This window comes from Triplophysa rosa, linkage group LG17 (genome assembly GCF_024868665.1).
Source record: "Triplophysa rosa linkage group LG17, Trosa_1v2, whole genome shotgun sequence".
NCBI classification, from domain to species: Eukaryota; Metazoa; Chordata; class Actinopteri; order Cypriniformes; family Nemacheilidae; genus Triplophysa; species Triplophysa rosa.
In genome coordinates this window covers 15,495,481-15,616,032 of record NC_079906.1, presented here as the reverse complement: position 1 = coordinate 15,616,032, position 120,552 = coordinate 15,495,481, and the positions used below count along the sequence as shown (strand labels likewise).

At 38.4% G+C, this 120,552-nt stretch overlaps 9 protein-coding genes across 12 annotated transcripts; 7 read left to right on the top strand and 2 right to left on the bottom strand.

The window, feature by feature from the left end:
- The first annotated feature begins 3,563 nt into the window (after positions 1 to 3,563).
- On the top strand, positions 3,564 to 23,656 carry col2a1a (collagen, type II, alpha 1a). 2 transcript variants are annotated; one of them, XM_057357147.1, is made up of 54 exons: positions 3,564 to 3,835; positions 5,714 to 5,923; positions 7,311 to 7,327; positions 7,445 to 7,477; positions 7,583 to 7,615; positions 7,798 to 7,851; positions 8,023 to 8,124; positions 8,240 to 8,317; positions 9,036 to 9,080; positions 9,232 to 9,285; positions 10,579 to 10,632; positions 10,749 to 10,802; positions 10,929 to 10,982; positions 11,070 to 11,123; positions 12,058 to 12,102; positions 12,233 to 12,286; positions 12,426 to 12,470; positions 12,607 to 12,660; positions 12,745 to 12,843; positions 13,111 to 13,155; positions 13,276 to 13,374; positions 13,477 to 13,530; positions 13,646 to 13,753; positions 13,871 to 13,924; positions 14,005 to 14,103; positions 14,396 to 14,449; positions 14,591 to 14,689; positions 14,793 to 14,846; positions 15,037 to 15,090; positions 15,206 to 15,259; positions 15,379 to 15,432; positions 15,546 to 15,590; positions 15,707 to 15,805; positions 16,098 to 16,205; positions 16,341 to 16,394; positions 16,500 to 16,553; positions 16,644 to 16,697; positions 16,857 to 16,910; positions 17,520 to 17,627; positions 17,771 to 17,824; positions 17,969 to 18,022; positions 18,114 to 18,275; positions 18,379 to 18,486; positions 18,743 to 18,850; positions 18,950 to 19,003; positions 19,145 to 19,252; positions 19,544 to 19,597; positions 19,850 to 19,957; positions 20,045 to 20,098; positions 20,244 to 20,351; positions 20,477 to 20,765; positions 20,903 to 21,090; positions 21,923 to 22,162; positions 22,264 to 23,656. In XM_057357147.1, the coding sequence occupies exons 1-54, from the start codon at positions 3,742 to 3,744 to the stop codon at positions 22,408 to 22,410; spliced, it is 4,473 nt and encodes a 1,490-aa protein (XP_057213130.1). In that variant the 5' UTR covers positions 3,564 to 3,741; the 3' UTR covers positions 22,411 to 23,656. The 2 variants fall into 2 exon arrangements, with proteins under 2 accessions (XP_057213130.1, XP_057213131.1); XM_057357148.1 differs by lacking the exon at positions 5,714 to 5,923.
- A 1,604-nt stretch (positions 23,657 to 25,260) lies between these two features.
- Positions 25,261 to 41,896, top strand: cry3a (cryptochrome circadian regulator 3a). Of its 2 annotated transcripts, none has more exons than XM_057356083.1 (15): positions 25,261 to 25,527; positions 27,277 to 27,439; positions 32,358 to 32,466; positions 32,630 to 32,772; positions 33,027 to 33,211; positions 33,505 to 33,593; positions 34,060 to 34,200; positions 34,339 to 34,650; positions 34,931 to 35,082; positions 36,803 to 37,005; positions 37,628 to 37,714; positions 37,910 to 38,044; positions 38,146 to 38,238; positions 39,394 to 39,537; positions 39,729 to 41,896. In XM_057356083.1, exons 2-14 carry the CDS (start codon positions 27,282 to 27,284, stop codon positions 39,492 to 39,494), a joined length of 1,908 nt encoding a protein of 635 aa, XP_057212066.1. In that variant the 5' UTR covers positions 25,261 to 25,527; positions 27,277 to 27,281; the 3' UTR covers positions 39,495 to 39,537; positions 39,729 to 41,896. The 2 variants fall into 2 exon arrangements, with proteins under 2 accessions (XP_057212066.1, XP_057212065.1); XM_057356082.1 differs by having other exon boundaries at positions 25,269 to 25,527; positions 39,376 to 39,537.
- Positions 41,897 to 45,326: 3,430 nt separating this feature from the next.
- Positions 45,327 to 48,734, bottom strand: gpr37l1b (G protein-coupled receptor 37 like 1b). Its single transcript, XM_057356084.1, has 2 exons — positions 47,911 to 48,734; positions 45,327 to 47,240 (listed from the first exon to the last, which is right to left on the bottom strand). The coding sequence occupies exons 1-2, from the start codon at positions 48,559 to 48,561 to the stop codon at positions 46,545 to 46,547; spliced, it is 1,347 nt and encodes a 448-aa protein (XP_057212067.1). The 5' UTR covers positions 48,562 to 48,734; the 3' UTR covers positions 45,327 to 46,544.
- Positions 48,735 to 52,465: 3,731 nt separating this feature from the next.
- itpr3 (inositol 1,4,5-trisphosphate receptor, type 3) lies at positions 52,466 to 82,995 on the top strand. Of its 2 annotated transcripts, none has more exons than XM_057355831.1 (58): positions 52,466 to 52,828; positions 55,061 to 55,131; positions 55,608 to 55,729; positions 55,950 to 56,036; positions 58,355 to 58,513; positions 59,207 to 59,305; positions 59,925 to 60,008; positions 60,242 to 60,388; positions 60,548 to 60,643; positions 61,461 to 61,499; positions 61,701 to 61,840; positions 61,926 to 62,025; positions 62,154 to 62,314; positions 62,426 to 62,567; positions 63,324 to 63,485; positions 63,658 to 63,830; positions 64,855 to 64,974; positions 65,075 to 65,257; positions 65,374 to 65,625; positions 65,845 to 65,989; positions 66,154 to 66,298; positions 66,923 to 67,110; positions 67,184 to 67,304; positions 67,863 to 67,917; positions 68,021 to 68,186; positions 68,416 to 68,607; positions 68,705 to 68,782; positions 69,356 to 69,475; positions 69,558 to 69,680; positions 69,885 to 70,085; positions 70,290 to 70,541; positions 70,622 to 70,747; positions 70,827 to 70,952; positions 71,134 to 71,254; positions 72,457 to 72,638; positions 72,742 to 72,890; positions 72,973 to 73,081; positions 73,468 to 73,555; positions 73,648 to 73,823; positions 74,425 to 74,587; positions 74,801 to 74,949; positions 75,094 to 75,294; positions 75,511 to 75,621; positions 77,777 to 77,872; positions 77,955 to 78,056; positions 78,430 to 78,513; positions 78,600 to 78,674; positions 78,856 to 79,048; positions 79,260 to 79,379; positions 79,537 to 79,709; positions 79,828 to 79,992; positions 80,172 to 80,361; positions 80,456 to 80,536; positions 80,677 to 80,795; positions 80,883 to 81,048; positions 81,172 to 81,332; positions 81,531 to 81,692; positions 81,971 to 82,995. In XM_057355831.1, the coding sequence occupies exons 1-58, from the start codon at positions 52,737 to 52,739 to the stop codon at positions 82,091 to 82,093; spliced, it is 7,926 nt and encodes a 2,641-aa protein (XP_057211814.1). In that variant the 5' UTR covers positions 52,466 to 52,736; the 3' UTR covers positions 82,094 to 82,995. The 2 variants fall into 2 exon arrangements, with proteins under 2 accessions (XP_057211814.1, XP_057211813.1); XM_057355830.1 differs by having other exon boundaries at positions 80,453 to 80,536.
- A 53-nt stretch (positions 82,996 to 83,048) lies between these two features.
- On the top strand, positions 83,049 to 88,444 carry alas2 (aminolevulinate, delta-, synthase 2). The gene is made up of 11 exons (XM_057355832.1): positions 83,049 to 83,175; positions 84,101 to 84,262; positions 84,458 to 84,628; positions 85,248 to 85,325; positions 85,420 to 85,642; positions 85,881 to 86,065; positions 86,317 to 86,496; positions 86,656 to 86,820; positions 86,907 to 87,175; positions 87,314 to 87,476; positions 87,623 to 88,444. Exons 2-11 carry the CDS (start codon positions 84,112 to 84,114, stop codon positions 87,787 to 87,789), a joined length of 1,752 nt encoding a protein of 583 aa, XP_057211815.1. The 5' UTR covers positions 83,049 to 83,175; positions 84,101 to 84,111; the 3' UTR covers positions 87,790 to 88,444.
- Positions 88,445 to 89,188: 744 nt separating this feature from the next.
- Positions 89,189 to 90,957, bottom strand: LOC130568340 (chymotrypsin-C-like). The gene is made up of 7 exons (XM_057357126.1): positions 90,918 to 90,957; positions 90,706 to 90,833; positions 90,477 to 90,574; positions 90,082 to 90,204; positions 89,848 to 89,984; positions 89,571 to 89,716; positions 89,189 to 89,356 (listed from the first exon to the last, which is right to left on the bottom strand). The coding sequence occupies exons 1-7, from the start codon at positions 90,955 to 90,957 to the stop codon at positions 89,189 to 89,191; spliced, it is 840 nt and encodes a 279-aa protein (XP_057213109.1).
- Positions 90,958 to 91,467: 510 nt separating this feature from the next.
- Positions 91,468 to 93,649, top strand: ela2 (elastase 2). Its single transcript, XM_057355833.1, has 8 exons — positions 91,468 to 91,568; positions 91,774 to 91,862; positions 91,986 to 92,083; positions 92,236 to 92,358; positions 92,455 to 92,591; positions 92,686 to 92,831; positions 93,052 to 93,204; positions 93,538 to 93,649. Exons 1-8 carry the CDS (start codon positions 91,532 to 91,534, stop codon positions 93,553 to 93,555), a joined length of 801 nt encoding a protein of 266 aa, XP_057211816.1. The 5' UTR covers positions 91,468 to 91,531; the 3' UTR covers positions 93,556 to 93,649.
- A 607-nt stretch (positions 93,650 to 94,256) lies between these two features.
- On the top strand, positions 94,257 to 106,442 carry fhad1 (forkhead-associated (FHA) phosphopeptide binding domain 1). The gene is made up of 28 exons (XM_057357125.1): positions 94,257 to 94,311; positions 94,507 to 94,611; positions 94,724 to 94,930; positions 95,058 to 95,217; positions 95,489 to 95,580; positions 95,721 to 95,951; positions 96,882 to 97,005; positions 97,123 to 97,253; positions 97,376 to 97,444; positions 97,595 to 97,702; positions 97,785 to 97,853; positions 97,946 to 98,098; positions 98,265 to 98,460; positions 98,778 to 98,848; positions 99,009 to 99,107; positions 99,317 to 99,406; positions 99,477 to 99,831; positions 100,429 to 100,522; positions 101,049 to 101,155; positions 101,248 to 101,407; positions 101,557 to 101,638; positions 101,918 to 102,068; positions 102,528 to 102,619; positions 102,990 to 103,085; positions 103,212 to 103,438; positions 103,713 to 103,881; positions 103,976 to 104,056; positions 105,094 to 106,442. Exons 2-28 carry the CDS (start codon positions 94,516 to 94,518, stop codon positions 105,271 to 105,273), a joined length of 3,690 nt encoding a protein of 1,229 aa, XP_057213108.1. The 5' UTR covers positions 94,257 to 94,311; positions 94,507 to 94,515; the 3' UTR covers positions 105,274 to 106,442.
- A 2,955-nt stretch (positions 106,443 to 109,397) lies between these two features.
- Positions 109,398 to 112,978, top strand: LOC130568338 (transmembrane protein 26). The gene is made up of 3 exons (XM_057357124.1): positions 109,398 to 109,591; positions 110,998 to 111,139; positions 112,346 to 112,978. Exons 1-3 carry the CDS (start codon positions 109,398 to 109,400, stop codon positions 112,976 to 112,978), a joined length of 969 nt encoding a protein of 322 aa, XP_057213107.1.
- The last annotated feature ends 7,574 nt before the right edge of the window (positions 112,979 to 120,552 follow it).

The following is a 120,552-nucleotide window of genomic DNA, read 5'->3' as shown; positions in this document are numbered from 1 at the left end:
TTTTTCAGTGCATTCCACAGAGGCTGTGTGGGCCATTGTCTTGTTGTCTTTGGGGACCGGTCACAAACTTCCACCCCCAACTCACACATACATACACACACAAAGAATGAGAAATTGGCCTTCTTCTCATTACCTATGCAATTTGTCTTCCTTATAGCAGCTCCACTGCAGCTGGTAGATATTGGGTGGAGGCCACCTAGTGTACAATTAGCCTACATCCACCTATCATCATATCAGACACCCATTTCTCTCGAACCATATCCTTTCGTGTTGGCACACACACATTCATGCACACATGCACACACCCTAACCCATGCCCTACTGATGACCATGCTTCTCTTGGTGGAGAATGTTTTTCATTCCTTCTCGGTGTCCATGAATGCTGGCTTTGTCTACCTGCTCCATCTTAAGCCACCCCTCTCCCCTCCATCTTCCTCTCCCAAGATTCTGTGATCTGTGTACTGGACAGAACTGCCATAGGTATATAGCATTCGTATGCAGTTTGTCTGAATAACTAAGAACATACGATATTAATAGGCAGAAACAAAACTAAAAGCATATTCAAAATATATTAGTTTTTCATTATTGACATATGATGTTGTATTACGCATTGCAACCAAATATGATCATAGTTTATAGTTTGACTTTCTTTGATACTCACTGTTGAATGCTCTATACGTATTTTTGAACAATAAACCAATGGATCCACATGTACAATGAATTCAACACTTGTGTTTTTATATAACTAAATATCCACATACCACCTGAATTCTTTGAGAACCTGGATCTGCAATGTCCACAAACAGGGTCAGTTTCTCAGGATAGTTCACAAGATAAGGTCTCAACCTCATAAGTATACCAGGGAGCTGCTAAGAATGCAGAGCCTTGTGGTGAATGTTTGTTTTGTTTAAGTAATCATTTTGTGTGTGTTCTAAGGTCCAGCATTGGTAAACAGTATTGGTTCAACAAAAATAAAACAACAGCTTCTGTTATATTCTCAGCACTGATTTGAGGAAATATTGCAGAAGCCTGTGGTCCTAACTATTCATTTACATCATTTTGATGAAATCAGATCTGGATCAGAAATGAAAAGTCAAAGGGGAGCTGTTAAATCTGGCTGGTGGGTGGTGTCCTAGACGTATTAAGCTTAGCTGAGGACTAAATCGCACTGTCGATGGGGATTCCTCATTCAGAAACTGCTGTCGAAAATCCTGCGTCCTAGGAAGCCGTCCCTCTGTTTGCCATAGATTTTCTCAAAAGTTATGAGAATAAATAGGAAGCTTCATGAGACCAAACATAAAGAGCGCCTTCAGCCCCCCAACGTGGACTGTAATATCAAACAGAACAGTATGGGTTCCCACGGCTGTCACAGTTTGATTATACTCACTGCGAAAAATCACAGAATATGTTAGTTTATTGTCCACAAATATGAGAGAGCACACAGTCTGTAAAAGTGTAATTGAGAAACAGATCAAATATCCCATCTTGGAGGGTATTCAAATTATATTTTTGTGAGATGTACTGTGGATGTGCTTTTAGCACTTTATAGGGATAGTTTACTAAAAAATGAAAATTCTGTCATCATTTACTTATCCTCATGTTGTTCAAAATCTGTTTATTACTTTTTTTTCTGTGGAAGACAAAAAAGATATTTTGAGAAATGTCTACAGTATTAGTGGTTTTGTGTCCATACAATGGAAGTCAATGGGGACCAATGTTGTTTGGTTACCAACGTTCTTTAAAATGTGTTCTTTTGTGTTCTACAGAAGAAAGAAAGTCAAACAGGTTTGGAAACACATAAAGGTGAGTACATGATGATTTTTCATTTTTGGGTGAACTATCCCTTTAATTACAGATTACTAGCATGTCCACTGATGTGAAGCCATGGCACATAAACCGGACCATTTGTGTTTCATGGTTTAATACACCAGTTTTTTTATTAATTATTTTATTATTCGCTTGTATTTTTGTAGCAGTACAAGATTGGTCTAAAAATACCACATTTACAAGAAACCCTCGGCCAATGCTGAATCATTGGGCATGGATCGGCCTTCTGTCACCAGGGCTTACGGTCGATGTTTCGCCAATCAGCAGGCCTAGCATCATCTGATCTCCAGCAACCCAGTCACCCTACACACCCCTGGAGCCTCACCGTCTTCCTGCCACCACCCTTCTCCTCTCTTCATCCCTCTACCTTTCCACACCCTCCCTCCATCTACAGACACGGCTCTCCGCTCCCCCACTGCCCGGTGCGCTCTCACATTCCACAGGTCTGCACACAGAGCTGCATTGTGTGTGTGTTGTACAGAGCACACAGTCAGGCCTCATACTGGACCCACAGACACACACACACATCCTCGTCGAAAAGGGTGCGTGCACAGTCGCCCAGATGATTACACACATACACGTATCCCTTCATGAAGCTAACAGACATTGAGTCAAGTGCGGGCACACAAAACCACATGCACACGTCCAAGTGATTTTCATATGCGCACATGGCTGCTTTCATTGAACTCATCTACATACACAGGATGTCTCATACAGAGGCCGAGTTTCCAATATCCTAATTCCTGTTTCGCTCTTTCATGCCTCCTTCGTTCTCTCTCATTTCTAACAGTTTGATCTTTTAATCTCAAGAGCATTGCAATATTTCTCTTCTCTTCTGTTCCCACAGTGGGACGGATAATATGGTAGATGTTTTATTGTGATTGGATTCTGAAAGAGTTACAAAGAGAAGCAGAAGGAAATAAACTAGCGTGTGGTTGCCAAATAAACTGGGGGAGACACAACAAAAATATATCTGCGGTGTTGGCAAGGAAAGTTGTAGAAACTCAATCAACAACATTAAAGCTACTGTATATTTAAAAGATCGACAAGAGATTAACAGATTTGATACATTTGAGATTTGTAACAAAGAGCTGTTGTTAAGTTTTGCAAATATCTACTTTGGGCGCCCTGGAAATTTATTTGGACTGTACTGCAAAAACAACTTGTGTGAAGCAGTTGGAGCTCTACCAGATGAATAATGTAAGCTTAGTTTAGATATCGGCCAAGTATGGAAGGTTAGTTTTTGTTTGAGAAGACTGAAACATTACCAAGAACATTGTAGACGTTAGAAATGTTGTTGAAGGCCAACCTGCTTTAGCATTAGCAATCTGTGACATTAAATGCAGATGAATATAAAAAAGCGTACCCCCGTTCTCACACCTCCAGTATAGATACATGTCCATTCAAAAGTGTTGAATTAAAGTTATCCTGAGTTTCTAAGATTACTTTGTGCAACTTTGTAGGTCAAACACTTAACACTTACTCTGTTCCAAACAGGGCATTTAGATGCACTTTCATTCAAAGGCACAGAGAGAAGCGCAACTCTTGACAGAAAAGGGCAAACAGAGCAGGGGGTGGATGGGTTTGGATGGGATTGTTCTTGAGACAGAGGAGTTTTTCCTCTTTTTTTCTCCAAAGGGGTGGGTTGGGGGGTGATATGGCTCGTATTTCAGCGCTCATGGGGGTCGGGGTTGGACTCACGTTTTGGGATAAACTAAGATTCATAAATGCGCCAGTAGACATAAAACCGCGGAGCTCTGACTAACGCGGTGGCATCTGTCTGTGTGTCTGGCGTCGGATCCTCCCAAAAAACATCCATATCCACTTTCACACTCCTCGCGAGCACAGAGCTGCCGCTTCGCCGGTTCCTCGGCGACTTTCACCCCTGAGGACCTGCATGTCTGATCTTCAGACATGTTCAGATTAGCGGATTCACGGACTCTCCTGCTACTTGTAGCAACGCATTGCGTTTTGGTATCCCTTGTGAGATGTCAGCAAGAAGATGACCGTAAGTTTGAGTTTTTCCACATTGAAATATAAAGTGCTCTGCTTAAAATGTACGGTGTTGCCATGGTGACAGGGAAAAAAGTTTGGAAAAGTGGATCAAGGAAAATGCAGTTTGGTTTGCGCGTTTTACTTCTGGATTGTGGATGTCTTTGCGCACTGCAGAAATCCAGGGTCTTGGCCAGCCCAGTGTTGCAACTTAACTAAAAAGCTGCCATTATAATCAAAGTTGTATACATTATATTGCACTTGTAGTGTACTTCATTGATTATACCATTAGCATTCTCGCTTTGCGCATCGCTCAGTGTATAGCGTGCGCGTAAAAGGTAGAATGACAGATGCTGACCCAGATGCTGATGTTGCGCACAAGGTTAACGCACAGTGCATTGTAGGCTAGAGGAAACTCGTACCTCGTATGTGAAAAAACGTTTTAACAAAGTAAAAGTAACAACCTAATTCAAATGAAATACAACCAAATAATGTTTTACATTACTTTAAAGTTATTCACTATTATTATAGTAAATTTGTGGTAATACATGGTAAAACATACTATACTTTCACTATGGTTTGTTTTCTAAGGCTGGTTTGTCTGCGTGTATGACGTATTTTTGTGAATATCCCTAAAATTGCAGGCATAGAGAATAAGGTCGTTATTTTAGCATTGTAATGACAGATATAGGCCATTAATTTATCCTCTACTGACTGTGTAAGTAAGTTCTGTTTCACTGAAGATTAGTAGCAAGTGTTTCCACAAGGGTTCAAACAGTGCACCATCAATACACTTGCAAAGTGTTTGGAAACAATAACTGCTAAATATGTTTAGGGTTTAGTTCAAGGGATTTAGAAAGAGATTTGGGGAACTAGGTTTTTGTAGGTGGATGGGGGGGGGATGGGTGTTAGGTGGTCTCTGGAATGTTGTTGAACGTACTGGTGCCACATAATCAGACTGGCAACCTCAAAGGGGCACAAGGATCTTAATATGGTAAGGTGCAAGGTGTGAAGCACCTTTACAGTTTAAACCGTGGAAGACTATGCAGTGATTGAAGACAGATTCACTTTGTGCTCATAAAATGCATGCTAAATAAATATCGAAATGGCCTTAGGCCATCTAATATTTGGAAGTAAAGTGAATCTACAGTTTAGAATAACACAGCTATAATTGCCCCATTCATGTACACTGAGTCTGGGAGTTAACATCAAATTGCACTTTCATATGAATGTTTGAAAAGCAAACACACCAAAGGGCTCTGTGTGTGTACGTGTTTGTTTGAGGGCCGTCCTTTCCGACCCACTAGGGTGTGCTTGCCCTAGTGGGATGTAAGACCATTAGATCCAGATGGAGCTGTAGAGAGAGGGGTGTGTTTGCATAAGGCACCAGGTTGTCAATGCAGCCCTGTCTGTGTTTGAGAAAGGCTCATTCATGGCTAGTGTTGTAGATTTGGGGTTCAGTTACACTCTGACTCCAGGAGCCCACATTTTTACACTAGGGTGTCAGATATGGACCCTGCAAATATTACTACTCGGTGTTGTGGTGAATGCATAATGTAAATGTAACCAGATACCAACCACCAGGTGAACTTAAATCGGAATTCTGTCTATGCATGTAAATGCAGTTTTACATATGGGATATTAATTGGTTATTTTTGTTTTGTGATATCATGTGTGGCTGCTCTGCTTCAGTTATTTCATAGGATACACACTGAAACACCATATTGCAGTGCAGGACACCTTGGTAATTTAGAAGTTGATATTTTACTATGTAGATTCATAAAGAATGAGAGCTTTGTGAACGTAGGAGTTCATGTGTGCATGTGTGTGTGTCGCTCACCTGTCTCTTACCCTCAAACATCTCTATTCTGATGCCCCCTTCTGGTGGCTACAGAAGAAGAGTTAGGCGGTTGCATCCAAGATGGCCAGCAGTACGCAGACCGTGCGGTATGGAAGCCAGAGGCGTGCCGTGTCTGTGTGTGCGACTCGGGGGCGGTGCTGTGTGACGAGGTTATCTGTGAGGACCTGAGCGACTGTGCCAATCCCATCATTCCACCTGGAGAGTGCTGTCCCATCTGCCTAGCTGAAACCGACGAGCCTATCGGTCTGCTTTCTGCTTATCATACCTGTCCTACAACCCTGCTACTTACTGTCTGCTTTGAGTTCTGTAACTATAGCAACAGTGTCACATACTAGGAGTCTACAACCTTAGGTCATGTGACAGTGTTTAGAACACAAAGCAAACATGTAAAGGGCAAAAAAGTAACACTTCTAAGTTTTATGTTACTTAATTAAAAAGTCGATTTGTATATTTCAAATTGTGTTCACTTCATTAGACCCTTAATAGAAAGTTGTTTGGTGCAGGAAAACAATTTGTCCTTGCCTCACTAAAGTATGGGATCTTGAATATAGGGAATTATTAAACAAAACTTTATAAAAAAAAAGTAAATTCACTTTAGTCTTTAAATACTACTCTCAGAAGAATACAACTGTGATGTTTTAGGTAAATGCATACGCATGATGTCATAGCAACATTTTTACAATCATCAATCATTTAAAACATAAAATGAAAAGCATTTAAGAAGTGGACTCACTTTGACCCTTGACTGTTTTGGTGCATACAACAAAAGCTAAAAAGTCCAATCATTTTGTGTCAGAAAATGAGAGGTCACGACACGGCTTCCTTCAAACAGCCCAATTAACAAAGAATTTAGAAGTGTTCTTTCAGCTTTCATGCATTTAATTGTTTTCATGCAGTTCATGTTAAATCAAACTTGACAGCTGTTCATTTTTACAAGTTTGTGTCTTGCTGCTGTACAGACACACAGAATAACAAGATGAACATACTTATTCAAAGTTTTTTTTTCTGAACATTTGCTCTCGCTGTCATCAGTTCATGTTACTGATACAGAAAGAGTGTTATTTTGTTTAATATTTGCTGAGCAGCATATCATAATGGCCTTTATGTTTCTTCTAATATTAAGCTCCAGCGTAATGCACTGCCTATCATGATTAAAACCGATCATGAGCTTGCAGCTTCCTGTTATGTTTTTAACCATTTACCTGGCAGATTGGGAAGAGAATGATGCAGTTTTGGTTCACTGCCTGGCAGGGCGCCGTTGAGTCAGTCTTTTGTGTAGTTGCAGCAGTTAAATGCTGTACATTTTGTTTTTACAGAAACACAGAATGTGTCCAACTGGTAGTCATCCTTATTATTAGTTAGTATCAGCTGACATTTAAATTAGTTTTTGGTAAAGCTCTTTGGTAATCTTGACCACTTTGTTAGTTATTTACTATGAGCTTTATAATGATATTATTTATTGTACCACTGCTAGTTTTTGATGTTTTGATTAAAAAAAAATTGTTTAATAAATATCAGTGTTTTGGATCTTTTTAATAAGATGTTATTTGTTTGAATACATGCTAAAATGTAAGAAAAATGTCTAATGCCAAACTTTATCTTCCCTTTAAATCATGACCTTCATCAACAGGGTCGATTAGTGCAAAGGTGAGACTTTTTGACTTCATATATTGTTTTAGAAATGCAAATGTTGCAAAGTTAAGAACAAATAAATGAGTTACAATAATTTAAGTCTTACATGACTTGTTTTTTATTTCCTCACAGGGACAGAAAGGAGAACCAGGCGATATTGCAGATGTAAGTGATTTCCTTGAAAGTCTTTGTGTTAAAAAATGTATCTTTGTAAAAGGTTTTTTTTAAAACTTTTTTACATTAAACTATGTTTTATTGTTTATTTTATAGGTTGTAGGACCAAAAGGACCCGCTGGCCCAATGGTGAGATGAATTACAAAAACCTACTTTAATAATTATTTACGCAACTGCAACTCCTTGCCACTAGGGGGCTCTGAAGAACGTTCATTTACCTGTTCTCATTTTTCTTCTCTTTTACATAGAGATGTAAACGATCTACAACTTTAGTATAGAACTGTTTTGACAGTGTTTTTCTGATGTTTTAGGGACCCCCAGGGGAGCAGGGACCACGTGGCGAAAGAGGATCTAAGGGTGAGAAGGTGAGAAGTTCTCAGACTGCTTTGGTATAGTAATGTCAGACCAAATGACCAGTTGGCTGGGTCCCCATGGGGGCAGTGAATGCACTGCAGCACGTTGTCATGTGAAAAGGCTTTAGCTAATCTCTTTACTTTTTAGCTTATGTTCTCAATTGTTTCTTTCCTTACTCTTAGGGAAATGTTGGCCCCAGAGGAAGAGATGGCGAACCTGGTACACCTGGTAACCCTGGACCACCTGGGCCCCCAGGACCTAATGGCACCCCTGGACTTGGAGGAGTAGGTTTCGTCTTCCTTCATTTATTCTCATTTATTTACTCTGTATGAAGCTATTTTTGTTTTAATAACGGCCTTTTGTAGGTTATTATACGTTTTTTTCTGTGTATGTGTGCAGAACTTTGCTGCTCAGATGGCTGGTGGTTTTGATGAGAAGGCCGGAGGTGCTCAGATGGGTGTGATGCAGGGACCAATGGTGAGAACAAAAACAGTCCACACACAGAAACATGTCCATATTTAAGTATATGTAATACTTTATATCCCATATATATAATGTTTTTAATAAATCTAATCAATGTTTTAAACATTTTAGGCTAATTTGTACAGATGACTCATGTTTAATTTTAATCATGTTTAATCATTTGTTATATCTGCCCCCTGGTGGAATACTCTGAAATGAAATGCATTTGATTAAGAGCAGCAATTCATCTGAAGTTTCAATCTTTAGGATTAGTCCTGTATTTAAGATGCTGTTTATTAAATCAACCAACAGATGTATGTTTGTATGACTATAAGATCAGTGCCATAAAGATTTCATTAAATAAATGATACAGTAATTTAAAACTTACAGAATCTGATTTAAATACTTGTTTTTCATATGTATGCCCCCTACTGACAAATAGTTACAGTAAGTATTTTTATATAATCAGTTTTCAGAAAGTTACAAGATTACAGTCCTTTGACGATTACAGAAACTTATAAAGATAAAGATTAGAATAACATACACTTACAGTTACTTGAGTGTCAGTATATTTTACTCAAATACTAAAAATAACAATTTAACTACATGCAAGATTCCAAAAAGAAGCCCAAACATAATCTATAATTGAGGAATATAAAACTTTTTTTTGCTGTTTTGATGTATCTTGGTGAAAGTGGCAGTGTTGCAATTTAACTTTTATCTGTTTCTACAGGGTCCGATGGGCCCCCGTGGACCTCCCGGCCCCTCTGGAGCACCTGTAAGTAACCACAGAATTTTTCCAAAGTGCTCTTATATTACCAAGTGGGGTAAAATACAACATGACATTGATTATTTTCAAATCAAAAGCGATCACTGATGAGAAAGATATGCCAACTACTAACCCTGCACTGTTATCTGTTTTATTCCAGGGCCCACAGGGTTTCCAAGGCAACCCTGGAGAGACTGGTGAACCCGGCCCTGGAGTGAGTGTACCACATTTTTGTCCAAATGAAACTGCCAGTTTGAAGGATATGCCTACATATGTGACATTTACGTACAGTTTACTAGGGATGCACCGAAATGAAAATTCTTAGCCGAAGCCGAACATGATGTGAAACACTTGGCTGAAAGCCGAATAATAACGAACACCGAAAATGTTTTTTTTGCATTTCTTCTATTTATTAAGCTATTTTTTTCACTATTGCACAAACTGAATAGTCAAGATGTGCTTTTTATAATTTGTCTTGCTTTTCAATAAAATACAATACAACTTAATACAAAAATTGAGCAAAACAAAGTAAATTCAAACAAAAAATTGAGCCGTCTCCCTTCATGAATAGCCTATATTAATTAGGCCTATAACTGACTGCTAAAATAATGTAATGTAAGTTACTCTGTACCCCTACAACAAAACACTTCATTAAAAACTGTCATTCCACATTAGGCCTATAAGCTAAAAATACGAATAAACTAAAACTGTTGGATTATTATAGGCTACATTGCAAAATGATTTGAGTAAAAAAAAAACATCCAATGCAAGCAATTCTGACTGATGCTGACTGACAAATTTCAGTTCACGTCTCTCCTCCAAACTCCGCCCACAAAAGATGACCGTTCTCTTAGAAGGTGCACAGAACATACTTTGACAAGTTGTTTAGTACAGGGAACTGTGTGCACGCGACCACTGTATGATGTCAAAGGATGTCGCGAGCGGCGGGGCTACTGTCAGACAGCCCGCTTCCGTCTGAAGTCAAGTTACCGACCGGTAAAGACGCTTTCATTCGGAAATTTACTTCCGTGCGGCAAGTCCCGTGCTGTGTCTTTCTCTAACACTTTAAAATGCTCCACACACGCACGCACGCGCTCTCTCTCTCTCTCTCTCTCTCTCTCTCTCTCTCTCTCTCTCTCTCTCTCTCTCTCACACACACACACACGCACTGCCAAAATGTTTGCGGCAGTTATAAAGCGCACGCGTCTCTCTCTCTCGCTCTCTCTCTCTGCGCTAGTTGCTGCTTGATCGTATCGTGAGTCATGTTCGGTAAAATTTATTCATAAAATTTTATTAATAAACGAAATTTATTGAGATTTTTGCTATTTTCGGGCGAACATTTTCGGTGGCCGAACATTCGGTGCATCCCTAGTATATACCCACACACATACTCACACAGCCCACACATATGACACATTTATACCCACACAGACACTGAGGTAGCTTCATGATTGAAAGGATCTGCAAGAAAACAGTTTAATTGAATTAAACAATTGTGTTACTTTAGGGTGCCATTGGACCCCGTGGACCGTCTGGGCCCCCAGGAAAATCTGGAAGTGATGTAAGTAGTTCAATGTTCAACCCATATCAAAACTATTAGTTATTTTTAGTCACTAGTTTCACTTTTATCACTGTTGTACTAACTGCACAATGTGTTCCTGCCCTCTTTCCTTCCAGGGTGAAGCTGGTAAGCCTGGCAAGGGCGGTGAGCGCGGACCCACAGGGCCTCAGGTACACATAATACTGACAGTTTTTAGTTATGTTATGCATAACTGCATTGTATTTTCATACAGTGCAATACAATGCCTCATAACAGCATCATAATTAATAAAATGTTTCAATTTATTTCTTTGACAGGGAGCTCGTGGATTCCCTGGAACTCCTGGCCTTCCTGGCATCAAGGGACACAGAGTGAGTTTCAGCTGAGACTGAAGTTTGTGTTTTTCTTTTTGCTCCTGTACAGAAATATAAATAACAAACCTTTAAATATGTTTGTAGGGACACCCAGGTCTTGATGGAGCTAAAGGAGAGAGTGGTGCTGCTGGTGCTAAGGTACAGAAACATGATAACAGTCAAACTCAAGTCAACATTCCAAATAACCAAACACTGTCCTATGAATCCAAACACAGTGTTCATTGTATCAGGCAAAGAATATGTAAATGTGTGCTGACAGGAAGATATCAGCCCATAAAACACACTAGGGCTGCAGGATGTTGACTTGCTAAATAATGTTATTTGCAATTTGCAATTTGATAATGCTAAAAAGTAATTTAAATATATATATATTAAAAAAGAAAATCATATAACCAACATACATGTTTCACATTCTTTCTGGCAAAAGAAAACGTCACTTTTTCTGTTTTGCCAGTTTTTCTGCCATCTACATCGACCATAAAACTTTGACTATACTTAACTTTTAAAAGTAAAATCATACAGTTATTGCAAAGCTTTTCAATATGCACATTTTGCATATATTTAAGTAGTTCTGATATATGTTGCAGCTCTAAAACACACATTGGTCCATAAAGCGTCATATAATCAGCATCTCAAATTATCACATATTTATAATCACATATTTACAGTTATGCACATTTATGGATTTACACACCATTTTTGACTGGCTAATCTATATAAATTCATCTGATTTTCACACGCAGTTTTCACATATTTAATGGTAAATGTTTTTTACAACACATGGTTAGAGTCAACAGTAACAGTCCTTTTTTATAGAATTGTCTGCAGTAATGAGAATATATGCAAATCAATACAGCATGTACATGTACACCCAGAGTATCAAACACACTACTAGTTCACAAAAAGCCTAAAATCTTGAGGACAGTTTATAATGTGGCTTTGATCACAGTTTAATTCTTACATTATCCAGCTGCCAAACGTACATTATTAGGACAGATAGATATGTGTATATATCATCTGCAGGACAACATTAATCTCTACTCTCTCTCTCTCTTTCTCTCTCTCCATCCAGGGTGAATCAGGTACCGCTGGTGAGAATGGTGCTCCTGGACCAATGGTGAGTAACCAACGACATCAGATCATGACCATATCACCTGTCTCATCTGTATCATGGAAATACTAAACTTTTTCTCACCCTGGCAAAATCCACCTAATTCTGTACCTTTAATTTAACTTTTGTCCACCAGGGTCCACGTGGTCTGCCTGGTGAGAGAGGTCGTCCTGGAGCTTCTGGTGCTGCTGTAAGTGCATACTCAGTGTAGTATACAACATTGTTACAGTTTTTAATGCAATTTTTATGTGCTGGCTAAAAATACATAAAGTTTTTAACAGTTGATGGTGAGTTCAAGCTATAATGCTTGTTCTTATGTCTGTCCACAGGGTGCCCGTGGTAATGATGGTCTGCCTGGTCCTGCTGGTCCACCTGTAAGTGCACTTCCTCAAAAAGTTGTCACATAGGCTATCAGAAGACCTTTACCATACTAGAAGACATATGATCTTTAAATAACTGTGCACGATGTACTAATCATCTCTCTCATTTGTTGATGTGTTTTGTTCTTAGGGCCCTGTTGGTCCTGCTGGTGCTCCAGGTTTCCCAGGATCCCCTGGTGCTAAGGTAAAATATCTGTCATCTCCAGAAGAAATTTTCATGAGACACAAGGAAAGGCTCAGTGGAGTTATGTGATCTTCACTCCCGCAGGGAGAAGCTGGTCCCACTGGTGCTCGGGGACCCGAGGGCCAACAAGGACAACGTGGAGAGGCTGGTACACCTGGATCACCTGGACCTGCTGGTGCTTCTGTAAGTAAAACCATTAAGATAATGATGAAGATGCCTTTACTCATCCAGTGTCACATCATTTGGACAAAACTTTGCATCAACCACTTTTTGCACAAGAGGTACATGTTTTAGTGTATATTGTTTATACTTTTAATACAAGTAATAATAATTTGCATCGAGACATACATTTTTAAAGAGTTTTGTACCTCAGAACATAATTTAAAATTCACATACTGTAACATACAGTTACATGTTGTTAATGACAGTGATTTTTGTCACATTCTACAGGGTAACCCTGGTACTGATGGTATTCCAGGAGCCAAAGGGTCTGCTGTGAGTATATCTTCCCACAACATTCTTAAACATTATTATCATACATCCACTTGGTCTTTGATTGATTTATCAGCAACATGTCTCTTGGAAACATACTTACAACGTGTTACCCTCTGACAGGGAGGTGCTGGTATTGCTGGTGCCCCAGGTTTCCCAGGACCCCGTGGCCCACCAGGACCTCAGGGAGCCACTGGACCTCTTGGGCCTAAAGGACAATCTGTACGCAATCATGTTCAGAATCAAATAAAATAAATATGCCGTATGTAATTATATAAGTATTCTTGGACAGCATTTTAAAGTGAATTGTTTTCATGTTTACAGGGTGATCCTGGCATCCCAGGATTCAAAGGCGAAGCTGGACCCAAGGGAGAGCGTGTAAGTGCCAATATCTCAACATTGTTCTTATTACTAGCTATGATATTATGACCAAGACGTTGTGAAATATCCTAGCAACTTAATCAAGCCTATCCTTTATCCTTTTAACATATAGGGTGTTGCTGGACCTCTAGGTCCTCCTGGGCCCTCAGGAGAGGAAGGCAAAAGGGGACCCAGAGGAGAGCCCGGTTCTGCTGGACCTCTTGGACCTCCTGGAGAGAGAGTGAGTTTTACACGTCTGTGTTTCATACTGTGCGGTGGCAGAATGATAAAGCTCTTAAAATAGCTCGCTAATGAGTCCAACTCTTAAAACTGTACATGTTATGCGTTATTTTTCTAGGGAGCTCCAGGTAACCGTGGATTCCCTGGTCAGGATGGTTTAGCTGGAGCAAAGGTTGGTGAAAGACATATTAAGAGTTATAATAGGTAAGACGACTTTTTGTCCTTGTACTCAAATGTTCTTCACTGTGATAGGGTGCACCTGGTGACCGTGGTATTCCTGGTTTGAGTGGACCCAAAGGAGCAACTGGAGATCCTGGTCGCACAGGCGAGCCTGGTCTTCCTGGAGCTAGAGTGAGTCATTATGTTGGAGTTATATTTTTAGGATTTACACGAGGTCATTTGGAATCATGTCTTGACTGACTATTCACGACTCAAAAACCGAATGCCATAAAAACATTATATGATATACAGAACGTGATAAACGTATACAGTCTCATATGACTATTTTCTATTTCTGTTGCTTTAAGAATTTCATACTACTTCATTGTTGAAACTGTTAACATTTTGGTAGTTACAAAACCCATTTAATTTCAGCAAGCAGAAGAGTTCATATTCAATAATATTCTGTCCTGTCTTCTAACAGGGTCTCACTGGTCGTCCTGGTGATGGTGGACCTCAAGGAAAAGTTGGACCAAGTGTGAGTATCTCTAAATTTTCAATCATCCCTAATTGGTAAACCATTCCCACAGTCAATTTGTGTTAATGCAAATGCTCCACTTTTCATAGTGGATGAGACTCTTAGACCCAACATAATTTGAAAGCACTTCATTTGTTGTAGGGAGCCCCTGGTGAAGATGGACGACCTGGTCCCCCTGGTCCTATTGGAACTCGTGGTCAGCCTGGAGTGATGGGTTTCCCTGGCCCCAAGGGAGCCAATGTATGACCATCACAGTATTTCCTCACATCATTTATAACAGAAATTTCACATTCACAGTTTGTGTACGTCATGAAACATCATGAATTATATTTCTCATCCACAGGGCGAACCTGGAAAACCTGGAGAAAAAGGTCTTCTTGGACGCACTGGTCTGAGAGTAAGTCATCAGCTCAGAATGGTCCATAATATGTACTGTATGTCTAGATAACTTGATCTTATGTTTGGTATGCCAATTTAATGACACTAGATCCTTGAGACGACATTTCACACATCACACTTTTTAGCAAAATATAGCAAAACAACAAAACCAATATACAAATGTATTTCTTCTTTTCTTTCGTCATTAGGGTTTGCCTGGTAAAGATGGAGAGACTGGACCTTCTGGTCCTCCTGGCCCTCATGTGAGTATTACTGCACAGCATTACCCAAAATGCTTTATGCCTTTCATTTCTCCACTGGTTAGTATTAATATCCCATTGGCCGTTTGCTAAAATGTGCTTTCAATGTAATTATTAGGGTGCTGTCGGTGAGAGAGGAGAACAAGGTCAGCCTGGTCCTTCTGGCTTCCAGGTACATTTCTAAATTTAAATATTGTGTATGTTGAAATTGTGAAAGAAAAATTCTTTATAAGTAATGATAATTGTCAATTCAAGTGATCATGTTTTAAAAAAATACGTTGGTTTGCACAGGGTCTGCCAGGTCCTTCTGGGCCCCCCGGAGAGTCCGGTAAACCAGGTGACCAGGTGAGAATTGCTTTAGATACTTTAGATCAGGCTACATCATGTGTGCTGTTCTGGTGTCATTAGTGACCGGAGTCATCCTAACTATGGTCATTTCGCTCATGCCTGCTCTGTAGGGTCTTCCTGGAGAGGGCGGAGCTGCTGGAATCACTGGACCAAGAGTGAGTTACTGTTTATAACCAACAAAACTCCCAAATTGCAAAATATGGAAATCCCAAGTAACGTTTTATTTATTTTGTCTAAAACTTACTTTGACACTATGCTGTGCCTCTTTTAGGGTGAACGTGGTTTCCCTGGTGAGAGAGGAAGTGCTGGCCCTCAGGGACTTCAGGGACCCAGGGGTCTTCCAGGAACAGCCGGAACTGATGGACCCAAGGTAATACACCACATTTGACTAAGACCAAGACTCTCCATCATTCTTTATTTTCTGCCTTTGAAATTATGTTAACAGTGTAAGAAAAAAGACATATGGATTAACATAAATATTTAAAGCTTTTGCATAATCTAAATACATTGCAATTCTTGCAGAATATTAAGTATTTTTAAGTTTTTCTTTAAATATTTCAAGATACTAACATATTCCAGACTTATGGACTCCAGTGTATTTGACTTGGCTAACACTTTGAGCCATCTCTTAACCCCACATGCCTCTGTTTGATTTCCATCAGGGTGCTATTGGACCTGCTGGAGCTTCCGGTGCTCAGGGTTCTCACGGTCTGCAGGGAATGCCTGGTGAGAGAGGAGCTGTTGGAATCTCTGGAGCTAAAGGTGACAGAGTAAGTATCTTCAGTCATCTGTCCTCCCTGTGACTACATCAACCCGAGGCCCATTGCAGTACTACCACTGTACACGTCGCTTAAATCCACATGCATCAGCTGACTGATTGAATAATCGAGCATCTCTTTCTCTAGGGTGACAGCGGAGAGAAAGGACCTGAAGGTGCTTCTGGCAAAGATGGCTCTAGAGTATGTTCTGTTATGTTCCCAACACAAATATGGAAGACTTATGATCTAAAGTCAGGAAAGTGCTGGTTTTGTCTCTTATTTGTCATGTGATCGTCATTTTTTTAGGGCTTGACTGGTCCGATTGGTCCACCTGGTCCTGTTGGTCCCAATGGCGCAAAGGTGAGTGTCTAATCTCTGTGTTCTGCCATCCATAGTAACATGGTTTAAATGATCAATGTTTTATTCTCTGTTCTTTTTCTTCTCTTACAGGGTGAAACTGGTACCATTGGCCCAATTGGCTCTCCTGGTGTCCGTGGTGCCCCTGTAAGCAAAAATTAAATGTGATTTCATGTGATTAGTGTAATTATAATTAGACAGCAGGTTTAGAGAGAAAATACCATTTGGTTCTGGCATTTTTCAAAAGTAACAGCCATTTTGTTTTAGATTCTGGTAGTCATCCCACTAATATTTATTTATTTTCAGGGTGATCGTGGTGAGATTGGTGCACCTGGACCTGCTGGATTTGCCGGACCTCCTGTAAGTAGAACCACAGCCACATAGAGTAAACCTCAATTATCTCCGGAGATGAATGATATGTTTATGAAGTAAATAAGGTCAGAAGTTAAGCCTCATTAAGAGGAAAGATCACAATGACACACGACACGACAACCAGTTGTGTATATTGGGAATGCAATGGTATATTCTGATTGGATTATAATACAATTTTATTAGTATAGAATATTCTTTGACATAAAATGGGATGTTCACCCAACTATGTCATCCTTTACTCACCCTCGTGTGGTTTAAAACCTGCCTATCAAAACCTCTTTCTTCTGTGGAACACAAAAGAAGATTGTTTGAGAAATGTCTCAGTGGTCAATGTGCCTATACAATGAAATCACCTTGAAGATATCTTCTTTTGTGTTCTGCAGAAGAAAGTCATACAGGTTTAAATGACATGAGGGTGAATGAATGATGACAGAACTTTCATTTTTGGATGGACTATCCCTTTAAATAAGGGATATTATATTATATATATCATTTTCTTGTCATGTGGAAGATAAAATACTAAAATAGAGAGTTGGGCCTTAACGTTGATTTACGGTAATGCAGAATCTGATTCCAATCTCTTGCCTTCCTCCACAGGGTGCTGATGGCCAGCCTGGAATTAAGGGAGAGCACGGTGAGTCAGGACAGAAAGGTGATGCTGGAGCATCCGGACCCCAGGGTCCATCAGGAGCACCCGGCCCACTGGTAAGTGCTTAAGACAAGTTTTGGTTTTGGACAAGTTGTGGTGCTCAAAATTTGTTTTTGCCATTTGATGTTTTTTAAATGGTTTTGCGTAGTGCATAGACTTTTACCATTTGGCTCTTCAATGTACGTTTGCTTATTGTTAGGGCCCAACTGGTATTGCTGGACCCAAGGGAGCACGTGGAGCCCAAGGAGCCCCTGTGAGTTTCTTAACAAGTCAATTACTCATGAATGTATTTTGCAGTTAGTATGCTGTCCAATGTTTAATATTTTTTACTTTATTTGACACTAAAGATATTTGATAATATCATATGAGATTAACCAAAATCTTTGCTGTGTTCTAGGGTGCCACTGGTTTCCCTGGTGCTGCAGGAAGAGTTGGTACACCTGGCCCCAATGTAAGCCTTATTAAACCTCTTTGTGCTTTCTCCATAGTTCTTGCAGATGTACAGTCTATTCTCTATTTACATGTTTTTTCTCTCCTCTCAGGGTAACCCTGGTGCTGCTGGTCCAGCCGGTCCTGCTGGAAAGGATGGTCCTAAGGGCATCCGCGGTGATGCTGGTCCCCCTGGAAGAGCTGGAGATGCTGGACTGCGTGGACCTTCTGGTTCTCCTGGAGAGAAGGGAGAGCCTGGAGAGGATGGTCCTCCTGTAAGGCTCAGATTGATACCCATTTTCAATATTGCCATTTGTAACCGCTGTATTCTGCAATCAAATTTTAATCTATCTTCTCTCTGTATTTCCTCATATGTAGGGTCCTGATGGTCCTTCCGGTCCTTCTGGTCTTGCTGGTCAGCGTGGTATTGTTGGTCTGCCTGGTCAACGTGGTGAAAGAGGTTTCGCCGGACTTCCAGGACCCTCTGTAAGTAAACAACCCCCAGTGGAAACATCAATACATGCCTGGTACATATCACATCGTTTACCATGACAAGACTTCCTTGGTTTATAAGCTTCACTAGAGCAATGCTGGTCAACCAGCTAAATATTGCTGGTCAACATCATTGCTATGCCGGTTCATAATCCAGACCAGCAAGAAACACCTTGGATATACTGTTTATAATCTGATATAGGATATAATCTGACATGAATGATTTACAAATTACTGATCTGTACCACAGGGAGAGCCTGGCAAACAGGGAGCTCCTGGCAGTTCTGGTGACCGTGGACCTCCTGGTCCTGTTGGACCTCCTGGATTGACTGGACCTGCTGGAGAGCCTGGACGTGAGGTAAAGAATGCATGCATGAATTACAACTGGACTATCTCATATTTTATTGGTTTTAGAGAGTTCTAACTGGAAAACACTGTCAATTCTGTATCTCTTTAGGGTAATGCTGGATCTGATGGTCCACCTGGTAGAGATGGTGCTGCTGGTGTAAAGGTGAGTAAAGAAACACTTGTGGTGTTCTGTCTCTTTTAAATTACAAAACAGTTAAAGTATTCTAAATATTTCATAAAAGTGATTTTAAAAGAACCAGTTTCCAAATGGCTGACATATGTCATGTGTTTTGTTCTTTTCTAGGGTGAGCGTGGTAACTCTGGCCCGATTGGAGCTCCTGGAGCTCCTGGTTCCCCTGGTGCTCCTGGTTCCGTTGGCCCAGTTGGAAAGCAGGGAGACAGAGGAGAGAATGTGAGTACAATACCTTTCTGTCCTGCAATCCCATAATCACCCACATAGGTATCATATCATAGACTATGTAAGGATTCTCTGGATGCAGTTTCAAGCAGACATACACAAAAAACAGTAACATGTACACAATAACCAAACCGTTGACAGTCTGTCCACAGGTTATCTTCTTTTCTAGCAAAGTAATTATATCACTAAAATAAGAGAGATCCTTATGAAGATTAAAAAACATTAGCAGTGTTCTCATATCAGGTGTTGTTGCAATATTTAACACTTCCCTTTTTTATTCTGAAGGGCCCACAAGGACCTGCTGGACCCCCTGGATCTGCTGGAGCTAGAGGCATGGTTGTAAGTACACTTTATGAAGAGAGCAGATAAAACATAAAGCTTGAAATGTACACTGACATAAAAATGTATATATTTATTGTTGTAAGAAGAAAATAGAGTACATCCACCTGTAGAGTTGAGTTTTTCCATCCAAGCAAGTTTGGAAACATAATTCATTTTACACTGCAAATCATCATATAGCAGTTAATTTCTGGTGACTTTGATGATCCTCACATTATTTTAATCCCTCATGTTTGTGTATCTCTTCATCAGGGACCCCAAGGACCTCGTGGTGATAAGGGTGAGGCTGGAGAGGCTGGAGAGAGAGGACAGAAAGGACACAGGGGATTCACTGGTCTGCAGGGTCTTCCTGGACCTCCTGTGAGTTTTATCTACTAAGCCTAATAAAGATGATGTTGGTAAGAGATTGGAAATTTGTCAACACTTTATTTGTGTCTCTCATTAAAGGGTGCTCCCGGAGACCAGGGTGCTGCCGGACCTGCTGGACCATCTGGTGCTAAGGTAAGTGACTGATTTGTTTTACAGGTTTTCATAGTAGTGAATTAGCAAAAGTATTAATATACTCATAAATAAATATAATATAATAATAAACTTTTTTTAATAATCAGATGGGTTATTAAAGTTCTGTAATTTCTTGTTTGTATAGGGACTTGCCGGACCTGTTGGACCTGCTGGTAAGGATGGTTCTAATGGTCAGCCTGGACCCATTGGACCACCTGGACCTCGTGGGCGTTCTGGAGAAACTGGCCCTGTTGTGAGTGCAGCCTACAAACTAAACTTATCACAAATTTTGTATATACTTCAAAAAGTATACAAATATGTAGAAATAATGAAGAACATGTTTGATTTTTTAGTTATTTCCCTTTTTGTTCTAATTAGGGTCCACCTGGTAACACCGGACCCCCTGGCCCTCCCGGTCCCCCAGGCCCTGGCATTGACATGTCTGCCTTTGCCGGGTTGGCTCACACCGAGAAGGGACCCGATCCCCTGCGTTATATGCGTGCCGACGAGGCCTCCAGCTCTCTTAGACAGCATGATGTAGAAGTGGGTGCCACACTCAAGTCAATCAACAGCCAGATCGAGGACATCCGCACCCCCGATGGCTCCCGTAAGAACCCTACCCGTAGCTGCCGAGACTTGAAGCTGTGCCACCCTGAATGGAAGAGCGGTAAGAGAACATATACACAATGACAAAGTTAGACAGCACCTATTATTGTTTACAGTATGTTTACAGGCACTTTAGTTTCTATAATATTTAGTTTTGCCATACTTGGATAACCATGGTTTTTGTAATTTGGTGCATAGGTGACTACTGGGTCGATCCTAACCTTGGCAGCAGTGCTGATGCCATCAAAGTGTACTGTAACATGGAGACCGGAGAGACCTGCTTGAAGCCCAGCACTCCCAAGATCCCACGCAAGAACTGGTGGACCAGCAAGAGCAAGACGCACAAGCACATTTGGTTCGGCGAGAGCATGAACGGCGGATTCCACGTGAGTAACGTTGAATATGGAGTTCAGTGAGTTTGCTCAGGGTCCTGGCTAGGGATGTAACGATTCACTCAGCTCACGATGCGATGCGAGTCACGATTCTGATCTCACGATGCGATTTATTCACGATTTACTCACGATTTATTTTTACAAAATGAGTTGAAACAAATTAGAAATGAACAACTTCCCTTGCATTATTTCTTAAATGCTTCACGTTTTTTTGTATAATAAAATAATGTTTTATTTCAAATAACAAAACTAAACTGCAATTTTATAACAAATTAATAATAGAAAAAGTCTCTTTAATATAAACAAACTAATACTGTCTGAGTTTTTCATGGATTTTTTTGCATTTAAGAAATATCAGCATGTCCACGTTTAGATTTGCAGTGAAAATAGCGGCCCCTGCTGTTCAAAAAATGTATTGCGATTCAGTTCACACCTCAACCGATTTGAATCGTCACTCATTATAACCGATTTTCAACCGGCTCACGGTGAATCGTTACATCCCTAGTCCTGGCCTTTTTAACATTCGTGCTTAATGTAAAGTTTAAATAAGAAATATAATGTCCAGATCAATTAAACAAGAAAGTATACTAGAGGAAGTGTGCCACAACAAGGCACATTTGGATCGATTATACAAGGCTTGTAAATTCTCGTCCTCTGGTTTGGGGAGCTGTTCGTGGGCCTGAAAATCTATGTCATCCAATCTTAAACCAGTAAAAATGAGGAGACATGTGTATTCCTGGCCAGATGGAGAACTGTCTTGCATCATTTCGTTTTTCTTTAAATGACCATGATTGTAAATAAAAGCCTTTCTCATTTTCTGTTTCAGTTTAGCTATGCTGAAAACGGCCAGACCAGCACCGCCAACATCCAGATGAACTTCCTGAGGCTGCTGTCTACTGAGGCCACTCAGACCATCACCTACCACTGCAAGAACAGCGTGGCTTACATGGACCAAGCCACAGGCAACCTGAAGAAGGCCCTTCTCCTGCAGGGATCCAACGACGTGGAGATCAGAGCAGAGGGCAACAGCCGCTTTACCTATGGCGTGCTGGAAGATGGCTGCAAGGTAAGCCAAATAATACATTATACTCTTTGAGTGTTCTAATAAGGAAACATATGTCGGTGAGACAGTGTTATTTACATTGATATTTCTGTCTTGTGTTATAGAAGCACACAGGTCAGTGGGCCAAGACTGTGATTGAGTACAAAACTCAGAAGACATCCAGGCTGCCCATCGTGGACATTGCTCCCATGGACATCGGAGGAGAGGATCAGGAGTTCGGAGTGGACATTGGTGCAGTCTGCTTCTTGTAAAGGAAACCAAACCTATGTGGATTATGAGATAAGACATGGAAAAATACCAATGATGAGCAATAATTGTGAGGATGCAATACACATTCCAAATCATGAAACATGGAAGAAAAGAAAATTGAGTTTTTTTTCTCTAAAAAGCAACCACGTTTAGCGCACTGGAATCCTCGCGCTAAACGGGATCGTCCCAAACAGTCCCTCCCTCTGAAATCCAGCCATGTTTCCCGCAAGCCCTCCTGATGGGAGCCAAGAGGGGGACTAAACAAGCAAGAGATTAAACGAAAGACAGAAACATGGCTTGATGTCATCACTTCCTGCAGGGGTGGGCAGGTGATGCTGTACAGCGTTATGGCTGGATACCACAGTAGTCCCTCCCACTAAAGAAGGCCACGCCCAGTTCCATTTCACCCCTCCCTCTGCTTCTTGACTGTGACTCAGAAGAAACATCACATTCTGCAAGATTTTGTGAAATGTTAAATCTGAGGAGGGAACAAGTTCATATTTACTGTGTATAATAACAAAAATCTCGATACGTACTGAAGCAGCCAGATCTATATATTTTCACAATTATATATGTTTGTGTGTAAGCATGTGCCTGTTCACACCAACATTATTTTGGGGGAAGTGCAGTACCATTTCATTTTTGTTTTTCTTTTTTTTTTGGTCCTTTTTTGTGTACCTTCTTCCCTTGGTTGCCCATAAAAGGAAGTTTTGGTCCCTTGACATAAGAGCAAACAAAAAAATTAATAAATTTGGAACCAATTTCTATTTTTGTTTATTTGCATGATCTTCATTCTTTAAAGAAAAGCTACCTCACACAGGAAAAACGTCAAAATCTGGATTTGAACAGAAGCAGCCTGGGCTTCGAGAATGGTCAGGAAAACGCCCCGGCATGGCTCAGTCCATCTTCAGAAGGTGCTATTAGTTTCCATCTATCAGTCAGTATTCCCAAAATTCCCAGATCACCCCACTCCCTAGCTAGCCTCATTCAACACACACAGCCTGTTCGGAGGATGCGGAATCACACGGGATGATCAAAAGACAGAGGGACTCTTTTGGGAATGCCGGAAGTTTGCTCCCAAAGCATCTCCGTAGCGCTGAGCAGGATGCGTGTGTGTTGTGTGAGGGTGTGTATATTTTTGTTATATTAATAATATTATGATCATGATCTTTTTTTGTTTGTTCTCTCTTTTTAATTCTGGTTTTGTTACGATTTTAATTAATGTAAATTGAAAATAAAGGAAAAAACAAGGAATTATGAAGTCAGATTTTAATTGTGTTTTTAATACTTTTAAATGAGCAAAACTATAGTTTGCTGTGTGTGTGTGTTTGCTTGTGAGTGTTAGTGTTTTGAATTTGCTAGAAGCTTTCAAGGATAGGTATCAGACAGAGGCTTAGACAACAGCTTGCACAGAGAAAAAGCTTCTAAAAAGAAAAAGGACAGAAAAAGCTTTAAACAAAAACAACAACAGGAAAGTAAACAGCCATTTAGAGCCCAGAGTCTTTTAGAAAATTGACAAGATTCAAAACCATCCAGCATAATTTATAAAATATTTGAAAGAGATTAATATTAAATAGCATCCAGCAAGACTATAATAGACTTTAAGCAAGGTTTATGGCTGTTCTTAAGAGAACACATTCTAAAACAAGTACCATACACACAATTGTATTGAGGTAGACCTTAAGGGATAGTTCACCCAATAATGAAAATCTGTCATCATTTATTCAGCCTCAGATTGTTACAAACTTGTATACATTTATTTGTTCTTCTGAACACAATATATTTGGAAGGATGTCAGATCTCATTTCCCATAAAAACTATGGGAGTCAATGGAGAATAAGATCTGACATTCTTCACAAAACATCTTCCAGTGTGCTCAGCAGAACAAATAAATTTATACAGGTTTGGAACAATCTGATGGTGTGTAAATGATGACAGAATTTTCATTGTTGGGTGAAGTATCCCTTAAATACTTGGGTCATGTGAATACATACCATCAAGCATCAATCTATATTTTCAATGGTAACATAGGGTACGTAGTACAGTGTAGAACCTCATTCACTGTTTTGCTTTTAACCAGAAGGGTCTGCCTCATACAGTTCAAAATATGTCAAGAGACAAAATGTACATAAAACAAAAAGAGTATGAATGAATAGATTTTGCTGTTGGATGAGACCAAATGTTTTAACCCACATTCAAGGCAGGTTGCATGCACCTATGAGGTATGATGAAGATATCAATGTAGGAATAAAATACAGAGAAATACTACAAAAGAAATCAAAAGACACACTCAAAGCATGATTTTGATTCATCCCGCTGGCGCTGATTCGAATCTTTTGATTCCTCACGCTGTGATTCATTTAGTCTACACTTTAGTTCATGTGTGGATTTCACCAGTAGGTGGCGACCAGTGATTTTGAGTATGCACGTACACAAACCCCGCTAACCTTATACCCGAGTGCTGGCTGGACTTCTGTCAAGGTATATAAAAAACCTAAAATAAAGAGTAATCCCTGCTAAAAAACAACAACAATAGAACCATGTCCAAAACACAATAGAAAATGTAATGGTCGTATAATTGGTTTTATGGAAACTAACGGTGTCTACTGGTGTGTGATGGATTCTATAGGTGGGGTGTTATACAGAAGCGGTGGAAGGTTTTGGGACAGCTGCTGCCTCCAGCCGCGGAAGGTTTTGTGGTAGCTGCTGCCTCCAGCCGCGGAAGGTTTTGTGGTAGCTGCCTTGAAGTAGTGGCAGGTTTAGCGGGAGCTCCACCTGTCAAGGACAAATTTTACTCCTACTGTCTGTGTGCAGTACCATCAGTCCGACCATACAGTTCATTCATTGCACCACGCTTCCCAAACGTGACCGTCCACACACCCCGTGACCTCGATTCGACCAATCACAAGCGCCACCGCGCTCACTAGGAAATCCACATTGGGAGCGTTGCAATGAACGCGAGGGCGTTACAGAGCAGCGGAGCACGGGTGTTGTACCAAGATCAACCTGACCGTCTGTGAGGCAGACTGAACCGGGGCAAGATCACCATTTTTTGCCTGGTGACGCTCGCTATACCGTGGGAAGAGATGGTACTGTCTTCAGGGCTGACATAACGGATGGTAATGCTTATTTTTGTGCTTCAGACTGTATTTATTGCTAAATGACAACAGTGCGCTGTTGGAGTTACATAACGTGCGCCGGTGACCTCATTTCTTATATTTGTTTCCCCAGTAAAGTTTTTCACGTGTTTATCTGTTTTGTCTTTGTTTTTCAACCGATGACTTATTTTTACTGCTAGGAAACATAGAGGGAGTGCAGAAATGTAAATATTACCGCGCTTACTAACGTATGTATGTCTGCCAGTTTCACCTACAGAACTAGGAATTGACCTAATTTCTTTGGGAAGCTTTGAGTGTCTGTAATGCAGTATCGCGCGACAATACAAGTTGTGCTTTAATGTAAAATAAAATGATATTATTTCAATCCCTTCTTTTATGTATTCCCCTTTAATCACTGTATATTAATCCAGCCTTTCATGTTAAAATTTGGTGTTAAGATGGGTACGTTAAGCACAGTTTACTAAAAACCGGGGTGGCTGGTAAAAGCATTTTTATGTAACAGCTATAGACAAAAGAAATACACATTATAACTGCTGGTGCATAAACGCACTGTGCATTTGAAGTATCTAAATCGTTAAAACAGTGACATTGAAAAGTTGTGATTTTTCATTTATTATATTCAGGTAAACGAAAGTCATGTAAAAGACAGAGCCCTTAAAAGCTTCCCACGTTAGTGCTCTGCTGTGCATTAGCATACATCACATTACATTATCAGTGTTATTTGTTGTGCAGGTTAATTCACAATCTGTAATAATGTGTCGGTGTGTGCATTCAAGCATTTGGAAAATGAATCTGCCTTTATACAACTGAATGCACAGCAGGTCACCTTAAAGGGACAGTTCACCCCAAATAAAAAAATCGCTCACCATTTATTCACCTCAGGTAACACAACACTAAACCCAACGAAGATATTTTGAGAAATGTCTTAGCGGTATTGTGTCCATACAGTTGAAATTAATAAAGACAGGTAATCTTCTTTTGTGTCCTACATACGAAAAAAAGGCATACAGGTTTAGAAGGATATGGGGGTGAAGAAGTGATGAAAGAATTTACATTTTTGGCTACAACGACAGACTATACCTAAATATATTCCTGTGCTTTAAAGAGAACAGTCTTTTAAGGCTTTATTTAATGTGTTTTAAAAAAACTCAAACACGTGTTCTGTAAGTGGTTCTGTGATGACAAAATCATCATATGTATGTGTCAGTGTTGTATGGCCTCTCAACTGCTCTGATGGAATTCACTCCTGTGCAAACATCAGTGTCCTGAGTCAGACTGTGGAGAAGCCAATGTCCCAGAATGTGTCTTGAGGTTTGACTGCTCAGATGGAAAGGGTTTGAGTCCAGATTTGAAGGGTTCCTCCTCATACAATCATACAAACCCCCTTTTAAGACTCAAATCAATACCTATTGTTTTTCTTAGCAAAATATAAAGGAACAGTGTTGAAATTCAGTGTTTTTTATATGTAATTGCAGCTGCTAATCTCTAAAAACAATGTGTTGAAATGGGTAGATCCTTGATCCTGAAGACTCTTTTCTTTTAGAGTACTCCAGTTTCTAAAATAACAAATCTGTTGTATGTAAAGTAAATGTTTAAAATAACATACATACCTTGTAAAATCACTTCTAAAAGTTTGTGAGGCTTTGCATCATGTTTAGATTTTTGTATTGTTATTTTGCCATTAAGAACATTCTCATTTAGTCAACTTGATGGATAAATATTTGTCCTGTTTACATTTTATTGATACAGTTAACATGGCCCCCAATTCCATCCACTGGTTCAGAAAGGGCCTCCGTCTCCATGACAACCCTGCACTTCAGGAGGCAGTGCGTGGGGCAGACACAGTTCGATGTGTCTACTTCCTGGATCCCTGGTTTGCTGGGTCATCAAACCTCGGGGTTAACAGGTGGAGGTGAGTGCAGCTTCTTTAATTGATATCATTTCATCTCAATAAACAACCAGAACGTTTTGTTATTAAAATCAAAATTTACAACAAGATATAAGAGTCTGTACCTAAATTAAACATTTTATTTACCTTACCTAATTGAGGTAAAAGGTAGGATGAATTCAGGTTAACTGGGACACTTTTTGAAATTAATCTTATTGTCAAAAAGTGTCCCAATCAACATGAATTCACCCTAACATTTATAATAATAATAAAAAATCAGATTTGTCTGTGTTTTATTTGTAATTTGACCAAAATCAGCATATATATACAGTATATGTCCTCAAATCATTGCATGAAACTACACTAACTAGTCTTGCCTATAGCTTTTAAAACGTCATGCACTTTGTATTCAGTAGTACTTTATGTTATGCAGCTTGACATAAAAAAACAGTCAGGATATCAGAAAGAGAGCAGATTTAAAATAAGCCATTATGAAAATTAAGTCACCAAACAAGTTCTAGTCTTTTGTTGGTCCTCTATTGTACACATTCACTCATACCACGTAGTTGTTAGCGGATGATTTGATGTCAAATAATTTACAGTATTATAATTGCTGGGAGCGACTGTTCCTCAAAAGCTTATTAATCATTAGCCTACAAGTCAATTCATTATGTGTCTGAACGACTGTAATCCACAAAATCGAACTTTCTCCTCATCTTATATCTCTTTATGTTATTTTCTATTGAATGAGTGCCAGAGACTCAAATCAAGGTCAGGTTGTGGAACACATTTAATCCAATTTCAGAGATGATAGATTTGGGTACATTTTGATCCATTAAAACCTCAAACCTGAAATACAAGTTGACACAGTTTGTTGACCACACAATCATTTTCGGTTTAACAAGCAGAGCGTGTTACTAAAATATTTAACACACTCAATTACTTACTGTCAATGAACTGTCATTTACATGATGCCACAGGTGTGCAGTCTAACCCCTATTGTAAGAAGTTCATAGTATGCACTTTGGGTTCTGTGTAAATCAGTTACAATCTGGAAGTATTTTGGGAACACAAATCTTACATCTTAGAGAAACATGTACTCTATAACATTCTCTTCTGTCTTCTGAGTTCACATGGTTTATATAATGGATCCATTTTGGAAGCTCGTCCAACCTTTAGATTTTCTTAACTCTGGAATGCGTGGGGCCAGAAGTGCCTATGCGTTTTTGTTTTCGACCAAAAAAATCCTCACACATGGAGAAATGTGAATAAATGTCCATTTATGGAGATTGATCGATTGCCACAACAGCCAGTCATGGGGAAAGTAGGCCAAGCCACAGACTAGCAAATGCTTTGCTGTCAGAACAAAGTCAGATGGTGTGTTCAGTCTGGAGATTGTCATTCGGCTCGCCAACTGAATGGATCCGACTGAATGTTAATGAGTGCTAATTCACTAGAATAGAAGATGAAGCACCTGTGAATGAATCTGTCAGGTGTTCACATGTCTTTCTTAAAACACCTGTTGAACAGTACAACTTTAACGCAGGGAGATTTCAGGTCGCATCCTTTGTATATAATGTAAGTGTATACAAGTAAACAATGCGATTTGTTAATCGTGGTAATTCTTCCTGAGTAAACAGATATGCACTAACACAGATCTGAGAGGTGTTTGATATAACTGATCGATAACTGATAACCTGCTTTGCGTTATCGTGTTCTGGTTCACTTACATCACCCAACATGGCGATACTGACATTCACGTAACAGCCTCCATAATAACCTTGTGTTGCTTTGTGTTGCCGTGCCGTACTAGTGCACACACATCACGTAATGTCACACACAGATGTAATAACTAGGACGGTCACATTGGCCACATCTTGATTCACACATCTTGCGTCTGCTGGACAAATAAGTGTAAATGAGATGTGCTCAGTATGATGCCCGTATTGTGTTTTGGTGGTGAGTTTTTGCGCTGTTTATAAAAACATGTGCAATAAAGCCTTTTACGAAATAAAGTCAAATATTTTCTAGGGCCGTCAAACGATTTATCACGATTAATCGCATACAGAATAAAAGTTTGTGCGTTTACACAATATATGTCTGTGTACTGTGCATATTCATTTTGTATATATAAACACATACATGTATACATTTTTAGGATATATTTATATGTATTTATTTATTTTAACAGTCATTTAAATGATATATCAATGTTTATTCATTTGTATATTTTTCTTAAATTATAAATGGTTCATAAATAAAAAATAAATTATTATAAATACAAGATTAATATGCACAGTACACAGACATACTGTATATTATGTAAACACAAACTTTTATTCTGGATGCGATTAATCGCAATAAATCGTTTGACAGCCCTAATACTTTCTGGATAAAGACCTTTGTTGGAATTGATCTGAATTGCACGTGCCATGTCGAAGCACACAAACACCACTAATCATTCTATAAGGGTTTGATTGAATTGAGGTGCTCTAAGCAGTTTGTAGTGTACACTTTAGGGGTCGAGTTTTGTGTAAATGACTTGCAATGAATAAAATACTCAAGTTTATGTGCTGCGGGTCCAGGATGTGCGAAACAAACCTAACTTGTATGCTTTTGCTGAAGGAACTTCAGCACTGCCTCGGTCTGGGCATGTCTACCTTGTAAGGTTACGGAACTGATAATATAAACTCGATACTTGTTATCTGTGTGTCTTAAATCAGTTAACTTTCAGCAGAAGTTATGAAGTAAGCTGTTTAGTTTAAGTGATTGTATAGAATGCATATCTTTTAGTACATACTTTGGTCATATATTACACCTTATATGTAAAAGGCAAAGGAGTCTTGTATTGTTTAACTTGTCTTCACGTGTTCTGGAGCAGTGGATATCGGATGAGCATGCTCTTTTCTCAGGCTAGGTGCGAAGAGTGATGTTGTGGTTGAAAGGAGGTCACTGGGTTAATTTTATGCCCTCCAGTGGTGGAGATCATGCACGCTGCAAATCTAGGCCAGGCCAGTTACATAAGGAATAACATATGACAGGACAAAGTGCTGGAAAATAGGTCTGTCTTTTCCATACTCATGCTCCCAAAAACAATTCTTTTTTTGTGCCTCTGAATACTTTTCGAAGAAACGTGTGATTGTTAATGCGTGTTTTCGTTGACCAATACGGTAGTGTGTGCAGTTGTGTGTGTGGTAGTGTGTCGAGCGGTCACCCTGTATCTGGAGCATAGGGAGCTTTGTCCCTGTCTGGTCCCTAATCAGGGCTTTGGTTATAGATAGTCTGACTTTGGGCTCAGTAAGGATGGCAGGACCAAATACCAGACTCGCAGGTGGAGGGTCGGACGGGCCTTCCAGACAAATACTATAAACTCATTAATGAAAAAACAGATTGGCTTGTAAAGCCAGGACCATTGGCAAAGGCCAGAGCGGAAGAAAACAATTTCTCACTGTAAGACCAGCTTCTTGTTAGATATTGTGTGCTAAGACTGGTATAAAGTATTCATATGGAAACATTCTGAAAATTAAAGCGGTGTTACTGTCAATAATGAAAACTAAATGAGAACGTTTTCACTCTAAACTTAATTCAAATCTAAAAATAAGAAAATGAAGATTAGAAATTGTACAGTTGCTTAACGGTTTGATAGTTATCTGATGGTGTGTTCATGAATGAGTGAGTGTCCTTAAATGCTCTTGTACTCGATGGATCTTCTGGAGGTGTATCAGCAGGAAGGCAGATGTGTAGAGAGACTTCTAAATAAGATCATGAATGAAGAGACTTTTGAATGGAAAGTCTAAGCATGTGTAGGGATCGAGAGACAGCTTGCGGAACAAGTACCCCCCATTTTCTGTAAAATAGTCTTTATTTTATATATGCACAATTTAGAATCTTTTAGACTGTAAATCGTATTATATTGTATTGTCATTGTGTTGAATGTCTGTACTAGAAGCTTCCAACACCAAAGAAAATTCCTTGTGTGTGCAAGCACACTTGGCAATAAAGCTCTTCTGATTCTGATTCTGATTCTGAAGTAAAGCCCCGGGGCTTTGCTTTAGATCAGCGGTTCTCTAACTCTCCAGACCTAGTACTTGGAATAAAAAAAGAACATCTATGCACCAGTATGTTCCCTGTGTTTTTTTTCCGGCTTGGAGCCAAGCGAGTTGCCATCTTAAGAATTGCTTAAGGTTTTATTCCTTTGGATAAAAGCTTAAAAGAAATGAACCGTAAATATACAGCCGTGGAAATAATTAAGAGACCATTCCAAATTTTCATTTAATCAGCATTTCTAGATGTATTGTGGCCATTCCAGTCCAGTGTCTGTTGAATTTAAACAAAATCAAACCTCAGGTGTGAGTGTGGCATAAAGACAGCTTAATGAGGTTATCGCATAAAAAAATATTGTTAAACCTTTTCTAAATACATGTACAAATATTATTGTTGTATTGCTTAAAAGTGAATATGAACTTGTTTTCATTGCGAGTTGAGGTATTAAAAAATACAGAGCATATATTCTGTTATTTTGACCTGTTTCTCTCGTTTTCATTTTATGCAAATAAATGCAAATTAAAACAATATTTTAAATAAATTAAAAAGTAGTTCACAGAATGAAACAAAAATGATCATTTTACCTAAACACATACCTATAAATAGGACATTTTAAAATCGGACAAACAAAAATGGCATTTTTTACGCGACTGTATATTTAATACAGTACGCCTAATGACATTTTTTACTTAAAGGTCTTAACTCTTCTTATACTAAAAATACTGAGCATATTTTGTCTTGATTGTTTCCAAGTGGTTGTAGAGTATGAAGAACAATTGTGGAGGACTGCTACTTTAATAAATATTTGAATATTCACAACACAGTGCTTTTTTTGGCACATAGTGAATGCGGTACAGCCGTTTAAGGAATTCACTTCTTATTGTTTATTACTTGACAGATTTCTCCTGCAGTGCCTGGATGATCTCGATTCCAATCTAAGAAAACTCAATTCTCGCCTTTTTGTCATCCGAGGACAACCAGCCAATGTTTTTCCACGACTTTTCAAGGTGAAATTCTATATCTATAGTTATACTTCAATTAATTAATTGGGATTTTGTTCTACAAATTTCTGGAGCCTTTCTGAAATCCACCCTCTCCAGTCCACTGTATTGGCATTTCTTTGACCATGTCTAGTGTTTTTCTTAGGATATCTGTGTTCTGTTCTCTCAGGAGTGGAACATATCCAGGTTGACTTTTGAGTATGACTCAGAACCATTTGGAAAGGAGAGGGATGCAGCTATTAAGAAGCTCGCTATGGAGGCTGGTGTTGAAGTCATTGTCAAGACCTCACACACCCTTTACAATCTTGACAAGTAAGAACAACTCATTTCTTTAAAGGTGTGAAGCAAATTAAACATGTCAGTTTTAATGATCCCTAACGGTTTAATAGCCATTATTTGTATTGTACCAGACGTTTTTCTAGGAGTTTGTCATTTGAATTCTTGTAAGCGCTGCCAGAAGTGACCCACCTTAAAAGAAAAAAGAAAAAGCATGTGTTGAAATGCTTGTAAAGACTCAGGTGTGTGAGGAAAGACAGTGACCTTATTTACACTTCATGTCGTTCCAGAATCATTGAACTGAACGGTTGTCAGCCTCCTCTTACCTACAAACGTTTCCAAACGCTGATCAGCCGAATGGACCTGCCGGAGATGCCGGTGGAAACCCTCTCCAACACTATGATGGGCTGCTGTGTCACACCAGTCTCTGAAGACCATGGGGACAAATATGGTGTGCCATCCTTGGAGGAACTAGGTGAGCTCAATGAGTTCAAGACTTTATCTGTTTAAGGTGCTCCAGGTTCGAGGTGAATTCTAGTTTGATCAACTCAGTTCAGAAGAGGGTTTAACATTCTGGTAAAACTCACCAGTATATTAAGGACATTCTGTTGAGTAAACTTCAATGGCCTTGACCTAAATGATGCAAATGCAATATCCATTTCCTGTGACCAAACATACAACTTCAATTGTTCCATAAAATGCATCATGAGAACCCACCAGTTATGCAAGTTTAGTATGATATCTCTAACCTACATTATCTTGGCTCAGGATTCGACATCGAGGGACTGTCTTCTGCTGTCTGGCCAGGTGGTGAAACAGAGGCATTAACAAGGATTGAGAGACACCTGGAGAGAAAGGTAACATCATAAAAGTTGTACAGTGTCGAAGTATTAATTTTACTCAGTTCTCACACTTACTACATACTTGCGCAGAGCGTCACCCTTAAAAATGTAAGACATCATATAACAATTTTGATATACTATTTGACCATTTCACTTGTTTGTTCCTTTACTGTAGATCTCTCTAAAGTCCTAAAGTTTGTGAAAAATGTCTAGATACTTTTGAGAAATGCACTTGCATCATTGGTTTGCAGATGTCACCTACCAGCACCATTCGAGATGTACATTGCATATATTTAGCAGACACGTTCTTTCCAAAATACAATTAACTTTAGGCTTTTAGGAATTTTTCTCTTGGAGTTGAACCCATGACATTGGTGTTGCTTACAACATGCTCAAGGAACCCTATCTTGGTTATTCATTTGTCAGCCCAACATCTACATGTTTCACTCTTTTGCTTTTATGTGTTCTTGTGCCTTGCCAGGCTTGGGTTGCAAACTTTGAAAGGCCTAGAATGAATGCAAACTCTTTATTGGCCAGCCCGACTGGCCTGAGTCCCTACCTCCGTTTCGGCTGCCTCTCCTGCCGCCTCTTCTACTTCAAACTCACAGACCTCTACTGGAAGGTACTGACATGATTCTGACTGGTTGTTTACATCTGCTGTGCCCACATCATTACACCTTTCAAATCTGTATATTCTATTTTAAAAATAGAATATATTAAATATATTGTTTTTATAGAATCCTCTCAATTCTCTTTGCAGGTAAAGAAAACCAGCACTCCTCCTCTTTCCCTCTACGGTCAGCTACTATGGAGGGAGTTTTTCTACACCACTGCTACCACCAATCCACGGTTCGACAAGATGGAGGGCAACCCAATCTGTGTGCGTATTCCCTGGGACAAGAACCCAGAGGCCCTGGCCAAGTGGGCTGAGGCTAAGACTGGTTTTCCCTGGATCGATGCCATCATGACCCAGCTGAGACAGGAGGGTTGGATTCATCACCTGGCCCGCCATGCTGTGGCGTGTTTCCTCACCCGCGGAGACTTATGGATCAGCTGGGAAGAGGGCATGAAGGTGCATTACGCACACATTGGACATCTGCTGGTTTTGCCTGGTTATATTGAAAAAGTGGGAAAGGAAATTTGGATGTTTTGTCATTGTGCATTTCTTTTGGGTTTGATATGGTGGAATCTAAATACATTCCAAAATAGACGTATATACAGGATGGCCATATTAAAGCTCGATATGTTAGTGTTTAGTTGACTGAATTGAAGAACTGAGGTCTAGTAAGGAATGATGCAAGTAGGCAACCATCTCTGATTGGCTAGAGAGTAATGGTTGTTATGATTGACAGGTGTTTGAAGAGCTTCTATTGGATGCTGACTGGAGCGTGAATGCTGGCAGCTGGATGTGGCTCTCCTGTAGCTCTTTCTTTCAGCAGTTCTTTCATTGTTACTGTCCTGTGGGTTTCGGAAGGCGCACCGACCCTAACGGCGATTTCATTAGGTTGGTAACTTTCCCAAATATTCAAGCACTTGTCTTCATATCAGGCTATTAAAGTAGTCCAAGATAAACCAGTCAGGAGAGCATGTAGAAAATCCACTAGCCATGCAGTATCTTTCTGTTCTAACTTTTTTCCTTGTAGCCTCACGTTCCAGGTTTTTGTTACTGAAGTTGAAGCTTTTCTGTCCTGAAAATGTTCAGTTAAGGTTTGACATTATAGGGCCACATCAAAGAGCAAACGTTTGCTTTTAAATATTGCCATGATTATTGTATTTCTCTTCATGAGCATGTCAGCCAAAATGTTGTATTTTTGTGTTTCTTTGCGGTCGTCTCATGGATTGGGTGAAAAGTTCAGCTTTCCCTTTTGTGAATTGTGGTTGATTGCTTTTAGGACGAAAGCCATTCTTAGCCAAAGCATTTGGAAACCTGTTAGCTGTGAATGTGGTTGAAGCGCTTTATCGGCGGGAAATGCAGTAGCCTGTTCTTTAGCTCGTTAGCAACTCTTTTTATCAAAAGGAATTTCAACCACTTGGTAGGGAAATACAAAGCCTGGTCTGTTTTCAATGCGTAGAGAGCCGCAACGCATTTCCCAGAGAGCATGATGGGAGGTGGGGCCCAAAGCCAGAGAGTGAATTCGATCTAGCTTTAGACAATTCCTCTGTATCAGACTCTTTTTGAAATGTTTAGAGGTCCTCTAGGCATTGATTGATCTCTGCTCGTGCAAGATCACAATATCATTTGCTATCATTTGCCTGTTGATGTCGTCTAGAGATCCGTAGGTTGTCCCGTTTCTCAAATCTGATGGGCCTTCCATGAATACCCAGTGTCCGTGTTTCAGATGGCTTGCTTGTTTAGGAAGGATGTGACTGTTCCTGGCGAAAGGGTTCTGGTCTCTTTTGGCAAAACGAGGGGGCCACCCAGCAGCAGAGAACAGTATACTGCATTTCTCCTTTGGCGGCTAGCAGGTTTCTCTGCCTTGGCTTGGGATCACTGTCGTCTCAAAAGCGATCAGTGGCAGTGCAAGGGGTCGGGAGTGAACCTGAACCTCTCACTCAGCCCTGAGCTTCCATTTGTTGAAACGGGTGGTGATGGTTGAACTTATGGTGGTGCTTGATTGGATCTGGAGGGGGATTGGGTGGGCCTGGTCACTGCCTCTGCTTTCTAATGCGTGTTGTAGTAGGAATCTTCGTAGTGTCTCAGCACAGGCGGGACCTGTTGCCCTGTTTAAACCACCCTGTCCGCCTGTCTGCACGCCCCGCCATCAGCGACCCTCGGTCCGGGCTCTGGTAAGGTGGAGCGCCTAGGTAGGTGGAATTTTCTGTCCCTGGGACCTGGAGGAGAGACGCAAGTTCTGATTTCACTAGAGACTTACTGAATTCCTCAGTTCTTTTCAGTTTATTTACTTGTGGTGTTGGGCTTTTAATTATTGTGTTAATTGGCTTTAAATCTAGCTGTTAATCAGTCATGTCACTGTTGCTTCATTCATGCATATATCATACAGAGTGATAATTCATTTGAACATGTTCAGAAGCTTGTAACACAAGCGACAGTCTTTAACCTTTCGAATTGATATGCGTTTTATTAGTTATAATCCGAGAAGCCTTGTATACTTGTTCTGCCTGCTTGTTGAAACTTTTCAAACACGGACGCCCCATAACCATCTCGCACAACCTCCCTTGTGTTTATGATTAGACTGTGTTTTAATCTCTCTTTGTTCTTTCAGACGATATTTACCTGTTCTCAGAGGTTTCCCTGCCAAGTATATATACGACCCGTGGAATGCCCCAGATTGTGTGCAGGCTGCCGCTAAATGCATCATTGGAGTCCATTACCCCAAACCCATGGTGAACCATGCCGAAGCAAGCCGTCTCAACATCGAAAGGATGAAGCAGATCTACCAGCAACTCTCGCGCTACAGAGGACTCGGCAAGAATTTTGAAGCAATTTCCATGATTTTATATATATATAAAAAGCTATGTACTTATTGTTTTGTGTGTTGACTTGAACCCATCATTTCATCATTTACTCACCCTCGTGTTGTTCCAAATCTGTATACAGTTTGTTGTTCTGAAAGATATTTGGAAGATGCAAACAGTTCTTGGCCACTATTGACTACCATAGTAGGAAAAATTACAATAGTAGTCAAAAGTGCCCCAAAAATGTTTGTTTTCCCAAATTCTTCGAAAATATATCATTTTGTGTTCATCAGAACAAAGAAATGTATACAGATTTGTAACAACTTGAGGGTGAGTAAATGAAGACAGAATTTTCATTTTTGGGTGAACAGTCCCTTTAAGACGGATAAGGCTACATACCAAAAGCTCCAATGACCCTATTGTATTTTGTCTTGATATTAATAATGAGAACAATACGGATTCTTTATTTTATACTGTATATACTGTAGAATGTGATATATAGTATATAGCAAAAGCTCACAAGTCTATAAATCTGCAATATTGCTATAGTATAGCCCACCGGAGGGCCACGGCCTACATTTTTGGAAGCGCTGTGCTAGTGAATAAATCTCTTTTACTTACTGTTTTTCTAGGACTTCTGGCCTCTGTTCCATCCAGACGGAATGGGAATGGAACGGCTTACTCCCCAGGGGAACAGCAATCTGGGACCAACACTCCAGGTGAGATTCTGCCTGTCAGCAATGGCTTTTTCCTAAATGTTTTGACATAATAATAGTTTAAGAACTATTTAAGAACTATTTAAGAACTCCTTAATTTATAATGTAGGCCATATTATAAACCAATGTTATATATTTAAACAAATGAGTGAATAAAATATTTCAAATAAAAGAATTGATATGTGTGCGTCCCAACAGCACCGGCTGTGTTGAACAGTTCTGTTGCCAATGGTAACAGGAGTGGAAGTATTCTGTTGAACTTTGACAGCAAGGAGCATCAGGGACCAAGTGGAACACAACAACAAGAACAACAGCAGCAGCAGCAACAACTAGGTGCCCACTCACACATACTAATAAAGTAACAGATTTACATCCAAAAATGGAAACCTAAATGTGAGTTTCCAATTGTAAGTTATGTTTCTCCTGTTTCCTAGGTTACCACCACATGTCCGACTCAGGGCACAACGCAAGCAGTCGCCTTTACCAGTGCAATATCTCACATGAAATGGCAGGCCCTCAACATTCAGGTAATGGAAATGAAAAATGTGTTTGATGACAAGACATTCATGACAAAAAACAAAAACTCTACAAATTGTCTCACCTGTCAATTCAACGTGTAGTATACTTCAGTGGTTTATAATTAGGTCTGATCTGTTAGACCATAACCATTCATGTTAAAGTTAGTGCTGTCAATCGATTAAAAAAATTAATCGGATTAATCACACATTTTTCTGTGATTAATCACGATTAATCGCACATAACAATAATATTTTAAAATATACTTTTACATTTTAATAATTTCACATTTAATCTTCAAATTGATGTAGAAACAACATCATTTTATGAAAGCTAACATTTTGATATTAGTACTGTAACTGATGTCTCTATTAAATTGATTATTTTAACATGAATTGTAGCCATTCAACAGTATAATTGAGAGCTCATGTAGGAAATATACAGAAATTGAAGGACACTTTACAGTCTTTAATGCTAAATTATAAATTAAATGCAGAAGAATTCTCATTAAAGCTACAAAATCACATTGATTTCTTCTTTTATTTTGTTCTTTGATTAACATTAGTGACAGGAGTCACAGCAGCACTTTTAAGAACGTGGCTCCTTTAAGAGCTGTCTCAGTACGCAGATCACTCCCATTTTCACAACTCTTTGCATTCATTTAAGATTTTATTTTACACTTTTAAGTCGTGCTTAAGAAAATGCTAGACAAAACGGGCTTTCTGACATAATCTTGTGTGGTTTTATCCATTCAAGCACGAAAGAGAACTTAACACGGATGCGCTGTCTGATGCAGCCTTTAGCCCGTTACTGTACACACCAGACTGGACCTCGCGTTGCGTTTTGCCGCGTCCCACAGTTTAGAAGCTGTCTATCTTCATTGAATGTGTCAAAGCAACTGTTTAAAATCGCGCTTAAGTGGTTTAAAAGCCTGTACACGAATAAGAGCGTGATAACATAATGTGACGCTGGACAAAGGATGTCAAAACAAACGGATGCTGCGTTAATTGCGATAAATATTTTCTCACGCGTTAATTTGAAAAAATTAATCGCATGCGTTAACGGGTTAACGTTGACAGCCCTAATTAAAGTACAAGTGATATGTGTACATGGATGTTCATATACTCTTGTTTTCACGTTTTAATAAGGACACCTGCTGCACACAGGTGGAAGTGTGACAAGGAAAAGGGAGAGAGAGAGCGAACAAGATATTGAAGGAGAGGACGACAGTCTCTCTACCTCACAAACTTCCACGACAAAATGCTGAGGTCACTTCAGTTCATGCTACCAGTGGGAACCAGTCGAGAATGGTAAATATAATTCAGTTATCTCAATTTTAATGTGTAAGTGTTGAGATGCTATTATTATATCAGCCAAAAAGATGCCTTTTGTGTTTACGATTTCCGTTACAGAATATTGGTTTCTATTTTTGAATACACCTTTAATACACCTTGTGGTCTGTTGGAGGAAACATGAGTTTTGTTTTCTGCTTGCTTTCCAGAAAAGCTAGTTGGACATATCATCATGCTGAGCAGAATATTTGGGAAATAAGACACGGGCTGGTCTGTTCTCCTGTAAACTCTCATGTTGGGCAAAAACAAATAGTGGATTTGGCTCTTTTTTGTCAACTTCAAAGGATATGAATGTTACAGTAACTGGGTATATTTAAGAATTTTTTTCTTTTGCTTAGTTCTACATCCATAAGAAATGAAGCGACTATAAAAACTTTTCCATTTGGACGTCTTTGTGGCTACAGTAGGTTTGTTTTTTCATGGCGTTAGATGAACATGGTTCAAGGTTCATACCAAGTGTGGTAGATCAAGCAGAAATCTGACCTTTATTATAAAACTGCAGCTGTCTGTGAGTATTTTTGCTCAGTTACTACCAGCACTGGACATTAGTTGGATCCACAGAAACAAAACCAACAACCAACTCTTTTGTACATTTACAGTGTTCAGAATTTCTCTGACTCTCAGTACAGTGGTGTATGTGCCACATTTTGTAAACAGAAAAAAGGTATACAATTATATTTATATATTGGTGTTTTGTTCTTTGTCAGTTCAATGTATTTGTGTTTCAGAACAGAAAAATCATGTATAATAAAATACCAGCCAAGCTGAAATTTTAAATAGGATTCACAGTTTTCTATATTTTAAAATTGCTTCTCATTTTTAAACTTCAGACCCATATTGAATTGATCATGGACAGAACTGGTGATGCACTGCAGTTCTGAAATATTTTTAGGTAGTACACAATAGTCCTTTAAAATAATAGTTTGAAATCTTCATAATAACAACAATATCTTTTTCATTGTCATGCCTGGCTGACACACACAGACAGTTGACCTTCATGGTCAAGCCTTAAAACACTGATACACGCCAACCTACATTCTGCCAAAGCCAACAAGTGACACTGGAAAAGAAATTATGTTAATGACTACACTTATCTTTTAAATCTTTCTTGTTAAATAGATCTTTTTTTGGATAAACTGTATATACAAGGAAATTGTCTTTTTGTGCAGGACTGCCTAGTGTTGCTTTAAATTTGCATTGTTAAGATTTAAAACAAAAGACTTGAATATTTTAAATTAATCTGTGCATAGTGAGATTAAGACACCAAAAATACCAGACATCATTAGACAGCCAAAACATGTCATGTTAATATTGACTGACATTCCAAAAATGAGCAAATCATGGTTTTTAATTATGTCGCAATCTATTTTTTTATTTTTTGGATATCACTGAAGTCTTTCCAATTCTGTAAATTAAAATGACTGTAATTAATGTCTGATTTTTCTTTTTTAATTACATTATATATGCGAAGTACATTACATCAGGGAATGTAACCAACAATAAGGATTTCACTGTATTTGATCAGCAGTGATTTATACTTTACCTTATGCTGACAGCGTAGCCAAAGTTGTTTTTTGTTGTTAAACATCAGACCAAATACTATTCATCAAATATAACTATTGGTTTTCTGTCCAGAGATGAAATCCCTAAAGTACAAATGTTTTTGTGTAGACATGTTCCCCGGTGAAATCTGAATGATTGAGATTTTTGGAAGCCATACTGTAAAATCACTAATAAACTAGACTTGTCTCCTTTAAATTGATATGTGACTTTAAATGATAATTTTTGTAATCTATTTGATATTTTAAAATCTTAAAAATCTCCTTTTAAGAATAGAATATCTTTCAGTTAATGCAAATAAATACTGGTAACAATATTATGTTGCGTTAGCATTACATTGGTTGAATGAAACTATGATGAATCCTGCAAAATGTTTACAATGTTTTACACAGATGACCTAATAATTACTGTTCATAACTCAACCATATGTAAATATAAGGCCCCTTTCATTTTTGTAAATTCATTATGATCTGGCAACCTCTATAGGTTGTATAGCTGGACCTGCTTTGACACTGTGACATCTGTGTGCTGTTGCCGTAGATAATGGGCTGTTATGACCAGAAGTGTTCAGTTCTAATGTGAATGTTTTCAAATAAAAAACTGTAGAAACCTCATTGCTTTTTGACTGTAATATCTATGTGCTATTATAGCTTGGTTTGTGACAGCTCAAGTGAACATTTCTGTTTTTCCCCATTTGTTCACATTTTGTTGTTTTTATTTATTTTTATTTGGAATAAATGTGTGACGTTGAGTCTAATTCCTTTTCCTCACAAATTTGTAAACGGTTGTAAAAGTAAATCTGGTTGAAACTGAGTTTGTTTTGCTGACTCTTCCTGTTGGATTCGAGATGAGAAAGTTTTGTTTGAGAGAATGCAATGAGTGATTGAAACCACTTGGGGGCAGTGTTGATGTTTGTTTAACCTTCATATAGGCTTTGTATGAGCTTTTTGTTAATCACATCTGTGCATCAGTATATTAACACTGCCATATCTTTTTTATTTGAAGTAAGTAAGAGATAGTTTACGTCGTATTTTGTGAGATCACAAAGAAAAAAGATGAAAGTAATTTATTTTTGTGCAAAAATAGATATGATTATAGGCCTATTGTGGTTATGTTACAGTTAGCAAAGCCTTAGTAGTTGACATATTGACAAATAAGAAGTAGGAAAACTTGAGCAGTTAATATATCAAAATAACATGTTTTTGGTTTGTTTGCTCTTTCCCACAATCAGATGTACTTGTAGGACTTTGTGGGGATTGAGGTTCATTCAAACAGACCAATTCTGTTCCCTCTCTGAGACTTGGCAAACAACATGTAGAAAAAAATGGGTTGAGATGTCCTGGGCCCTCATGAAGCGGGGATGTTTGGCCACCCGGGCACTTGCCCTGCTTTGCTGCACATACTCTTGTTTTCAATCGCCATGTGCCTTGAATACATGAGCATGACAAGAAAACGCAATGGAAAAACGTTTTTATTCTTAAACTGTGAATCAAAATGAAACTCACTAGCATTTCCTGTCCTCTATATGGGGTGGTCCATGGCTCCGGTTGTTTTTCGTGCCCAGGTCCTCAATCCCGTCTCTGATTTGTATGTTAGTGTACTCAAGGGGCCAAAACTAGTTACCACGGCAACTGTGTTGAATCTCTCACAGCCCCCCCACCCCTTTTGCCCTCTCTCAGCCTTTCCTCTCAGAACTCTGAAACAAAACAAACATTGTCCCTTAACAAGGCGAGGGGAGACAACGTTCTGTTCAGAAGTGAGGGACATTCAGGTCGTATTAGTCCTTCCTCATTGAGTCTCATCCGAGAATGAGAGAGTGGACACAGGACACTTATCGCTTTCTCACGTCTGCGAGGGTGACTTAAAACGGGACGTCCTGGAATCACTTCAATGGTCTGACAACTTACCCATGGCTGAATGATGTCTTCAAAGATTTGTTTGTGATTCTCTTACCCAGAGTGCATTGTTTAGTTATTCAATTCAATTCAATTCAATTTTATTGATATAGCACTTTTCACAATGTGCATATGTGCAAATGTGAAGAAAAAAAACCTCGGGAGAAAGCAGTCTCAGCCGGGAGGGCCAGGTCTCCTCTGACACGTCACAGCTGCACTCAGTGACTTTGACAAAAAGTTACTGAGTAAATGTTTATGAAGAATAGGGAGAGCTTATTAGTTGAGATTTATTTTTTGATCGATATCAGACAACAGAGGAATGTTATAAGCAGGGAAAATAGTAAATGTAATGAGTGCAGCTGTAACTTCAATGTGATGTAAGTTTAGCATTAAATACTAAGTATTGTAAATTTAGCATTAATGTGACAAGTAGTCCATCTTTGCTCTTGGTTGGGGATGGAATTGCCTGATCTGGGATGGTCAGATGATCAGTTATGCACTTTGGGTTAGTTAGTCACGGGAAGCTTACATATTGGTCTTGTCTTGGGACCTGGCTGAATTGAAGTCATTTTTTGTCACTTTAATGGATACATTGGATACACAAATTGGATACATACGACATCATTCATCACAAAATGTATTATATAACCTTTATTTGTCTGTATATTTTTTAAGCATTCATTGTTTTGACTTTGTTTGGTGTGGTATTCACCCACATTTCATACACTCTGGTCAATACATATTGTACTGGAAAAACTTTGGTTAATTTGTTGTCATCATTAAATGGACATAAAATGTAGTAAATACTGACTATACAAACTTAAAAACAACCAATCGTAATCAAATTGTTTTTGTTTTTCCATTTTCTGTACTTTATAATCAAGTAAAAAGGTTCCAAAATAAAAAAAACCACACTGACAAAGCATATATCATAGTTTTACACCACTGCATGTCATGTTTTTTTTTTACCTGTAATACTCTCTTAAAAATAAAGGTGCTTAAAAGGTTCTTCACAGCCATAAAATAACCTTTTTTGGTTCCACAAAGAACCATCTTACTTACCTTTTTATAATCTGAAGATCGCCACAAATTATCTTCTGTGAAACAGAAAGGTTCTTCGGATGTTAAACGTTCTTTATGGAACCATTTAGAAAAAAAGGTTCTTCTATGGCATCGTGAAGCACCTTTATTTTTAAGAGTATACTTACATCAAAAATGTACTTTCACTCAAGTTTTTTTTACTAAAAGTAAAGAAGCACTACATTTTAAATATGCCTTAGTATTAAAGGTAAAAAACACCTATGAAATGTACGAAATGTAGTGGAGTAAAAAAGTATAATATATGCTTTTATAAAGTAAAAACACTAGTACAGATACTTGAACAATGTACTTGAGCAGCGTAAAAATACTTAGTACTGTGTCCATCTATTAATTAACAATTTTTCCTCTCTCATTGGCATTAATGTTGTGGGGAAATTTGTTGATTTGTGGCACTAGGTTCATTATAGCGAACAGAGACTCGTCTGTTCTCAGTCAGTCATTATGGCCAGTGGAGCTCCTCTCTTAAAACTCAAATCAATTCTCTAATGAGGCTTTTCTCTATCTCTCACTCGTCTTCTGAGTCTCTGACAGGCTCTGAGCGCAAGCCAACATTAGACCGATGAGGTCCAACCCCCTCCAAAACCCCTGCAGGAACACCCACGTCTGCTTAACCCAAACACATTTAATTTATCTTTAGTTAGGTGTTTACAATTCATTATAAACTGCATGTTAGTTTAGATAGTTATATTGAACAGTGTTTTTGGTATTACTAGCAAATAAACAAACTTGTGTAATCATTTTAATAGCCTTAAAAGTCTAGTCTATGTTCTGTTGTTTTACAGCTAAAGGGTATTTAAAGCTTCTAAATTTGTTTTGATACTTCTTTGATATACTGCTAAGCATGCCGATGAAAATGACGAGACTACAAAGTCGTATTTTTTACAAATTCTTCCTTTCCTACACTGACAAGAAAAGGTGGGAAATCCAAGTGGGTTTTTTGTTCACACTTGACCACGTGAATTTTTAGATGGTCTCTTGGCAACTTAGCCTTAGTCTGGGCATTGATATTCACAGTAGAAGCTTCCATCTTCTTTTCAGAACAATGGAAACCTTATGGGAATGAAGAAACTGACCGAGTCTGAGGACAAATGTTCTCCCTCGGCTCCTCGTGGATATTTGAGAGATTAGTCCTACTCTTGCTTATGCTCTATTGCGAAAAGATTCTGCTTCAAAGATGAATAAGACAGCACACATTATTTAAAGGCTTTAATGAATATATGTTTTAAAAACTGTTTATAGACTTTTTAAAGTATGTCCTTTAAAAAGCATCTATGTGCAAAAGTTACAATAGTCCCTTGAGGAGACAGACCATTCAGATGTTGTCTTTTCATAACTGACAATGGTGATTCCTTTCAGAAACCTATTTAAATTCTAAGCCGGTGGAGTGCATATATATACAGAAGTCGACAATTAACAGTGTAGACAAATTTTAAGTGGTTATGAGAAATTTGTGAAAAATGTTAAAGTTAGTGATAAATAACAGGCAAACACTTTTCAGCCATACCAAGCTTTGTATATTGCAAGTTTCCTATATGAACAATATGATCCTATGTGTTATTTGTGATTTGGAAGTATTCACTGCATTTCTGATCTCATAGAGATTTTTTTTCTAAATATTTAAACACGCTAAAATGTATAATTGTCTATATACATTACAGTTGGACTAAAAGTGTGGGGAAGCTTTACGAAAAAATGACAGTGATACAGCTGCTGATATAAAGGGATAGTTCACCAAAAAAGTATAAATTCTGTCATCATTTATTCACCCCCGTGTCAATCAAGTCCTGTATATGACTCTTTCTTCTGTGGAGTAACACAAAAGAAGATATTTTGAGAAATGTGTCCATACAATGGAAGTCAGTTAGGTCCAATGTTCTTCAAAGTATCTTCTTTTAGGTTATGCAGAAGAAAAAAGTCATACAGGTTTGGAATGACATAAGGGAAAATAAATGAGTTTTCATTTTTGGGTGAACTATCCCTTTAAGAACATTAAGCAATCCTGAGATGAAATGGAACAAAACTTCAGCCTTACGATTTACTCCTGCAGTATATATTTATTGAGTCTAAATCCCAATGATGATCTCCCACAAAAGAATTAGACCTAAACTATAATACAAAAAGGGCTCAGATTTGAAGAAGCGTGCTAACTTGCTCCAACATAACAAACAACTAAAGATGGCCACTTCTGGTCGATATGGCCTAAGTAAGCTGAGGTTCCATGTCATCTCATGATCACATCATTCAGGGACAAAATCCACCTACTCAGCTTCCGATAGACAAGATGGTCGAACTGTCCTTGGCCTTGTCAAAAAAAATGGAGGACACGTCGTTGGAGGTCTTGAGCTTGCCTTCAGTAAGATTTTGGGTGGATGAGGAGTTGCTCGGTTGGCATTCCTCACAACAGCAGCATCAACAGTCCATAAAGGCCTGTCCCAGTGACTTACACAGGCAAAGCAGCAGCACAGGCGTCACGGACGACTTGAAGAACAAGAAAAACTGGTTTATGAGGGCCAACAGAGATGACACCTCCTCGGATACCTGGATGGGAGCATAATCCAGGGTCAGGTTGCAAACGTTCTCAGGTAGCGTGCAAACTCCATAGATCACTGCTAGGGCCATGACCGTGCAGTTGAGCTGTCGCTCGACCTGCAGAGCATGCTGAAGCTTCTGTTTTTTGGATGGGGATCTCTCCTCGGGCCGTTTGCTTGAACTTCCGCTCTCACCGGACACGTGGCAGGTGGCCAACTGACAGAGCAGGGTGAAGACGACAGGCAGACAGAAGTAACAGCCGAAGTACCACCACATGCGTGCGTCGTGGTAGTTGATAATGAGAGAGTAAATGGATTCTGGGAGGTCCGGATATGGGCTCATGATGCAGGTGTCCACCTCGATCCCCAGAGTTGGTGATGTCACCTGATTCAGCTGCCAGAGGAGTAACTCTGGTGCTGCGAGCAGCATGGAACCGATCCACACCACAGCCAGCTTAGCCAGAACCTTCTGACATTGCTCGATCCGCCGGGCCTTTGGCAGGGAGCTTGTCGCAGCGTGGAAGCGGTCAATACCCAGAGCGCACAGGCTGAAGGTGGTTACGCCAAGTGAAGTTACCTGAAAGGTGTGCAAAAAAGGTTATTTTCAGGCTTAATTAAGAAAATGGCAAATGTGGGTGAATAGGAATAGATTATTATAGATAACATAGAACATAAAACTGTTTTTCTATAGTTTATTCTATAGATACTTATATATATATATATTTCTATACTGCATTCTATATATATTTGCATATAATGATATACTTTATTCTATATATACTTGCATAATTTCTTTACTTTATATATACTTGCATATATACTTTGTTCTATATAAACTACATATACTTATATATTTCTATATTGTATTCTATTATGCATATATTGTATTCTCTCTCTGTATATACTGTATATACATACATATTTGCATTTCTATACTGTATTCTATATTATATTTCTATCCTTTATTCTATATACTTGCATATAGTTATATACTTTATTCTATATGAACTACATATGTCTATATATAGTCTGATGCGTTAGGAACCTTAAACTATTGCTGTTGAATAAATCTAGAACAAATGTCTTGTGAATGTTTTTTTATGAAAAGCTTTTGTTTTAATAATAACAAATGTAACATTTGCTTTTAATAAACACTAAGACAAATTGAACCGTGCCAAATCTATATTCTAAGCATAAAAAAGGCATACAATAGGTTCAAAATATGTTCAAACTTTAAAGGTCCTTACCTCTATGTAAGGCACGACTCTGCAGGAAAAATCCCCCAGAAGTCTCTTATTGGTAAGTTCATTAAAGACCACCACAGGCAGACAGAAGCACAGCACCAGGAAGTCCCAAAACGCCAGACTAGCAAGTAAATAGTTCCATGCACTTCTCATGAAATAATTTTGCCACACAATGCACATAACAGCCAAGTTACCCACAATTCCAAAAGCAAACACCACAAAAGCCAGAAACAGAATCCCATAGGCACTGTAAGAGCTGTCGGTGATAGGATATAATGGATTGTGGATTTTTGTAATGCTCTTTTTTGTTGGATCACCATTAGGAACGGTGGTGTCGTTGCTGTTTCCATTTTCAAACACTGATGAATCGGGCATCTTTGTGAATTGCAAAGGACTTGCAGAAGTCTGTGCATATACCGGTCCTTCTTCTTTATGCGTACCGACTTCCACAGGGAACACTTTTTCTTGCTGCATGCGTTCTTGTGAATCATCTTGATCAAAGCTGTCCTCGTCCACATTCAAAGGTGTCTTTTTGCTAGCGTTTGGGTCTTGACCTTCGTGCCCTGGCTTTCCCTTCTTCACCCCTGAGACACAAACGCTGAGAATCAAAGCCAGTGTTACGAGATAAATCAATTTATAAGTTCTCGACCACATCTTCAAAACAAAAGTCCACTAAAAGCACTTTAAAATCTTCTGTCACACCCTAATAACAGGCTGCAGTGGGTGAAGTGAAAACCCTGCTGAAGGCACTGGCGAAGTTTGAGATCCCTATGCCAAAAGCCTGTGTTTTCTACAATCCTGTTGGCCAGAGTGCAGCTCTCTTAAACCCATGGATGGATGGTTGGTCTCTCTCAATAGGGTTCCAGTGAGGCACACCCCCTTTTGCTGCTCTTCCCCACTCTGATGGGTATGGTTGCCCTCTGCTGGCATTATCATGATGATTTAAACCTCTTTGCTCTTTTGTGAACTGGAATTCAGTACAGTGCAGTACAGTATAATATATTTCTGAAACTGATGAAAAAGTAATTTAAAGTAGGCTCTAAATTTAACAAAGACAAACATTAGTGCTGTCAATCATTTTTACAAAGAGCTTACCTGACACATAAAAGAGTGAATTTCAAAGTTTTCCCCACTACTATATCTGTGAACACTTTTAACTCTCTTTAAAATGGATATTGCTCAACAATTTCATCTGACTGTTTAGATACATGCCCATACTGTAAATGCATGCAACATAAATCTAATTATATAAATATTCTATATTATAAGTCTATATTAATAAATGTAAATACATGCATACGTTTTTAAAAGCACTACTCACTTTGGCCTGGAGAGGGCACAGTCAAACAGCAATGATCAGAGTTACAATTACAATGTACTGTAGTGTGCATGCTAAATTTGAGTGACAAACAGATGAATTGTGTGCAAAATATATCAGCCATCCACCTTGCAGCCCAATTGTTGTCAAACAGTGAGAGTGAATGATTGAATGAAATTCAGTCATGCATTCTTTTTATCAAAATTGGGTTTAGCATATGCATTAAATTCTACAGAAACAGGGGCTCTTTCTATTTTTCTATTCTCAATGTCTGATAAGCCAGTGTTTACATTATTGATTTAGTAAATGTATAAGCTGGGAATCAAACCCATGACCTTTGTTTCTAGCAACATGTTATACCAGGTGAGCTATACAAAAAGTATATGAATGAGTGTGTGTGTAAATATAAGTTACTGTATTTAATAAAGACACTATGGCCCGGTTTCACAGACACAGTTTAGCTTAAGTCAGGACTATGCCTTAGATGAATTAAGATATTTATGTCGCTTTTATATAAATGCCTTAGAAGAATACATTACTGGTGTGCATCTTGAGACAAAACTATGGCACTGATATATTTTAAGATATTTTGGGGCGAATTATATTCAGTTAAGACAGGTCACACATTTTAGTCTGGGACTATAGGCGCAAGCCTCGTCTTTGAAACCGGGTCTATATGTGTCATTACACATAGGTTACAGCACAGACAGCTGTTAAACTCAAGTTTCCTAGGCAGCAGTGGTACCAAAACAGGAAGGAGTGGCACTGTGCATTTTGTGGGTACGGGTGGCGGATAGATCATCTAAATGGATGATATTATCTCCACACACACATGTGCGCACAAACCAAAATCTAACATTTATAACAAAACCTGAAATCGGAACATTCCATCTTCAGCTATCCAAATGTGCATATTGTTGTGCATATCAAGTCTGGTGTTAATACACATTTTAAAATGTAATTTCTGTCAGATTACCACTGTATTTTTATATAACACTGCATATTTACCATAATAATTCATACTGTTAAGTTTCTAAATTGATCTAAATTAGCATCATGTAAAATGCTCCATGTTTTGAAGCATCTGTAAAACCATAAAGCATACTGTAAATGCTATCTAACACCAACCGGAAATCACAATGTAATACTAATAAGGCCAGAATCATTAGTGGTTACTTAGAAGAACAGTTAGAGCGCTTGTTTTGGCCATCCTCCAGTTAGAAACACTATGCTTCTCCATTTACAGTAAATGTGTAGTGTAGAGAAATACAGTATTTCTTGGAGATGTTTGTAAATCTGTTCTTTTTACCAACATGCTAAAACTGATCAACAAATAAGTGTCTCGATGCAGAAAATTGCAGTTTTCTGTGGCAGTGATGTTTGATAAGTGGGCTGTATCACAGTCAACATCTCCCTGTGTCAATAAGGATATGAGGAAAGAACTTTGAGTTAACCAGTAGAGGATACTCTTGTGCCTCAAGGAGCGGGAGCGCAGCATGCTAACAGACACAAAAGAAGATATTTCAAAGAATGTTGCTAACTGGCACCCATACGGTTACCAACTTTCTTCAAAATATCTTCTTTTGTGTTCTGGGGAAGAAAAGAAGTCATACAGCTTTAAAATGACAAGAGAGAGTTATAGAATGTCAGACAGAATTTTCATTTTGGGGTGAACTATCCCTTTAATTGTGGGAGAGTATATGTTTGTGACCACGGTTAAATGATTTTATGCACGGTCTCAGCTCTGTTATAAAAGATGTTGCTCCAGGAAAAGGAACACATCTCACTGGTGTAAATCATGTCGTGTGCATAATTTCCAAGAGGTAACTGAAGGGTTCACCCGAAAACATGGGATTGCATAGGAGAGAGCATGGCAAAATCAAACTAATGGAGCTCTATTGCCAGCCAGCAATGCAAATCCGGCCACAATCGAATCTCATCCTCCCTGCGGCATGATTTGAATGCAAATTTGCCTGGACATCCATTTTGAATACGTGGAAACACAGCTCGTCGTTCAGAGCAACTACCATGCACAGATGTGATTTTGCATGTCACAGATTCATGGATACATACTTTTTCTCCTTGACGATGCCTGTTTCATTTTCTTTTACAGTTTAGTAAATAAATATTTTATATAACAACACATTTCATTGATTTCAATCAACTTTTTTCATTCCTCATTTTCACAGTGCATCAAAACTGAACATGTGCTTTTTGAGATTGAACCCACAATCTTATTGTTGCAAGCACAATTCTCTACCAGTTGAATAACAGGAACAACAACACATATTGTGACCTTGTTTTCAAGCACAAATGAAGCAGCTGTGAATCTAAGACTTTTCACCATGAACCACAAACACATATTGAGCACAAGTGTAAGTACTCTTGCTGTAGTACTATAACTGTCTATTTATACTGTATACCGTAACTATAAGTGTCAAATGTTACAGAAGTTCTATTTAAAATTCATCACATGTATGCAAGAATGCTACTGAAGCATCAAATAATGAAGACATTGCATTCTAACTCATTTTATTATATACCGTGTGCGCACAAAGTTATTCTGTTTTGTAAATTAGATTCTCTAGAAAAGGTTGTTGCAGAAGTTCTCATGAAGACATTACACTGCAGGCCCATTTTAAACCGGGTTGCCCCTTGTATTGTGTTGTTGAATGCCATGTTTTGTCTTATGAATTGAAGCAGGAAATTTCGCCCTAGTTTATAAATAAGATGTTGGGTGTGTCTGCTTATATGGGCCGATGCAGGTACGAGAAACAATTTAAAAACATTACTTTGGTTCTGTTATTAAAATAAACAGTTGTAATCAGTGGTATCCCTGCTGAAAAAAACAACAATAGAAACCATCACAGACTGATTTAATGGTTAATGAGAATTGTTTTGGTGTTAATGATGTGCTGTTTTGTTGGTGGGATGTTATCTGGTGGATGAATTAAATCTCACTGAATTAAGCCCAAAACAAACAACATGAAGTGATTTTGTAATAGTTGTAATGGTGCAGCATATGGTTCATAATGGTAGTCTATAGTGTAATGGAGACGAATAGATTTTTTGTTTTTCTATCAATGCACTTAGGCTACTTCAGGAAAAGTGCAAAAACACATTTTTTTTATAATGAACATAGCTGTTCAACCAGATAGCTTGTAAATGTCTAATGCTCTAGTTTAAGTGAAGACTCTCGTTTAGACTCCCTCCCCTACAGGCGTGTTTTGACTTGACGAAGTTGCGTGTGCTTCCTGGTTTGAAGCATGAGCTCAGGTACAGCCCAAACGTCAAAGATCGAGTCACTTCTGTACCTCGGACATCTGTGGTCAAGATTCCCGGCCGCACATTCAGTTGGCGATAAACTTTTGCGGTAGTTTCTTTCGTTTGCGTGATCTCCAACTCCACCGGGATGGATTTATGCTTCAACTGGGGGTGAAGCGCGCGTACACCCGCTTTTCAGGAAGAGTTTTGAAGTGTCCGGGGTTCAAGCATCCGCACATCAGCCAAGATGTCTGATTCAGCGTCCAGTTTCTTGCATATAGGCGACATTGTGTCCCTATATGCAGAAGGAACTGTTAATGGTTTCATAAGCACACTGGGGTAAGTGACTTGACTCGCCAAATTTCACCCCAACAAGACCCTTCAGCAGCAATATACGATTGTTTAAAACGACTGCGTAAGTGATACTGTATGTTTAATTAAATCAGTTCGCATAGATTTAATTCATGTAATTTGTGTGAATTGACATGATCTGTATAATGCAGGATTTTCTTGATGTTTTGTGGGAGAGAGAAAGCTGCACACAGCCAGGTGTTTGTGATTATAATGCAGTAGCTTATGTCAACTGCCTGGAATGTGAAACGTTTTGATACATGTAACAGATCAGAATATTTCATGTGAAACGTATTGTACACTTACTATAAAGTAAGTGCCACTCCAGTGTTAAAAAAAGATCACGAATGATATATATTGATCACTCTTGAGTAGTGTTGTCAAAAGTACCGGTACTTCGGGTCCAAGTCGGTACCTAAAGATAAAAAAGTTGTCGGTACCTAATTTTCATAAACCCCGGTACCACCGCCGTCCCGGGTCAACCGGGTACTGATGCTGTGTCTGACAGCCAGGTTGTCAGTTGGAAACTTTTTATAGACGCAATAAGACGTGATGAGCGGATAAGCGCGGCTCCGATCCACAAGAGATGCGCGCAGAAATACTTCAGATTAAAGTCATATCACGAAGAAAACAAACAGAGTTTTGTGGTGAAACGAGGAAGCATCCGGATTTAAGTTAACAAGTTCAAGCGGTAAGTTTCAAATTCTGTTCGCGTTTGCATTATGAATGTTGTATCATATGTTAAATTTAAAGGTTACGTTAAAATAAACGTCCCTGTTTGCGCGTTAATTTGTTAGCGCCAATGCTAATCCAGTCAAGTGTCTTTATTACCCATTTAACGCTTTTATAACTGTAATGTGGTAAAATAAGTGGGAGGACAGGGTGGGGTTTACAGTACCTATTTTATATAGGCCTATCTGAAATCTATGTGCTAGAAAACTAGCATACTAACTGTATGACTAGCAATGTGTATGTCTTAGATACTGTAACTCTATTAGGTTTAAAAAGCCACATTTAAACTAAAGAAAAATATATCTGTTGCATTTATTATTTTAATATACAGTTACCTTAATGTAAGTAATCTTGTGTAAATGCAGTATAAAAACGGAGGTTTGTTTTAATATTGCATATGCATGTTTGTTCAGTCAGTTGACTTACTGAAGTTTATTCTATTTGTCTTTTACAGCAGCAGACTGAGGAGGATGTTCATCAGCATCAGCAGTGAGCACACAACAGTTTCAGCAACAATTAACTTATACTTCATGTATACAAAATGGCATTGCTTTCTATACATTTATATTAACAATGAGCTTTATTAATAAAATTGTGTTTCAATTAGCATGTACTGGTGTTTTGCTTTGGTACCGAAATTGGTACCGAGAACCGTGGAATTTTACTGGTATTGGTACCGACTACTGAAATTTTGGTACCGTGACAACACTACTCCTGAGTTTTTTTACATCACGCACGCACACACACACACACACACACAATGTTTTGGTATCTTTGAGAGGATTTGCCATAGAATTCCATTGTTTTTGTACTGACCTAATGGTATTTTCTATGCCCGAATTTAGCACACCCTTTAACCTCTCACAGAAACGTTTTTGCAGTTTACATAAAATAAGCAATTCCCTTGTGGGGAATGCAGGCTGGTCATCACAAGATAGATCTAAGGTTTTACTACTACCATACATACACAGTACCTTAGAGATGTACTATTAACATGTTGTTTGATGAGAAACACCCCCCACGTTTTCTCTTGAAAAGTGACAAACTATCTGCAAAAACATAGGTTCATTTGCTAACCCTTCTTATATAAAATTACAATCTTACATTTAAGTATATATTGAAAGCTTTTGGAATGAGTCGTATTCTTACTGTATACAGTATATTCTGAAATCAGGACACAATTTTAGATAGAGGCCTGAAACCGAAACAACAGACAGTCACTTGGCACCGTGTTGCTCTCTGAAACAGCATTCAGAAGCGTCCATAGTTTTTCCTTGGGCTATTTGAGCTGTTCTGATAAACAGACTCGCCAAGGGCCTTATTGGGCTGGCCTGGCAACCTAAAACACATTTTCTAGCCTGTTTCTGAGAAACGGACTGCAATAGTTGGAGTCAGGTTACTGACTCAGAAAGTGATTCACTTCTTTGGATGTTTTGAAGAGTCGTTTTGTCAAGATATGTACATGACTCTCTGTGTTTATATTTACAGGTTGGTAGATGACCGTTGTGTTGTAGAGCCAGCAGGTGGAGATCTGGACAACCCTCCCAAAAAATTCAGAGGTTTGCTCTCTTCATTCTACATCTATGCACACCCACATTCATACTTTCAGTTTACGGAAAGGAGCATGTGAAATCTTTCCATGACTGGTTTAGACTCACTTCACATACATATTTACTTCAGTGTTGGTAGGAAGCGGGTATTTATATTAATGTTGGTTTGTTGGTTCCAAATGGGTCAACAATGTAGCAAAGTAACCTCAAATCATAAACAGGAATAAAGCTGCCTGAAAATACTTATCTAAAATACTTTTAATTAATACTTTTTTTAAAAGTTTAATTTAGTTTAGTTTACTTTTTTTTCATTTCTAGTAAAAGACTTAAATATTCCTCATACACATTCTTTCAAACACACTTGATTCAACATGTCTCACAGAATGTGCAAAGCTTTTTAGCGAATGAGTCACATTATACAAAAACAGACACCAGTAATTACTCTGTGAGGGATTCTGACATTGTTTAACTGTTTTTTTATCCAGATTGCCTTTTTAAGGTTTATCCCATGAACCGATATTCTGCTCAGAAACAGTTCTGGAAGGCCAAACAGGCAAAGCACGAGAAGGATAAGATAGGAGACATGGTTCTTCTGCAGAAATTGCAAGTAAGCGGAAAACAGTTGTTGTTTACTTTGTATCATTAAACAAAAACCCTTGTTTGGAGAGTTTTCAGTTACAGCTGTGAGCAAAGAGGGAAATGGTAATCCCATGTGTTGAATGGATTTACTACACATTTCAGGTGTAGATGTTGATTGATGTATTTGACATTTAAGTCTGTTGTCGTTCTATGTGTTAATTATTTTTCCCTTTTTGCCTGTACCAAAGCATGCAGCTAACTTGGAACAAAAACAGAACGACGCAGAGAACAAAAAGGTCCACGGGGACGTCGTAAAATATGGCAGTGTCATTCAGGTGAGAGCACATAGTGAATAAAATCGTACCTGTGACTGAGTTCCTGATACGGTTAATGTTGCCATCTTCCCATATTTGTATGTATCTTCAATCATGCTTCTACATATAAGCAGGAGTAAAGCTTCATTAAACAATAAGCTAGTCCAGACAAGTGTGCCCAAATGTAAAGCCATTTAAGGTCTTAAATGGGGGAGAAATGTAGAATTTCTGCAGGTCTGTGGCATAAGCCACAGTTTCTAGTTTCTAGAAACAAAAGATTAAGAGTTGTCCTGGTTATGCAAAGTCATGCATTTCATTTAGAATTCACAAGGAGGCTGAACACCAAGTTCTGTACTCTGAAAAGTCCACGTCTTAAAGGGATACTCCGCCCAAAAATGAAAATTCTGTCATGAATTACTCCCACAGTTGTTCCAAACCTGTATACATTTCTTTGCTCTGTTTAACACAAAGAAATATATTTGAACATTTTTTAGCAACTAACAGTTCTGGAACATCATTGACTACCATAGTAGGAAAATTAAAATGGTAGTCAAAGGTGCCCTAGAACAGTTTGCTTTCCTAATTTCTTGAAAATATCTCATATTGTGTTCAACAGAACAAAAAAAAAGATACAATTATTTTCCTACTATGATAGTCAATGATGGGGTGGAAATGTCAGTTGCTAACTTTATTCCAAATATCTTTCTTTGTGTTCATCAGAGCAAATGAATGTATAAAGGTTTGAAACAACTAGAGGGTGAGTAAATGATAACAGAATTTTCATTACTGGGTGGAATATCCCTTACATGTAGCATTCACAAACAATTTTACATTCATGATGTGGTGTATTTTAGAGTGAGACAGGACACGTAACAAAAAATGTAGGGTGGGGATTTTATGCAACAGCATATGATTGGATCATAACATGTGGGCATTTCATAGCAGGATGCAGCAGCATAGCTAGATACAGTATGCCTAGTCTCTGTGGAGAGGAGGGGCTGAAAGTAAGGTCTTTGTGTGATCAGACGAACAGGAAAGTTATTTCTGAAGCGGAGCAAGGAAAAATAACCGTTATTAGTTTGTTGATAGGCTTAAAACTATACTCATCTTTATCTCCGACTGTGAGGAAACGTGTCATTTTTGTCAGTGACGTCACATAGAGATAAGACACTAGCAACAATGCCCACACTATAGGAAACAGAACCTTATCCTGATACCATAGAGTATCCTGAAATAAAAACAAGTGCCTATGCACAGTGATTCCTGTGGGTTACTGCTTTTGCTTAGAAATGTACCGCTGTCTGGTTTCTTTCCACAAAGAGTTAAAGTGACATTTTGTGTAACTATTAAATTCTGTCATTATTTACTCACCCCTGTATTGTTTAGAATTAGTATGCTTGACAACCCTTGACATTTTTAAACTGCAATTGTATAAAATAAAATTCCATCAATGTGCTCCTTATGTCATCCATGACAAAAAATTGCATGCAGGCGAGTGAATTAATGAAGTTTTTCTATTTGAATGAAGAAGTCCTAAAATCTATGGCAACAGCTGAATTAATTTCAAGCTATTTAACAGCATTGCTACATCCTGCAGAGAAATAAATAGACAACACTTAAAACTTGAATTATGAATTGTCAATTGCATATAATATATTATTGGTTTATGGTGTATTTACAAAGACCAGTGCTCTAGATAACACATTCAGTTCGTCAGGTCAAATTCTTTGTTATGGAAATGACACTGCGTTTCGTGTAAACAGACGCAAACACACAGAATAAGTCACCGAAACCAATTAATAGTCCCAGTTCAGTGCTAACTTCAGTTTACAGCACATTAAAATTTGACACGTAAAGTGAACCCGGCCCTGCATTTTAAACAAACCCACGCAATCTTTCTGCAGCTTTATTGTTGCCTTTTTTCCAGTTGAAATAACACTCACCATTGAGAAACTGTGAAGTGGTTAGAAGTGATAAACCCTCTTACTGCCATTCAGTAGGACTGTCATACTGTAGTCATTGTTTCCATTCAAGACATTTACAATTATCTAGAAAAAGGAAGTACTTTCTTTTAATAAGCTACTTATTACTTGCAGAACTTTGTAGTGCAATAAGCCATTGGTTGGACATGACACAAAACAAATAGCTTTAAATTACTCATTACTTAGCAACAGCATGATATCTAAAACAAATGTGCATGGGTGCGTATTAATCTAAAATTCTATAGATGTTTGATCACAGGTGTGTTGTGTGTATATTGTCTGTATAATGTCCATTTTTTAATTTAGAATACATGATTATAGTAATAATGATTCCAATGAATCTTGATGTATTTTCAGCTCCTGCATATGAAGAGTAACAAGTATTTAACAGTGAATAAACGTCTTCCAGCGTTGCTGGAGAAGAATGCTATGCGTGTTACTCTTGACGGGACTGGCAATGAGGGATCCTGGCTTATTATCCAACCATTCTGGAAGCTCAGAGCTGATGGAGACAGCGTAATTAAAACACACACACGCACGCCATAACATGCATATTGTACTAATATCTATTGAATGTCATATTTTACCCAAAATCAGCACTGTCATTCCATATACCATAATGTAAAAAGCGTGTTACTTTAATAAAATGCAATGAAATAAAAATGTTACGATGTACATGACTGTAAATTTACTTTTTAAATAAACTATAAAAAATGGATTTTTTATATTTTGGTTTATCGTTAATTTATGTCACAATTGTTTTATAATTTCTGATTTCTGTTCATTTAGGGTAAAATATATCCCATACATGTCTCGCTTTATTCTTATACCTGTATACAAACACACACACACACACGCACGCACGCACGCACGCACGCACGCACGCACACACACACACACACACACATAAGTGCATTTCTTCATAAAAAAAGGGTAAAAGCATACACTTACCTGCACACCATCTTACAATTTCTAGTCTATCCAAATATAGACACACGTGTTCTTTACACACACATACACACTCACAAGGTTAGGAAAATGCATGCAAATGAACTTCATTCTGTACACATGTTTAATGCTAATCCAAGTTTAAATGTTTGGTGATTGCTTCTCCCTTGTGTAAAATGATCGAAAAGTACATATTTGCGTTTCAGATATTACTGGCTCTGACATACAGCCCCTCGCTGAATTGTTTGTACTCCGTTTTAGGTGGTGGTTGGAGATAAGGTGATACTAAATCCTGTTAACGCCGGACAGCCTCTTCATGCTAGCAATTATGAACTTCCTGATCACCCAGGTTGTAAAGAGGTGGGCCAGCTCTAGAAGACACAAGCATACATCATCATAACTCTCAAGTAGTCTGGTGATTGTAAAAGAGTCGACTCATTCATGCACTGCATCCCAATTTGCACACCAGCATTCGAAATTAGAATTAGTATGTTTTAGTATGATGATCAACTCTTTTTGCTGAAAATTTGAAGCACCGTAATGGTTATATAGTAAGTCACTGTAAAATGGTAAAAATTGCATAAAAGAATGAAGAAAAGCTAAAATGTATTGAGTTGTCTTTTGACCTGTAATGTACAGTATGTGCTATGTGATATACAACAGAATCCACTTCTGTTACCTGTAAGCATGTTTTAGTACTTGCATACTCTTTGCTACACACTCGAACTGTATGTATTTTCACAAAAACATTACATACTAATTAGTGCACAGTATAAATTAGGCAAAATGGCATTAGTTATTTATTTGTGGCTCCAGACATGTAGTATATGTCAAAATATACATGATTATACATCTAAAAATTATACATGCTCTGAGATTAATAATGGCATGAAGAAAGGTTTGCAAAATAAGTTAATAAGTTTATAAAAAACTATAAATAGTTCAATATTCTTTTATAATGCATGACTGCCCTCTACAGATCAACTCGGTGAATAGCAACACCAGCTGGAAGATCAATCTCTTTATGATGTTCAGTGATCACAAAGATGAAGTCCTCAAAGGAGTAAGTGGCTTTCTGGAAAACCTTCTCATATTATTGCTCACACATAAGTATTCAACTTATACTAATCAAATGGGCCAATTTTCTTTTTTTTTAAATAGATGTTAAAGCTTAATTATACATGTGGAGCTGTACAAGGCCCTGCTTAGACAAATGCAAAAATCTTTTTAGTGTAATTGTGGTATGCAGTATATGTTTAATAATGAGTGATATTTCTGTATGGTGTTTCTGCCTAGGGAGACGTGGTGAGACTGTTCCACGCAGAGCAAGAGAAATTTCTAACTTGTGATGACTACAAGTCTAAGCTGCACGTATTTCTTCGTACAACTCTGCGTCAGTCTGCTGCATCAGCCACCAGCTCCAATGCATTATGGGAAGTGGAGGTGAGATTTGTATTTTAATGACTCAATTGCATTTAAATAGCTTTATTTGAAGTAGTTTATTTTCTCTATGACGACTGAGTTATCCTTAATGATACTTGTATTTACTGTGTCATGATGAATTTTTATGGTTATGGATTATTTACTTGTGGTTTTTTGTAGGTGGTGCACCATGATCCATGTCGAGGTGGAGCGGGACATTGGAACAGCCTCTACAGATTCAAACATTTGGCCACGGGCAACTATCTTGCTGCTGAGGTAAAACTCTCCACATAAGTATAGAAGTATCCCATAAAAAAGAAAAATCACAGATGAGTTGCCTTTATCTCAATTAGGTGTCTTAGATGTGAATGACATTAAATAAAATGCAAATATCTCAGACATTTCTCCTAAAAACAATATTTTTTACATTTAATATTATTCATATAGCACTTTTCACAATTTTGCATTGTTGCAAAGCAGATTTGCATACAATTTACATACAAAAATATCACCATTAGAGAGAGTTATATAGAACTGAGCTTAGATTTGCCAAGTCTGTAACTTAAAGTACTTAAATGTAACACAACTGAGAGGCTTCATTGCCTTGTCTTGTTGTTAAATTAGTACAGATTTACATGTATGAATAACCGTAAATTATTACATGTATAATTTGAAGCATACTGTATGTTTTATACACTGCGAAAATAGTATGTATTTCACCTATATTGCAGAATATTTAGCAAGCTGACTAGTAAAACTATACAGTTGGATGTATAACATATAACATTTTCCAAAGACACACGCAAACGTGAATCTGGCACCTGAACACAACCAGCTCGGAATCATGACATCAGAAGTGGGAATTACCAAATTTCCCAGAGCACTTGAAGGCAGCATAAATACACTGGGAAAACGAGATAGCAAGAATTTATATTTTTATAGTCACTTCGTCGCCAGGGGCCCGCTTGCGATGTGGGCAGGACCCGCGTGCGCTGCGAGCCCCTCTGCCGCACTGGCCCCAGTGCGGCTGCACTGCCTGTAGTTATGCCACTCTCTTGCATTGTGTTAAACGTATTTTTTCTCTGTGTGGCAGGAGAACCCAGGCTACAAAGAAGACAGCAACGAAATAGAGGTATGTTAAAATGAAAAGTCGATGCCTTGTTGTAACATAATGATCTCCTACATTACAGCAAAAAGCCAAGCCATGCAGTTTTCTGGTAGACTTACAGTACATCTCACTGAGAAGTGATCTGGTTTCTTGAATCTCCTAAAAAGAATATAGACATGCTTCTTCTTTTGTCTCCGAGTGTCCCTGAACTGTGTTTATTCCCAGGTGGACAGTAGCCACATCAAGCGGAATCTCGGTGAGAGGATAAAGTACAAGCTGGTGGCAGTGCCTCATGGGAACGATATCGCCTCACTGTTTGAGCTGGACCCCACCACATTGCAGAAGACCGATTCATTTGTGCCAAGGTTTTTATTGTTATTACCCTTCACTTTCATGTTGTGTTCTTTGTGAAGCATCTCTTGACTTAACCCTTTTCTCTGTTGCTGACAGAAATTCTTACGTTCGATTTCGCCACCTGTGCACAAACACTTGGATACAAAGCACCAACATTCCTATTGACATTGATGAAGAGCGGCCAATTCGATTAATGGTAAACACCCTTTATCTTTAGTTTTAATTGAATAAATGAACGTTTAGCCATCTATGCTACAATCCAAACCTATTAATGATGGAAGGGGTGGTTTATTAAATGATGATCTCCATTTCTATACCTCCTAGCTGGGCACCTGCCCCGCTAAAGAAGACAAAGAAGCTTTCGCCATCGTCTCGGTGCCGGTCATGGAGATTCGAGATCTAGACTTTGCCAATGACGCCAGCCTTATGTTGAGCACCGTGGTGGACAAGTTCAATGGTGGTTTCCTCAATCCGAATGATAGAAGGTAAAGTTCATGCATCACACTCCCACAGCCTCTATTTAATACCTGGTTTGGGGATTTTTTACATTGTGTGGTAGGACATGATCTCGGTGCATGATTCCTCTCTGTGCACAGATATGCCATTAAACTAATGGAGGATGTGGTTTTCTTCGTTGTGGACCAGTTTAACAATGGCCAGCCTGCCCTGGATGTGACAATGAACAAAGCCAACAGAGAGAGACAGAAGCTCATGAGAGAGCAGAACATTTTAAAACAGGTTCGATTTTAATAACTGGAAAACAACAAGGGCTTTGCACCAAAAGTTGTAAAAATGTTTCAAGTTTCTAATTTGATGTAAATGTGAAAAACTATATACATAAAACAATTAGGGCTGTCAAACGATTAATCGCATCCAGAATAAAGGTTTGTGTTTACATAACATATGTCTATGTACTGTGCATATTCATTTTTGTATTTATAAATACAAACACATACACAAGTATACATATTTAGGAAATATTTACATGCATTTATTTATATTTACCAATAATTGAAATGATATATACAGTAAATGTTTATTAATTTTTAGATTTTTCTTAAATATATGCATGGATGTGTATGTGTTAATAAATACAAAATTATTATGCACAGTACACAGATATATATTATGTAAACACAAACTTTTATTCTGGATTTGATTAATCGCGATTAATCTTTTGACAGCCCTAAAAAAATTTATCATGATATACCCTCATGTTGTTGAAAGCCTATATATCATTCTCTTTTCTGTGGAACACAAACGAAGATATTTTGAGGAATGTCTCAATGTGGTTTATGTCTATACAATGGAAATCAATAGGTGCTAGTGTTGTTTGGTTACAAACGTATTTCAAAATATCTCCGTTTATGTGTTTTTCAGAAGAAGGAAGGGTCATGTGGTTTTGGAATGACATTAGAAAGAGTAAATAATAAATGAATTTTCATTTTTGGGTGAACTATCCCTTTTATGCTGGATGTCTCCTTATCTTCTCAGATATTTGGAATCATTAAGGCCCCATTTAAAGAGAGAGGAACCGAACCTCCCCTCCTGAAATTGGAGGAGCTGTCGGATCAGAAGAATGCTCCCTATCAGTACTTGCTCAGACTGTGCTACAGAGTGCTGCGTCACTCGCAGGACGACTACCGTAAGAATCAGGTACTCCTACTAAAGAATGCTAGAGAACACATTGTTTGACTGAAGCTTGAGTTATTGTGGGTTTGATTCACTAACCGGGTGTATACATTCATACACAAACTGTAAGATAAACAGGTGGGGTTGGTTTGGTTGATATAAAAATGAGTTGCTTAACTCTTTCTCTGTTGCATAGGAGCACATAGCCAAACAGTTTGGAATGATGCAGTCTCAGATTGGTTATGATATTCTGGCTGAGGACACCATCACAGCTCTGCTACACAACAACCGCAAACTGCTGGAGAAACACATCACTAAAACTGAGGTGGAGACCTTCGTCAGTCTGGTTCGCAGAAACAGAGAGCCTAGGTCAGTGGTTGTGTCTCAAAATTATTAATGGACTACAGAAAAAACAAATGAATAAATATATGACTTGACTGCTTTAAAGTGATGCTTTAAAGTGATGCTGAGGACCAGAGATCGCAACATGAAATACGATATAGCATGATTGTTCAATAAACAAATGAATTCATTTCTGCCATGGTTTATTATTCACATTTTTTACCACTTCAGAATTTTGTTGAAAATAGATAAATCGTATTTTGGACCTTGATTACAGTTTTGTTTTTATTGTAGTTTTATTAATATTTTGAATGAGCTTTTATTTTTATTTAATTTAAATTATTTAATTTGATTAATTTTAGTTTTTAATGTAATGCAATAACTTTAATTTCAGTTAATTCCTAAAGGGGGTCGCACACCGGACGCAGAAGCGCTGAGCTACTCAGCTTAGCGCCATTGTTTGTAAAAATGAACATAAAAAAGCATCGTTTTCTGATTGTACACACACCGGCACCGCCATTTCGCGCCTGTCGGTGGTGCTCTGCTACAACTCAGGACGCTGTTCTGAGTGCTGCAGCGACACAAGGTGCCACTCGCATAATTTAACATTAAAGATTATTTCAGTCAAATAACATCTAATTTAATGTACACACTGACTTCACCATAAGCTGCGAGATGCATTTATCTGTTTGGGAATAACGGAAAAAGCGCATTAATACAGGAAACCTCTCGATTCTACCAAATTAATAACAGAGTTGTCCTAGACGCGACACTGTGCGGCTCGGCGCTTCTGCATCCGGTGTGCGACTCCCTTAAGGCAACAGTTCTTAGTTTTCGTGTAATATAAGCTTTTCAAAAAATGTTTAGGGTCATATTTTATTTGTGTTTAATAAACAGAAACGTTTTAATAGTTTTACTTTTAGTAAACTGAAAGAGTAAAACAATGTTTTGTAAACCATTATACAGACCAAACACTTCATGTATAGCATGTGTAAACAGAGCCTGAGTGTCTGTGAATGCTGTTCCATGTATTTTATGTTTCAATTTGCAGGTTTCTGGACTATCTTTCAGACCTGTGCGTGTCAAATAGCGTGGCAATCGCCGTAACTCAAGAGCTGATCTGTAAGTGTGTGCTGGATGCCAAGAACCAGGATATTCTCATGAAAACCGAGTGAGTCAATACAATCTACAGTAAATTCAGCAATGAAGAGGACCTTACTCTGTATGTGTGCCTGACTTTGTGTCGTGTGTTTATGTGTGGATTTATAAAGACGTCGACCTCCAAAAGAGGGTCAACACACCTCTGAATACATGGAAGAGTTCGGAGAGGAAGATGAAGTTTGGCTGATCTGGTGCGATAAGGCGAACGAGACACACGAGAAGAGCATCCGGCAGCTTGCGCAGGAGGCACGGCAAGGGAATGTGCATGACGAAAATGTGCTTACGTATTACAGGTCCTGAAAAAACGTTTTTATTTTATTTTTATTTTTGGATGAAACTGTTTACAAAATGTAACCATGTTTTCCCTTGACTCACAACCACACCAATTAAAATGTTTGTTTCTCTCCAGGTACCAGCTTAAACTGTTCGCACGGATGTGTTTTGACCGCCAGTATCTGGCCATAGATGAGATCTCAAAGCAGCTGGACGTGGAGCTGATTTCTCTCTGCATGATGGATGAATCTCTTCCCTTTGATCTGCGGGCTTCCTTTTGTAGACTCATGCTGCATGCGCACGTGGATCGTGACCCTCAGGAGCTTGTGACACCCATTAAGTTTGCACGCTTGTGGACGGAGATCCCCACCTCTATCAGCATCAAAGAGTGGGTTTAGATATCTCCTCTATCTTTTTTTGACAGTGGTCACACACAAAGCTATATGAAAGGATACCTATAAATACTATAAAAACACAATATTTTTTCCAAACCATTGACCTGTAGTGACCTACAGTATGACATACACAGCTATCCAAAAGACAGTATATTGCAGCATAAGATCTAGCCAAACAATGAACGTTGTATTTTTTGTATTATTTGTCCTAGTTATGATTCCCACTTGGACTATTCGAGGGACAATAAAAAGAACAAGTTTGCCCACACGATGGCTTTTATGGAGGAATACCTCAACAATGTTCTCATTGACGACCTGCCGTTTGCCAACGAAGAGAAAAACAAGCTGACGTATGAGGTACACTTATTAAAAATATTTTTTGAGGTGACAAGCTTTGTTAGCATTCTCAAGTTGAACTCATGGCTTTAATTCCCTGGAAACAAAACTGATAAAATGCATTGTTTGCACTGTTTGGAGAACATCCTCTGGTGTTAACACTAACATTACCTATTGCTCTTTAGGTGGTAAGCTTGGCCAGACATCTCATTTACTTTGGGTTCTACAGTTTCTTTGAGCTCCTGAGACTGACCCGCACTCTCCTGGGAATCATAGATTGCACTCCGAATGCTGCAGCCATCAATCCAGTATTTAATGATGATGGAACCGGTTAGTATTTGAAAATGAGAAGAATGCATATATAGCAGCGGCAAAAATTAAGAGACCATTCCAAGTCATTCATTTCAAATCATAATTTCTACGTGTATTGTGGCCATTCCAGTCCAGTGAGTGTCTGTTGAATTTCAGCAAATCAAACCTCAGGAGTGACGAAGGCATCCAACAGCAATGTTAAAGACTGAGCATTTTGTCAACAAATTGAGGTTAAAACATAAATAAAATAATTTTCACACAAAATTAATTTTCAAAATCTTTTCCTAAATATTAGTGTTTTACTGAACTTGTTTTATTTGCAGTATTTGAGGTCTGAAAAAACAGAGCATCTTTTCTGTTATTTTCACCTGTTTCTTCAGTTTTCATGTTCTCCAAATAAATGCAAATAAAAACAATATTTTTGTTTGAAATTTGAGAGAAACACTGTTAGAAGTTCACAGAATAAAACAAAAAGAATCATTTTACCTAAACACATTCATACCTATAAATAGTAAATTTAAAACGGTCTCTTGATTTTTTTTTCTGTGGCTGTATGTTATAAGGTTTAGATGTACGATATATATTATTCCATTGCTCATATTTCAAAACAGTCTGTACAATCTTTGAATCGTCTCTTTCCAGGTAAAAATGTCAGGCGCTCCATCCACGGCGTGGGGCAGATGATGTCCACCATGGTGTTGAGCAGAAAACAGTCCATTTTTTCCTGCTCTGGTCGCCCTGGTGACAGCCAGGCTGGAAGTAAAGATAGCATTGACACGCAGGATATCACTGTGATGGACACCAAACTGAAGATCCTGGAGATATTACAGGTAAGATGGAGATGTCTTTTGGACAACTGCTTTGTGCTGTCAGAACATCTACAACATCTGCTGGTTTTTACAGTTCATCCTCAGTGTGCGGCTGGATTACCGGATTTCCTTCATGCTTTCCGTTTTCAAGAAGGAGTTTGCGGATGTCTATCCTATGGGGGATGCAGATGCAACACATCACACGGAGCATGAAGGTACTTGATGTTCACATAAATGTGTAATATGCGAAACTGACGTGATTGAAAAGGCTTGCATACTAACTTACTAACTTACAGTGCTAACATACAGCAGCACTGCTTTTATGTACTAACATGATCACTGTACTCTGTTTTTCGTCTTTGTTTCTTGTCTCAGAGCAACGTCCTGGTGAGAGTGGCAAAGTTTTAATCATGTCTAGATAGTCTTAGAAAGTGTTACTTTAAGGTGATGGGTGTAACCGCCAACTTATTATGCGGAAGTAATATTGCACGAAAGCTAACTTGATCTGTAAAATTGCACGAAAGCTAACTAGATCTGTTTGACCTACGCAGTGGCGGAAATGAAATATAAATATATCAATTAATGTTTATAAATAAAACAATTATAAATAAAAGTCAAAATTATTTTTGCAATTCTTTTTATTGGTGCCAGCAGCATTACACATTCCACCTTAAGCGAACGCCATTTAAAATCAGTAGATTTAGATTACTTCACTAAATTATTGAAATTCCTTTCTATTGTAATTTTTTGAGATTACTTTTTCTATTGAGCAGCTGCCATCAACCTCTTGCACATTGGAGAGCAGGCAGAGGCCATGTTTGGAGTTGGGTATGCCAATGAATAATCTTTTCTGCTTTATCATTACTGTTCATCAAAGGCAACACAATTATACCCTGTGATGTAAAACCTCATTCTTCTTCTGATCTCTTAGGAAGGGAAACAGCATTCTGGAGGTGGATGATGAAGGTGGAAGAATGTTCCTGCGAGTTCTGATCCACCTCATCATGCACGACTACCCACCTCTGGTTTCTGGGGCCCTGCAGTTGCTCTTCAAACACTTCAGTCAAAGACAAGAGGTCTTGCACACCTTTAAACAGGTATGAAATTCATGGTTAAAAGTGTGTCTGGGTTCCTTCAGGTTCATCATGTTCACAAATATGCAAAATGGCATTATAGTACAAGTCCAGGCTGTAACAAAAGTGAAGAACTTGTTGCGGAAAGACGTTGAGGTGTGACTCAAACTTGAAAGGCTACAGCACTGACACTTTCGGAACTATAGCAATGATAGTGGTTTATATTGATTCTAATCCCCGTTTTAATTCTCAGGTTCAGCTCCTCATTACCACTCAGGATGTGGACAACTACAAAAACATCAAACGTGATCTGGATCTTCTACGCACCATGGCGGAAAAGTCTGAGCTTTGGGTCATTAAGAAAAGCAGCTCTGGAAAGGACGATAAGAAGGACAAAAATGACAAAAAAGACAAGAAAGATAAAGAGAAAAAAGAGCCTAAAGAGGTAGTAATGCAGTTTTATGTCTATCGTCTATGTGTGTCGCATATTCATTTGTTAATAGATTCCTAATTTTCTGGCATTTCTTTAATTTTTCTAACAGCCACCACCAGAGGAGGATCCTGAAACGAAGAAGCAAAGAATAGAAAGGAGCAATGAAAGCTACCAGCACGTCAAAGAGGTTTGTGATGTTACTATCTCTTCTCAGTTCAAGACTTGCGTATCCTGAATAAAAGAAAAAAACAAAGCAGAACTGATAGATTGATGAATACTTCTCTACATGTGTAGGGATGTAACGATTCACCGCGAGCCGGTTGAAAATCGATTATAATATGTGACGATTCAAGTCAGTTGAGATGTTATATGAATCGCAGTACAAGTTTTGAACAGCAGTGTTTACTCCAAATTTGGAAAATGTGGATATGCTGATATGTCTTAAATATAAAAAATCCAAGAAAAGCACAGAGTCTTAGTTGTTTATATTAAAGAAACTTTTGTATTATTCATTTTTTATTTGATTTGGAAGTTGTTTTAAAATTGCAGTTTTTTGACAAGATATTTTTATTTTACCAAGAAATGCGCAGCATTTGAGAAATAATTAAAGGGCAGTTGTTTTTTGTCTCAGCGAATTTTGTAAAAATAAATTGTGAATAAATTATATCGTGAGATCAGTATCGTGGATTGCATCGCACCGTGAGCTGAGTGAATCTTCACATCCCTACATGTGTGAATAAATCTTTTCTCTGGTCCTCAGATCCTTGAGCGGTTGAATAAAATGTGCAGTTCAGGTGTCTTTAAGAAGCAGCAAAGGCTATTGAAGAACATGGGTGCCCACAAAGTGATGCTTGACCTCTTGCAGATCACATACGATCGGGTTTGTGATGTTTGAAAATACATATAAAGTGACACTTTTTATGTTGTGTCCCACACTTAGCACTTGATTTTCCTTTTGACAGAATGACACCAAAATGCTGGAGATCATCAAGTATACGCACCTCTTCCTGCAGAAGTTCTGCACAGGCAATCTGGAGAATCAGGCTCTTCTCCATAAACAACTCAACCTCTTTCTCACTCGTGGGGTGAGCGCAATTAAATACGATTTCTGATGCTACTGCATATATAAAGTGGGGTCTATTTTAAAGGTAAAATTAAAAGGGTTAAAAAACATATTTTAAAATAATTGAAAATGAAGCATGTAATATTCTGAACACATTTGAACCGCTAAGAAACACACCAAATACTGAGTTTCTTGCTCAAATTGTTATTAATGCTCTGTTTTTCAGCTCTTAGAGGCAGAGACAATGCAGCAAATTTTCAGTAACAATTACCAGCTTTGTTCTGAGATCAGTGAAACTGTACTGCATCATTTTATCCACTGCCTGGCCACACACGGCCGTTTCATCCAGTACCTCAACTTCCTGCACACCATCATTAAAGCAGAGGGGAAATATGTGAAGAAATGTCAAGACATGATCATGACTGAGGTTTGTCAATGTGACCTTGAGTTAATAGTTAATCAAATTTGTTAAGATTTTTTTTAGTATTTTTGTAATTGTAAAATTTGGAGCAATATTTATAAACGAATAGATGTATAAATATTTATAGTATGCGTAATATATAAGTGCATATTTATGTATAAATGCATAATGTAAAATACAGACTATCAGATCAATTCTTTTCGTCATCAGCTGACAAGTGCGGGTGATGATGTGGTCGTCTTATACAACGACAAGACGTCGTTTGCCACCATGGTGGATCTGATGATACTGTCGAGGGAGGGGGTGCAGGAAGACAGTCCTCTGCGTTATCATATCTCTCTGGTAGAGCTGCTGGCTGCATGCGCTGAGGGTAAAAATGTCTACACTGAGATTAAATGCACATCTCTGCTGCCCCTAGAGGACATGGTGAGAGTGATCACGCATGAAGACTGCATCACAGAGGTAAACCTGCTGAGAACACTCTCTTTAACCTGCTGCATATGGTTTATGGATTTTTCAAGGTTGAGGAAACTGTCTTTCAGGTGAAAATTGCCTACGTAAACTTCGTGAACCACTGCTACGTTGACACAGAAGTGGAGATGAAGGAAATCTACACCAGCAACCACATCTGGAAACTGTTTGACAACTTTACAACAGATATGGCCAGGGTAGGTCCACTGTGCATGTAGATTCATTGAGTTTGTAACTTCAGGAAACCCGGTTCACTGTGTGCATTTGGATTTTCAGGTGTGCTCTATCCGCGAGAGACGTATGTCAGATCCTGTGCTGGAGAAATATGTGATTCAGGTGGTTTTAGACACTGTTAATGCTTTCTTCAGCTCACCTTTCTCAGAAAACAGCACCACCACAGAGGTGAGACGTCATTACATTTTTATAATCTTATTTTGTTTATGTGCAGTGTGCAGGATATTTGCGATTCTCTTCGAGGAAAGGACATTATCTCACATAGATCTGGCATGCAAAAAATTATTTTCACATAAAATTGGTTTACGTTTCGTTGTTATATTTCACCCACATTTTTTGTCTCATCCAGGTTCATTTCACCACAGTAAAACAGCTGCTACAGTCCACTATGCGTATGTTGGAGTGTCCCTGGCTGCATTCACTGCAGAAAATGCAAGTTGAGGCCTGCATCCGAACTCTGGCTTTGACAAGTAGGTTAACCTTTCTTAATGTGGCCGTAACTTAGACAGTTTCTGCATATCTCGTCATATGTTAATCTTGAGTACTTACAGAATAGTATCGCGCCCTTCAAATATCCGTAGTCTTTAGTTTATTCACATTTATAAAAGACAGATACAGCTGTACGATCATTTCCAAAAACATACGACCTCCTTCACGCGTGCGGGATCTCCAAATCCAGCGTTATATCCACCGTTTATATAACATTCCCCACCAAAATGCAGTGAACAAACAAACACAGCTGAACTTCGCGAACGCAGTGCTCTCTCTCTCTCTCTCTCTTGCTTCAGCTGGTTGATGTGTGCGCATGCTCCTTCTGCTCTCCCTGGTTGACGCGTGGGCGTGCTCTTTCATCTCGCTCTCGCGGGCTGACGCGTGGGCGTGCTTTTCCTGGAGAATTGTCCAATAGGGGACTAAGAAAAGTTGTTACGAAACGGATTTTCATGTTGGAAAAAAACTTTCCGAAACTTATAGGAATTCTGGGGTAGTGTATCGGGCACAGAAATACTACGTCATACGTCCAACTCATTTTTTTGACAAGTTGACCATGTCAGGCATGAGAAGACAGCACGTTTAACATTGTAAAGAAGTCAGAATGCATGAAACACCGTTGCGCATCCCCTTTAAAAATCAGAAACACAAATGCACAATATTGAATTATAGCAAAATCACACACAGTGCTTTCCACACTGGGCTGCGTGGTACAATATATAGAGTTGTCTTATATGGCTGAACTATTTATTTAAAGGGATAGTTCACCTAAAGTAACAATTCTGTCAGTTATTCTCTCTCATGTGGTTCAAAACTTGTACTGTCTATGACTCTTTGTTCTGTGAAACAAAAGAAGATATTTAGAAAAATCCAAACAATGTCACCAACATTCTTCAAAATATCTTCTCTTGGCCTCTGTAGAAGAAAAAAGTCATACAGGTTTGAAATGACACAAGGGTGAGAAAATAATGAGAGAATTTTATTTTTTGGGTGAACTCTTCCTGTAACACAGTCCACATGAAATATGTCACACAGGAAAGGATTTAACTATGGCCTTTAATGCCACTAATTAACTGCTTAATTACCTGCATTAACTGCTACAATGCTTTCAAATTCATTTTGGCAGGAATTACAATTTTTTTGTAAACAAAGTTTGTGTTTACACTTTCAACTCTCCTCACAGCAAAGGACCGTACCATAACTCTGCCGATCGAGCTGGAGGCTCATGTCAACATGATGTTGAGTCAGAGTAACTCCAGCGCTCTGTCTCGCTCCATCCTCGCCAGCAAAAACCTGTCTCGCCTCACGCGGCCTACTGCTCCCACCAACCCCTGGGACTACAAAAACATCATAGAGAAACTACAGGTGTGCACTTCCGTGTGTCTGACAGTGTAAAACAGTTAACATTAGGTTGGATTTGGGCTGTATTTCTATAAATGATAATGTATGTTTATTTGTGTAACATCAGGACATCATTAACACCCTGGAGGAGCGGCTGATGCCTCTAGTTAATGCTGAGTTATCAGTGCTGGTGGATGTTCTGCATCAGCCCGAGTTGCTCTTTCTGGAAGGCACTGATGCACGGACACGCTGTGAATCAGGAGGCTTCATATCTAAGTGAGTCAAATCTGTTTGAATACATTTTTGCGGTGTTTTATTTGATTAAAATTGACAAAAGTTGACGTCTCGCTCTGTTTAGACTGATTCAGCACACTAAAGCCCTGATGAACTCCGATGAGAAGCTCTGTATCAAAGTCCTCAGAACTCTACAGGAAATGCTCATTCGGGAGATGGACTTTGATGACAAGGTGAGTAAGAATAATAAAATCATGGGTAAAATACTACTTTTATGATTAATAGAGTTGCAGCCAAGGGATGTAGCTATCTGTAAATAACGTTTCAATTGGCGCAAGACTACACGGAAGTGACATCAAGCACATATACAAATCATCATGCTTTGTTTTTGGAGAGCAAGTTAAGGAGTCTGAGAGATCATTTTCGGTGGCATTTCTGTGATGATGTGCTTGTTTGCATGTTTTTAATTCAGCTTCTCGAATATCCTTCCCTTTTTTAAAATGTCTGTAAATTAATATCTGTAATATATTTTTATATAATTTTGCTTAATTGGAGAGTTAGTTATTCTCTAATTCTGTAGATGTGTGATCATCTGTGTAATCGGTGCTTTTTGTTACAGGGTTTTGCCTTGAGAAAGGTGTTGCTTCAAAACTACCTCTATAACAACAAAAAGAACATGAAGCCAGAAGGTCCTGATCTTGTTGGAGGTAATTTTGATGTAACACTGATACAAAAATCCACACTGGCAATCCAACATGAAATGCTAAGTGGGTTATGTATTTTGGATGCGTTTGTGAAGGTGGAGAGGTAGAGAGAGACTGGGTGGCTGTCGCAGCGTTACAATGCCGACTAGATCGAGAAGGCGGCACCAAACTCTTCATAGACCTCATAACCAGCACAAAGAATGAGAAGATCTTCCAGGAGAGCATACAGTTTGCCATCAGTTTGCTGGAAGGTGGCAACACCGAAATCCAGGTGGGGATACAGTTACCAGAAAGATATGTTTACATACATTTTATGGGTGTGATTGTAGGAAGAAACATCCAAGTTATTAAAGTAACACCGTGTCTACACCGGACGCGGCGCGACGAGACACATGGCTTGTTCTAATGGGATTGTTGCGCCACGTCTGGTTTGGACAAATTTTTAAATTATAATGGGTTCTAATTCGTTCTATTGTCTCTTGTCGCGTCGCATCGTGCCACCGCATCCGGTGTAGACACGGTGTAAGAGATGATGTACAGTTAGCTGGTCTTTATTGCTAAATAAACCCTGAAAAGATTTATTTTGTTATAACGCCCTTTACATCATCTTGTTTATTAGACAGCTGCTTGCCACATATTGAACACAAATATTGATTTTAAGATTAAATATGTCATTAGTTATTATTGCACTATTACATGGAAATTTAAGTTGGCCGGATATTAGGTCTCATATCACTTTAGCCCCACAATTGCAGTGGTTATTACCAGTCAGAATTGAGTAATCCTGAAAGTTGCGGTCATGTGACATGACAACATATAACAATAAAACGGGTTCCTGTGTATTATACATGGTATTATACATGTTTTAACAGAACTCATTCTACAAACTCATGATGGGCGATAACAAGTCTGAGAAGTTTTTTAAAGTGCTGAACGATCGCATGACGAATGCTCGGCTAGAAGTCAAATCCAACATTTCGGTCAATGTCGGGGAAATGAGCCACAAAGCCAAAGATGAAAAGGATCTGGAACCAGGTAAAAAGAAAAAAAAACATTTACTTCAGCTTACCAGTCAATTTTGAAAGTGAAACCTCATTACATCTGGGTTTAGTAGAAGTTTCCAGCAATTCGTTAGTTACTAAATATACAATAAAAGTATGCCTTCAGTCAGCTAGATCTAAATTACGCAGTCATGAAAATTAGACAAATGGCAGTTTTTTTAAATCATTATTTACTTTTTTCCTGCAGGTGGAGTGCCTTCTTTTGGCCAGCCTGAGCAGACACCACAGCCTGAGCAGCAGGAAGTAGATACAGAAATGGGTCCCTCTGTCACCATTATGAAACCCATCCTGCGCTTTTTACAGCTGCTTTGTGAGAACCACAATCTAGACCTTCAGGTCTGGCCAACCTCAGAATAACCACTTTTTTGCCACTATTGTACCGTACATAAATAGTTAAAAACCATCCTTGACCATATCCAATAACTATTGCAAACATATGTCAATACTGTCTGTTAATATTTCCCTCATTCTTTGCCATAGAATTTTCTTCGCTGTCAGACCAACAAAACAAACTATAATCTGGTGTGTGAAACGCTCCAGTTTCTGGACATCATGTGCGGCAGCACAACAGGAGGTTTGGGTCTGCTGGGCCTTTACATCAACGAGAATAACGTAGAGCTGATCACACAGACCCTAGAGACGCTCACAGAGTATTGCCAAGGGCCCTGCCAGGAGAACCAGGTCAGATAATCTATCACAGATACTGCTGAGGGGGAGTGTTTTCAAGAATTAAAGTTTTCTGCTGAAAAGTTACAAACTGCTGGCAAAACAAAACAAAACATAGAGAATGATCATTGCGATGAAAGGATGATTTCAATTAAACTGAATGAAGTTTGAGCAGTTCATTTACTTTCTGAATTTAGGAAATTGCATTTATTTTTTTCTCTTTCCCTAAAGACTTGCATCGTCTGTCACGAGTGTAACGGCATAGACATCATCACAGCTTTGATTCTGAATGACATCAGTCCACTGTGCCGTTACCGTATGGAGCTGGTGTTGCAGCTCAAGGTGAGGTTAAGGTCATGACCTCATTTATACGATATCCCTGCTTTTAAATCCTAAAGAAATCACTATGTCATCACATGTAGCTAAGTAGGTAAAGCATTGCATTAGCAGAACGTATATCACGGGTTTGATTTCCAACAAACACACATGCTGATTAAAAATGTACAATGCACTGTCGGTTACTTCGGATCAGTGGTGTAAAGTATTGGAGTAAATGTACTTAGTTACTTTACTTAAGTATCTTTTTGGCTACTTTGTAGTTGTACTGAGTATTAAAGATATTAGCAACTTTTACTCTCTACTTAACTACATTTTTGAACAAGTATATGTACTCTTTACTCCACTACATTTGTAATGACTAATGCAGTTACACATTACATTTTGCATGGCACCTATCTTATAATTAATATAGCCATTTACAGGGCAATGAAGGTACTACAATCTTGTGGATTTTGCTCTAACTTACAAAAACTTGTCAACATGGCTTCTTTATATGAATATGAGTGCAGTATCAGGTAGATGTCAATCGCTGGCGGTTTACACACGGTTAGCCCTTACCCGCTATTTCTACAGTAATATATTGGCAACACTGTTGCCAGCTAGTTACTGTAGGTCACACATCTACAAAAGCTCTTATTTTTAAAACTAACTCTTCCTAAATGTGCTCTAAACATGTTTGCTCAAAATTTGACCATATGGTGGGACTATTGCCATGAAGTGATGTAAACCAGTAAAAAGAATGTATAGTATTTCAATTTTCAAAAGTGCTCTCACACTATATAGACAAAATATTAACCTATAGAATGAGTCGGACACAGAGAAATGAACAATCCACATATGAATCTCAACAATGGTGACAATCAACTGAACAGCTTCATGCTGCAATGCATGCTGGGTACATAGTACAAAACTCATTCATGATTGTTTGTCACCATTGATGAGGTTTGTATGTCAAGTGTCTAACTGTGTCTCAATTGCAAAGAAAGATTTTCTGACAGAGATCTTTCCATTATAACATGTAATCACTTTACCAAACATATCTTAATAAATCTTAAATGCTATATTATTATTATTTAATGATTGAATTCTTTCAGATGTATCTTCAGTTACTAAGCAAACATAAAGTTGCGGTTCCTGTAAAGTCCCTTTCAGTGTTATTGTATAAGTGTACATTTTAAAGCTACAAGAAAGTCAAAGAGTCCAACCAAAGCAAACACTGATCGCCATAATGGTGACTTAAAACATAATTGAACCACTATGAACTAGAGTTAAATCTCAATAAGATCTTACACAGATGACAGAAATAAAGTGAAAGTGGTGTCTGTAATATGTGAAGATGTTATTGATGTTTGTGTTTAATTCTCCTCTGGTGAAATCTTGACAGATTTATTGTGTTCATCTGTTATTTACACTTGTTCATCTAAGACTGTGTGACTTAAGTGCGTTAATAGATTCTTTATAATGTATCTTCAAACAGCCATTGCAGTAGTTTACTGTAAAACACCTACAGTAACTAGCTGGCAACAGTGTTGCCAATATATGACTGTAGAAATGTCAGGTAAGGGCTAACAGTGTATGTGAAATGAGGACATGACTGCAGCTGGCCATGAGGCCCAAACCAGCATGTCCAGTGCAAAAAGGCTTTGACTTTTTAATTCTACTTAACATTATTTTATTTATCTGTTATATTGAAGAGACCTTTTTGAAGGAGTTTGGTTTACTTATGAGCAGTTGAGCTTAAATGAGACTTGGGTGTTTGTAATAGACGTACAGTAGGTTATGTTGTCGTCCATGATTTGTTGCAATTTTGAGGTGTTCAGTCTTATTATGATTTAAGAAAATAAATGCGATTGCTCTCCTCACAAATCGACTGTTTCTAGTTTTTCCACTGACATGTCTCTTAAGTGTTGAGGACTAGTGCTGCTTTGAGCCTGTATGAGTAAAATACTCAAGTACTGTTCAAATCAGATACTCGAAGACTTTTACTCAAGTCGTTTTGGAATTGGTGACTTGTAACTTGTAATGGAGTAATTTTCACTGCAAGGTATCTGTACTTTTACGTAAGTATGGTTTTCAGGTACTCTTTACACCTCTGCTTCGGATAAAGGCATCTACCATATGCATAAATGTAACATAATATATGTCTTTATATCATCAGGACAATGCCTCCAAGCTCCTGCTTGCTCTGATGGAGAGTCGTCATGACAATGAAAATGCCGAGAGAATCCTGTTAAACCTTCGACCCCGGGAACTGGTCAGTCTGTCACATGATTGTTTGATGTGAATTATGAGAATGAAAAGTTATATTTTATCAGCATTGTGCTGTATGTCTTCAGGTGGAGGTGATAAAGAAGGCTTACTGGCAAGAGACTGAATGTGAGGAGGGGGAAGTGTCGCCGCGGGAGGTCGGACACAACATCTACATCCTGGCACTACAGGTGGACAGTTACATTATAATGCTATGCCGTTTCATTTTCAGAACGACTGATGCTGTTTTTGTTGAAGGTGGTCTTGGACTATACCTGCTGAAATATTCATCAAGAAATGTATTCATTGTATTGCATCCACTTTTATATTGCATCTTTTTTCAGCATGATTAAAAAATTGAAAATGTGTACAAACAATACATCAAATATAAATTTTCACGGCAGTTGTATCTTGTTAAATGCACAGTGGTGTAATGGTGGTATTTATCGCTAGTGTCGATTTTGAAGAACTAATAATCATTTATGTAAAAAATTGGGCATTCTGTCTCTATATGTGTGAAAATATGGCAGTTCGGTAGTCATGTTTGAACTCTTGTTTTTGCAGCTTGCCCGACACAACAAAATGCTTCTCACACTGCTTAAACCCCAAAAGAAGACGAAAGAGGAAGAAGAGGGCATCTCCTCTATGGTGACTTTTAACAAAGAATTCCTTTACTTTTATTAAGCTAATTTTGAACTATTTACCTATAATATTTTTGCTTGTTTTTACTTTAGCTTCACTTGAACAAACAGGAGGAATCGAAGGAGGATCCATTAGAACACTATGACCGTCAAACCTCTAATATTGAGGTCAGTTAGTTTGACAACAAAATTAATTTTTCATCCACATAACGTCCTCCAAGTAACTAAAAAATAAGACAAATGAAATGACTAGATAAATGTGTGATTTTGATATGGGGATGATTGATATGATTAACTTAAATGTGTAATTTGGATCACTTTTGAATTAACTTGCAACTTTCATGTGCAGATCGTTCGTGAGGACCGCAGCATGGAGCAGATCGTGTTTCCTGTTCACCCCATTTGCGAGTATTTGACCGAGGAGTCAAAGTTTCGTGTGTTCACCACCACAGAGCTAGACGAGCAGGGCAGCAAAGTCCCGCACTTTTTTGAACAGACCTCATTTCTTCACAATGAAATGGAGTGGCAGAAAAAACTTCGCAGTAAGTGTTGGGCCAAAACTGTGAGAATGGAAGAAAGAGCTACATCTGATCTTTAAACTCAAGCCACTGAAACTTAAAAACCCAGTTAAAAAAACGTTCACTCAGAAATATTGCTGGAAGGTTTTTTTCAGTGTTTTAGTAATGGCGATAAAAAAGTGGAACTTTGTATTAGACTACATGTTAAAATGCATTAATGTGTAATGTGTTTTAGGCATGCCAGTGTTGTTCTGGTTCTCTCGTCGAATGTCTCTTTGGGGCACCATATCGTTCAATCTGGCTGTGTTCGTCAACCTCATCATCGCTTTGTTCTACCCACACGATACTGGTCAAAGTACGCCGTAATGGGTTTACTGATGTGAAGCTTTGGAGTATTGATTACAAGTGTCATGTGATATCCACATTTACACAATTTCAAAGTTATATTGAGTCGACAACATGATTTTAGATGCAAATTTTGATTGAGTTTTACCCATCTCTGGTGCTTTCAGGTAGCATAGACACCTCAGTACTGCTCATGCTGTTTTGGACTTTCGCTGGACTGGCTGTCGTGGGTCTGTTATCGAAGCGTTACGGGTACCAGGCTCTCACTGTCGCCATCACCCTCCGGCTTGTCTATCACATCGGCATCGGGCCCACGCTCGCTCTAATGGGAGCTCTCAATGTAAGTCTCGCTGATCTTCTGATCACATTTTTTTACAAAGAAGTTTGTATTACGTAGTATTTTATTAGTGACCTCGAATCACTAGAATTTTGGACCCCATCTTTTTCTTTTTAAACAGCTGGGCAATAAGATTGTGTACGTGGTGAGCTTTGTGGGAAACAACGGCACCTTCATCATGGGTTACAAAGCCATGGTAATGGATGTAGAGTTTCTGTACCACTTGGCCTATGTGTTGATCAGTACTTTGGGCCTGTTTGTCCACGAATTCTTCTACAGCATATTGGTGGGTATCTCTTGTGTAGAGATAGAATCTTTAGAAAAATGTTTTGAGTAGAATTCTGTCTAGTTTGGTTTTGACTCTTGAACATAGGTCGATCCATTGGTAATATGCAATAACTGTCTATTAAACATTCAATCTCCAAATCCTCCCCAGAAATCTCTGTGTTCATGTTCCTCTTTCAGTTATTTGATCTGATCTACCGTGAGGAGACGCTTCTTAATGTAATCAAAAGCGTCACCCGTAACGGCCGTTCGATACTTCTCACCGCTGTCCTGGCCATCATCCTAGTCTACCTCTTCTCCATCGTGGGCTTTCTCTTCCTCAGGGATGACTTTATCATGGAAGTGGACCGGCTCGCCAGCGCAGATGAAGGTATAGGTTTACACCAGCAGAAATGAGGGTTGATGAGTATATCATCCTTTCTTTTAGCGTATTGTGGAGCTGATATGTCTTTGATGTTTAGCAGGTACAGATGACTCTATTGACAGCTGCAGTGCAGATGGAGTCGACTGCATAGAGGAAACTGGGTTGGTTGCACCAGCCGATGGTAAGTGTAAGAATAAAAACCAAACTTGAACCAAAAACAAACATATAAAAATATTTATTTAACCCATACTTAACTAAAGTTGAGATAAAGGGCAACAGGATCACCGACTCAGCGATGTGTTTAATTTTTTGGCATTGCAGAAGAAGACAACACAGAGAGGGCTTGTGAGACTCTTCTGATGTGCATTGTGACTGTGCTGAATCACGGCCTGAGGAACGGAGGAGGTGTGGGGGATGTTCTGCGCAAACCATCGAAAAATGTATGACGACCCACATCCACATCCACATGCAAACACACAGACACACAAACATGTACAAAAGCTGATTAGATGTTCTTCACCGTACAGGAGCCCTTGTTCCCTGCTCGGGTGGTCTATGACCTTCTCTTCTACTTCGTTGTGATCATCATCGTCCTCAACTTGATCTTCGGTGTGATTATCGACACTTTCGCTGACCTCCGTAGTGAGAAACAGAAGAAGGAAGAGGTCTTGAAGACCACCTGTTTCATCTGCTGTAAGACTTCAGTGAACAGATTTGGATGTTGTGGTTGTTTATGTTTGTGTATATGCTTCAGTTTGGGGCTTTTAAAACTGAAAATAACTCATTAGAAATAATTTGTGATTTCTGTTTGAACAGGTCTTGAGAGGGACAAGTTTGATAATAAAACCGTCTCGTTTGAAGAACACGTTAAACTGGAGCACAACATCTGGAACTACCTATATTTCATTGTCCTTGTGCGAGAGAAAAACAAGACCGACTACACTGGCCCAGAGAGCTATGTGGCGCACATGATAAAGGTAAATTATAAAATAACTAGGGTGCTTGGCTTCTGCCTAAAATCCAATTTAGTCTTAAACTGTACTAACTGAAAACTCCTACTGTTTACTTAGCAAGGACGTCATCATTTTATTGACGATTTGTGTCACCAATGTTTGATGTTTAATTTTGTATTATGTAGCATCTGTAATAAATACGTTTTCTTTTCATTCTCTTAGAATAAGAACCTGGATTGGTTCCCGCGCATGCAAGCCATGTCTCTGGTTGTAACAGAGGGAGATGGGGAACAGAATGAGATGAGGAACCTCCAGGAATGTCTCTTTACCACCAAGAAATCGGTCGAACAACTCACAGGCCAGTTAACAGAGCTGAAAGAACAGGTACATTTCTCAGTATTACTTAATACCTACCATTTATTAATGTTACAGTGGCAATAATTTTCATTATTTGCACTAAAAAAGAAAGTCTATGATTTGCTGAAGATGTACAGAAAGTGAGCAACAAAATGTCGCTCGTTGCTTATGGTCGCATCACTTTTACTTGGAAGAGGAAGCTTTTACAGTGTTAGCCAGCATTGTTATGTACTGTAGACTATTTTGTGTACAATATGAGTATTCTCTTGAGCATTTTATTGAGTAAAGTGTTTTTTTTTGTTTAGATGACAGAGCAGAGGAAGAGAAGGCAAAGAATGGGTTTTGTGGATGTTCAGTCGGGCTCGAACGCTGGGATGCCGATCCCTCCTAGTGCTGCTGGGGGAAATCATCAGGTCTACAAGGCCTAACTCCCTCAACCTACAGTGCATAGACTTTATAGGAGTAATAATGTGACCCGGTTCTGCTGATGTACTTCTTAACTTAAAAATGTTTTAATATTTAAAGTCTGATTGGATTGACACGCCCACAGAAGCACTACTGACTTACCTAATGGTTTTAATGGTTTTATTCTTTTTAAGAGCAGCTTATTTGAGATGTTTAAATGTTTGCCTTTTTTTTTAAATGTGCCATTAAGTAAGGCAGATGAAGATGCACAAGCTGTATTTTTGCTTCACCAAAAACAAGCGATCTTGCGTCCTTCACCCTGTCTTGATATGAATGTAATGATATGTTGTGGTTGTGATAATAGGGTCTCCCTCATGTTAGGTCCATTTTTATGTCTTAACCACATATGCATGATAAACTAAGAAATACTACCATGTTTGTATAGCTGAATCAGGTTTGAAGATAGTTTATAACTGGCATGACGTATGGAAGTGTGTTTAACAGCTTTATTTTAACAGCCAAAGTGCCTAAAAGTGAATCTGTCGAAAGAATAACTGACTGCTCAGGAAAATAACACATTTTATCTGTTAAAGAAGCAGCAGTCTAGAGTGAGAAAAGCTCAGGTGCAGCGTGGTTTTAATAGACATAATGCATATATGTGTATATTTATATTTGGCTGGATTTTAATCATTTATTGTGTAACCAGGATTATACATTTAAGTTATACATCATGGAGCGTTTTAATGGCCACGAAAAGAATGCTGGAACATACTTGTATTTTGGCCTTTTATTCTTTATAACCAGTGCTTGTAATTATTCATCTGTAGCTAGTATTGTTGTCAGTTTAATAAATGTATGTATTACTTCTATTGTTTGAGTTGAACAAGGAGGTGTGCACAAAATAAAGGTTTGGCCATTTTACTTGTTTTTGCATTGGTGTTGTCGGTGCTGTTCTGGCCATTTACTTTCCTCACGTCAGCTCAGATCCTGGCCCCTCAGCTGTCACGCAGTATTTGGGTGGGAGCTGAATGAGGGTCTCAATTCTTTCACTGTTCGCATGAGCGTCGGTGCTGTTCAGAAGTTCGTCCTCAGTGCAGGTCAACAGGTAATGCCTATTTTTTCATAACATTTCATAACTCAGTTTTTAAACTTTCACCTTGTATTACATCCTTTTACGGGCTTATTTACAATAACGTTGTATAACAAATATGTAGGCCTATGTATAAAGTTAAAATAAACTTTTTTTTTCTAGAATAATAGTTCTGTGTATATCAGTGATATTTGTCGGATAAAAATATCTCCACAATTAGGGTCAGCTAGGCTATACTATTGGCAAGACAGTGCTTTTGTTTTGCAGAAAATGTTTATCTCATTGTTTATGTTGATGGGGGATATTGATACCCCAGAAATAATAAGTCACACGTTTTATCTCCTTGCATCACAACCTTTTCATAAATACTGTAGGAGTTTTGATGCTATTTCTTTTATATTTAAATAAAGAAACATTACTTTAATGTCACCAACATTTTGGTGAAACTTGTTCATTCTTGTAAATAATTAGCATTTAGTTAATTTGCAGTATCCTGGGTGAAATTCGTTTTAAATTACGTTTTCCCACAAATTTACAGCGCTTGTAATTTTATTTATTCTATTATTTTACATTAATTTTGTTGCGCAGTGTTGATATTTCTCAGTAAGCATAATCGAGTCTTTATCAGTAGGCATGGCGTACATTTCAAATAAGAGAGCAGAGAGCTGTGGTCAGCGCAAGTCTGCGCGCTCCTGATAAAGCGCGCTATCGGCCGCGCCCAGGTGACCGACGAGACGCGCCCAGCGCTCCACAGGGCTTCATCTCGAAGCAACTCGAAGTTTTATAGTAGCATCTTTTAAAGTGTCTTGAAAGGGCTGACAGGCAATAAATATGTAACAGAATTACTTAAAATTATGTAAACACTGCCTGTGTTACACTAAACATTTACATGCTTTTTAATGATTATATAAAGTATATATATCATTCTTTTTTTTTGCAGCTGTTGAAGTCATGTCTGCTTTTCTGCATCACTGCCCATTCCTGAAATCCACTCCTGGTCTTTCTTTAAGGAATGTGGCGGCATTCCTTTGCCAGGCTGACCGATGCCCCATCATTGTCCGCCAGATCTCTGTAAAAGCCACCCAATCAGTTGATGAAAACGGTAATGCTTTGGTGTACCTGCTTGCAATCACTACACACAATCATTAGTGTATCATCATGTCACTCTGAGTTGCACCAGATGAAGCTTGAATCACTATCAACATTTATAGTCATAAATCAATTTTATTGATTTAACAAAACTTAACAAGTTTTTATGTTTACACAGTTTTACTCAAAACACTTTTATTCTGTTCAGGTATGCTTCCTTATAAGGAGCCCAAGAGACAGCTGGCCACCACTGCCACTCAGGTAGCCATCAACATGTCCAAGAGCTGTCCCTTTGTTTCCTCCAAGATCGGATTGGTTAAGGCCAGTCCACAGGTGCAAGAGGATGTTCAAGCAATGCACCCCAATGAAGCCAATTCAGGTCAGTTTGTAGATTTGTGTACAGTCAAAAGTGTGAAAATTGTTATGTGCTGCAGTTTAAAAAAAAGACTGAACTCTGAAAAAGTGTAGTATATTACGTCCATCATAAAAATGGTCTTTTTACAGCTGGACATCAAATGAACATACTGTAGCTAGTGATTATGTCTTGCTTAAAAATCAGATATTATCCAGCTGACTGAATGATGTTATAAAGGCTGATTGCCATTATGTCTCATTTTGCCAGCACAGTGTAATTAGTTTGATGCTGAAGAGGCTCTTTTGTTCTGAGCGGTCTTTCATACAGGGTTTGGATTCATAATAACCCGCAGCTCGAAGAACATTCTCATCTCTGCCATTGCACAATTTAACTCCAATTTCAGAGACTCCATAGCATGTGAATACTAATCACATAATGACTCAATGACTGCTTATGGAACAAATGCAAGTCTTCACGCAATCATCATACAGGAATTTTAGCATTTGAAATTAACATCTTATTGGAAAATTATAGTTTCTCAGAACTTCTCATGTCTCAGAAGAACCTGATGTATTTGGTATATGTCCAAGTCATTTCAGAGAACTGTTTTAGTTTGATGACATATCTCCCCTCTGTTTTCTAGGCATGATGAGCTCACTGTTCAGTGGTTTACAAAGTTATCACTCCATTGGTCCTACACACCTTCTCCAGGACAACATTGGTAAGCTACAGTAGACCAAATTCTCTCTTCAAATTTTCTTTCATTATAGTTTGTTCATTCTGAATGAGACATGTCTATTCTTTAAATAATGCAGCCCAGCCCAGTTTCGACTATGATGACTTTTTTACCCAGAAGATTGTGGAGAAGAGAAGTGATCACACCTACCGTATCTTTAAGACGGTGAACCGCTTTGCAGAGGTTTACCCTTTTGCTGAGGACTACTCTGTCCCGGGACGTGGGAGCTCCCAGGTGTCTGTGTGGTGCAGTAATGATTACCTGGGCATGAGTCGACATCCCCGCGTTGTCAATGCAATACGGTCAGTACTTCAATATTATTAGTATCATACATGTAAATTGTATTTATACAGAAAAAAATTCACTACTGGGTACAACGAGGTACAGTACTGACTTAAATTATAAGCGTTTAATAAAACATTTGCTAAATATATACATTTTATGATGCTTACATTTATTAAAATTAAAAATAATTATTTCCTTTTTTGGAAAACTGCTCAACTAGCTACTAATAATGTGTTTTGCCAATGTTTTTTTTAGAGAGGCTTTGGAAAAGCATGGTGCAGGAGCCGGTGGCACCAGGAATATTTCTGGTACGAGTAACTATCACGTGGCCCTGGAGAGTGAGCTGGCCCGTCTTCACCAGAAAGATGGAGCGCTGGTCTTTTCTTCCTGCTTTGTGGCCAACGATTCTACCCTTTTTACTTTGGCTAAAATGCTTCCAGGTATCCAACAAAGTAGCCTTATGATCAAACAAAGAGATACATTTATTCAAATAAATAAAGCTGCCTAAAAACTAATGGTAAATACAGTAGGAGATGTACAGTTTTTTTATGTAATAGCAGCTACATGTACAATCCAAAATTGTCTTTGTGAGCATAGACATATTTTTGAAGTGTCTGGGATAAGCACTTAAAGGCATTGTCTCAATTACATGAGGGATTTACAACAAATCCTCAATGTCTTCTCTCTACAGGCTGTGAGATTTACTCAGACATGGGCAATCACGCCTCTATGATCCAGGGCATCAGGAACAGTGGGGCCAAGCGCTTTATTTTCCGACACAATGATGCCAATCACCTGGAGGAACTTCTTAGTCGTTCAGACCCACTTACACCTAAAATTGTGGCCTTTGAGACTGTGCATTCGATGGATGGTGAGTATGAAAAGGACATAACAGAACTCACTATAAGATTTGACGGTTGTGATGGATACATACATGATAACATAATTGTTGTGTAATATCCATTCCCAAATTGGTTCGACTGCTTGCAACAAACTGACTTAAAAGAATGAGTTACAATTTGTTTTCCAGGTGCAATTTGCCCACTAGAGGAGCTGTGTGACGTCGCACACAAATATGGAGCTTTGACGTTTGTGGATGAGGTTCACGCTGTCGGGCTCTATGGGGCGCATGGAGCAGGTGTTGGAGAGAGAGACAATGTCATGCACAAAATCGATATTGTCTCTGGAACTCTAGGTAAGATATGCCTGATTCTATCCATTAACAGTTTATTCATGCCACAAATCCCATTTATAATTTCTTGTTACATTATATATCTCCAGGTAAGGCATTTGGCTGTGTAGGTGGGTACATAGCCAGCACCGCCGCCCTGGTGGACTCTGTGCGCTCCTACGCCGCTGGGTTTATCTTCACTACCTCCTTGCCTCCCATGGTGCTGGCGGGGGCTTTGGAATCGGTGCGTGTGCTGAGTAGCCCAGAGGGTCAAGCTTTACGTAGAGCTCACCAAAGAAACGTCAAACACATGAGACAGCTGCTGCTGGATGCCGGCCTGCCCGTGATCAACTGTCCCAGCCATATCATTCCCATACGGGTCAGTGTTTGCAGATGACAGATCTTTAGATGCATTTTGTATGTTTGGTACTTGGAACAGCTTCTACCATTTCAACCTGAGCATTGTCTAAAACCAATTTGAACAGATTTTATTCGTCATTTTTATGTTTCATGTCAGGTTGGAAATGCAGCGAAAAGCTCAGAGGTGTGTGATATTCTGTTGGAGAATCACAATATCTACGTGCAAGCCATAAATTACCCAACAGTAGCTCGTGGAGAGGAGCTGTTGCGACTGGCCCCCTCTCCTTTCCATAACCCCATTATGATGAACTACTTTGCTGGTGAGAGATCCAGCAACATTTAGATTTCTATTAAGCTAAATCATTTTTTTATGTAAGCAATGATTTTCACATATTTAGAATGTAGATCATACTGGTTTCCATTGTTTTTTATATATAATTTTCTATGGGTATTTTATGTTGAACAGAGAAACTGTTGGAGGTCTGGCAGGAGGTGGGACTACCACTGAACGGGCCAGCGATGGCTTCTTGTACCTTCTGTGATCGCCCTCTCCACTTTGACCTCATGAGTGAGTGGGAGAAGTCCTACTTTGGAAACATGGAGCCAAGATACATCACTGTGGCAGCACAGTGAGTCAACCAGTCAGCACACCAAGATGGCGAAGATCTGTTTCATCATACACTTTAACATGATCAATAATTTTTGTCTTGGTAGCTAAAATGAATGTAGAGGGTGCTTAAAAATGTCCAATTATTTTATGCACTGTTTGTGGCAACTTGAAGTGTTTGTGTATACAGTAGCTTGCTGACTGTTATTAAGGATGCAATGAGAATTTATATGTTTGTTTAATATGTATCGCTAAAATGACAATAGGGCGAAATTCCACAATAGATGTGTGTCCCTTCTGCATGACAACAAACCTGCACATGGGCACTTTTTGGTAATACATTTTTTATCACATTTTTGGACATTATTTCTTCCCCCTTAAGATATTGTATTTGCACATAAATTAGCATGTTTACTAACAGCTTACACAAAAACAATGCCACTATATCCTCTTTGTGCTTTGGACCACTTTATTATCCTGAATTTGTATTTATGAATTTAGAAATTCAATAAACATTCTCTAATAAGTCTAATAAATTGCCACAGATTATCAGTTGATTTCAAGTACTAGAAAAAGCAAGAATAAGCGACTATGTTAATGTATTTATTCACATCTGGCGAAAATGGCTGAAAGACATGTAGGAAACATTTATGTCACAAAAACTGCAATAAATAACTTTTGCCTCTCTGTCGCCATCTCTGTTTGAAACATAAAACTGCAGGTTACTCACTAATCCATTAAAAGTTACTGCATATTTTTAGGATCGTTCAAATCACATAATGTCAAACTTAAAATTTCCTGTAAAATCCACACCTGAAACCTCAATTTATAAATCAATTTTGTAAGCTTTCTATGGTGAATCGGAGAAACATTTTAAATATAAGTTTAATGTAGTTACTCAGTAAGATTTTTGTTACTTTTTAACCAAGAATGTTGTGGATCTTGGCTTTAAAAAACAAACAAATCTATAAAATCTATCAACTTTATCACATCAAAGTTTAATCTGAAACCTAAAACTGAAACCCATTTATTAGCACACGGCTACCCGTCAGATGGTGTGAGAAACATTTCTGTGGCCAAGCTGAGCCAAAAGATTCTGTTCACATCGCTTACTGAGTAACCTTCTGTTATAACAGCAAACAGTTAAACATGGTCAGTGTTGAAATAAGAATTAAGATAAATATAACAAACAACATTGTGTTAATAAACAGTGAATCATACAGTCCTCAGCATATTATAGTGCAAATAAGTATACGCAACTCAAAATTGAATTATTTTTATTTTTATTGAAACGGATGATACAAAACCTCTCTGTGTGCTCTTTAATAGGTGGCCATGTTCTGTAAGAGATTAGAAAGGAAAAAGAGGTTTTCATTCATTATGACAAACATGATCCAGAAGACATAAGTCTTGAGTTGTATGCAGTTACAAAACACTTGCCTTGCTGATCCAATCGGTGTAGGCGCTCACACGAGTGAAGACGGTGGGCTTCTTGGCCAAGTTGCAGCTAAGTCCAGAGCCAAAGCTCACAATACCATGAACCTCCCAAGCTCCATCATTGCCCTTACAGTTCAGAGGGCCACCGGAGTCACCCTGTGTCATGTGAAATTCAAAAAGGTTTTCATACAGTAAGACATTTTAATGGAATTTAAACACTGATGTTTTAAAGTACTCTTTTACTATTTAATCTGTGTTCATTTCAGTTTACATCAGTAAACATCATCCCCTTAAGCCACTTTCTTCACAATTTGCATTCTCTACAGTAAATCACTGATGTTTAGTATTAAAATCATTGTTATCTCCTTACATTACATCCAGATACAACACCATCTCCACCAGCGCAGACCATGTCTTTTGTAACCTGAGAGCCCCACCAATCGGACCTGGAGCAAGTTTGATGATCCACCACAGGCAGGAGAGCTTGCTGCAGGATATCAGCAATGGGACCGTTGGCTGGTTGGAAATGGACAAAGTGGATGAGACAGGTTAATGTGAAACAGAGTATTATAACTGCCAGTTTTAACGTAACAGTAAATGAGAATGACACCATCTGGTGGCACCCTCACCACATGCATTATACTTACTGTAGAGGCGTCCCCAGCCGGTGACATAGCAGGATGCTCCATTGGCCAAAATATCCCCATCAGCAGGAACACAAGCAGGTGTGATGGTGTCACTTGGTGTGACGGGTTTCTCCAGTTTGATCAGGGCGATGTCATTGCTGCGTTACAGAAACAACAATAAAGATAAGCATATTTATTATAATCTTTGGCATTTTCTATGATGTGCCTTAGCAAGAAGTCTCGTGGCCCCCCTACCGGATGAAGAAGGAATTCCATTTCTCATGTACAATGATCTTGGCAGGGGCGATGGCGACTGAATCAGGCTCCTCCTCCTTCAGGTTTTGTTTGCCCAGATACACTCTGTAAGTTCTGCTGTTGCTGTAGAACCACAAGCAGAAAACAAAGCTGTAACCCTCAACTTCATACTGACCCCAAATACCAGTAGTGTAAACAGGAAACAAGGACCATATGGGGGTTAAAAAACACAAGAGTGATACTAATAAAAAGAAGTTAGAATAAAAAAACTCTTGTGTACTCTTATGGCACCTTTTGTTAGTTATCCCAAGCATTTAGGGCTGTTTTCATCATTAGGCTATTCTTTAGACTTTTTAGAGAAAACAAGATAATGTGGCTCACAGAGTGAGATTTACCTGATGCAGTGAGCAGCAGTCAGAACCCACTCATTAGAAATGAGGGTTCCTCCACAGGTGTGGTACCAGTTACCACCACTGGTGTACTGGAGGGAGATCTGTGAAATAAAATGACAACGATCAATTCTTTTTATTAGGTTATTAACATAATTTGGTGTAGTTAATGCAGCAGACATGTTAATACAGCAGACATGTATTGTTAGAATAAAACAATAAAATGTGAATGTACCTGCCAGGGCCAGCTATGTGGACGTGCATCCACACCCCCTACTACCCTTGACAGAATAGGAGGGAAGGTGGGCAGTCCGCACCCGTAAGCTGAGGAAAAAATAACATATGTGATCCATGAGCCAGTTAAAACAGTATAAACGTAGAATAATTGTTTGTTTTTTAATTAGCTTTTTACAAAATTATGCTATAATTTTTGATAAGGCTTCTTACCTCCAACAACCAGAATAGCCAGAACCACAAACTTCATCATGTTTGTACCTCCAGCTTTTGCCCAGTCTAGTCGGATTTATATACTGACCAATTCACTTTCAAGTCAATAAGCAATTGTTTGGAATAGATGTCCTTGACGCTTTTGGAAAAACAAATAGGATGGCCCCCATGCAGGTGGCCCTCTGGGTTTAACGTGACCTTGACCATTTGTTTCATTACAAATATAAATCTAATCAATGTAACATTTTAAAATCACTGATTAATCACTTGATTGTTTTATCACTTCTATGTTGTGCACATATACTTTAAATCAAACAACTAAAAAACTCTAAAAGAAAAAATCTTCATAAAAAGACCAAATCCAAAAGACACTGTAAACTTGTTTTTAAATCTTCTGGTACACACACATAATACTGTACGCAGCACTATTCATATCAGGATGTCATCTGTGCATTTCACACACATTATATTTTAAGATAACAGATATTTTGGGACGTTTATCAGCAAGGTTAACTGATACTGGGACTGCTGCAGATGCATTGCTGAATATGCTGTAACCAGTCACTTACAGTATATAAATGTAAAGTGTTTGCCTGTAGTGGCTATCAGACATCATGAAACTTGTGATCTTGGCTTTACTCATTGCTGGAGGTAAGATGATTTGTTTCTAGATGCGAATGGGAAAAAAAAAAAAAATTTGTACTTGAAATGTATTGAATAACCCTTTAATAAATAAATGTTTTTATAATATGCTTTTTAAATTGACATTTAAAATATGTATTTTGTAAAGCCTTTATGCGCAACAATTAACAAATATACAAGTATTTATCCATGCTTATGTTACCTCCTGAAACAGCCTACGGCTGTGGGCAGCCCACCTATGACCCTATCCTCTCAAGGGTCGTGGGCGGAACTGATGCTAGACCACACAGTTGGCCATGGCAGGTACTGTGAATGCAACAGTTTACTAATATCATCTAAAAATGCTCTGTTATCATTTGACAAGTTCCTTAGCATTCATGTAATTAACTGGTATAAATAAATATGTTTTGTTTATACCTTCATCAGGTATCTCTCCAGTACCAGAGTGGCTCTAGCTTCTACCACACCTGTGGTGGTACCCTGATCGCCAAAGATTGGGTCCTGACCGCTGCTCACTGCATTGGGTACGTATTTCGTTCTCTCGCTGTCACAATTAGTGCTTCATTTGTCTTACTGTCGGAACAAAAGTGTGGCCATAATTGTTCACAGGTCATACAAGTTAAAGTGGATTAAACTGATAGACTAAAAACAAGTCCGTTGTGCTTTTTCCGAGCAGAAGCCGTACTTACAGAGTATACCTGGGAAAGCAAAACCTGGCAGCCAGCAACGAGGCTGGCTCCATTGCCATTTCTCCTGCTAAGATTATAGTGCATGAGAACTGGGACTCCTACAATATCCGGTTGGCATTCATCTTATTTTTTCTATAGCCACCCCAAGCGTAATATAGATGAATTTAAGTGTAATCTGAGATTGATGTATTTGTGTGTGCTCCCAGCAATGACATCGCCCTGATCAAGCTGCAGAATCCAGTTCAGTTCTCTAACTCCATTTCACCTGCCTGCCTGCCTGTGTCTGGCGATATCCTGCCCAACAACTTCCCCTGCTATGTCACTGGCTGGGGACGTCTCTGGAGTAAGAGCTTTTGGATTTTCAAAACCTTGAATCCTTACAAACTTTCTGTTTGTGAGCATATTGCTCATAAAGACACTATTGTCTTTCCCTCCAGCCAATGGCCCTATTGCTGATATCCTGCAGCATGCTCCTCTCCCTGTGGTGGACTATGCTACCTGCAGCAGGTCTGACTGGTGGGGCAACCTGGTGACCAACCTCATGGTGTGCGCTGGTGGAGATGGTGTTGTGTCAAGTTGCAATGTGGGTTTAAGACACTTTTGTTATTTTTCATGCCTGTTTTACCTTCTAAATATTTTCCAAATGTGTCTTAATGCAGCACAAATGTATCAGTTATATGCATAGACTGCCAAGTGTTTTCCCTATCATGGTCTTTTAATTATGCCTTTTTATTTTAAAAGTTGTGTTTTGTTATTTTTGTTGCATGTTAAGTAACTGAGTGTGGTATTATTCACTGGTGCAGGGTGATTCTGGTGGCCCTCTGAACTGCCAGAGACGTGATGGTACTTGGGATGTTCAGGGTATTGTAAGCTTTGGCTCCAGCTTAGGCTGCAACTATCCCAAGAAGCCCTCTGTCTTCACCCGTGTTTCTGGCTACATTTCTTGGATCAACAAAGTAAGTGGGAGTGAACTTCACAGCCTATTACTCTAAACCATGTTGTTTTAGATATATAAATTTGATCTGGACATAGAACTCTCTATATCTTTATCTTATGTTTATTGTATTGTATTTCTTAATTTTTTATACCCATAGGCCCTTATTTAAATCATTGTGTACTGTATTCTATTGTGTTATGGTCTCTGTGTACTGTTGTTGCTGTTTCTGTGTTCTGGATGCTCCTGTCACCAAAACAAATTCCTTGTATGTGCAAACATACTTGGCAATAAAGCTCTTTCTGATTCTGATTCTGATTCTGATATGAAGATTTAAATCTTGTCCCTTTTGCAGGTGATGACCACTTACTAAATTGTGGAAAGGCTGGTTACTTCAAAATCATCATCATCATCATGGATAACTGTGTAAATCAACAAATCAACCAATAAAAAAGCATTATTTTCCCATCTTGTTTTGTCTGTTCTAATTATCAGTAGCATAATATACATATTAAGACATTTAATAAATTAAGATTGCAATGGATTGTATTGTAGATTAATGTGCTTCTTTATAGACGTCAAAATAAGGCAATTATAAGATCAATTCATTATTTAAGAATAAGTGTAGTAATATGAAATAAGAAAAAATAAAATGTAGACATAGATTTAAAATTATTATTTAAAATTCCAGAATAAGAAATGTCATGCCAAATTGACTGTCAAGTGGTTTTATGTCATATAATCTCCCACGTCGGTTAACAACCATCCATGTCCTCAATAAAAAATATTTTTGTTCATCCCCTTGCCTTGACAAAAAAGTCAAGTAGACGAATTTTTTTTAAATAAATGTAAAATATATACAGAATAAAACAATTAAAAGAAAATCATTATTTATTTAGATATTTATTTACCTAGTAGTTAACGTTCGCTAATAAAGAAAAATAAAACATTTTCCCTGGCGGAAGATTGACGTCCGCTCACCATGAAAGACAGCTCTGGACGTGGCGTTGAAGGCGGAGCTCCACGTGCATTCCTGTTACCATGACACTCATACACAACCTTGACGGCAAATAACACGAGTCCACTGAGTACACACGGTTTGGACAAATGTAAATGAACATTTATACCGGTGAGTTAGCAGGACGCAGAAATTGATCGTTGAGATCTATAAAAATGAAAGATGAACATTTGCGCGTTCTGTTGTTGATAAAAGGTTTATGTAATAAGCCACCAGCTCTTTTACGACATGTAAATTTATTATTTAACAAGTAGCCTAACCGATGTTCTGTTTCTAATCTATTCAATATATGCGTTTTTTTGTCAGCAGGCTGAAATGAGGGGTTACCTCAAAACTTTAAACTGGGTTTTTAAACTTAAGACTAAGAGAACAACTATAGGAAAACACAAAGACTCTGATCTCTGTCTACAGGTATTAAACCATATTTCTTAACCTGACATGTAATTATTTAGTGAGCATTTACTTTAATTAGTTGCCTTATGTCACTATAGCGATTAAATATATCTAATGTCTTTCTGCATAGAATGGTGGGGTGGATGAGTGTCATGCCACCATTGACTGGTGTGAAGCAGAGAGCTGCTACTACATTAGTGACCTGAACTCTGCCCATGGCACCTATGTCAATGACTGCCGCATACACAATGCCACTGTGCGTCTCTCTCCGGGAGACCAGCTTCACTTTGGCTATGGAGGATCAGCCTATGAGCTCAGCATCGACAGCGAGAAACCGGTAATCTTTATACTTGTCAACAACTCTGTTATTTAAATAAAATTGATTATTTAGACAACTTTAATTAGTTTGCATTTACTTGGAAGAAAAAAACTTGGTCATTAATTGTGTGCTTTTTTACTTCCAGTTTCCTATCCTGGCTGCCCGATCTGTCACTCCCCAAGCCTGGATACAAACTCAGACATCTTCAATTAAACCCCACCCTCCCACCAGAACTCGCCCTATGAGTGCGGGGGCCAAACAGGTTCCAATTACACCTGATCGCAAGACCCATTCTAACAGACCAGGTACACATTTTCTTTTATATTCACCATTTTAAGGTTTTTAAATTACATTAGTGTAAATGTTAAAAATTACGATCACAAAGTGGAACATTTGACTTGAATTTGTAAAATAGTGGTTAAAAAAGGGTTTATTATTAATGTTTTAGTGACTTGTTTTTTATTAGTTCCTAACTCCTTCGTTTAAAAATCATGGAAAATCGGGTGACTTTGAATCGTCAGTTTCACTTAAAAATGGAAACAAACACGTGCAATGCTTTTTGTTGCCTTTTTGTAGGGAGTTGGAGTGGTAACACAGAAAGAAGTTGTTACCTCAGAAACAAGACTCCACCTCACCACACTCCAAACATTTACATCTTGCCAGTGGAGGTGAGTGCAATCTCCTGTTTTAAAATCCCCCTGATGGACTGTCTCCCTCCAAGGCCACAATTTGTCAAGGGCCAACCCTTAAAACTGATTAATCTTCTGATTAATCTGCGGTTAATCTTCCAATCTTTATTCTGTCTCAGGTGGAAAGGTCACACCGTCCGTTAGAGGGATGCGGTGCCGTGTCTGTGTGTCTTGAAGACGAGTCCCCAAAAAAGGATGATGTGATTGCCGGCCTAAAGAAAGAAGTGTCGGCTCTTAAACTCCAGCTATCTCATAAGAAGCAAACTGATCCAGAGGTCACACACCGACTGTGCTGCCTGGAGAGTGACATCAAAGAAAAGAAAGAACAGATACAACAGTTGAAGGAACAGGTGTGAAATTGTTTTTGTATATACACTCAAAAAAATGATTGTTGGAGGTTGTTTGTTTAACGTAATCAATATAGTTGTATCTAACATATTGAAATGTGTAATACTGACATAAATAGTCGACTCTTTGACATAACTTATTCCATTTGTGTTGGGACAAAATGAATCATTTTCATTGACTAACCGAAACTACACAGTGGACTGAGTTCCCAGCATGCATTGCCCTTATGACTGGATTTAGATAGTAAATTTTAAAATGAAATGTTATCGTAGGTGTGTTTTGTGCAGGATGAAAGATAATGAGACTTGTTAGTGTTTACTGTTCTGTAATGTTAAAATTTAGAAGATTTTCTGTTGTCTGTGATTTTTGAGGGGTTACCATAGTGGTGAAGAGTAACGGTTTTACTGAGGTTGGGGACGAGCACATTTATGCCAGTTTTCATGTATGCAGTCTTACTCAGTGAGTAAATACCCTGCAAGTGGTCATGCAGTAAACTATCTGGTGCTTCCTGCTAGCACCTTACATTACATCTTGCTTACGTCACTGAAGCATTCAAATTTAATTGGCTCAACACAAAGGAATTACATTCAGCTGAAATTAAATAAAATATGTTGATGAACTTAAACTGGGTGAATTGTGCAGACAAGTAAATATTAAATTCGAATAAATCAATTCAGTTGTGTGGAAATAGGTGTCACAATAAAATTAAGTTAATCCAACAACACATTTTTTTGAGTGTACGGTATGGCTTGATGTGTGCTTGAATGTCATCAATTGATTTTGAGTGTTATGTTCTGGCCCCGTAACCTATAAAACATCAGCCTCTGGGTTCAAGTCCAACCTGAGGGAGTGAGTTAAAAATGAACAAATGTATTCCATGAGCTAAGGATTTTTTACCTGCTGTGAAAAAATGATCTCGTAACATCTTGTAGATGCTGGAGCTTCAGGCGTGTTCTGGAGAGATGTTGGGACAGGCTGTGACAGAAAGAGACCAGAAGATCAGTAGTCTGTCAGTACAGCTGGATAAACTAAAGAGTGAAAATAAATCCTCTAAAGGTATGACTACGATTTATGTAATACTGTATGTATTATCAATAATATTTGTTATTTACAGAAACCACACTGATAGGGTTAATTAATTAATTAATTATTTATTCATTCTTTTTTTACCAGCAATGGTTAGCAGTTTACAGAAAGATCTGACCGCTCGTGAGAAACAGGCTCTCAATCTAGCAGCTGAGGTGGATAAACTCAGAGAGAATGTAAGACACAAAGATGCCAAGCTCACAAGCACGATGGACAAGGTTTCCATTATCTCTCATCCTTCTTCCACATAGATCAAAGCTTACAGTACATTATATTTATTACTCAGTTCTGTTTTATACTCACAAACAAAAATTTTCCTCTTTTTGGAATTGTTTTAAAGTTGAAAGAAGCTCAGAAGCATCAACATGAACTTCTGTCCAAGCAAAACATCATAGAATCCCTCGAGAAGGTATACTGTAAACAGACCTGCTTACCACTGCGACCCATGGGACTTGACCCCATAATTCCCGAGGCTCATGCATTATCCACTGGGCCACACAACAGCAATCTATAAAATCTGATATCATGTCTGTTTTTCGTGTGTCATGTGTCTCTGTAGGAACAAGCTTCTCTGCTGAAGGAGATGGACAGACTGAAGCACCTTCATCAGCAAACACAGCAGAGAGAACTGAGAATCCAAGCAGAGCTCAAACATACACAGTCAAGGGTGAGAGAGCACAAAACAGAATCAACTGAAAGAGTTACTGCTGTAGTATCTATTACTCTGACGATTCCGAATCTCTTTAAAGCTTGACAGTTTTCACAAGCAGATTGTCAAGGCTGCGCACTTCAACTCTGAGAAGGAATCAGACCAAGAGGTAAAAAATCATTCAAGCTAAACCTTTGGTTAATTTGGTGTTGTTTAAAGCAACATTCTTGATTATATTATTCTGCTTTTTTTGTTTTGGAGGTGTTGGGCTGTTTTTCAAAATTAATGGAACAGATGGAAACGTACAAATCCAAGCTGCACGACTGTGATACGAAACTCGAAGAGGAAACTCGTGCACAGCGAAAAATGTTGGATGAGACCCAGATGTTTAGAGCAAAACTGGAGGAATGTCAGGTATTAATACTGCTACGATGAAACATTTGAACATTGAACAGATAATGGAAAACAAATTTGTTATCTGTTATGCGTTATGTTTGGGTTACAACAATAGATAACATGTTGTCCGTGTTTTCTCCTGCTAGATCATTTCTTTTTGCATTTGCATATTTCTTTGATGTAGAATCATGTACAAGACACATGCATGGCAGATACGGTGCATATGGAAATATCTGCCCTGCAGGGCATGAATCTGAGTCCTGCACTCAGCTGGGTTCAGGCGCATTCGCTCTCTGTACTTAACCTCCTGCATGCACTGCTGCATAAAGCCGCTCAGAGGCTACAGACAACAGGGATAGATGTGTCAGTGAAGACTGGAGGTAAGACACAGAGAGGAAGTCCAGGGGGGTTCAGCACGACTGAAATGGTAGTGGTTATGTAGAGTTCACTGTCATTTTAAAAAGGCAAAGATTTTGAATTTCAGTGCATTCATGGAATCTAAAACAGGAATATTAATACATGTTTTATTTTTATAATAAACATATTTTTATTTTATTTTATGCACTAAAGTATTTTAATTTTAGTTTTAGTAATATTTTAAATTAGCTTTTATTTAAAGATTTTTTGTTTTAATAATGCAGGGAGTGCTTAAAGACACGTGAAGTAGAAATGTACTTTGTAATATTCTTTTATTTAGGAGTTTTAGGTGCCTTACAGATTTTGTCCCAGGAGCACAAAGACAACCAGTCTGAACTCAGGAATCTAAAGGTATAGCAACAAAGTATTTCACAAATGTCACAAATCAAATAAAAAATCCATCATATGCACAAAAATGAATCAAGAAACATAACTGCATGTGTTGTCTTGTACATGTAAATCTACATGAGAAACGTTATGTGTGTGTTTTCACTCTATTTCCGTTTTAAAGGCAGAGATACAAAAGCTTCAGGACAGAGATATGCAAAACAGAGATCTTCAGAACAAACTGGACTTCATGCAGAAGCAGTCTGAGACGGACAAACTACAGGTCCTTTTTTATAGAAACACTACAGAGTCAATTTACACACTGTTAAAATGATATTTGACATTCATCCCAGCACCAATAGAAATTCATCTGTATACTGTATGCATGTATATAAAGCCCTATACTGTATATACTGCATAGTAGAACTAAATTGATGAAATTGCTGAATTTAGAAAAATATTCTCTTTACCTTTCACCTGTCTATGCTACAGGCAGCCGAGAGAGAGAATGAAATTAAAAACACAATGACACAGCATCTGGAAGAGGTGAAAGATGATCTCATGTCAGTCAGAAAAACCGAAGTGAGTTCAGTCCAATCATTAAATAAAATCATTCTTTTAAAAGACTAACATGATTCTGTTGAATTCCCAGGATGCCTTGCGCTTGGAGATTGAGACATGCAAGGCCGAGTGGCAATCCAAGATGGAAGAAGCCAAGGTACGAGAGACGGAGCTGAAAGAAAAGATTAGTGAATTACAGCTCAGAGAGGAGGAGAAGAACGAGAGAATGAGACAGTGTGAGGAGAGAGAGATGAGAGCACTTCAGAGAGGAGCTGAAGAGGAGAGAGAGATACACAGGGTTGAGGTGGAGGAGTACAGAGAACAGGTGCGACAGCATGCATACACCATTATTGCCATGGAGAAACAAATAAACAAAGCCCAGCAGAGTGAGGATAGATGGAGAGAAATGGAGAAGGAAAGAGACTCACTTGAGGAGCAGCTTAAAGGTGAGAACTTTTACTGCACGTACAGATACAATATATTCATTGTTGTATTTTTATGTGGATTAAGTTTTGAAACGATTAATCACTAGCATAAATCTTTAATCGGATCTAATATTAATATAATTTCAACATTGAAATAAATAAAAGTTTAGACTTTTAAGCACCCCAGTTTTTTTAAGGCAGTTTAATGCCTTACCCAGGCAGCCTCTCAACAAACTACAGCAGCTTGTGTTAAAGGGATAGTTCACACAAAAATTAAGATTCTGTCATCGTTTAGTCACCCTCATGTCATTTCGAACGTGTATGACTTTCTTTCTTCTGCAGAAAACAAAAGAAGATATTTTGTAGAATGTTGGTAATCGAACAATGGCGGTACCCATTCACTTCTATTGTATGGACTTAAAACCAATGCAAGTGAATGGTACCGCAGTAGTTCAGTTACCAACATTCTTCTTCAATTTTGTTTCCTGCAGAAAAAAAATAAAGTCATGCAGGTTTGAAATGACAAGCGAGTGAGGAAATGATGACAGAATTTTTATTTTTGGTTGAACTATCCCTTTGTTTTCTGTATTTTTAATAAAGGTTCCACTTGCTTCACAGAGACACTTAAAAAACTTGAGGACTTTGAAAGCAACAACACATCATACATAACGGAGAAAGAACAGAAATTAGAACGGACCATAACATCCCTTAGGTACAATTTAGCTAGCATGAATATCACTGCATTACTCACAATCCATCACAATCCATCACTTTCTTTCACTTTATTAAATAATACTGTTGATTTAGGGTCACTGATCTTTTATTTCAGCAGTTATTATGTGTCAAATGAGTTCCTTATGGTCCTGTCAACTCACAGAAGAATGTGCTCCTTTTATGCATAATGCATGATGTTCATCGTGTATTTATTATTTATAAAATTCTAGCTTAATAACCAATTACACAGTTCATGTGTTTTTCTTACAATCTTCTCATAGAAGAGGCATTGTTACATTATAGTAGTACATATTTTAAATATCACTTAAATGACATTTCATGCAATGACAGTGACAACTGTGGTTTCTTAAAAATATGAGTATTTTTTTTCAAGTCACAAACATTTACAAGACCATTGATTTCACCCTACATTTTGTTGTATTAAATAAATGGGCTGCAATTCACATTGAATTCACTTTGTTACTCAGACGGTTTCTAAATGCACGTTTCTGTACTTCCTGCAGGGCATCTTTGGTTGCATCCCAACAGGAAGTGGCCGGTCAGAGTGAGATCATTAATGCTTTAAGTCGTGATCTGGCCCAGGCCAATGCTCGCCTCTCTGACATGTCAGGTGACCCACAATAAACACACTGCAAGATCACTGCTGGATGCTGTGTGTGCCAGGTTGTCTTTATTTTTCGGAGTGTGTATCTCTCTACGCAGGCGAGCTGAGTGAACAACAGAAGATAGAGTTGGAGACTCACAGAGCTTTAGTGTTGGACCAGAGGATTCAGCTGAGCACACTCACACAGAAGCTCACCGCAATGTCACAGCTGGTGGAACAGAAAGATGAAGAGATAAAAAAGCTGGCAGAAAAACTGAAGTAAGACAGTTATGCACAATGAACCTCACTGACATTTCTGACGCACTAAATCCATGACTGAACTTTGTGCCACAAGTTAACTCTGCTGAATGAATAACAAATATGGGAATCTGTTTCTGAGAAATTATTTTCCTTTTTTGCTTTGCTAGACAAACAGAGGAGGATCTGAGAAGAACAGCAGCAAACACAGAGCTCGAGAACTCGAGCCTTCAGACAACAAGGACCACTAGAGTAAGCAAGAAACTGTACAAACAAAACTAAGATTTGTCATGTTTTAGAGTAAAAACAAGACAACTGTTAGGTGTTGAATGCCTAAAGAAAATGAATTGAGTTCTTTAAACAAAATAAATGATGGCTAAATCTCACTTCTACCACTATGCACTCTGGAAGCTGAAAGTCTTTATCTTCACGTGTCAACTGATATGTGATCGGACAAATGGGCAACAACACAATACACTTTCATAGATCACACATGGACACCATGCTGACTGTTATATGCTGTTTTCTCAGGATGTGGCACTCATGACAGCTCCTAATGATGTCATCAATCAGGGTTCAAAACACAAAGGTCTTCGCCGTGAGGAAATGATCCTTCAGCAGCAGGAAGGTTTGCGTGATGTGAAGGAACGAATAAGCGCTCTACAAAAGAAGTGGCCCAGCAGTGAGTCTTATGAGCCCTATTTTAAAACTAATAGTTCTGGCCCAGCTAACAAAAATATGTTTTAGTAACGTTTTGCTAACACTCACATTGAGTTACAGATAAAATGTTACATCTGAAATTTTTGAAAGTTCCACATTTTCATACCATCATTTTAACATTTTAGTTATGACACAGTATTGAAAAAATGCTCTTTTAACATTACTGTGTTACTACATTTTTTTGCTAAATTTGAGAGAACTTTTACAGGATGTTAGTTAAAGTTCTGGGATCGTTTGTGTTTGGGATGCCGATTGGTTGTGATTGAATTCACAGTGTAGCACAGCTAGTAATATATGGCAAGCAATTTTAACATTTAATCCTAAATATTTAAACATCAGGATATGCTGAAGTCCTTAACTGATCTTACATTATGCCTGTGTTGTAATACAGTATGTTTGTTTTCTTCTGTGTGGTGTACAGCACGTCAGCAGGGGGTGCCAGAGAGGCGGGGTCAGATGAAGACTCAGAAGCTTCAAAGATCTGCAACCCGAAAAGGATCCAACAGTTCTGTGGTATTAGCATCACCAGACAGTATCTTTGTATCGAGTACAAATATCACTCTCACATACGGTACCATATCTTGGTACCTCAGCAACACCAATTTACAACAGATAAAAGTTGATCTAAATCCAAAACTGTATGCTGTGTTTTATACTAATTCATATAATTTGTTATGTTTTTTTTATTAAATTAAAGAAATAGTGAACCCAAAAAATGGTCTCCATTGGCTTTCCATAGTAGGAATAAAAATGACTCTACTCAAGTCAATGGGGACCATTTTTGTGCGAATTATTCCTTTAAGAAAAAGAAAACTAAAATCTCACAAAGAGACTGTCACACCTGAACATTATTGTGGTATTGTGCTCATTTTGATTCATGTAGAGCGGTTTTGCGTTCCCTGAAGCTCTGACCGAAGCAGCACGAGAACGTACAGCCAGACTAGACATGTCTGATGCTCTGGAGCTGAGTGAAAAGACAGTGAGTGAAGGGCACGTGTGTGTACATGCACAATCATAAAACATTTGTGACCCTGTGATTGTGGCCCACTTTTGGTTAAAAGTGTGTGGATTTCATGTAAAAATGCATTTGTCATCTTTGGTTTAGTACTTGGAGCTAGCACGGGTGCTGCGTGAGGCTCTGGAGCTAAGCGAGGGTGAGCTGTCAGGCTCTGCTAGTTTAAAGCACCTGCCCCCTGATGAGAGACTGCACATATTCTCTCAGAGACAAACAGACCTGGAGTTTCTAAGAAGCCGCCTTGATCTACAGAACACCCACAGCCAACAGCAAGACCTTCTGCTGGAAGAGAACCAGAGAGAGATAAACACACTCAGGTACACATACCGAAGACAAATGATTATCACTCTCTTTCTATATGTGTTACTGTGTATAAATGTAGTTTTGCTGGTTAAGGGCCGGGATTTGAATTCTCATGCAAAACAAGAACTGATAATGAAATGTATAGTATAAATGCATTATAAATGTGCCATTGCTTTGGAAAAATATGAGAGTGAAAATGCAATGCAAGCCAAATTCAAATCTTTATCTCTCTCATTAGTGTCTACTTCTAGTATAAAAGTTTTATTCACTAAGTCTGTATCATCTCAGAGAGAGCCTGATGTTGGGACATCAGATGCAAGCTGAGCTTGCGAGTATGAAGGCAGAGCTGGAAACCCAGAGACAAGAGTCTGAGCGGCTTCGACAGACTCTCCAGGACCATATCGACCAGCTGCAGAGAAACCAGCAGCAACACAGTGTTGCCATCAGAAATAACCAGGTATCACTTACACACAGGCGAACACAGATACAGTGCACATCTGATTCTGAGAAATATATTTATGCTGTCTCTAATACAGGTAATATCTTTACAGGGTTTGAACTTGGAGAGAACAAACAGAAAGACTGTTAGAGTGGGCCATCTCAATTGTATACCGAATGAAAGCTATAAAAAGGTGATTTAAATCAGTGCGTACTGTATGTGCGTGTGTGTTTGATCTTCAGAACATATGTGCAGTCTGAACCCATGCTGACTGCCATAGGCTACACGGCCTAGAGTTTTACTGTGATGCAACACACTGTGAATTTAATAGATTTTTTTGGCTGCACCAACAAAATGAGCATTGATGACCATTCGATAGTTTATATATTGCTGAAGTGATCCATAAAGCACTAATACTGTATATGCAAATGTATGTGAAACCCCAGCTGTGTTTACAGTTTTCTACATAAAATCATCCGACATAATGTAAAGAACATTCTGTGAAAATATAATGTTTATATCTTTAAAGGGATACTCCACCCAAAAGGGAAACATCACCATTTACTCACCCTCAAGTTGTTCCAAACCTGTGTAAATTTCTTTGTTCTGTTGAACACAAAGAAAAATATTTGGAAAAATGGGACATCATTGACTACCATTTTAATTTTTCCTACTATGGTAGTCAATGATGTCCCAGAAATGTCAGTTGCCAACAATTTCCCAAATATCATTCTTTGTGTTCAACAGAACAAAGAAATGTATACAGGCTTGGAACAACTTGTGGGGAGGGGGGTGGGAGTATGGGTTGGGTAGAGTAATTCATGACAGAATTTTCATTTTTGTGTGAATGTATCCCTTTAATATTGACTGCGCAAGGCCATGTCAAAGATTGAAAGCATAGTGAAGTTAATGACTAAAATCAAACTTTGGTGCTCATTATCTCATTATTAGATTATGAGACTTTGCCCTGTTTTTTTACAGACAGGGTCACATATGTTATTTTAGCATAATAGATGTTTGACTAGTTCTAAAATTACAGACACTTTACCCATTCTGCTGAATATGACATCATGGCTCAGGAAAGGCTTCCAGCCAATTAGCAATGTCATGACATCACTTACCTGCTAATCGAGAGTAATCACACACATGCATTTCCAGGGCAGATTAATGTTAACTGATCATTTTCTCCAAATTTTAATCGACTCGCTTGACCTTTGCATGTGCACACAGACCCCAGCGTTAAAGAAACAGTCCTCAAAGGGGCGGATGGAAAATAGAGGAAGTGCGGTAGAGACCCCGAAGCAAGAACTGTTGAAAGAGCATCAGATCTGTTTGATGGTCTCTGATTTAGCCAGTCCTCTACAGGTCCCAGAGGGTTCCCGACTACCCCTGCTCACCGAGGCCCACTGACATGGACACCTATTGTATGATCAAACAACCACAAATTTAATTACACTTGAGAGAACAGGTGTGGGTTATTAAGGAAAATGCTTTTTTTGCCAAAGAGATATCCTATTATACACAACATTGATAAGACATACTGTTATAGTATTTCGCAATTATACACATTTGATCTGATTTGATCTGTATTAGCACTTATTGCACTGCATATAATGATTTATCACAACATAGTTCCAAGTTTAAATAGACAGCTGAACATATACACATTAAGGTTAAAAATGTCATAAGTGACAATTTAGTATTATTTTTTTGTGGTTTATTAATGTGTTATGTTTATATAGCCTATAAAAATGAGTGCACTTGAAAGTGTGAAATTGGCCATCAGCCAATCAATGACTGGCTGTTATTTTTCTGTGGCTCCAAAGCATTCTCCAGGAATTATAGACACCTTGGTTGAGTGTTGCAATATCTCTCACTTTTGAGTGGTCCGATGTTACCACAACAGTACATGATGGTATACTATCTCTTTCATTGTATATGTCTGACATTGTATCAATGACGTCAATTAACAAATCTTTGCATGTGTCATTTAAAAGACCCCAGTCATCAAAACTGACTACAAAAATCAGGTGTTTAATAACAGAGCCGTAGATTAAACTCATCCATACTTGAAATCTTTTCCAAGTTGTTCTCTTCATATAGTTCCTTCTGAGCGTGGATTGTCTTTTTGTTCCTCACATCTGCTCCTAATTTACAGAGCCATCTGACATCAGGATAGAGATGCTGAGTAAAGTGTGATATATTACGTTAATTAAATTCACTGAGTGTTGTGGAGACGGCCATCGGGAGCGGGTTTATCCGTTTGTCTGAGTTACTGTCACACAATTGTGTTTGCTTGTTGGGGATACAGAAGAATAGCAGATGAGGGACAACATAACAAACAGTTTTCAATAAAAGAATGCTCATGAAAATGATCGTTAAATAATCATTACACACGCAGATAAGACCGTGTTACACATTTTGAAGTGCCCAATTTGCATTATCTATATTTGTTGTCTTTTTCTCTGACCGTACAATCAGATTACGAGCAAAATTCCAGTGAGCTTTGTAATATTTGAAACAATCCTCCTCTTCCTCATTACCGTGGATCATTATATGCAGTGGGTGGATGTGTTCCAGCTGGCGTATGTTTTATTCACGCGACTGGCATCAGTCCAGCCCATTACAGGATCAAGAGAGGGAAATCAGTTCAATTATTGGAAGAGATTTCAATCTTTTGTTCATGGTACATTAAACAGTACATGCAATGCTGATCTTCATAAACTGTCTCCTTTAATTCGGACTGCTTCCCTGTGGACAAATGTTGGTATTACAATATCAGTTTGGATTTCATTTGAAGGTTCATACCGCCTCAGTTCAACCCTGGAATACAGCCTATTCGGCCACATGTATATTGCGTTAAGTAGCCTATATCATAAGTGGCATTTATTTTTTGCCATAAATACAATCGAAATAAATACAAAACATTTAAGCTTAGTGTAACCTTAATATGGTGGATTATGTAGTAATTATGCATATTCATTGAATTGCATTAGAAACAAAACATTCAGAAAACAAATAACCATAGACCTTTACAGCACAAAGTATGGCTATCCAAATATACTCCTCGACCACTTTATCCATACATTCTGTATACAGTATAATAATGTATATCAATGCATATATTATGCATGTACATTCAAACTGACAGCTTCTTACATAACATACAGCTGTCGCTGAGGACACCATGTAGGCCAGAATGATGGACAGTTTTATCAAAAGCTATTCTATCATTCACAGATATTGTCGCTCCCATGAGAAAGCCCTGAGAGTGTAGCCATTTTCCCATCTTGTACTCTCATGAAAATGCTGATGATTTTGTGAAGGAGAATGACAGAGGTACTCTTGAACGGGTCCGTAGATAGAAGTGGATAGTGAGGTTGATGGACCTGGCATGGAGTAGGGATGCGTCCTAAATGACAAAAAAAAAGGCCACTCAATCCATCCACAAACACAGTTCGTCTTCACCTGAATTTTTCACTGACAACCCGTCCCCCCGGAACAAATGTTCAGCTCTGATGTAGTGTGCTGTGATGTATTATGTGGTGATGTGAAGGTGTCTGTGCTGTCATAGACTATTCTTACGTGTAGGGAGAACCACAAAACACACAGACGGGCACTAATGTGAAAAGCTTACTATACGGAAAATATTTACAGTATATAAAATAAATATATTTGGGCGGTCTTAGTCAAATCACACCACGAACTGATGTAGATTTGTGGGGGTGTGGTTACACGAGGCGTTTCAGGCAGGTCTGGGTGAGCATTCGCTTAGATAGAATGCATGTTTTGTTCCGACACTTTAATTTTTGCAATTTTACATTTCTAATACATACATTGGCAACTTATAACACACCAACGACACAGAAAAACACGTGATCGCGCCATATGACCCCTTTAAGTAAAAGTGTGTAATATGCAAAGGTAAAGGTTTTCAACAGTAGAATGCAACATTGTTGTCACATGACCTTGTGGGTTTCAGTGAGTGGCATCTACAGCCATAGAAAAGATTAAGAGACCATTGCATTTCTAGATGTATTGTGGCCATTCCAGTCCAGTGTCTGTTGAATTGAAAGAATCAAACCTCTGGGGCCGGTTGCATAAACTGCTTAGACTAGTCTTACAAGTTAGTCACCTAATTTTTTCTTTAAGAATATGGTCATACCTTCTTCAAGTCAATTACATAAAAAGGCAGATTGGTCTAATTGAAATCTGAAAAGTAAGATTGATTAGTCCTAACTAATTGATAGTCTGTGAGAATAGTTGTAGAGTCTTAACTTAGCGGCTATGTTTATGCAACTGGTGGCAGGAGTGACATAAAGTCATCCAACAGCAATGTGAATAACATGACAAAACGCATGAAATCTGTGATCAAAATCCAGATGATCACATAAAAATCATTTTTTTACTTTTCCAAAATGCTTTAAAGTGAATATGAATATGTTATTTTGACCTGTTTCTCCATTTGCTGCATATAAATGCATATAAATAGAAACAATATTTTTATTTAAAATTTTAGAGAAATATTGTTAGTAGTTCACAGAATGAAACAAAAACGATCATTTTACCTAAACACTTACCTATAGAAAATTCAGAAAAACTGGAAAACTTTCCACGGCTGTACAGTATTTTATGATTCAAAGTAAAATGCCTTCTGTTCTGTGTGCAAGTAAATGAAGTATAAAGAACCATGAGTCTCCAAACATCCAATCCTAAAAATTGTAAAGGTGGTAAAGCTTGTGTTTTCTAGGTTCCTGTGGGGGTGTCTTATCACTGGCCATGGTTCTGTTCTGGGTGGGACTGTTTCCAGGGTGTGTATGTGTGTATGGCTCCTCGTTGGAGATAACTTTATTGTTGGGGCACTTAAACATGACATCATAATAGATGATCACAAAGCAGCAGGAAATGTTATCTGTCACAAGTTCAATCCCAAAAACACACTTTTAGGTGCACATTCACAGTGCTACTCCTTCCTAAAAACTGCTTTTATCAGCTGTTGTGGATAGACACAAGTTAGACACATGCACACACAGGATACCCAGAAGCGTCGGGGGGTATAAGTTGTGTATGTCATTTAAAAGGGCTGTCTTAAACTCATGGGTAGACGGAGGATGGTTTGAGGGTCTGTTTTGACTGTGGATATGTTGGAAGCTTTTGGTTTGGTGATCTGTGGAAGATATTTTGTGAAGATTGTTGCAGGATTTGGAATCGAGATCCTTGACACTTAAGGCAAGTTTAATTGTATACAGCTGCATTGTCACAATAATATTCTTGGTATTGAAGTATAACTTATGACATGAATTTGTGTGAATATTGTCTTCCACTAATTTTGTTTTGTCTGTTTTGATAAAGCCAGGGTTCACTTTTTATTTTTGATGTATTATCGGAATGTTTAAGTGGGATTTGATAAAGTATTGCTTAAACTTAAACTTGTTATGTTGTATGTGGCATTTAAACACAAATGTATGTACAAGTATAGTATCTTGTCTGCCCTTCAGTTTCTTCTGCTTGGACTGGACTGCATTGATTGGACAATGTGCCGGGTTCTGAACATTTTACTGGCTCTTCTGAGTCGTTTCCTGTTTGCTGTGCATGGTGTGCTGACGGTGTGGCGAGTGGTAGAGGTGACACGGGACCCCTCATATTGGCTGCTGTTGATGGGCGTGGCACTCCTGGGAGTCGAGATGACAATCACAATAAAATACACGCACAACGCAGAATGGAAATGGTGATTATGACTTCAGTCATACTATCATAGTGCAGCGACGTGAGCATGTTCTTCTATTTTTTTCTTTTTTTCTATGAAAAATGACATTGAAACAGTTGCCTTGTTTTACAATCTTTCAGGGTATAGAAATAAGTGAATGAATTTGGTTGCAACATTCCTTTGCTGTTTTAAAAATAACTCATCATGCTCACTTTTGAACAGAGCTTGTAGTCTCCCCCTCAGGGTGGGTCTTTGATAGTACCCTGCAGCAGAAATATTGCTTTTTGGATTAAAAGGGATAGTGCACAAAAAAAGATAATCATTTTTTATCATTTTGTGTGTTTCCCGGGAATTAAACCAGCACATGCAACATCATAGAGGCAGAAGGAAGAAAAGAAACTGAGTCTCACATGAATTTGTATGATTTTTGAAAGCTATAGCAAAGGCAAGATTTTGAATGAATAAAGATTTACATGAAATTGCATCATATGGACTACTGTTACATTTACAGTTCTTTATTGAAGCACGATAACACCAGTCTCCATTCATTTTCATTACATGTAAAAAAAAGCATATTTTTCATAATATTTTTTGAGCTGCACAAAAGAATGATAAGCATACAAGGTTTGACCAACATAAACGTGAGGTGAACCAATTTTTGGGTGAATTATCCCTTCAAGTTCTGTTTTCACTGAATGTGTGGCACATCATGTTGTGTTGACAAAAATAACCTTGCCGATTGTCTCTCTGAAAGAAATCTAATTTAATTTTACTCTTTTTTAAACAACTTAACACAATTACTCCAGATGTGCAGGTATAAAAGCTCTATTCAGCTCAGACGCAGCATGCCACGACAATGATTTACATGGAAATCACACCTGCCTTTTACAAGTTCAGCTCGTTTGTCTTTCATGCAGGGACGACTGATAAAAATAACCCCTTCACAACGATGCAAAATAACCTTTACCTTTATGCAGAACAGCACACGTTCACATTTAGCCTAAAAAGCTGCCAGGTGAGAGAACCTCCCCTCATGCTGATATGGATAAAGAACTTTCTCCTCTATTCATCATTGCCTTCACTCTTCCACAATCTACTTTTCTATCTCTTGTTTTCTTCCGCTCTCTCCCACTGCCGTGACACTTTTCAATGCATAATACGTCTCTCTCCCACACGTCTCTGTGCTCTTCAGAGAGGCTCGCCTGTGTCTGTGGGGATTTGCATAGCTAATAGGAGTAATTTGCAATCTGCATTGGGCTGCCTGTAGCGCTGGACTCTGTGGTGTGTGGACCCAGCATTACCATCCTGTCAGAAGCATCTGACACACATAACTATTCTGTGACTTTACTATGTAGACAGTAAATGAAATGAATAAATGAACGAACTCCATCCATCAATTAAAGGAATGTTTTTCTTCTATCCTGCAGGTTCTCTCCTATGGTCTTTCTTTATCTGAGCAGTGTGATTCCTTCTATCTGGTTCCTGGAGCTGAACCTCCTACAGTCCAACCTGCCTATCAATACAAGCAACTCGGACCCACAACTGTTCTCCCAGATCCCTTTGACAATGGTGGGTGGAAAAAATCGTAAACAATAAAACTCAGATATTCACAGATGACCAGTAAAAATAAGTTTAGCTTTGAGCAAAACCACTCACAAGCTTTATATCTCTCTCTTGTTCTATGTTGTGTAAAATCATTTACTGTCAAGCTTGTACTGTATTTTTGGGAAAGATAAACAAACGAAAGTTGATGGATGCATGTAAAAGCAAACTTTTTTCTGCATCACAAAGATCATTCAGCCACATGTTTAATTGTGTAAATGTCTAGTTTAGTTCTGGGGAAAATCTCATGCAGAAGAGGCATAGATTAAGACTGTGAGAGAACTCCGTTTTACTTTTGACCTCTGTGCCCTCTACAAAAAGCCAAAATCCAGACATTATGCACACTGCACAGCACCAAGGATCTAAGCACAGTGATTCCTTTTAACACTGACTCGTGTCGACAGGCTCTGAGTGATCAGGGCCCAGGGGAAAAGATTTATAGACAGATTTGCCGAAGCTTTTCATATCAAAATATTACTCTTAAAATATTACGGACACAGGCATCGACTGGAGCATGTCCAAAACCTCCTATTGGTTTCTTTGCTCTTGGACAAAGTTTTATGTGTCCTACATTTTTAAAGGGACAGTTCACCCAAAAATACAAATATAGTAGGAGAATTTACAATGGTAATCAGAAGTGCCCCAGAACTGTTTGCTGTCCTACATTCTTCAAAATATCTTCTTTTGTGTTCAACAGAAAGAAATTTATAAAGCAGAGATGTTTGAGGTATTTTAAAGCTTAGACTGAATTGCCTTCAAACATGACAGACGTGTATTTAATTACTTTGGAAATTCTTTAATATTTCAGACTTTGATCATTTTTGTTGTGACCACTCTGGATGAAAAACTCACAGGATGTTTTGCAAGAATACGCTCCAAACGCTAATCAGCGACTTTACTGAAAAGCTTTATGAAGAACCATATCATCTCGGTTGTCCACTTTCATTAATTTAATCCTCCCATGGATCTTTTGTTCAGACACTCCAATGAGTCAAATACATCATTTTTTTTAATAAACCGTTTGAAGAAACCTTTTTAATCTGGTATTACAATAACACCTAACAACATTTTTTATTCATCCATTCAAATTATCACTCCTGCTGTGTGCTCACTGTCTGGTCTGTTACCATGGTGATTAGCCTGTCTGTCTGTGTGTGTGCGTGTGTGAGACAGGGGTTGGCGAAACTTGATCCTGAGAACTGGGTGGAGGCTTTGGAGCAGACCATGCTGATTGTTTTGGTTCTGGGCCGCTGGCTGATGCCAAAGGGCGACATGTCACGAGACCAACTATCTCAACTCCTCATGGTGTACGTGGGGCTGGGAGCTGATATCCTGGACATCTTTGACACTTTTAAGGAGCCGCAAGTGAAGACCAAGCAGGCAGTGATCCTTGTGGGGTTAAGTTTGTTTTCTTGGGCTTTGATGCAGTTTCCACTCGTTCTAACCCAAACCAGCCGGCCCACTCTCCAGGATGGATCCCAGTCAGAGTCCCCCCAGGCTGGGTTAGCTGGTTGGAATATATCCTGTTGCTCCAGTGAAGTTTGGAGCCTCTTGCTAACGGTCGGTCTGCAGGATGGACCCTTCCTTATTTACCGCCTGTACCTCATGATACGTGAGAATGTTCTGAACCAGCTGATGATCTTTTTCACTTGCAAGAATATACTTATTGTACTTTTAGAGGTCTACAGGATTTGTGTTGTGCACTTTGAGAACAGACCTGAGGGTGGAAACCAGTCATGTGACCCATCTCACAGCCAGTCAGAATGGATTGATGGACAGGACGTAGAAGCCAGCTGTCAGGAATAGACTATAATAGATAAAAAAAATCAATAGGGGTTGTAGTAGCTATAGTGACCAGCAGATGGCAGTGAAGACAAACTCATTGTGAGAACCAAGTCTGTCAAGAAATTAAGACATTCATGTTAGTTAACACGAAGCCTCAACTTTACATTGACATGCTATCTCTACACAGTATTTACTTGTAACATCTTCAATAGAAAACAAATGAATTCATTCCATCTTTCCCTCGCGCTCTCTGGTATCCTCGTGCTCAGAGCTCTTTTTTCTTTTTGACTGTGACATGTTTGGTTGAAGTACTTTCATGAAAGCCAAAATAACATGCTGACAAATTTAGCGCGATCTGAATACCCAGTCCCTGTCAATTATATGTTCAAACGCAGGAAGCGTGACCCGCGTTTACGTTTGTCATCTATTGTAAAACAGCAATTAGGATATCACTGAGAATAAAACACATATCATGCTGTCTCAGTTGTTGTTTGTTTTGACACTCTATGAGATAACAGGACGAACTAAAAGAAGAAAGAAAAAAAATGCTTGACAGACACAAAGAAAGAAAGAGAGAAAGGGACACATTTCAAAGTGAGCTCTGTCATCAGGGCTGTTCTGTCACAAAATCTTTCATTCCTGTGATGGCTGACAGTGGCTTTGACAAAAGAATCAGAGGATACAGATAGGAGTCCGTCTCTCACTCTCTCTCTCTCTCTCTCTCTCTCTCTCTCTCTACTCTCAGCTCTCCATTAAAATAAAGCAGAAACAATTAAAGTCCCCTGAGAGCAACATAACATAATGAAACTGTCCTGCATGTTTTTTTCCTCCTGGCCTTTAACACATCTGGACTCCCCAGAGGGCACATTCTCATCTTCAAAGTCCTCTGCCCAAAATCGAGTGCTCTCTGAATAATGTGGTGGATGCAGCGAGGGTGGAGAAAGAGTGAAAGAGAGAGAATGAGTGAGCGGGAGAAAGAAAAGATAAAAAAGGAGAGTGGAAAAGCAGATTATTGGAGGAGAGAGAGATGAAGTACACGCTTTAATGAGATTTGAACTCGTGGGAGGAGACACCCAGTCAGCTGATCAACCGGTTAAACAACGACCTGCCCTAGATAGACAGCAAGAAGAACGGAAGAAAACCTTTTTATTTTCAAATTAGCATCATTTAGTATGTTTGTTAATCAATTTTCTAATTTATATTCATTTTCTTAGTTTCTTGCAATGGGTTGAATGTCATTTACGTCAGGGTTTGCCAAGCTCATACAATGCTTTTCCGTCTGTCTAAGTTTGTAAGCATTTTTGAAGTGTCAGATCCTCTCTTTAACTGCAAGTGCGCTGTGAAGTACTGTAGTGTATGCCCATAGGGTTTTCTATTCATTGAAACCTTCATTGGCATTCATCAGCCTAGATTTAAAATGCACAGACCACTATGAGAGATTTGATCATGTCTTGTTACTGTCAGCCATAAGATATTAAATAACAGCATTTAACTTGAACGGTTTATGGCACATGTATAAAAGCAACATGCATTGAAGCAACATGCTAGTGACTGAAAGCACAAAGCGACAGCTATACATTTAAATTTGAAAGTCATCCGACAGTAAAAACACATTTGTGGAACTTTTATAAAATGCATTTGTGTCTCTTGTAAAAGAATAACGTTAAACTTTCTGTCAATTTTCTCCCAGAACTTGATCTGAAACGTCACACAAGTATTTTGCATAATTTTGGTCTTGTACATCACGAGCTGTCCATCACTTTCCCTCGGGCTTTATATCAGATGATTCACATATGATGGCATTAACTCTCCGTGTCCGCCCCCTCTGCTGCTCACCCACCCCACCGCACTGCGCTCACCCGCTCCCACTGTGATGAAAAAAAAAGATAAAATATTTTGAATGTTTTAAAAAGGCATTCAAATCTGGGATTTTATAGACAGCAAGACTCACTCAGAAAAAGCCAGGGAGTAATTGTGGAACAGGAAATCCAAAGCATCCGGGTGCAGAAATTAGTACGACAGAGCATCTCAGTCTTTGATCTCTATAATTTTTCTAAATAAGTGTTTCTCCTAGACAGCAATGAAATTAAATGGACTTTTAAATGATGATTGCTTAACTTTTGACACACCCACATCACATTTCTAGGGCTCACCGCCGTGATGTCACCGTAAATCAATAACACTCATTAAAAAGTAAATGACCTCCAGTCGCTTTGTCTCTGCAAATAGATGTCAGTGTGAAGATATTATTCAAGCGTGGCATGCAGAACATTAATACTAAATACACCTACACTTCAGAACAAAGCATTTCCCCCAACTCCCACCATCTTTGCACACATTTCCACAGCTCAAGCCAGTGTCTGAGGTCTATAATTTTGGAGCAGAGGGCAGGCTCGTGGGTGGACAGCTTCATGAATCTTTTCACATGAATTACTCAAGAAACATACAGTAAGCATACTGAAGCCATTTCATAAGGCCATAGAATATACATCACTGTCATACAAGGCATGGATCACATATAAATCTAGCGCTGCTCAATAAACAACAACATAAACAGCCTGAAACTGCTCATGCTGAGAGACTAGTTGTTCAAATAGACAAACCAACTGAACCATTGGTAGACCAGACTGAGGACCAGCTGAACACCTAAGGCTGGTTTAATCTGTTCTGTTCAGCAGGGTGAGTCTGGAAAATAAGCTTGACACATTTACTTGTTGGCTGCACTACGCTTGGCTTATTTACATCAGCTCTGGAGGCGAAAGAGGGCAGAGAGGGTTTTAATTTGAGCTGAAGTGGCACAGTGCTGCGTACTATCCTCTGGATCATTTCATATCATTGTTAATCCACTATGTCCATCACATAGAGAGCTTGCAGTAAGTAACAATGACTGGTACATGCTAAACATGTTTTCGTGAAACAAGACCCACCGCGCTTCACACCGGGCTTAGACGTTGAGAGATCTGTGCCTTTTTTAAACAAATGAAATGAGAAATTTATCATAGGCCGGTTAAAAGTGATTCATTAGTTTAATTAAACGGGCTGATCTTTGAAGCTCAAGTCGTGATTGTGGCTCGCTCTGTCACACCGAGAATGCGGTTAGAAAACAGCTTAATACCCTTTTCTCAAGAGCCGCCGAGTATGTGCAGCTCCTAAACCGAATGAGAAAGTGTTATCTGCTGCCTGCACTTTGCCTCTAGACACAGTCAGTCAGTCACCCTCAGACTGAGCACAGGAAAGGCTTACCGGAGAGTTTACAGGAGTGTCTGGTTGGGGATGAAGCTATCTGTAAGCAGTATTCTGAGTTTTCTTAAGGAAGGAGTGCAGACGGAGAGATATACATGTGTGTTCTGTCTCTGACACACACACAAACTCATACACAGAGTTCAAACATCTTTATGGGCAAACAGGAAGATGTGTGTGATGATATGAGTTTAAAAGCATCACGGCTAAGAAATGAGAGGAAGTATCTGTGGCATGCCTGAATTTGAGCTCTCACTACATGCAGTGTTAATAGAAACTGCTTTCCTGTGCAAATACACACACACACAAAACTGTACAAATGTATTAGGTTGCATAATATACAAGCTATAAGATCACACAAAGAAATAGCTTATTGATATAGCTGACTATAGTAGCGAGGTTTGGATGTTTTGAGAGTATTTTATTGTTTTCAATAATTTTTTCAGCATACTATATCCATATACATTTCCATATACATTTACTGAGATACTATAGCCAGCGGACCCAACAGAGACGCACATGCAAGTCATAAAACAAAAAACAAATCTTTTCCCGAAACACTTAAGTCTCATTGATCAACAAACTTCAATTTCCAACCCTGTCTGTGTTTGTAGAGCTGGACAATATTGAGTTGTTTCTGTTGAGTTCTCCCTCTCCATCTCATCTCTGCCCATTAGTGAGTCTGACAGAAGGCTTCTAAATTGCATTTTCATCATTTTAAACGTGTAATATAAATTATACCGAACAGTGACTTACAGTGCCAAAAAGCAAAATCAGATCAAACTACCACTTCAAAGTCACTGCTCATTTGCTTTTATCTCCGCCAGTGACATTTCAGTCATTTTCATAAGTATATTTAAAGATCAAAAATGATGTTTTCAAAAATGTCTTTCCTTTGATTTACTGAAAGTAAAAACAAAATGCAAAGATGTTTGAAAAAAAAAATCACAACAAATTTGAAATTAAGACCATACAATCTTTGCTCATATCGATGTCCACACCATGTTTAATTCAGGGTTTGGATTACAGATTTTCCTTCTTGGAGCATGCACATTTCCCTCGTGGTTTGATCGATTTTGTCCAGTTAAAATCTTTAATGTGCATGATGGGAGCATCTACACAACCCTCAAATAATTGCGGATAGCATCCATTTATCTGAGCTCTAAAACATACTTAGACCTTTACAGTAGATTCTTTCTGAAACCACCATGACCAATTCAAACGCACACTAATGGTCACTTGCTTTCTAGAAATTCCAACTAAACTTCAGTGAGGTCCCCTGAGCCGACAATCAGAGGCACCAATTCAATTATGAGTGGCATGTTAAAAAATCCCATTCTCGCTGTGACCCAGAGAAGCTGTTGTGTTGCCGGGATGAACTTTGTACGATAACTTTAGCTGGTTTCATAATTGGATTTTCAGCCATGAAAATAGGGATGACATTTGTATCAAGGGCACGAGATTAAATGTGCTGGCATTCGCTTCACTACCTGGTCCCGCTGTGAAAAGAGCTTTTGCTAAATAAATACTTTTTCGCTAATAAATAAATAAATGAGAACCAAGACCCCCAGCCTCATTTCCATCACATTCAGACAGATATCAAACTCATAAAACAGATTTTCCATTTGCACCTGTAATGTAAGTGTGGTTCTTATTTCAACACATTCCATTCTGTGATTTCTGCCATATTATCAACACTATAACACGCAATGCTGTTTATTCATAAAAATGAATCCACTTCCTTCAACCATTAACCCAGTTACTAGAATAGATCCCTCGCCAGTGTTGCAAGGAGAGATATTGCTTCTGGCGGCCAGTGTCCCACATAATGCCATTATGTAAACTCAAAACATGAGGGGGATAATACAAAAAATAGCAGGTTTATAAAAACGAACGACAGCCACATCAATATGCTTAATAACGGCCCACACAGAAAGGATATGATGTCACACCAGCAGTCTTTCTAGACAGCATTGAGCTCGGTCTTTGGCAAAACTAGCCCTAAAAACTGCATTATTACAGCAATAATGGCACATTTATTTAAAAATCCCGACACAACTCCGAAACCACATTACTTATGGTTCTATACCCACATTCAGATTTTGTATGGCAACTGATCATTATGCATAATTTTTCACAATTATGAAATCCTCCCTGACATCTGAAGTAAATTTAAATGTATTTAGCAATTTAAACAGAAATGTATTGAATGCATGCCATTGCTGTGTGTTCCTTCTTACAATTTTGTACAATAGATATGAATATTTATGAATGAAGTCAAATATTTATTAGGTCGTCATTCATCAACATAAAATAATGCTGAAAATGAGCCAGTAATGAGAATGAGATACTCATTGTGGCTAAGTACCTCATTTACTCACCAAGACAGCTCTTCAGTGGACCACAGTTGCACGCCTCATTTCCGCAAACCCTTGCCTGCCTCCCCTTCACAGGCCGGTAATTGAAAGTGAAAAATATTGCTTTTTAAAACATTTCTTTTGCTGTTGACTGACAGACAATCATTATCTCTTCATTATAAATCAGTCCCAGCTCATCAAAATGTACTTCCCCGTCACTGAGGCGATAGGAGATGGCGGTACGGTTTATCAGTCCCTTTGTAAGTGTCTGGTCTGGTATTATATCAAACCCACAGATTTGTAAATCTGCCGGTGAGGAAGAAGCATTGGAACAGAGGAGTTTATACGGCACAGGTCAAACAGAATAAAGTAGGAATAATTTTCGAAACTTAATCTGCTGTCATCTTTACTATCTTCCTAACTGAGAAACTAGACTGGGATATAATTTTAATGGAGCAGCGGTATTATAGTATAACAGAACAAAAAGACAAGGAGTGTGTAGACGGTGATTATTGTCAATTAGCTGTGATTTATGCATTTAAACACCCAAGAAGAATACGGTGTTATTGCTTCTTCATTTTGATGGCTTTATCTCTCCATAATTCATTCAGACCTTTGCAGTTTCTAATTTTTTTATTATTCTGACAGCAGCTTCATTTAAATGTGCTAATGAAGGACCTCCCTGAATGGAAGACATGTTTTGATACCGTCTGAATTGTCTATTCAGGTATGTTTAACTGCAATGAGGACTTCATCCTGGTAAAACACTGTGTGTCAAATACTCAAGAACATCATTAACTCTGGCGAGAAGATAAAGACGCCCTCATTACTTGAAATTTATTCCGTTTCAAAATGCTGCCACTGCTAAACAACTATTAATGGTCCAGGTTGCATTATTAAGCGGTTGCGGACCATTAAAGGTCCAGTGTGTAATTTTTTGGAGGCTCTATGGACAGAAATGCAGTATAATATACAGTACATAACTATGTCTTCAGAGGTGTATAAAGACCTTACATAATGAAGCGTTATGTTTTTATTACCTTAGAATGAGCTATTTCTATCTACATACATCACTACGGTGACCACCACCCAACAAACCAAATGTGGGACAGGTAATCCGTTTGTGTGAGACAATGTGGGACACCATTGAAATGGAGAAACTGTGAAATAATAACCTGTTATTGTTAAATGTTAAATAAACATTTTTATATAATTTTTTAGCTTATAAAAATAATTTGTTATTTAGTCCATTCCAACTACAACATAATTAAGGCATGGATAAAACGTTATATAACATTAAAAATTGTAATGGCGATTAGGGTTTTTAAATTTAAAAATTTTGAGCACAGAACAGACGTGAAGTTATCATTTTGTAAACTTTGAAGATCTTCTCAAACAGAGAAAACTAAAGGAATAAAGAACAAACAAATAATGAAAAAGAGTTTCCCTTTTAAAATGTATAATTGTTAAATAATGCATTTAATGATTTGCAAATAATGTTTATTTTAGTACGCTAACCACAACCTATAGGCTAAACACAGTTTCAAAGCCACACAGTTTACGATGTTTAGTGAGTTTTTGTTCGGCAAGTTGACATGGGAGGTTCGCCACCCGATCTACTGACAGACGTCGCAGCCTCTTGATGACTGAAATCACTGCTTTCTTCTCATACATTGGGTAAAAGTCAGGCTTAAAAAAAATTTGCGTTTGTATCAGTGTTGGGTAAGTTACTCTGAAAAAGTAATTAATTACTAGTTACTAATTACATATTCAATAGTGTAATTAGATTACTGTACAAATGACTCTCTCCAAAAAGTATTTAGTTACTTATTACTAATTACTTTCTATATCCTATATCAACCTTGATTAGTTAAGTGATTCAAGGATAGGCATGAAAGGGCTCTTTTAATTCATTCAAATAAATAATATTAAACTACATAAAGTAGTATTATTAACTGACCAAAGTATTACAAATGTGAGAATTATACATTAAAGCAC

Excerpts from the sequence above, each read along its gene's own strand:
- col2a1a (XM_057357147.1), top strand. The coding sequence starts at position 3,742 with ATGTTCAGATTAGCGGATTCACGGACTCTCCTGCTACTTGTAGCAACG. Across the intron at positions 18,487-18,742 it reads CCGGACTTCCAGGACCCTCT|GGAGAGCCTGGCAAACAGGG; the intron begins GTAAGTAAACAA and ends TCTGTACCACAG. Across the intron at positions 20,352-20,476 it reads CTGGAGAAACTGGCCCTGTT|GGTCCACCTGGTAACACCGG; the intron begins GTGAGTGCAGCC and ends TGTTCTAATTAG.
- cry3a (XM_057356082.1), top strand. The coding sequence starts at position 27,282 with ATGGCCCCCAATTCCATCCACTGGTTCAGAAAGGGCCTCCGTCTCCAT. Across the intron at positions 32,467-32,629 it reads TTTTTCCACGACTTTTCAAG|GAGTGGAACATATCCAGGTT; the intron begins GTGAAATTCTAT and ends CTGTTCTCTCAG. Across the intron at positions 33,594-34,059 it reads AGAGACACCTGGAGAGAAAG|GCTTGGGTTGCAAACTTTGA; the intron begins GTAACATCATAA and ends GTGCCTTGCCAG.
- gpr37l1b (XM_057356084.1), bottom strand. The coding sequence starts at position 48,561 with ATGTGGTCGAGAACTTATAAATTGATTTATCTCGTAACACTGGCTTTG. Across the intron at positions 47,241-47,910 it reads GAGTCGTGCCTTACATAGAG|GTAACTTCACTTGGCGTAAC; the intron begins GTAAGGACCTTT and ends CACACCTTTCAG.
- itpr3 (XM_057355830.1), top strand. The coding sequence starts at position 52,737 with ATGTCTGATTCAGCGTCCAGTTTCTTGCATATAGGCGACATTGTGTCC. Across the intron at positions 62,315-62,425 it reads CTCAATCCGAATGATAGAAG|ATATGCCATTAAACTAATGG; the intron begins GTAAAGTTCATG and ends CTCTGTGCACAG. Across the intron at positions 70,748-70,826 it reads TTACAACAGATATGGCCAGG|GTGTGCTCTATCCGCGAGAG; the intron begins GTAGGTCCACTG and ends TTGGATTTTCAG.
- alas2 (XM_057355832.1), top strand. The coding sequence starts at position 84,112 with ATGTCTGCTTTTCTGCATCACTGCCCATTCCTGAAATCCACTCCTGGT. Across the intron at positions 84,629-85,247 it reads CCCCAATGAAGCCAATTCAG|GCATGATGAGCTCACTGTTC; the intron begins GTCAGTTTGTAG and ends TCTGTTTTCTAG. Across the intron at positions 85,326-85,419 it reads CCTTCTCCAGGACAACATTG|CCCAGCCCAGTTTCGACTAT; the intron begins GTAAGCTACAGT and ends TAAATAATGCAG.
- LOC130568340 (XM_057357126.1), bottom strand. The coding sequence starts at position 90,957 with ATGATGAAGTTTGTGGTTCTGGCTATTCTGGTTGTTGGAG. Across the intron at positions 90,575-90,705 it reads CACATAGCTGGCCCTGGCAG|ATCTCCCTCCAGTACACCAG; the intron begins GTACATTCACAT and ends TTTATTTCACAG. Across the intron at positions 89,357-89,570 it reads GTGTTGTATCTGGATGTAAT|GGTGACTCCGGTGGCCCTCT; the intron begins GTAAGGAGATAA and ends CACATGACACAG.
- ela2 (XM_057355833.1), top strand. The coding sequence starts at position 91,532 with ATGAAACTTGTGATCTTGGCTTTACTCATTGCTGGAG. Across the intron at positions 91,569-91,773 it reads GGCTTTACTCATTGCTGGAG|CCTACGGCTGTGGGCAGCCC; the intron begins GTAAGATGATTT and ends CTCCTGAAACAG. Across the intron at positions 92,084-92,235 it reads ACCGCTGCTCACTGCATTGG|AAGCCGTACTTACAGAGTAT; the intron begins GTACGTATTTCG and ends TTTTCCGAGCAG.
- fhad1 (XM_057357125.1), top strand. The coding sequence starts at position 94,516 with ATGAGGGGTTACCTCAAAACTTTAAACTGGGTTTTTAAACTTAAGACT. Across the intron at positions 94,931-95,057 it reads GCATCGACAGCGAGAAACCG|TTTCCTATCCTGGCTGCCCG; the intron begins GTAATCTTTATA and ends TTTTACTTCCAG. Across the intron at positions 97,445-97,594 it reads TCATAGAATCCCTCGAGAAG|GAACAAGCTTCTCTGCTGAA; the intron begins GTATACTGTAAA and ends GTGTCTCTGTAG.
- LOC130568338 (XM_057357124.1), top strand. The coding sequence starts at position 109,398 with ATGTGCCGGGTTCTGAACATTTTACTGGCTCTTCTGAGTCGTTTCCTG. Across the intron at positions 109,592-110,997 it reads CACAACGCAGAATGGAAATG|GTTCTCTCCTATGGTCTTTC; the intron begins GTGATTATGACT and ends TCTATCCTGCAG. Across the intron at positions 111,140-112,345 it reads CCCAGATCCCTTTGACAATG|GGGTTGGCGAAACTTGATCC; the intron begins GTGGGTGGAAAA and ends TGTGTGAGACAG.